A 144179-nucleotide genomic window follows, 5' to 3' on the forward strand; every position below is an offset into this window, starting at 1 on the left:
CCAAATGTGTTTGAAGTTCAAATTCTGTGTAGGCCACTCATGTTCCACCAGACCAAACTGGTCAGACTTATCTGACGTTGTTTCAGCTCAAAAGACAAACATTTTGATCACTAAATCAGAGAACAGTTTTATATTTTGGTTTACTATTACTTCATGAGGTTTCCGAAAAGGTGATAATATAATGAAGGTCCTCATTGAATTTGGGACATAACACAATGCTGAGGCATGTTTCTGGTTTCAAACTCCCCCCTCATACATGCACCTGTATTATATCCTTCCTTAGGGCTCATGCATACAGATGTATTATGGCTTTGTTTGGTACATAGCCATAATAGAGCTTGCATTTTATTGCACGGGATCTTAGCAAGTGAGTCTATAGTCTCTCTTGAATTTGTATGGGCAACCTGCATTTTTATAATTATTGGATAACTTATTCAAAAATTAAGGCAGCCACCATTTTTACAGACATTTTGAAAAAACAAAAAGGAATGATATAGATTATAAGTAAAACATCTTTAGAAGTTCAATATACTGGTAGGAACTCTCTGGAAGCATTTACCGTATGCTGTAAATAAATGATAATTCTAATCACAATAGCTTGTTCAAACAACAGCCTTCCATAATGGCAGTCAGAATCAACATTTGAAAGTTGCTACCTGACTCCAAGACCTGGACCAACAACCCAGCTGGTTATTTAATGTCTATATCCTGTAATATCATAGCGCTATAGAAAGACATCTAGTCCCCTCTTAAACTCCTCTATCGATTTTGCCATCACCACGTCCTCAGGCAGAGAGTTCCACAGTCTCACTGCTCTTAAAGTAAAGAACCTCCTATTGTGTTGGTGATGAAACCTGTTTTCTTCTAGACGTAGAGGATGCCCTCTTGTTATCGTCGCAGTCTTAGGAATAAACAGATCATGGGAGAGATCCTTGTATTGGCCCTAATGTATTTATACATAACTATTTGGTCGCCCCTTAACCATCTTTTTTCTAGGGTGAATAATCCAAATTTTGATAGCCTCTCTGGGTATTCCAGTCCTCCCATTCCGATTATTAATTTTGTTCCTCTTCTTTGCACCCCCTCAAGCACTGCAACATCTTTCCTGAGCACCGGTGACCAGAACTGTATTCCATGTGAGGCCTGACAAGTGCCTTGTATAGTGGAAGAATAATGTTCTCGCCCCTCGCCCCTATATCTCTTTTAATAAACTCCAAGACTTTATTTGCTTTTGCAGCAGCCAACTGGCATTGATTGCTCCAGTTAAGTCTACAATCCACTAGTACCTAGCAGTACCCCATTTAGTGTAAATTGGTGACATCTGTTTCTCCTGCCCATGTGCATAACCTTACATTTTTCAATATTGAACTTCATTTGCCATATTTCTGCCCAAGCCCCCAACTTCTCTAGTCCATTTGCAGCTGTATTTTGTCCTCTGTTGTATTATCTTGTGTAATTTTGTATCGTCTGCAAATATTGATATTTTACTGTGCAGTCCCTCTGATATATCAGGTCATTGATAAATATATTGAACATAATAGGGCGTAGTACCAAGCCCTGTGGTACCCCACTAGCAACGGTGGCGCAATTAGAGTACAAACCATTTACTATCACCCTCTGCTTTCTATCTCTGAGACAGTTCTTTACCCAGTGTGACAAGGGGGTTCACTCACCTCTGGATCGCCGTCCACACGATTAGGAAGTGGCGCACCTCACACAAAAACAGGCTCTAGAAGACTGAAGTTTCTTTAAATCTCTGGCTGCTGCCAGCCTTTATTCACAGCACATCAAATACCATACACAGTCCATAACATTTTAGGGTTCACAACCTAGGGTCCTGTCACTAACCCCTCCTGGGGCGTATTCAGACCCAACTGGTCCAATGCAAAGGCCATAAACACCCCACCTGGGTGTGAGGTTAGGGTTGTCATCCCTGTTAACCTCAGGGCCTTTGCTGGTCCTCACTGGACCTCAGCTTGCAGCCTGTCCTGCACTGCCAACCTGTAACTTTCCCCCAGCTTCTGGCAGGAACTGGCTTATATGGAACCAATTCCTGCTATACCCATCAGGTTTTAACCCTATCTTTCCCTTTCCAGGTATCAGACTGCCTGACTAGCACCCTCTGCAGGTCATTCTGATACTGTACCACTACACCAGCTACACACGTTTTCTCCCAGTTTGAGCTGTCTCATTTTATATATCAGCCTATTATGCGGCACCGTCTCAAATGCTTTAGAGAAATCCAGATATACGAGATCAATAGACTCTCTCAAGTCCAGCCAAGAACTTACTTCATCGTAGAAGCTGATCAAATTGGTCTGATGTGATCGACCCCTCATAAACTGATGCTGATGAGGAGTTATACCGTTGTTTTCCAGGATGGCATCTCTCATAAACCCCTTGAATATTTAAGTGTGACTTACCGACCTGTAGTTACCAGGCTCTCGTTTGGTCCCCTTTTTGTATATTGGAACCACATTGGCAATACGCCAATCCATTGGTACAACCTCAGTCTCAATAGAGTCCCTAAATATAATAAATAGAACCCTTGGGTGTATTCCATCTGGGCCTGGCAATTTGTTGATTTTAATCTTTTTTTAACGGCTCTGCACTTCCTCCTGTGATGGAGGTTGTTTTATCTTCCTGCACCTTGTGTGACATTCCATTTTTCCTATAGAGATGAGGAAACTTAAAAGGCCATTCATGCTCCTCTGGGTAATATGCAAATAAGGGAGATGGAACAATACCTCCACAGTGCCACCTATTGTAAGCCAGCATTCTTTCAATTCACTGTTAGACTCTTTATACAAGCCTTGTAACAATGACTGGGAATTGAAAGCAAAGCCAGAAACCATGCACAGACAGCTGCTTCAAGGTGTTTGTCCCTAATCATGAATACACTTGAGAATAAATTAATTAATAGATTTGCCTTCCCTCCATCATCTTCTATGATTTCTCCTGCATTATTTGTTAGAGCGCCAGTACTTTCAGTGCTGATCCTTTTACGATTTATGTAATTGAAAAATAGTTTAGTTATTTTTTCAGTCTTTCTGCCTCCTCCTTGGCAGTTTTGAACTTTTTCTTACATATTTAGGTTTTTTCCCCCTGTATGTTTTTAGCGCTTCTTCACTGCCTAATTGTTTTAATAATTTAAACGCTTTCTTTTTTTCACTTATTGCCCCACTTACAGTCTTGTTGAGCCACATTGGTTTCCTTCTACTTGTAGTTCTTTTATTTCTAAAGCGTATGAACTGCTCACATGAGGTAATTAGGATGTTTTCAAACTTTTCCCATTTGAAGCCTGTACTGTTATTTTTGAGGACATTGTCTGTCCAGAGTGGCTCTCCCTCTAGTTGGTTCCCACGCACATTCGGTAAGGTAGTTATTTTTATTTGTTCTCAAAAACTTATATCACACTTGTGAGATTCGCAGGTTTTGTCTTTCCATATTATATCTGGATAAATGAAGTCTCCCATAAGAATTCCTTCATAGCGTTTTTACACCTTTGCTTAGTAATAAGTTTTCAGTTTCTTCTGTTACTTTTGGTGGCTTGTAGAATCAGGATTTTGTTATTTTTCCCTCCTTGTATTTCTATTCACAGAGATTCCATCTACTACACCTATATCTTCTCGTAGCCTTGGCATTAAGTAGGATTTAACATACAGACATACCCCTCCTCCTTTCTGGTTCCCATGGTCTCTTTTGAAGAGATTGTAACCCTGTTAATTCACTGCCCAATCACACATATCATCAAGCCATGTTTCCGTTATTCCTACTATATCGTAATTTTCTTCAGACATTCTCACTTCAAGCTCACAGACTTTACTGATCAGACTTCTTGCATTCGTTGCCATACAATTTATGCGTTTTTTGTTATTCTTTATATTCATTATGCTACTAATGTCCTATTAGCTGTTCTGTCAGTTCTAACTGTACTAACCACGTCCCCAGCTCGACCCCCATTCCCCATTCCCATTACTTGGCCTCAGGTCACTGTTTACACTGTCTTCCCCCTATTGCTGTTGTTGCTCTCCCTGTCGGTCACTAGTTGAAATACTCCTCCAACCTTCTAGCCATCTTCTACCCCAGCCCAGATGCAGCCCATCCCCACTGTAAAGCCTGTAGCCAACAGCAAAGTCAGCCCAGTTCTCCAGGAACCCAAACCCCTCCTTCCTACACCAACTCTGAAGCCACTTGTTTACCTTCCTAATCTCCAACTGCCTTTCCAAGAAAACTACCTTGGAGGTCCTCGCCATAAACTTAGATCCTAGGTACCTGAAATAGTTTTTGAGGAACCACCATTGACCTCAAACTTAATCATTGGTGCACCAATGTGCACCATGACTGCTGGATCCTTACCAGCCCCTCCCAGTAATGTCAACCAAATCCGCGATGCATCAAACTGGAATGCCAGGAAGACATTACACTGTTTGAAAATCCCGGTCTTTATGGCAGATTGCCCTGTCTGTCCCCCTTAAAATTGAGTTCCCCACCACTAGGACCTATGTAGCCTGCCCTGCGCTCCCGTTCCCCTTCTTACTGGAGCAGTCATCTCCCTGGAGGTCAGAGGGCATGTCGTACTGCAGCAGTTCTAACCATGTAATGGCTTTCCCCTTATCTGCCAACTTTGAAAACTTGTTGGTGTGTGCCTGGTTCTCTTCCCTCTATACCCTCTGTCACCCAGATAACTGGCTGCTCATCCTGTTCTCCTGAACTACCATCCACCCCTGCATCTACCCCAGTGAGTGTCTGCTCGGTGAGCAGCATACTCCATTCCATATTGTCAATGTATCTCAGTGTTGCCGGTGGCTCATTTAGATTCAGGATCCAGCCTTCCAAATGTGCGACATGCATGCATCTTGCACAACAGTATCCATCCTTGATCAGCTGATCAAGGACTGCATACATTACACAAGTAGTACACTGGACAGCATTGTCAATCATGGAGCACATTCTAGTGGAAATCTACAAATTTACTTATAGAAGTAATGAAAATCAACTAGATCCCGCTCCTTACGTGCCTCTGTCCATTTCTGACCACTTATGTGCCTCCACCCTACATGAGAAGCGGAGAAAAGTGGTGAGAGAGAAAAGCGGTGAGAGACAGATAGAGAAGCGGCAAGAGAGATAGAGAAGCAACGAGAGAGAGAGAGAGAGAGAGAGAGAGTGTGAAGTGGTGAGAGACAGGGAGAGAGAAGTTGCGGGAGAGAAAGAGAGATATTGGCTCCAAATACAAAGTGGCAATCTGAATAATAACATAGCCAAGCAGATTTAGAAGTTCACAACAACCATTTTTCCAAACATTTTGTTTGCGTGGCGGACATTGGGTCAATCTAGTTTTTATATATGAAACTCGAGATCCCTGTCATAAATGCTTATACTACAGTCTTTCCTAGTATATAGAACTATTTGGCAATGTCAAAGAAAAACATGAGCTTATTCAGCTTAGAAAAAAGATGCCGTTAGAGGAAATTATATTATTTTAGTGAGTTCGCCATCACCACATCCTCAGGCAGAGAGTTCCATGGTCTCACTGCTCTTACCGTAAAGAACCCCCCTTCTATGTTGGTGTAGAAATCTTCTTTCCTCTAGATGTAGAGGATGCCCCCTTGTTACAGTCTTGGGTATAAATAGATGATGGGAAAGAACTCTGTATTGCCCCAAGATATTTATACATAATAATTGGGTCGCCCCTCATCTGTCTTTTTTTCTAAAGCAATGAATCCCAATTTTGATAACCTCTCTGGGTATTGTAGTTTGCCCACTACATTTATAAATTTAGTTGCCTGCTTTTGAACCTGCTCACGCTTTAATGTTCCTCTTGAGTACTGGTGCCTACAACTGTGCAGAATATTCCATGTATGGTCTGACCAGTGACTTGTAAAGAGCAAGAACAATGGGGCTTATTTACTAATACTGTCTAAAAGTTACATAGTGCAAACTTAGGGCCCATTTACACGTAACGATTATCACTCAAAATTCGTTCAAACGACCAAAAATAAGCGATAATCGTTACATATATAGGCTGTCATCGTGCACTTTTCGTCTGAACAATGATTTTAAGGTGAACTTAAGGTCCATTTACAAACACAGATGATCGCTCAAAATTTGTCAGAAACTGACAGCTTTGAGCAATCATTTTGCATTAGGTACTAATGGACCATCAGCCCTTTAGTAGTTAACTTACTTCATTTGCGTGTATTTAGTGAACAGCAGGTGGTCTGTTCTCTAAATACAAATTCACTGAAAACAAAAAAAAATATTACTTTTAATTATTAAATGTTAAAATCAAGTATTGGCGTGTACATGTACATAAACGAATTAAGCACACAAAAAAAAATCACATGTATAGAATGTATCTCAAATAATTGAGTGTGACTACAAATTTATGATTCTAAGGTGTAGGGAAAGAAAAATAAATAAACAGTATGTATATCTCTTTTTCTTCTATTAACCCTTTCCAAGCCACTGTCTGACTTCTGAAGACATTCTGATTGAAGGCTGTACAGCTCTGACGTCCGAAGACGTCCAGCAGGGTATTCTTACGGTTTATTACTGGCCGCTCTGTTGTCGGGGCCTCTCCAGCATGTCCCACACCGCAGTACTGGCTCTAGCCAGCAGATGGCGCCATTGTATAATGGCAGAAAGAGAAAGACCCCCTAGGAAACCCTGAATCCAAAATTGGATTGCAAAGAGTTAAAGCATCATGCTCCTCATCAGTTTTACCATATATATATTCTACTTGCTAGTGTGGTGGTTTAGGCCCTCTGCCCACAGCCGTGTTGGACTCCGCCAGCAGAATCTCGTAGCATAGTCTGACACGGCGCCCCCCAAACTCACCTCTCCAGATCCACCACGCGATTCCCGTCCAGGGAGCGGGTGTGCATGCGCAGTGCAACGCATGACACGCCGGCGGTGGGCGGTGACACGTAATCACGCCATACGTTCACTGTGCTCACAGCGGAAGTATATGACAGACAGCTTCCATTGACTACAATGGAAGCCAGTTGCGTGTTTCCCCACGGCAATTAGAACATGCCGCAATTTCTTTCACGCTGTGGAATTCCACTGTAGAATTCCGCAGCGTGAACATTAAGCTATTAGGTTTAATAGAACCTAATAGTATCCCCACTAGTAACAGTGACCAAATCAGAGCATTTTCATTTTATATACCAACCTGTTATGTGTCACAGTATCAAACGCTTTGGAAAAATTGAAATAAATTAGTTCCGATGACTCTCCCCACCTGGTCCAGTCTGGAACTTACCTCTTCGAAGAAGCGATAACGCGGGAAAAGTAGGAGCATTAAAAAAAATCTGTACTGTGCATATCCGACAGCTCGCCGTGTGGACCATCCGCAGTACTGAAGAAAAAGCAAGCAAGCAGGTATGCGCAGACATCGCTGGTGGCAGAGGCGGATTCCGCTGCGAGATTCCACATGCGGAATCCGGTTGTGCAGTGTGTAGGGGGCCTTAAACTGGTGACATTTAATGGAGAGTTTACTTTGTCACGCTGCATTTCACATCATCACCCTTTGCTATTTTTCCTACATTTTTTTAAAGGACCAACACTTTCAGTTTTTAATCTTTTTACTATTTATATATTTGAGGAACAGTTTAAGGTGAGTTTTACTGTCATTTGAAATTAGTTTCCTTGTCTCCGCCTGCCTTTATCTGCTTTTTCATATTTTTTTCCTTATAAAACTTTTTAATGCTTATTTACTGCCTTCTTGCTTTAGTAGATTAAATGCTTTCATCTTTTTGTTTACTGTTCCCTTTACCTCTTTATTGTGCCCCATTGGTTTTCTCCTATCCCTAACACTTTTATTCCTGTAAGGTATGAACATCTTACAGTCAGTATTTACGATGCTTTTAAACCCTTCTCATTTCTGGTCTGTTCTCTTATTTTTATGAGACATTGTGTAAGTTGATAAGGTTAAGGTAGCAAGGTTAAGGTAAGCCTATCAAATGTTGCTTTCCTAAAGCTTAGTACTTAGCATTCCAATGAAACACTGCAGTGAAAGGCAAGTGGTCTATGCCCGTGGAATCCCAGGATGCTGCTAACAAGATCTACTATGTGTGAGTGGTGAAATAATGTTATTTCACTATACCAATATGGTATTGCCATTCCCTCTCCGGGCAGGCCTATTGCAGCCTGCATGGTCCTGCTAATGTGGACTAGCACAATTACATTTTTTTGCTATATCCATTCATACTGAACATTTTAAAAGTGAAAATTTTTTTACTGGAATTTTCTGCTTGTCCACCCTTTACAGTAGCAACCAGCAGTATCACCAGACGATAGATGTCAGGCCAGGCAGGCTAGCCTTCACTCCCCATATATATCATTCACCCTTGGCCATCTACATGTATAACCCTGTTGCCATGTCACCAAATGTCCTTCTTTGGACCACTTCTGGTGGGTACTATCCACTGCATGCTGAGAACAATTGAAAAGACCAGCTATTTTGATGATGTTCTGATCCAGTCATTTAGCAATCATAGCTTAGCGTTTGTTAAAGTTGCTTATTTTTCCAACACATCGAGAACTGACTGTTAGCTCATTGCCTAATACATGCTATTCCTTGACAGGTGCTATAGTAATAGGATAATCAATGCTATTGACTTCACCAGTCAGTGGTTTTAATGTTTAATGGACAATAAGTGTAGAATTGCAAAAAGTTCATCTACTGCTGCAAATAAGATTACTTTAAACTCTTAACTCTCTGGCACATTGATGGTTAAATTTAGAAGAAGGAAAATATTGGGCACATTTCTTCATGACAGTCGTGTTTAGCTGATGCTGCACGCACCAGCCATTGTGATACACAATCAATGAACCAAATAAATGCAGAGACAGAGCAGACGCATAAAGGCAAGTTATAAAACAATGAGCAAGACAGACTGCAATGCACCAAAAACATTTGTCTGAGGTTGTGTAAACTCACCTGCAGTGTCGGACTGGGGTACCTAGGGCCCACCAGTGGAATTGACTGAGGGCCAACCCTACAGTTTCATACACCTTACACCAAACAGCATTCTCATCGCCGTTTTCCTCAGAGTTTAGTTTGCCACATCCCCTTCTTTGTTTAGGCATTAGTGGCTCATCCGTAGTCAAGAGCATGCTGATCATGGCTGTTGAAAAAGCATCCTATAGCCAGAATACCGCTTTAACGGTTTCACCCATCCACACACGCAGCAGTGGATCCATTTTGCTCATCGGGGCTGACAGAAATAGTAGAGCACGGTGCTAGACCATTTCTGTCTGTCCCATGAAAATGAATGGAGCGGTGCAGATCCATTAATTTCTATGGGGCAGACAGAGATAGCCCAGTGCAACACTCTGTTGTGTCTGCGTCATTGGGAAGAATGTAGCCATTGCTAAGCATGTGCGACCAGCGGTTCCATTGCCCCACTACACTACAGAAATGAGATAATGCACCTTCAACTAGGAAATAGGGGGACACGATATAAAGAGAAGGATCCCGCAGCACCGCTCTCAATACCCAAACATGGGGAAGAATTCTCTGCACAGCCGATCAATAAAGGTGGACCAACCTTTGTATATTGCAAACTTGAAAATTGAAGAAGATTCGCAGCAGACAAAGAGATGATGTAAAAACTGTTCTTTTTATTCCAATTCCATAAAAATAGATGGTACAGGCAGCGACATTTCGACCATTACTGGTCTTTATCAAGCATGCATCTGACCCCTATCCCCCCACCTTATATACTAAAAGTACACACATGTCAACCAATGCAATCAACCCTTAATCACCACTCCCATCTTACAATCAGTATATGTCAAACAGCTGCTGGTTCCGGTCACCTTACCACAGAGCCTTCCACATAATGAGCTTCAGCTTCATCCGGCCAATAGTTGAAGTCTGGTATCAAGGGCAGGTAATGCGACGTCATCAAGGTGCACAGTGCCGCATCATCTTCCAGCGCCCTCCTAGCACCAACAGCAAAAACACACGCCGCAATGTCAACACGTGCGGTGATGTGTCATTCAAGCGCGCACCGCCTACACATGACGTCAGCACACTCTATCCTGGCACAACATAGCAGAAGCCACGGCTTCACCATTACGCGCGCCGCCGCATGATCTATGCGTGCCCCACCCATCCGTGACATCATCACGCTCCATCCCGGCATGCCATATGCTCAAACAGCGATCTACTAAAAGTACACCTTTGGTATCCATGGCAACACCTGATCGGGCTCACGAGGCAAGTCCTTCTGCAACCAATAGATGTCTTACATCTTCTCACCACAGTGTTTAGCCAGTCAGTGCATACTTACATCTTGTTGATGTGTATAAAACACTAGCATCAACATGCATAATGTGCCATAAACTTATGAGGCTTAATAGACTTATCCCTATCCCAGTTTTTATCTTACAAATATCTCTTATTCATATATACATTCGATACTTGACCATAGCATTAAAGCTCCCAAAGCATTTATCTTAATATTCCAAACCGAAATGTTTTCTCATTATCCGTAAAAGTTGCTACTTGATCTACAGTCATTAATCACCACTCACAAAACATACGTAACAAGAACAAATCAATTATATAAATCTTTATTATGCCAATACTTGTATCTAAAAGTAGATCACTGCCAATGATGCCAAACAACCAACATTATATGACCTATAAGATCTTTACTATATATCAAAAAACAGCGTAGAGTAAATTTCATCGTGCATAAGAGGACGTAACTCTGTGTTCGGGGATCGGACAACACAGCAAGCTGAAAAAACTGAGGAAAAAAACAGAAAAATAGGGATTAGTGTTGACATCAGTACAATAAAAAAACGTGTTAAAAAATAACGGCTCAAATGTGCGGTAAATAACAGTATTCCAAATTCAACCCTCTAGGGTGCATAGTGTCAAGCGTATGGATCCACATTAACTCCTTGCGTTTCAGCCTCATGGCTCTGTCACCTCCCCTCTTCAATTCAGGGACACTATCAATAACCCTGAATCGGAGTTGATTAACTGAGTGTCGGCACTCCATAAAGTGTCTAGAAACTGGCAAATCCTTCTGTTCAGTACGTATGGTACTTTTATGTTGTATAATGCGTTTCTTGACCTCCTGTGTGGTCTCTCCCACATATTCGACACCACAGGGACAAGTCAACAAATAGATCACATAGCTGCTATTACACGTGTATCTTTGTTTTATCGGGAAAGCACGACCTGTTAAGGGGTGCCTGAAGGAATCTCCTTTCACCATGTTGTTGCAACAAACACATGATAGGCAGGGGAAATTGCCACCACGTATTGGTGCCAACAAACCCTGTCTACCAACTCTACTCTCATCAATCATTGTATTGACCAGACTGTCTTTCAAATTCTTTCCACGTCTGTATGCCAACATAGGCTTTGTCTCAAATTCTTGTATGCCCCTACAGCCTCTCTGTACTATGGGCCAATGCTTCTTCACAATAGACGCACTTTTATGACTCATGTCACTATATGTCATCACGAAAGGAACCCTCTTGTTCTCTACTTTTGCTTTGGGCACAAAAAGTTGTTCTCTATCCACATCTCTGATTGTTCTTTTAACATTATCCAATAAAGGTGTCGGGTAACCTCTTAATCTAAACTTGCAACACATCTGCTCCAAGCGGTCCTCAAAATATCCATAATTTGTTATACGTTTCACCCTTAAGACCTGGCTCCAAGAAAGGGATGCTAACATAGGTCTCGGGTGAAAACTCTCATAGCGGAGGATGTTGTTCCGGTCTGTGGGCTTGGTGTACAAATCTGTTATCAACATGCCTTGAGTCTTCAACACACGTACATCCAAAAATTGGATGTCTCTTAAGGAGTGCGTTAAAGTGAATTTTAATTCCGTATACACCGCATTTATAGAACTCTGGAATAGCAATAAATCCTCTACGGCAGGGGTCCCCAACTCCAGTCCTCAGGGACCACCAACAGGTCATGTTTTCAGGATATCCTATGGTAAGAACACCTGTGGCAATGTCTGAGGCACAGATGATAATTACATCACCTGTGCAACACTGAGGAAATCCTGAAAACATGACCTGTTGGCGGTCCCTGAGGACTGGAGTTGGGGAACACTGCTCTACGGGGCCCTCCCAAATTACAAAAATATCATCTATAAAGCGCCACCACGCTTTTATAGATGTCCAAAATGGCGAGGTACGTATGTAGTCTTCCTCAAAAGCCCTCATGTAAATATTAGCGTAACTGGGGGCTGCATGTGACCCCATTGCAGTACCCTGTCGCTGCCGGTAGTACACCCCACCAAAAACAAAGTAGTTATTGGTGAGAATGTACTCCAGCAGCGACAGGGTAAAGTTCACACACCCATCAGTGATATCGGACCGCTCAAGATAACGCCCCACAGCATTAATTCCTTTTTGATGTTCAATGGACGTATACAATGCGACCACATCGAACGTTGCAAGCACTGTTGTATCAGACACCTCAATTGTCTTCAATTTTTCAAGAAAGTGACTAGTATCCCTAATGTAGGACTCTGCGTTGGAGGCAAACTGACATAATATCTTGTCTAGAAATTTGGAGATATTTGAAAAAATTGAGTCGCACCCCGATACTATGGGGCGACCCGGGGGATGCTGGAGGTCCTTATGAATTTTAGGGAGGGTAATACATATTATTGGGATATTTCACCTCCAAAAAATCTGCTAATGGCTGATCAATAATACCATTTACAAGGGCCTCATTCAGCATAATCCTTAGATCTTTCTGAAAAATTAAAGTGGGGTTCTTATCGAGCTTCTCATACACTTGTGTGTCTGCAAGTTGATTAATTCCTGTGTATAGAACTCTGTGTCAAGAATCACTATTGCGCCCCCTTTATCAGCTGACCGTATAGTAATTGTTTTATCCCCAGATAAAGATTTAACAGCTTCCCTCTCCATTCTAGAGTTAGGCCTCCTTCCCACGAGCGTGACGGGCTCCGCCGCGTAATATTACGCAGTGAAGCCCGTCACGGCGCCCCCCAGAGCCCCTATACTTACCTGCGGGAGATAGCGTGAAAACGCTTCCCCGCCCACCGCCGTCGCGTCGTGTGACACGCCCACCGCGTCACGTGACGCGGCCGGCAGCGACACGTGACGCGCCGGCCGCGTCAAATGACGCTGCGGCGGTAGGTGGGGAAGCGTTTTTTCATGCTATCTCCCGCTGGTTACAGCGGGAGATAGCGTGAACGGACGGCTTCCATTGACTGCAATGGAAGCCGTCAGCGCGTACAGCCCGTCCTCACCCGCAGCAAATAGAGCATGCTGCGGGTGAGGACGGGAGAAATCGCAGTGCGTAATTCCGCGGTGGAATTACGCATCGTGAGCATTGTGCTATTAGGTTCAATAGAACCTAATAGCAGGGTGCAACGCAGCGGATTTTTGCCGCGAATTTATGCGGCGTAAATCCGTTCGTGGGAAGGAGGCCTTACTATCATATTTCCTTTTTCTTACAAAACTCCTAGACCTCAATTTCTGCACATCCTCCTCTACCAGGTTGACATATGTCTCAATAGCATGATTATTGGCAGGCAGCTGGAATCGGCTCTTGCTGCGCAGTCCAACACCACCGAGAGAAAAACTCTCACGGGTGTTGGACTGCGCAGCAACCGCCGCACCATCTCGATCAACAGAGAAATGTACTTTCAAACGCAAATTCCTAAAGAACCTTTTCAAGTCCAAATCAGTCTGAAACCAGTCCACCCGATTAGTCGGGCAAAACATTAAGCCTTTACTCAATACCTTATTCTCAACGTCCGAAAGTTCTCTCGATAAGATGTTTACAACTAAGTTCTCCTTGGGGTCCTCACGCCTCTCTCCTCCATCTGCGGTGGCGGTTCATTCGACCTGGTCCACATACCAGCTGCCATTCTTCCGTGACCTCTGGTGCTTACGTCCACCCCGTCTCCTCCTGAGTTTGGATTTTCTTTCCTCTTCCTCCGAGGTGGCCCACCAGTCGCCAAAAAAGACCGGAACCAGCAGCTGTTTGACATATACTGATTGTAAGATGGGAGTGGTGATTAAGGGTTGATTGTAGTGGTTGACATGTGTGTACTTTTAGTATATAAGGTGGGGGGATAGGGGTCAGATGCATGCTTGATAAAGACCAGTAATGGTCAAAACGTCGCTGCCTGTACCATCTATTTTTATGGAATTGGAATAAAAAGAACAGTTTTTACATCATCTCTTTGTCTGCTGCGGATCTTCTTCAATTTTCAAGTTGGAAATAGGGGGACACGGGTCTCCCATACTTGATATAAGTGGGGGTCACAACAGTCAGACTCCCACGATCTATCAGTTTTTACTGATCGGTAAAAACTTGCAAAAATGATCTATAACTGAAATATCCCTTTAAATGCCCCTGTCAGTGTTTGGGGGTAGCCGCCCTGCAATGAGATTGCGAGGTGCTGTTCGGTTGCCATGGCAGCATGGGAACTTTTGAAGGTCTCCCTCGACTGATATGAATGATTGCCTATCACGATGTGCATGTGGCAGGTCTCAATAGACTGTCAGAACGCTGTATAACACCAATACTATGGTGTTATGAATCTATGTAAATTTGGTATCAGCGAAATAGTACTGACCCACAGAGCAGAGCTATGTCCCTTTTATCGCATTGTGTTTGACGTAAAAACCAGAACCCTCCCAGTGGCGGAATTGCATTTTTTTCCCATTTCACTTCATTGAAAATTTTTTGAAGGTTTTTCAGTATATTATACGGTATATTTAATAGATCCATTAAAAAATACAACTCATTCGGCAAAAAATCAAACCCTCATACTGTTAATGGACAAATAAAAATTATGAATTTACAGAGTGGAGAAGAAACTGAAGACAATGAAAAAAATATGGGGCCGCATCATTAAGGGGTTAAATGCACACATACTATTAGGGTCGTATCACACATGCGCTGCAGATTCTGCTTTCCTGCTCTGTTCGGGTAGCAGGACAAGGGAATCCCGCAGCTAATTGGTTCCATCTGTGGACGGAACCGAACAGCGTCAAGCGGCCCCTATTAACTGTATGCATTTTCTCTTCCGGTATTAACAGCCATATTTGCGACAGAACCTCCGGCCCGAGGTTCTGACGTAGATGTAAAACCGCTCGTACACATTTAGCTCCGGTGCTGGCTTCTGTCTTAGGGTTCCATCTCAAATGCCAAAAATAGCCTGTAGACGGAAACATAGATTTTAGTATATGATAGAGAACCTACTTTGGTCTCTATTTCACAAGATTTATCCCTTTTCAGCTTTTATGTCCTCCTAAAACAGTGGAAAAAGAGTTGAAACCTTATAAAATGTACCGGCTTGCGGCCGAGACTTCATGCAGCTGCAAGTTTAAAATGCCATCTTGCAGACAGGTGTGCAATCCTGCCAAACTAGCGGCGGCCTAGCGGAGTCTCAGCTGCAGGTCGGTACCCTACATGGGAACGCAGCCTCAAGTTGTCTTTGCTTCACACAACATAGCTTATGGTTCCGTCTGACGGCGAATATGCTTCGTGGATCCGCATGAAAATACCCTACTTGTATGTATGTTCACAGGTGGAGTATTTTCATGTGGATCCATGCCAAAAACGGAGCATGTGTTGCGCTGCAGATTTGCATCAAAATCCTCACCATTTGGCGGTTTTTGCTGTGGATCCACAGCAGATGTCACTCTTAAAATTAAAGGTATGAAGTTTGCTGCAGATCCATGGCAAATTCAACGCCAAAATATACACCAATTCTACTACATGCAAACGTACCCCAAGATGGAAGCCAGCGGCACAGCTGAAAGCAAAATGTGAACGGAGCCTCCCATACACATACACACGCACATTTCAGTTTGCACACGAACATACTACTATACACACATACAGACACAAATTCATCTGCCTACTATATATGGTGCCTCTGGCAGCTGTATGCATGTGGCATGTGGCAGCAGCATTAAGATGAAGCGAATCATCAGGACCATGGGCCCTTCAGTAGTGCTGGATTGCCTGAGTCCTTGGGAAAATGTCACAGTTGACACCTGTCTCCTGTGCAGCATATGGTGTTCATGCAGGAGTAGGTGCACTGTGGAGGGGGTGTGGCATATAGCTGTTCAGGAGGCGGGCCATTGAGGGAAAAGAGGAGTCTCTTGACAGCAGCAACTATGTGCTAGGAGTCCTGCTGCTTGGGCTGCAGAGTGGGAAAGGGTGGAGCAATGCCCGGCCAGCATGCAATGCTGCAGAATATCTGCTTCTCAGCTCAGGAGCCCACCGAGGGATCCAACGGTTCCACGATTGGCCAGTCCAAGTCTGCTTGCCTGTAACCAGTTATTATAACCACATATGTGCAAATACTCAACTATATTTAGCCAGATACCAGCTCTACACAGTGAGAAGTGATTACATGCAGCTACCTACAGTAACTATGGCGCTAACTTCTCTGATTAAAGTCATCCACTTTCCCATTTCTTCTCTATCTGGCCCAGACTGCCATGAAGACTTCTGCAAACTATGAATTATCTCCGCCCACTGGCAATGGCAGTCCAGACTACTACTGTGGTAAGGGAATGATGTCAGCTGCTCACATGTGGGGGTGAGGGTGGGGCGGAGGGAAGTGTGTGTGTATCTCTCTTTCTCTCTCTGAAACGCACTGTCTTTTAAAAAACAAAAACAAAGTAAGGGCTTATTTAGAACTGAGCTCCTGCCCCTTGCCACTATTTGCAATGGGAGGGGCAGGACAGGGGTGGAGCTAAGTTCCAGGACGTAGCCCCGCCCCCATCTCGACCCCTCCTATTGCAAATAGTGGCAAGGGGCGGAGAGGGGGTGGGAGCACAGTTCCTGCTCCGGGCTCTTCCATCCTCCCCCTGCCCCCCCTGCAGACAAGGACACCGTATATCGGCTTGGCGTGAAAACAGAGCCGATATACGGTCATCTAAATAAGCCCTAAATCTGATTTTGTTCATTTTGTCTACCCTGAAAATGGAATTAAAAAAAAGTGATCAAAAAACTTTATGCATTGCAAAACGTTCCTGCAAAACATGCCTTTCATAGCTCTGTGGACCAAAAATTCAAACCGTTAATGGGGTTATGGGTCTTGGAAAGCGGCAACATGAAAAAACATTTTGTGTTATAATGCAAAAGAGGAAAATAAAAAAAACAGACACACCTACATAGACTGAGGGGTTAGTCAAACTACAGATAAATTTGAATGGCCTAGTGCTTAGAATGTGTGTCAAATTTCCAGTCACAGAAACCTGAGCAGAGCCAAAATGGGTTTACCCCTTTACTCGGCAGCCACCCCCCTGCTTCCTCAGCTTCACCTTTCAGGACCTATAACTTTTCTATTTTTTAGTTGACATGGCTGTATCAGGGACACGTTGTATTTTTTAAATCTTACAATTTAATATCACAAATGATTAAAAATGTTTTACAAATACTGAAGTAGTATGAATTGAAAAAAATGCAATTGTGCCACAGTTTTTTTGGCTTTAGTTTTTATGGCATTCATGATTTGGTACAAATGACAACCTTACTTTACAGTTAAGTGCAATTATGCTGAACCAAAAATTAATTCCTATGATGCGCGGAGTTTTGGTCAGGATATCCATACTCAAGCCGGAATATGTTCATGTATCACCGGCCTAAGAGTGTGTCACTAAGGCGTCTTAAACCATTATTGAAATATATTCTAATAGGGGTGTTTGTTTGCTGAGGAGGAAAATTCTCATACATTAATTTGAGACCATGATGTAAGAAGATCAAGTATGAACAGCGCAAAAGATGTTTAGTTATGGGCTAGAATTATGGTTTGTTCGTGACACCATTTACAGACCACCAGAAGGCCGACCATAATCGGTTTTACAAATCACTTCTCAACATAATATTGCATAATAATAAGAGCAGAACTAGTGGTTTGTTCTCAAAATAAACCTGCAGGAGAGCGCCAAGCACACCATCTTCTGGGCAGTTAGGCGTGATCACCAACGATGCCACATTTTTAATTTTAGACACTCAGGTTTCGTTCACGTGTCTGTTACACAATCTGTGTATGTGAGAGTTTTTGCACGTACATTTTATCGGGGTGGAAATAAGTAGTATGTTCCTCATTTCAGGAAGAAATGCAAAAAAACTAGCCCCGCTGAATGACAAAGCAGCTAATCCTTGTGTGGATCTGCTGCAAACCTGCATCAAAAATCTGAGGGTCAGTTTCTGATTTCTGCCACAGAAATACAATTTTAGGGCAGGCTCACACAGGGGCATATGATTACTGTGTATAACAAAGGCGCTGTACACCTGTGTGATATGCGGTAACTCGCAAGTAATCAATAACATTGCTTACGCAGTTCTGATTACATTAGCATGTCAGAATTGCGTAATAAGCAAGCACAAAAAAGAATAATGATAGAGCCCATTCTTCTATATGGACAAATATATATACGCGCGCCCAGACGCAATGCCGGAAAATTTAAATTTCTGTGTTCTGCACATGACGGTATACGTGAAATATGCTGCGATGCGCAGGACAATTGTGTCGCCATACGTAGCAGTACGTAGGGTCATTGCCGGCTCCAGAGCTGTAAATGCTGCATGATACCAGCAGCGGTTTACGCTATGGCTGCGAGCGCCCAGCCTTAATAAAAATTATTCAACCCCCATTGCATATAAGGTATATTAGTTGCATTTGCAAAATGTACAAATTTTCAGCTGTCTGCAAAAAAGAAAAAACTATTTAAATAGCTCAACAACTAATGCAACAAGTGGCTCCAAATGTAACATAAAATGCCAGTTTTAATGACTACCACAGTCTCCAAGCATCTTTAGGCTGGGTTCACACAGGGCGGATTCCCGTCGGAAATCTCGCAGTTTGGCCGCAGCAAAAACCGTGAGATTGCCACCGGGAGAACCTCCGCAGTTTAAGCCACGGCAGCTTTGAAGCGGCCCGGCCGCTTGCTTTTCCGTTGCAGCCGGTGCTCCCATAGAGGAGAGCGCGGCCGCGACGAAAATAAACAAAAAAGGAAAGGTAAATAGACATGCTGCATCGGTTTTAGCCGGACTTACCGCAGCAGATTGGCCGTCCCGTGTGGACGAGGTTTCTGAGAAATCTCGTCCACATGGCTGGCTAATCCCAAGATTAGCGACCGCGGGCGGATTTGCCGCGGCAAATTTGCCCTGTGTGAACCCAGCCTTACTACTTAGTAGAACACCTGTTATGACCTGCTGTTAATGTGATGCATAGCTGGACACCAGTTTCTAACAATGTTCCTGGGGAATCTTAGTCCGGTTCCCATGGTAGATGGCCTCCAGTTCACGAATATTATTTGGTTTGCATGCTGCAACCGTCTCACCAAAGATTTTCCACGGGCCTTGAATCAGTATCTTCCAGAATGTCTTCTGCAACCAAGACTTGGTGGACTCTGAGGTATGCTTAGGGTCATTGTTGGAATGTCCAATGGTGCCCAAGCTTCAAAAACAATGTTTTCTTCTAGTATTTCTTGATACTTGATTGAATCCATCTAGCCCTTCACAAGCTGCAGGTTTGTGTTGAACTTAGAGAAACCACTTGTTATATTAGTCGTGTTGAGCTATTTAAAGAGAATGTGCCAGCCAGCTACTTTTAGTCCTACAAGCTAAGCTTATGGGCTGAAAGTAGCTGACCTGCTGAGTCCAGGGATGTAAGTTTTATACTCCCCTTCTCCATCATTACCCCGATGTGAGCGCTGAAAGCCGCTGATGATTGCACTGAGCAGAGCTGCTAAGTACTCCGCCTGTTCTAACTTTATAACGGGCGGACTACTTAGCACAACGCTCAATGCACTGAGTGGCGGCTTCCAGCGTTGACACCGGAGAAGGCAAATATAATGCTTACATCCCTAGACTCAGCTGGTCACCTACTCTCAGCCCATAAGCTTAGCTTATAGGGCTAAAAGTAGCTTGTACAGTGTGTTTAAATTGTTCTAGTTTGGTTGTTTTTTGCAAAAGTTGGTCAATTTGGCAAATAAACCTACTTTGCCATGAGGGTTGAATAATTTTGATTGCAACTGCACACATTACATTATTTAAGATGTGTTAACACACTTTTAGTCCAACTGGAGAGTGCAGTAGCGGTTCTAAGCCTGGGGCAGCGCCACTTGTTAGTATGCTTAACCCAGTAGAATTCCTGTCATGGCACGAACAGGATTGCATCTTTTACCGATGTATCACAGCGCTTATTTTAGAATTAAGGAAAATGTATACCCCAATGGGTGAACGAAGTTCTACCTGCTGAAAGCAACATCCAGGACTAGCAGGTCCTATAACAGACATTAAATAACTGAATTACAGCTTGCTGTACGAAAGAGTGCCAAGGAAGCCAAGAAAAGGTTTTTGGTCCAGACTGTGAGCCCTTATTACAAACAGAAATGATTTAGGTACAGATCTATCAGTACTCAAAGGGAACCTGTCAACTAAGTTATGATGCGGTTAGTGGAAGTGAGAGCAAGTGAGGTGATTTATCTTATATATAAAACGCAAAATCTGTTTGCGTCGTATACAAATCCACAGTTCTGGTCCAATTTGAGAGAAATTTTTAAAGAGCATTCTTCAGCACCAGGCGATAATAACTCATCTGCTCTATGCCATGCCCCTGACCACAAGAATGTTTTGTCACAAGTAGTTCAGTCTTTCCCCCTTTAATTGAGTGGTGATGAGATCTCATCCTGGCTCTCAGTTTTTGTCCTGTTTCCCAAATACAGAGCCTCCCAACAGGACATTTACAACATCTTTGTGGTCATGGACACAGCATAGAGCAGATGAGAGTTATTATACTGAAGGGCAATTTCAAGTTGCAGCATCACAGAAGAATATGGGAGTGCACATTTATGGCCATGTTTGATACCATCAAGAAAGGAATTAGCCTCAGCCTGGGATTCTTGCAGAAGTGGAAAATATGAAAGGTCTGAAGGAGGTCAAAAGGGATGTCCTCTTCCCAATTATAATTTTTTTTTTCCTCATTAAAACTTCATAAAAATTTAGAACCGGACTTGTAATAATGTTGCCATCCACTAGGTGGTGCTGCATCTCCTTCCATGTGCACCTTGAAGGAGAGAGAAGACACATCATAAAACTGTCTTGAGCTCAGTGGACTGATTTACGATTTATGTCTTGGCTCAGTTTGTCTGTTTTACGTTTTGAGTACAAAACAGTTTCAAATTTCTGTTTGAACATTTATTTAGATCAAAAGGAATATGTTCTCCTCCCCTCTGCATCTGTACTTTATAATTATGTGCCATCCAAACTCGTTTGATTCATTAGCCTGACGAAGGGGGCGAGATATCCCCCAAAAGCTTGCTGTAACATCATGTCTTTTTGTTAGCCATTAAAAGGTATCCTATCTACAAGATTAATTGGTTAATCTCACTGAGAACAATCACACATGACATCATCATGAGAACATTCACAAATCGTATATTGGGTCGGGCAGAGCTGGCTGCTGTCTATGATATACCACCAAAACAAACTTTTTGCATGTCAGCAACTTCGCCAACAGAGTCTGCTGGTGGCACTTATGTAGCAACTAAAGACATTAATAAACATTTCAGCTAAAAGAAATATTACTGAAGATGATTGCATGCACGATTGCTGTGCCATTTGTGCAGCGCCTCAATCAAATTTTTGAAAAAGTAATTTGGGACCACTGCAAAATGGCGTAGAAACATCAGTTATGTAGAAGGAGGAAATAACTTTTAAAGCCTAATTTTCAAATACCAATCCCTGCGCTTAAAGCGCGGTGCAACGCATGGGCATATCACCTAGGTATTTATATTCACCAGCTCCTGTGATCCAGCAGTGTCCCCTGCTGAAAGCTGGCACGAAAATCTGTCTCCTTCAGAGTCCAGCGAGTGCGCTCTCCCATAGGACTTGTATAGGAAAGCTCATGCATGGCACTGAGAAGACTTGTATTTTTGGGCCACATGCCAACTTCAGAGGGCGATGGATCGCAGGAGCATATAAAAACTAAAATTACCCAGCTGCCTATCATGTCCCCTAATGGCACCATAATTTAGTCTATGGTGCTGTGGGGACATGACAGGTTCCCTTTAATTCCTTAAAGACATCACCATGGAACTACAACTGATGTGACTGAATGGCCATTATGGTAGACTGAAGGTTGGTCCATATAACATGTACAAACTGCAGAGATTGCCGGGGGGATGATTATGTTGGCACACTGTTACCGACAGCGAAATGGAGCACATAGAGTCCAGGGAAAATGCTGATATAATCACATAGGATTGTAATCCGAGCAAGGAGACCAGCCTGTAGTCTCATGAGATATCAAATCTGACACGCGCTTCATGATCTTGAATGAATAGACATTGACAATTCTGCAAAACTAATGCTAACAGAGACAGACTTAACACACCTACAACACACACAGGTTTTAAATGTTCCTCTTTGGCTCAAAGTAAGCTTTACTTGTGGTTTAAAAAAAAAAAACCCCAAAAAAACCACACACATTTCTAAAGAAAACTATTCCAGCCAGATTATTTTGCGACTTGAAATTGTGAATATCAACAGTACCCAATTAAGAAAGACTGGCATTCATGCTCCCTCATGTAGAACAAAACATTGCTTCAATGGATGGATGTTTATTCCTCAAATATGTAAACATTTATATATGTACATACAATTATTACTTTGTATCATTTACAAGATAAGCTCCATTCCAAGCACCGCCAACAAAGAATCCATAACCCACCCCACTGCCAGGCTCCCACACGCACCCACACATGCCCACGTCTGCACACCACGGATGCTTTGACACCAAAATAAATCTCAGCCTTTAGACGGGCTGTGAAAGCACTAATGCTTCATAAAGGATTTATTTCTGTAAATTTAATTAGATTTTCTATAGAAAAGAACCATTTTGTTTATTTTGTGTTTAATCTTCTCTTCTGATAAGTATCTCCTTGACACCTGAAGAAGTGTATAGTATTTATATAGAAGTTCCATGCAGCAGCAAAAATTCACAAACAAGGCCTGCCACAGATCGATCTCTTTCTAGACATTTCAAAGGGTTTAAAAAAATACAAACAAAAAAATGAGAACTAAAAGTAGTCAGATCCATCTGTGTCATTAAGATTTTACTACAGGTGAAGTTAGTCTTTTTTTTCCTGTATCACTGGTTTCCAGTAAGGACCTGGGGATATTAAATAAAACAGTACAAAGCTGTGCCCAGTTATATGATGCCCAGTGGATCGGCTTGCAGTGTGGGCTGTAGTAGCTGTGGCTGAAGAGGAGGAGGTAACTGCAGAGGGACTAAAGGTGGCGCTAGCTGACCCGGACTGGAGTGCTGTGCTGAAGGAGAGCTGGTAACGCTTGGAGAGTCGACAATTTCGCCCTCGTAAAAGAAAAACTGGCACTGCTGAATGAAGTTTTCTATGACGGATTGGTGGTTCTTAGTGGTAGAGAAAAATTCCTTGTTTTCGAAATCTGGGCGCATAAGCGTAGGCCAGAAGCAAATGGAAAGGTTATCTGCAGTCATCAGGTTTGTCTTGTTGTGTTGACTAACCCTAGAAATAAAAGAAAAAGATACTAACGAGTTTTTGAGAAGTCATTGTTAAAAAAACTTACACTAATATATAATATAAATTATAAAAAAAAGTATTCTGAAAGTGTTTAAAGGGGTATTCCCATCTTGGCTTTTTATGGTCGAGATAGGTATCTGCAGCCGGTAATTAAGAAAACAACCAAGCTCGGTTTGTGTAGCTCCCACGGAAGTAAACGGGAGCTATGGAAATGGCATCACACGCTGTTTCCATAGTTCTAATTCACATCAATGGACGCTATGCAAACAGTGCTGCGTTGAAACACTTGGAAAAACCCTTCCCTCTGTCGGAAACAGCCATCTCGGCCATGAAAAGCCAATATTAAGCCCTTTAAGCATTTTTTGCATTTATTTCCTGTTATTTGTACAGCACCAACATAGTAACATAGGCTGAACTGGATGGACATATTCCTTTTTTTTCTGCCTTACATATTATTTCCACCCCAATGGCGGTAATAAAAGGCGGCAGAAAAATAAAAAAACAACAATGAGGTAAAAGCCAATTTTCCCTATTTAGGGAGTAAAAAAATTCTTCCTGACTCCAATCTGGCAATCAGAATAATCCCCGGATCACCGACCTTTCTGAAGTAATCAGTGATATAACATGTAATATTGTTACACTCAAGAAAGGCATCCAGCTCCTCTTGTGCTCTTATGGTATTTGCCATCACCACGTCCTGCATATTCTACATTGCTAAACATTTCTAATTTCACAAGAGACCAATTACCCTATTGATATGTCTTTGGGATGTGTGCGGAAACTGGAGAAAACCCAAGCAAATATGGAACAACACACTAATGTTATGCAGATGTGCTTGGTTGGATTCCTTATAACATAAGTGCACTGTGATATATATAGCATTTTTACACTGACTTCACCAAGAATGATGCTACTCTTGACTGTGAATTCATGGAGTGGAAGAGGCGCTAAGTAGACACCATAAAAGCAGAACCTATGCATACTTTGACAATTTCCAGGAGTACTTGGCTAATAGCATCTGCATACAGTCACTCTGTACTGCATGATCATATGGCGGAACTATGTGTGGCAAGCTGTACTAGTCATGAACACAAGTAGCCATTTAGATAGAAGAATTATGTGTCACACAGGTTTTATCTGGGTGTGTCATACTAACTCAGTCAGTCACTATTTACAAATGTGTCTGAACTCCATGATGAATTCTGCACTGAATGCATAGTCATTCCCTCGGCAGGTATCTATAAAACATTGACATTGGCAGAGCTTGCCTTATAGTGACAACCTTGAAGTGGTCAATACGGTAGCAAGTAGGAATATTAACTTTCACACCATCAGCTCTCCATTGGGTTTAACAGTGACGTCTGGGAGGCAAACACTAAGTTGGAAAGTGCTGTGCAAAACCAATCAGACTCACCTCCATGTTCCCTGCTGCACTCCTCTTCCGGCTCCAGCAATTTAGGGTCAAGTAATAGGCTGCAGCAGTCAAATGTCCTTGTGATGGACACAATCGCTGGAGCCGAAGAGTGCGGCGGGGGACCAGACATCAGAATAGGGGCTATGAGAGTACGACTTATGGCGGACTTCAACTTCACTATTTGCCCCCACACTACCGCTTTTAGCACCAAGGGATCTCAGCTCACAAACAGATCAGTCCTGATACAAAACAGACACTCACCTGTTGAGATGAGATATTATGTATTTCAACACTTCATAGTTAACCGAAGGAAAAGTTCGTAAAATGGTTTTCAAAATATGAAGCCTCTCCATCCGGTCCTGAATTTCTGCAGGTGAAGAAAACCGTGCTTAGACCAAATGTCCTTATTTAGCAGCCAAGTCTTAGAAGAGAATACATACATTACTTACACCTACTTGTCTTCGTTTGTCAGGTTACTGAACAATTATATTGGCTATACCTTCATTATAGTCGTTTTTATTTATTGTTACTTACAGCGCAGACCTATCCTGACAGCACTGCGCAAAACCGGTTATCACTCATACCAGTCACTATTAATTAAACATGAAAACGTTCTTCGAGAATATGGGACATGAGAATAGACTAGGAGAAGGAAAGCTTGGCAGTGGTCAGTGAATGGAATGGATGGAACCAAGAAAGGCTAACCAAAAACCTTAAGGCTTGTTCACACAGGCATAAGTGCATTTCGTCTATGCAAATATACCCCACTTGCGCGGCTAAAAAGCGGTTACGCCTGCCTATTTTGCCCGCTGTGTGTGTATTTGGGTGCACAAAGGTACCGCGTGTTGGCGCACACAAAAAAAAAAATCACATGATTTTGTGCGTATATGCGCAGTGAATATGCAGGTTTTCTGCTTATGTCATGTGCATTTACACACGCTCATTGATTTCAAATGGCCTCTGGTGATGCACTAGGACAGGTCCAGCTAGGTATTATTTCGTGCAATCGCACATCGCGTGAAAAAATATGCTCAAGTGAACAAAAATCACTGAAGCGGTTTCTAGTTACTGCGTATTATGTGCCCAAAATTTGTGCACATAATACTTTGCATAAATACACTCGTGTGAATGAGCTCTATAGCGACCCTCCGGGCCTGGAGAAACAAAAATGGCCACACCAGCTTCTCTCACTCCCCCCAATACACACTGCATCAGTACGCATTATTATTAGAGATGAGCGAGCATACTCGTCCGAGCTTGATGCTCGTTCGAGTATTAGGGTGCTCGAGATGCTCGTTACTCGAGACGAGCACCACGCGGTACTCGTCTCGATTAAACGAGCACTGACCATTGAATTCCATGGAGCCGGCAATACAGCCGGCTCCATTGAAAGCAATGGGCTGCCGGCGATCTCAGGATGAATTTTCGGGAAGGGCTTAAAAATATAAGCCCTTACCTGAAAATCATCCTAAAATGTGTAAAAATAAAAAAAAAAATGTCATCATAAAGATCGTTCTCCTCTGCCATAGCTGTAACAGCTGTGGCAGAGAAGAACGATGTTAGCCCATTGAATTCAATGGAGCCGGCAATACAGCCGACTCCATTGAAAGCAATGCGCTGTGGGCGATCGCGGGATGAATTTTCGGGAAGGGCTTAAATATATAAGCCCTTCCCTGCAATTCATCCAGAAATGTGTAAAAAAAAAAAAAAAATGTATACTCCCCTTTCCGCTGCAGCCGGAGTTCAGCCGCGTCTGGCCGGCAGTTCTCCTGAACTGCTCTCTGTAGTATTCAGCAGCCGGGGATTTAAAATCCCCGCCTGCTGAATGAGCTGCCTCTGATTGGTCACAGCCTCACCAATCAGAGGCAGCTCTCACTCACACCCATTCATGAATTCATGAATGGGTGTGAGTGAGAGCTGCCCCTGATTGGTCCCTGCGCTGAGCCAATCAGAGGCAGCACTCACACCCATTCATGAATTCATGAATGGGTGTGAGTGAGAGCTGCTTCTGATTGGTCAGGCTGTGACCAATCAGAGGCAGCTCATTCAGCAGGCGGGGATTTTAAAATTCCCGGCTGCTGAATACTACAGAGAGCACTTCAGAGAACTGCCGCCGGCCGCCGCTGAACTCCGTCTGCCAGGACCGGGTGAGTATAAATTTTTTTTTTCATTTTTACACATTTCTGGATGAATTGCAGGGAAGGGCTTATATATTTAAGCCCTTCCCGAAAATTCATCCCGCGATCGCCCGCAGCGCATTGCTTTCAAATCAGGTCCTCCATATGCAATAATAAACCAACCTGTTATTACTCATTTTCCCCCGGCTGCCCCTAAATGTGCCCCATTTGTGGGAAGTCACAGGCTACTAGAGCCAATGACAGAGACCAGTGATCAATCCCTTTAACATGACATAAGAAGACTTCTGTTGGGTTTTTTTGGTTTATTTTTATGTGGTAATGCTCTTGAAAATATCCATGCAGAGGAAAACATGGAACACCCCTGAAAGCATTTTCATGTGAACTGCAGTAATACGGTAAATCAGTGGGAAAAACTATAAATGTGATGCAGGTAATAGAAAGTGCCAACAATCGAGAAGAATGCCACAAGAATGTAATGTACATAAAGTACGAACTGGAAGGCAAGAGAAAAATACTGGGATGTGGTGCAACCTTCTAGGTGTACAGAAAAGCACCAAGTCGGAATTATAACCCTGGCTTCAATTTTTATTGATAGCCTGCAAAAACATGAATTTCAAGAACCAAACCTCTTCCTCAGAAATACTGGAAGGTGGACAACTAAGTATCACTGGTCAGCAATGCGTTGGGCACCTTTCTGCTTTTCTGAGGAATGGGTTTGGACCTAGAAACATGTCTTTTTTGTGGGTATTATCAATAAGGAGAGAAGTCAGCTTTATCATTTCCAATGTAAAACAGACTACAGGGCACATTAGCCTGATATAACCCCCATAAAACAATTTATGTAACTTAAGACCACCTCATATGTGTGTATTAAACTTTTCAGACTGCATAGTCACTATACTAAAGACCCCTGGAGGTATCTGCATGCCAAAGTATACTGTATCCCTAACGAATAACCTGTGTATCTCAGTGTGCAGACTCTGGTTGTCACTAAAATACAAGATTACTATAGCCCCCTCTTGACCCACATCACAGGCCTCTCACCAGCCAAGCCAGAAACCTACTGCACACTGATGAGGGGTAAACACCCCGAAACAGCTGTCTTGTGTATGGTTTTCTATTCCCAATCATTGATTTACAGACTTGTTAAAGAGTCATACATTGATTTGAAGGAATCCTGCCATTTAATATGTGGCGCTGCAGAGGTATTGCTCCATCTTCCTTATTTGCATATATAGCCCCCCTGACATGTTTAGCTGCAACAGTGTCCTCGGAGGGCAAGGATATAATAAAAGGGAGAAAAATTCACACCCCTCTTAGATCTGCCTATCCAATCCAATCACATGGAAATGCTAATGGGTCAGGAACCAATAACTCCCCCCCCCCCCCACTCCTCCTGGTCATGTGAGTGTGGGCGGAGAACAACTTTATTGCCATTGAGTCTCTCTTACAGCAGCGCCTGCTATTATATAATGAAAGCTTACTTCTCTGCGTCTATGATTTATATTGTGTTGCCAATCAGCAGCTGAAATAATTGCTGCTCACAACCCGTTGGTGCTCCTTGCGCTATTAGATCTTATAAAGTTCAACTACTATTGATGCCAAAAACACTTATTCCCCATTAAAGCATGGTGCTTATACTGTATTAGTAATCATCAACTACATCAATTTAAAAAGGAGCAGCTAATTAGTATTACTCCTCATTACTGGGTAGAATATGATTGTTCTAAAGTTAGCAAACCATGGCATCCTATGTTCTACTATATAGATACATTATTAAAGGATCATGCAAATAAATGTATCTCTCACTCGTGCCCATCCATGCACCATGCATAATGGGCACCAGAAAGTACTGTAAAGTTGTTCTCATATTATTAAGTAAAACTGTACTCATTATAGAGGTAACATGGGAATATTGGCTCTTTAATGGGAAAAAAATATTGCTCAGGGGCTGAGAAACCTCCATGGCATGAAATTTTCACCATGCATAATGGACACTGGAAAAGTACTACGAAGTTGTTCTCATGACATTTGGTAAAAAGTATAGTCATTATAGATTTAACATGGGGATAATGGCTCTTTAATGGGAAAGAAGTACTGCTCAAGGGCTAAAAGACCTTGTGATGTGAAAAATGTACAAAAGAGATGGTAATTACAGTATCAAAAGCTGCAGAATGGTTATAGGAAAGCAGAGAAGGTGAAGCCCTTGTTGAGACCTTGAGTTGCTAAATGGTTTGACATCATTGAATGGCTGTGATTGGTTAACCCAGCGGCAGCTTTCATTGGTTAATCCAGTGCCATGTCAGCCAATCACGAGCATTAGCTTGCTAGAGGTGGGGCATTCAAACCCCGCATCCAGAAAGCAATGCTCTGTCGGCGCCGAGGAGGATGCGACAGCCTGCAGCAGCACCAAAGACTATCGCGAGGACCGAAACACCGGTGATAGACGAGTATTAGACCCCCCCTGAGCCTCAGCTTGTGAGTTGCTTGACTTGCAAGCAGGCTCGTTACTCGAGTTTTTGCTTCTCTCAGAGCAAAAATTCGGGAGAGAGCCTGCTCTCAAGTCAAAAAACTCGCATCCCGAGGTACCACTGTATTTGTTTCCTTCCTCAACTTTCACTTAAATATATTCAGCCATTTCAAAAGTTTTACTGGCTCAAAATGGTCTGAATGAGGTTTTTGAGCTACACAAGGTGCTATGATACTTTTTGCAGCTGAACCATTGGACCATGTCACCACAGAAATTGCTCTACCCTTACTAAATCATTGGAAATCTGTCACACAGCAGATCTCAAGATTTCAGTGCTACATCCCTGAGAGGTCATTACTTGAATGAAGCCTACATTGAACCATATTTAGTAAGGATGTATGCAATTGTATGCCATACAATTTAGGCAAAACACATTTGTTTGGTTGGATATATGAATGGGATAATTTTCTAGTATTTACCACATCCCAACTGTAGTGTGACTCAGTAGCGAATACGCAACTAATAAGCACCTAAATGGTACAAATTTACCTTTGCATTTGTAAAGGGGTAGTGCCCTTTACTATATCTGTGCGCGGAGACTACCAAGATAAAGTAACTTTCATTTTCTAAAATAATGTTATTGTTTGGCTGCAAAGGAAAACGTCCCACTCGGTTAAGTAACGGAGGCAGGCTAGATGACGGCAGACACCAGAGTGCGGGGATTTCTGATTCCCCAGCGTGCCTGCGGGCATGGATGACCACCCACTCTTCACCTACATCAGTTTCTCCAAGGGCCATGTCCTTAGGGAATTAGTGCAGAAGCATTAACTCCAGGAACATACACAACCAGTCCTTACACATTACAACAGTTGAAATCTGCTGTCAAAATCTGTAGCATAATTTGACATGCTTCAGAATTTTTCAGCTCCATGTGGACTACATATTTTTTAATATTTTATGCAATATTGTAGCCTGTGTGAAGACATCCATTGTGCGATTGTTCTCAGTAAGAGAAACCAATTAATCTTGTAGATATGATACCTTTTAATGGATAACAAAAATACATGATGTTATAGCGAGCTTTTGGACCTCTCAGGGTCCTTCCTCAGGCATAAAGATTATGCCTGAGGAAGGATCCCAAGATGTCCGAAAGCTCACATAAACATCATGTATTTTTGTTATCCATTAAAGAGGTATCATATCTACAAGATTAATTGGTTTCTCTTAGGCCGCCTGCACACGAGCGGGTCGGATCCGGCAGCGAGAATTCTCGCCGCGGGACCCGACCCAAGAGCCTGCAGGGACCAGCGCGTACTCACCCGCGCCTGGCGGCCCCGGCTCTTTCATGTGCCGGCTGCCGCGCAGCCGGCGCATGCGCAGACCGGAGCCGGCGGCCGGGTGAGTGCGTGCCCCGCACAAAAATAGGACATGCCGCGGTTTGTTTGCCGCGCGAGATTTCGCACGGCCAAACCGCGGCCGTCTGCATAGGAGTGCGTATTGTAATGCACTCCTATGCAAACTTTCAGTGGCGGAAATCCCGCGGGAAATACCGCGGCAGGATTTCCGCCCGTGTGCAGGCGGCCTTACTGAGAACAGTCCCATTTTGCTGTATTGGCTAACACCGTACCAAACTTTTTTTTCTAAGGCACCCATTTTATTTGGGGGGTACGGGGCTTCCTGAAAGTCCTCTATTCTTTACATACTTTATGGTTGATAATCATTCATTAATCTGTCACCAAATATTGCACAATGTTTAAGCATAACCTAATGACTGTGCAAGGGCACTAATAGCATCCGGGCACCTACTAGCAACCAGTATAAGGTAGGCATGAATGACAAAAATACTTACTAGAAGCCTCCAGAAGTTCTGGGTGATGGATATATGGTATAAGAGGGGCTGGAAGATCAGCAAAAAACGCTTTGAGAGCACCAGCCACTGCATTTACATTCACCTCCATTGAAGCCAAGCTCAAATTGTTATCTACAAGACAGATTAGACATCACATTAAACTTTAAAAGCAGAGCAAACTTTAGATATCAAAAGTACAGAAGTATTTGAAAAGGGGTTATTCAGTCAAATAAAAATGCAGGGTGGTCCAAAAAAATGAACACACACTTCAGCATGGAAACTTTATTATTAGCGTTAAATGGATATCAAAAGGATAGCTAGAAAATCATGTGGATATGGTAATGTTATAGTGTCATTATAGAATAAACTTTCCAATTTTACTTAATTTTGACCAAATGCATCAACCCCCATTATACCCCAGCATTGTGCGACTTCTAGTGTGCAGTGGCACGACATCCCGTCTGCCGGTCATGTGAGGATCTCCTCTCCTCACTCTGTACCCGAGATGACATGGTCAATACAGGTTCTGCTGCCTCTTCTGACATATACCTCTGACTGACTCAAAAGAGGACGTGAAGAGTGTTTGATCAGCCCTGAACTTGGACCAGTCTGACACATTTACAGAATACAAGACTATTACACCTAGTGACTCACAGGGACGTCATGTCTTCTCAGATTAAAGACTTTCATTTCCTTCTTCATCCAGCCTAAACAGATTGCAGAGTTTGCTGCCCAGGAATCTTTCGCCCCTCACTTCTTACCACTCTTTAATACTGCTCTCCCGCTGTTACTACTATTACTGTGCCTACAATGCAGCCCTATTCCCCAAATACTATACTTCAGATATAATAGCGCCTGAGGACGTGGATGAAAAAGAAAGCAGAGACATAACTATAAAAGGATGAGTCCCACGCCAACTCGTTAATTGTAGACCCCTGATCAGATCTCAAAGTTTAGACCCCAAAATTCATTCGGAGCTCAAACCTGATCCCTAAGTAGAGTTAGATAGCAAACCAGAAATCTAAGTACATTCAAACCCCAGATCAGACAAAAGCAAGTTGTAGACCCAGACCTATTTCCCACTTACACAAATCACACACTACATAAGCACCACATAAACACTAAATATTCATACTACCTACAACACAGCACTAACCAGTATCCCACAGCTCTGCATGTACCTACAGTGTATTCCCACACCAGCACAGAGCTTCCCACACCGCCCCTGCACCTATGTCACAGGAGCCCCATGGTCCCTTCCTCTCATGAACTGGCCCACCTGCTCTTGTGCACTGCCCCCACAGCCCTCTTGCTTCATCATATACCGCCCTTCATGACGCCCCTTCTCGCTTATATACTGCCCCCCATGGCCCCCTCCCATTGTTCCCCATTTCTCATATACAGCCCTCTTCCACGGACACTTTTCTCAAATACTGCCCCCACTGACCCCTTTTTCTCATGTACTGTTTCCCCTCCTCACATACTTCCCCTATAGACCCCTCTTTCCCACATACTGCTTTTTGTCTTCTTAGTCCCCTCATTACCTTCAGTTAGAAGCAGCAAGGATAAGCCCCTCCACTTCCTCTCAAGTCTTCTTTATAATCCTCCTGCTGAGTGCCACAGGACCTTTGACAGGTCACCATGCCACCAAAGGTGCTTTACCACTCTACTAGCTAAAGAGTTTTGGCCCCAATTTTGATGCAGATTACGCAGGTTTAATCAGCAGCCACGTAAATCGTGGTCAAATTGCACAGATTTTGCGCAAGTTATGAGAAAAGCACAAAATGCAAATATATAACATGGGGTCCCTGGAGACCGTTAGAGCGCGTAGTCTGGCACTAGTGCTCCAAAAGATCTGACCCTGCTCATAACACACGACCTGCATAACATGAAAGGCACCGCAGGGTTCGGCTATACTATACACCAGCCATACAAATGAATGGCCGTTTGTGAACTATATGGACAGGCCTGCTCCACCAAATGTAATCATTTTACTACAGCAGATGCTGGCGATCCAACTCTCAAAGTGTCAACGCATAATGTGCTATACGAGTCAGCTATTCATTACCCAACAATGGCAACTACTCACCCAGATCAAACTGCTTCTGAATATTATCTTGGTCTGTTTTGTATCCGCTCACACGATATAGACCTTCTGTGCCAAGTCCTGCGATTAAAGAGAAAGTGAACAATTATAAATATCCTGCTGTCTGATGGGTTACGGGTTCAAATAGAAATCATAAAAAACATTTAACCAGAAGTCTTTTTTTAATTCATAAGACAAAATTGCTTTATTGAACATTAGAAGTCTAGAAGTGCGCAGAGGTCAGCGCACAATGCATTTTGACCCAGCGGGGTCCATACTTATAAGCCACAACTAAAGCTCTTCTGAAAACTATTTTACGCAGGCAGATAATCTTATGAAGAAGTATTCATACAAACGCTTGTTCCTGATTATTGCCTCATGTAAACGGGCTGTAATTAGAATCTTCTATGCGGCTGGAAAAATACTGGTTGTCAGCAGCACATCTACCCTTATATGTAGAGGATGTGCTGCCGATAGTAACAAAAGGAGTATGAGACAAAGTATTACATTGACCATTTGACCCCCAAACAGCTTCCATCGGCCTCTGAGAAGACATTTTTTAAACCAGCATGACTTACTTATCAATTGTCAATCAGCGCTTGTCATTGGCTTGAAATTGATCCATGTACACCAATAAAAAAAAAAGTAAAATAAAAATGATCCACAAAACAAAATTATAAAATATAACTTTTCTTCATAGAAAAGAGATCTTTATCTGTTTAGCTGGGGCCGACTCTCAGACACTTAATGGACCGGCCCTCTCCACACGGCTCTGTTTTGTTCTGCCTCTTTCAGTTCGATCATTTGCATGTTGGTGTCGGCTTTGATAATATGAAGCAAGTGCCTTCTTTAGCGGCCGGGTCTTCCTTTGCATCCGACCACTCCGAGCGTTATTCAGGTTTCTAATGAATTAGCTCGTATTATGCGGCCGAAGTATTAGAGTCTCTGCTTGGTAATTTCACCCTCCAATGAAAACTTTGCTTTGATGCGGTCTGGGGCGGTTTTGTTTGTGATTCTGACAGTCCAAGGAATTTGTAGGAGTTTCCTCCAGCACCAAAGTTCTAAGGCATCAATCTTAGGGATCCTGCACACTGGCGAGAGCGATATTGGACCATGATTCACGGCCATATATCGCTCTCACAAACTTTCTAAAAACCCCTGGATGCAAGTGAAAACAGCCTATCACTGTGATGAAGTTTTGAACTGCTTCAAATTCTTTATTGTTGATTTTGATTTTTCTGCTACCGTTACCGGCTGTTGTCCTGATCTTCCTTTTCTTGATATTCAAGTACAGAGCTGCTTTTTCACTTCCTTCTTTAACTTTTAGTATCAGTTCTTCAACATCTTCCCGACTTTCTGTTGCAACCACAGCACTTTTGCATTTATACATTTCTGCATATTGAATTGAGTTGCCATTGTTTGCTGGTGGGAACTACATTTTGTTTGACAATCATTTAGAATTTTACCCCAAGGCCAATCTCTCACAAGAATTTGTAAAAACGCAGCGTTTTTACTGTTGGCGGAGATGCTTTGTACAGCAATTTTGTGAGCGTTTGCCTGCATTGTTACAGCGTTTTTATCGCAGTAACAACGCAGGCAAAGCAAGCTGATGATGTCACCACTTTCGTCTTCCCATCCCGGTGACATAGAACACTGTGTTGAAACCGTTTAAACCGCTGTACACAGCGTTATTGACGAACCCAATTCATTTCGATGGGCGATGCAGTGTGTTTAAAGTGCTGCAACGACGAAAAATAGAACATACAGCATTCGATTTAGTGGGAGTTAGAAAAGGCTTGGCTAAAACGCTCATCTGAGAAGCCTTATTAAAATCAATGAAGACTTGGTGCAGCGTTTTTAGCGGGCATTGCAAACGTGCGATAAACGCTGTAATTAAACACCTCTGTGAGAGTGGTCTTAAGGCCCTTTTACACTGGGCGAATGTTGGGCAAATGATGCCAGACACTCGTCCCCGCACATACTAGCTCTCATGCTGCGGCATAAGAGCGAGTCTAGTTGTCTCACAGCGGGGAGGATGCAGGAGATTTCTCGCTCCCCCGCCCCTCTCCATCCACTTAACACAGCGGCAGTTCAGTACTGAACGGCTGCTATTTACACTGAGTGATCAGCTCATTGTCCATCGTTTATGCTGCATAAAGTTTGGTTTGATAGTCGTCACGGCTGTGTCCTTGCAATTTTAACTTTTAAAGGCATCTAATTTTGTATTACAAAAAGTTATATTTCACAATATATTTATATTTTTGTGGATCATTTCTCTTTTTTTGTGTGCATCATTAATCTAGTCCACATTTTCAATTGTTTTTAGTCTTCTATTGATGCTGAAACTGACCCATGTAAAATAGCTTTTATATGCCTCAATGAAATATCAGGAAAAAAAAATTTAAGTCAGGATTTTCCTTTAAAAATGATACACTTCTGAGTCCAAGACAAATCCCAGAAGCTGAGCAGGCAATGAGCACAGAAATCTGCTCCTGGCGTCAAATATTCATTATTCTTCTTTCTATTAGGTTTATGAATAAGAGTGGCCAAAAAAAATTAAAGATGAACATTTCCTGAAGAGTACAATGTTTTGTCAAGTCTTGATTCTTCCCATCTACCGTTGTTATATACATCTTCTCTTAACTTCGATTTTTGGACAGCAAATGCCACGTGTGAATTTGGATCACATAAAAATATACACTACACATGGTTACATCAATGTGGGGGTAATATAGGTTAGCTATCAAAGCTGACAAACAATCCATAGAGGAAAAAACACATGTATCCAATCTGATACAGCAAGAATCTATGCATTGGTTGGTTACTATATATCATCCTGCAGTTATTTCCGGTCTAGGGCCAGATGTTACAAGCAGCAAGTTAACTTTCACTAGATGGGGTTGTGCTGATCCACTAGGGATCAATTCCAGAACTTCCTTTTCGCCGCAGATGGCCAGCTAAGTGAACACAGATTTGTGCTAGCTTGTAGCAATCTTTTACACAAAACATGCAACTACAGAAATACTAAAACGTTTTGATTTAAGATTTGTGTAGTAACCAGTCAATATTAAGGCTGGGTTCACACGGGGCGTATTCCCGTCAGAAATCTCGCGGTTTGGCCGCAGCAAAAACCGCGAGATTTCTGCCGGGAGAACCGCCGCGGCGGCTTTGAAGCGGCTCGGCTGCTCGCTTTTCCGTTCGTGCTCCATAGAGGAGATCGCGGCCGCGACGAAAATAAACAAACAAAAAAAAGTAAATAGACATGCTGCATCTTCTGAAATCGCGGCTGCAGCCACGGTTTCAGCCGGACTTACCGCAGCGGATTGGCCGTCCTGTGTGGACGAGGTTTCTGAGAAATCTCGTCCACATGGCTGGCTAATCCCGGGATTAGCGGTCGCGGGCGGGTTTGCCGCGGCCAAATTCCGCAGCAAATCCGCCCTGTGTGAACCCAGCCTTAAAGTAGCAGCTACTTATCTAAAGCTGCACTCATATCAGTTAAGGCTGTCCGTTAGAAAAGTTTATTTCACGGGTGTATAAAAAAAAAAAAAAAAAAAAAACACTACGGAAAGCTTTCAAGTTTGCTTCCGTTCTCGTTGTTTTAACTTAATAGAGCTGCAGACTGCATTATTAGTTCCATAAAAAAACAAAAATGATTTTCTCGCTTCCTGCAACGAATCACTAAAAAACAGTCAAGTCAATTTAGATTTTAAATTACTATAAGAGCAGTATACAGACTATATACACTAATGCAAAATTTGGATACAAACTGCCTAAATAGGGCTTTATATTAAAAAGGAACTGGAAGCACTAAATAAGGAAAAAGAAAAGTTCATAATACAGTCATCGTTTCTCCTTCTGCAGAAGTTCGCTTTTTCTAAAGTGACTGAGCTATATTAAAGGACTTGTTCTCTATGCATCTGTGCATATACCCTATAAGTATGATCAGCTCCCGCTCAGATGGGCATGTAGGGTAGTTATCGCTGGGGTTCAAGAGGCTAGATCCGCAGCAATCAGCAGATCACTAGTCTGTCCATAGATAAAAGGTACTTTCATGAAACAACCTCTAACTAGGCAGCAGTAAAGAGAATGCCAGAGAAGACAGACCAGCATAGTTTTACCAGAGATTAACAAAGAGATCCAAGACTAGTTATGTAATGAGACAAGATACACAGTTCAGAGAAAGTAAAAGAAGTTATAGTTGGCATTTGGCCATATACTGCTTTCGCTGAAGGCCAGAGGGCAGCTCACAATCACATGCCGGTTGTCAGGTTCCCTTAGATACTGTCCTCAGGGCATGAGTTCTATCGGTGGCATAAGATAAGTGGTTCTGGTTAGTGCCCCGCATCCACCCCTTCTTCCACCTTTGTAGGAATTAACTTACATGATCAGCTGAGCTGAAAATGCTTGATGATGGGTGAGATCAGGGATGTTAATTGCCCGATGAGAGATTCCTCTGGTAATTATTGCATGCTTATAGTTCCCTAAAGATGTACCTCTGCTTTGAAGGCACACAAGCTAACTCAACAAAAAACAAATTATAAGCAGGTTTTACTACATTGTAGCTCCTACAGCAAGCGCAAAATATGCAATTTGTTCAAGAACTGATACATTACTATAGATTTTGCAGACTTGTATTTTTCGTAGCTCCCATAGACATTAGATGCTATGGCACCTCTGAAACAGATATTTTATTGCTCCAATGAATGTTAAATGAAAAATGAAACAACTTTTGCATTTTGTTCTGGTTAAAAATATCCTATGGTCCTACAGCTCCAACGCAGGCCTATGCATCTCCATAGTAACAGACAACAATGGCCAAGTATGTCTGCAGAATCAAACTATGCAGAGTCACAATCATTTTTCAAGACCTAATGCAAAGTTAATTATTTTTCTAAATTTAAATACAGGGAGACAATAAAAAAAAAAATTGGTTGTAAAAAGGTGCAGGTAGCATTTTTACTTTTTGGGTTGATTTGTACTAATATTTATGGAAGCCAAAATACTATGTGGGACTCGGGCCCCCTGTCCACGGGCGAGGCGGAATATGGCTAGCGATATTCTGCCACCGGGGAGCAGGGGGGAGAACTGTTAGTTCTCTGCAGTGAGCCTATCGGAGAATCGCTGTAAATCGCAGCATGCCGTGATTGGAGTCCTGCGAGCTGAGAATCGCTATGATTCTCCGCTCATGGACAGGGGGCTGTGCTTTCCATAGCAACACTATGGAAAGAGTGCACTGCGTTACTCATGGACGGATTATCGCCGCGAGTAACGGAATGCAAGATCGCCCATGGACAGGAGCCCTCCAGGAGTGACCTATCCTGCTCCTAAAGACTACAACATTTTTAACAAAGGAGAAAAGCCTGCTCCTTAAAATCACTTCTTTTATTTAAAAAAATAAAATAAAAAAATCCATAAAATTACAAATGCTACCCTGTTTCCCTGAAAATAACACATACCCTGAAAATAAGACATAGCATGATTTTCCAGAATTTTTAAGGATGCAAAATGATTTTTCAGGTTTTTTAAGGATGCTTGAAATATAAGCCCTACTCCAAAATTAAGCCCTGCTAACAGTTAATTTAAAAAGTCAATTTAAATAGTGTCCAGGCAGCTATACATGTAAAAAAGTTAAACCTTTTTGAACAAAAATTAATATAAGACACTGTCTTATTTTCAGGGAAACACGGTAGGTACCATGTGACACCATGTCTATGCTCAGACGCGTTTGCGAAAGTTTGTATTCTTTGGAATAAAAGAAGTGCTTTGAAAGGAGCTGGCTTTTCTCCTTTGTTGTTGCTATTTAAGCCGTTTGACTCATCAGCTTGAGCACCTGAAAACTTTCAAGCTACATCGGGGCAAGTCTACCTAACCAATCAGATGAAGATAACTTTTTGTTATGCATTTTGGAATTTACAAAAAGGTTTCCATTCCTGCACCAATTGCAACTGAAGACACGAATTTTAAAGACTGAACCTGGTTGATCTTTGCGGAACCCACTGCCGAAAATCCCAGCGATTAGCTGTTTTCACTAGGTGAACAAAGTAGGATTAAAGGAGATGGCCATCTACAAAATAAGACATCAATTGCAAATTGCCACCTGAGAACCCCTCTGATAAGCCATTTTCTGAGCCAGTGCGCTTGTGCACAAAGCTGATGTTAGCAGGAAACAGGCAGCCCCATTCGTACTGCAGTGGCTAGGGTTGGTATTACAGGGAAAGTTCCCATTGAAGTGAATGGTCTGCAATACTAAGCCTGGCCACTAGAGTGGGAATGGAGCTGTCTACTTCCTGCAGGAATCAGCTGAGCACATGAGCGGACTGACCTGGTGAACAGCTGGTCAGAGGGGGGGGGGGGTCACAATAGTCAGCCCCTTGCAAATCTAATATCGATGGCCTATCCTCTGAATAACCAATCAATAGTTTACAACTGGAGAACCCCTTTAAATGTTCACGTAATATATGGATGACTGGGATCTACCGGTGGGAGAGCCAAGCTCTTCCTCTGACGTTCATATATCTTAAAAGGACTGATAATCTTGAGAAAACTACCAGCAGGAAATTTCTCAGCACACTGGCTCTCTGGGGACTAGTCTAGTCCTACATCAGGGAATGACATATAATTTACTGTTTGATACCAGGGAAAACCAAGTCATCATTAGGTTTGCAAAAGAAGCAAACATAAAAAAATGATATGGCCTGTTCACGGAGTGTAAAGGGGCTCCACAAAGTTTGTTCCCTTAAAATATGTAGTGGGAAATGCATGTAATGCAAAATGTAATGTAATTGCTGGTGTCTAATGAATGTGTGTGTGTGCACAGACAATGAATACATAAATTCAAGTTAAAATATCCAATCAACAAAAAAAAATATATATATTTTTTTGTATTTTACACAACCACTTCCCTATTCAGCTATCATAAAATACCAACAGTTTATATATCTATTTTTGCGTAAAAGCGGCCTCATGACACGGGGTATAACAAAAGATAGAATGTTCAAAACGTAACACAGACCCTTAAAGGGGTTGTCCCGCGCCGAAACGGGTTTTTTTTTTTTTCAACCCCCCCCCCCGTTCGGCGCGAGACAACCCCGATGCAGGGAGGTAAAGAAAGCTCACCGGAGCGCTTACCTTAATCCCCGCGCTCCGGTGACTTCTCTACTCACCGCTGAAGATGGCCTCTTCCTCCGTGGACCGCAGCTCTTCTGTGCGGTCCACTGCCGATTCCAGCCTCCTGATTGGCTGGAATCGGCACGTGACGGGGCGGAGCTACACGGAGCTACACGGAGCCCCATAGAAGACTGCAGAAGACCCGGACTGCGCAAGCGCGGCTAATTTGGCCATCGGAGGCCAAAAATTAGTCGGCTCCATGGAGACGAGGACGCCAGCAACGGAGCAGGTAAGTATAAAACTTTTTATAACTTCTGTATGGCTCATAATTAATGCACAATGTACATTACAAAGTGCATTATTATGGCCATACAGAAGTGTATAGACCCACTTGCTGCCTCGGGACAACCCCTTTAAAGCAGGTGAGAATTTAATGATGCACATTGCTGGCAGGCAGAGGCCGCCATGGCACACGTACTTAGAAAGGGAAACATTTTCTGTTTTTCTGTTGGACAAGTGTGCTGAACTAATTGGACCCTGGGGATCCATATGAAAAAAAATGGACAACTCAGCCAAGTATCCTTGCTTTAGAATTTTTGTTCAGTTTGCTGCATCCTATGGGGAAAAAGAAAAAAAAACAAACAAAAAACAACTATTGCATCTATTGTTTCAGCTCATCTTAAAGGCTATGGACTACTTCTGATGGAGGTGGTGGGGGGTACTTAAATACATGCATTTTGGGCCATAAATCATTTTGGAAATAGTGTAGGATTTAAACAGTTGGTCATCTGCAGCTTCTACATATCACTATATATATATATATATACACACACACACTGATTTTTGCTAGGTTGTGCAAATGTGAGCGATCGTTTTTCTGTTTAAATAATAATTTGCTTGCCGATAGTTTGTGCAGCCATAAAAATCAAGATGATCAGCCTGTCTAAACAAGCAGTTGCTCATTTATGATTGATTGCCCGTTTTCTGTTAACGGAGGCTAATAACTGAGGGCCATCTTCGGCTCGCTCCACCTCGATTCACTGAGTTATCATCACTTAAGCACCCAACAATCATTCCGTGTGAAAGGACCCTTAGGGCTCATTCAGACGACCGTAATTTCGACCACGATGCACGGCCGCGCAACACCTGGTAAATGTAGTCAATGAAAGTAAATGTACTTGCAGTGTCTACTTGCTCATGTGAACGATCAATGAGTGTAGATATGCGCAAGAAAAAGATCCCAGCATGCTCCATTTCTCCACGGACCACGAGCCCTATACTTTTGTATGGGCAACATATGTGGTCATGCACAGTACAGTCGCTGCCATATGCGGTCTCTGCCAGGCATCACACAAACTGATAAAATATTGATACAGTGGTGTAAATGAGCCCTGAGGCCAGGCTCACACGGGTGGATTTCAGTTGTGGAATCCGAATGCGATCGGCGTCCGTGTGGCAAAACGCAGGCACTGAGAGTCATGTACTTTCACTTTTTCATTCACACTTGTGGCTACGAATTATGTATTCCGCGAGCAGAATAAAAAAAAAAATCATTGCATGCTCTATTTTGCCGTGGACGGCCTCCATCGAAGTCAAAGGAGGCCTGCCTACCCGCAGCCCATACGTAATTAAAATTGCGTATGGGCTGCAGGTAGCAGTGTCATCGCTAAACGACACTGCGGAAGATACAAATATTTAAATTTAAAAAATAAATAAATAAATAAATAAACTAATCTGCACTGCGCATGACCGATGGGAAGCTGCCATGATCATCCACATTACAGAAATAGCAGGTACGCAGGGTCTCAGCAGGAGATTTTCAGTGAGGTTGGACTGACTTTTTGGTTTTCTCTCTGCTCTCTCTTCTCAGAACAGATAAGGCCTAAAAACCAATTCAGTCCAGCGTAACTGACCCATCTTCTATTGAGACACAGACTGCAGTGCTTATATACAGTGATATGCAGAAGCTGCAGAAGCCAAACTGTGCAAAAGTTTAAAACAAACAATATTTCAAAAACAATTGTCAGACTAAAATATACCGTATATACCGGCGTATAAGACGACTTTTGAACCCCGAAAAATCTGCTCTCAAGTCGGGGGTCGTCTTATACGCCGGTAATAGAAAAAAAAAGTGTAAAAAAAAAAAAAATCATTACTCACCTCCCCCGGCGTTCTGTCGCGCTCCGGCAGGATGCCGCTCGCTCCTCGTCCCCGGCGCAGCATTGCTTTCTGAATGCGGGGCTTGAAATCCCCGCCTCCAGAAAGCTAATACACACGCTGTCAGCCAGTTACAGCTGTGATTGGCTGAAGGCGCACGTGTGTTAGCAATCACACCCATTCAATGATGTCATTGAATAGTGTGATTGGCTGAAGCCACGTGTGTTTTAGCCAATCACAGCCATTCAATGATGTCATTGAATGGCTGTAACTGGCTGACGGCGTGTGTATTAGCTTTCTGGAGGCGGGGATTTCAAGCCCCGCATTCAGAAAGCAATGCTGCGCCGGGGACGAGGAGCGAGCGACATCCTGCCGGAGCGCGACAGAACGCCGGGGGAGGTGAGTAATGATTTTTTTTTTCTCCACTGTATTACCGGCGTATAAGGTGAAAGTTGGGGGGTCGTCTTATACGCCCCGTCGCCTTATACGCCGGTATATACGGTAGGCATTTAAATGAAAAAAAAAAAACTGCCCCTTGGATGTGTCCATAGCCATAATAATATCTGGGTTCTCAAAGTCAGAGGTATTAATCATTTATCTAGTGAGCAGCCATAATGTGAAGACCTAAAATACATATACAAAAAAAAGTTAAAAAAAAACTACACAGCATTGCCAATTAACCCATAACCCCTTGTCAACGACCCTGTCTCAAGCATAAACACTATAGATGAGGATACAAAGATAACGAGACATGCTAATAGAAAGCAATTAGGATTCCACTCTTACACTTTACTTTGTCACCTACAGCAGTTATAAACTGCTGACACTTGGGGTATTAAGCAATGACTTTCTGGCTGCTTAAACTTTAAATCTTGATAACCCTTGATCAGCCATTCACAGCCAAGTATATTACGTAGTCTGTATTTTATGAAGGGCTCCTTTGCATCCTTAAACACTGTTAAGTAAAATGTGTATTTATCTATAGATACTGTACAGATCCCCTTTTTAATTGTTGAGCATTTTCACTGCAATGAACCTTTGCAAACAATTAGGTTTTCAAAACCCTATATTCATGTAGTGAGACAAAAACTTGCACAGATTTCAGGACATGCAGTAGATCCTTTTAATCCTCTGAATATCTATTGCAAAATTGCATTTTTGCTGAAATCAGGTAAAATACTCAAGTAATAAAAAAATATATAAATATATCAGAGTTGTCCGCCATGCTGAACATACCTTTAGTCTGGGTCCACACGGGGGCCGATTTGCAGCTGATCACCAGCAGCGGGCATTCTGCAGCAGATCAGCAGCAGGCAGCCTGCCTTGAAACAGGCACTAATTAGTGCGGATCTGGAAGGGGGTTTTATCTCATATTCTTGAGAGGAATTCAATCCCTCATCGAGAAGAGGTGAATTCTGCAGCAGAAACTGCAATAAAATTGACTTGCTGCAGGATTCATTTCCACACCATGTCAATTTCCGCACTGGTTTTGTACAGATTATCTATGCAGCTTGGGAGACAAGATTTTCAAAATCTCATCCACTTTGCTGCTACTGAAAACACTGTGAAATGTCCGTGCCAAGGGTCCCTACGTAGGTTCTGCAGCAAATCTGCCCCAAAGGGTAAAGAGTTTCAGAAAAATTCTGACACATCGGTGCTGAAACGACAACTACCCGCTAAAACGAAGGGGTATACGTATGTGATCCACTATGGCCTATTGGCTCTTTTAGGCTCTCCTCATATTGATGTATGGGATGATTAAAAAGTCTAGAGTACGTAGGCCACTCGCCAATCACTGCTGAAGGAGGTTCAGTGTTTGGCGTGTCCATCCAGTTCAGCCTATTACTTCCCAATGTTGATCTAGAGGAAGGCAAAAAAAAACAAACAAAAAAAACAATGAGGTAAAAGCCAATTTTCCCTCATGTCAGAAGTTTTCTTAAAGTTTAGTTACCCTTCAAGGTTTGCTGCGTGACACGTAATCAAAACGAGTTTCATCCATAAAAGGAAGTATTGTATATATATATGGAAATTAGAAGTAAAACATTACTCTCTCATAATACACGTCTTTTGCTGTTGCTGTAGTTACTGATATAACCATAGATTTATCTTTAAAATGTGTATTTACCTACTTTTACAGCAGCCTAACTTCCGGTGACTGTGCTGGGAATGCGGCTGTAAGATTCCCCTTTGCAGTTTTGTGCTAGTCATTGAGTGATTAAAATCACTGCATTCTAGACATTAATCTGTATTTCTGCATACTTCAATTTTCAAGTCAACTACAAAGCTCAGAATCTGCAATATTCCGGCATCTCTGGGATCTGCAAATTTCACATTAAGGTCATTTACTGTATGAAACGGATCAACGTAAATACAACTTGTTAAGTTGCAGGCAAAATGTCTGATGAAATGACTTACAAGGTTATAGGTTTTAGGAAAACAAGATGCGGCTTGCATTTAATTCCTGGAGGCAGTGAAACAATGGGAGTATGTTAGATTAAATGTGTGCATTACCAGCTATCTTTAAATATGCTCTGCTGAAAACCTTAACCCCGAGCTATAGTGCCGAGATGTCCATAAACGTTAATGGAACATTTAAGATTTCCTTGCTTCCACCTTCCCCTCCCCCCAAAAAAATTGAAAACAGAGAATTATAACTTTCAATTGCAGATATAAAACAGCGCTGGAAGGGGAGAAGAATCCTGCTGTAAGTGATAAATGGAGGGCAGGAGGAAGCTCTGACTATACATGAAGCAAGGCTGGAGGTGCAGTGAGAGCAGCTGTGTCCATAAAGCAGTAAAAGAGCACTCAATTCCAGACCTTGGGACAGTAAGAGCCATTATGGTTGTTCTTACATAAGAGGAGCTCTGAACTTGAAAACATGCAACAATGTAGCGATGCAGCCATTACTAATATGATATACATAGTCAACAAACCTCTGGCAGAGACAAGCCATAGTGCACGCTCTTCTTGAGGTGCACTTACTTTTACGCACAAAACTTTGAGAGGGATTTATAACAGACTTTACTTTTTTTTGAATCGAAAGATTATAGCGCACATTTGCACAAAAGTTTGTAACTTTTTGCAGTGACTAGGTGTCTCTTTAAGAAACTGGTGTTAGGCCTCATGTAGATGGCTGGGTCGAATATTCCAGCAGTGGGATGTGACCCATGCCCCTGCAGTGACCTCTCGCTTACCCGGTCGGCGTCTTTTTTCCAGCCGGCTAGCGCAAAGCCACACATGCGCAGAGCAGAGCCGTTGCATCATCGGTGACGTTTCTGTGCGAGTCTCTGCGAGGCTCGCGCAGAAATAGGACATGCCGTGATTTTGATACCACAGATTTTCCGCGATCAAAATCGCTTCTGTCAGCGTAGGATTGTGTGCATGCATGCAATCCTATGGCAGCGTGCAACGGCGGAAATTCCGTCCATGGGCATTGGGCCTAAGTTATAGCATTAAATCTACAACATCTCATAGCAGGCACATGGATAGCCCAAGATACTCCAAGTTTTTTTTTTTTAAAAGGCATGTACCAACAAAATACAGATTAATAGTGCTGCAGGAAACCCGAATCCTCATCAATTGTTTCAGTTATTAGTTAAAATCAACAGAGCTTCATTAAGGGTGGGGTTTCATAAACCAGTCTTAAATTAAAGTCTGTCGGGAGTAAAATGCACCAAAGCATGGCATGTGCCATGATGTACAAATGTCCTCAATCTGGTCATGGGCAAGCCATTTTTAGTGACAGGTCTTTTCTTCTTTCAGGCCACCTAAATGCCACTGTCAGAATTGACAGTTGCATCTAAACTGTTAATGGCTGCGATCATCGGAATTCATTCTCAGCTACGTGTCAACTGTCAGGCAACCAACACATGTTGTGTATGGAGTGGGCTTAGCTGCCAGGCTCTCTCCATACAAACCCTGTGCACTTCTGATGTACATAGAATATTACCAAGCAGTTAGAATTTGTCCCACTAACATTTATCACCCAAATACTAGATAGGTGAAAAATGTATGTTCAGAGGGAAAATGACCACTAGGGCCACCACTGATCACAAGAAAGAGGATCCCCAATCCCACAGCTAAACTACGCAATGTTCAAGTATACTACGGCTCCATTCACAGTCTATGGGACTTAAACGTACGTCACTCTGCTCTGTCAGTCCCATATTTGAAGATAGTCATGCATGCCCACTTGCACTACCTCTACAGTCAAAAAAGGAACTTGGGACTCCAATTCTTGTGAAATGGGGCGCTCCCAGTAATCAGACATTAGAAACATAGTATGTTAGGGCCGAAAAAAAGACATATGTCTATCCAGTTCAGCTCATTAGGCACAATGTTGATCCAGAGAAAAGCAAAAAAAAACAAAACAAATGAGGTAGAAATAGATTTTCCCCATTTAAAAAGGGGGGAAAAAATGTCCTTCCCGAGTTAAATCTGGCAATCAGAATAATCCCTGGATCACTGACCCTTCTGAAGTAATCAGTGACTATAATATGTAATATTGTTACACTGGAGAAGGACATCCAGGAACCTGTTGCACTCTTAGTGGAGTTCACCATCACCACGTCCTCAGGCAGAGAGTTCCATAGTCTCACTGCTCTTACGGTAAAGAACCCCTTCTATTGTTGGTGTAGAACAGCGTTTCCTAACCTTTTCAGCCTTGGGACACCCCTGGGAAAAATTTTTTTACAGCGCAGCACCCCTACCAAAAGGGGGTGTGGCTATGGTGTGGCCAGGGGCGTGGCTTATTACATTTTATTTGACCTCAGGGCATCACTCTATAAAGGGGATGTCTAGCTTATACCAGCTGTACATATATAATTATATACAGGAGATACCCAGGTTACCCCAGCATGCTCCATATCACTATATACAGGAGATATACATCCCTTGTATACAGTGATGCTGATGTAACCTGGATATATCCTGTACATAATTATATGTACAGCTGGTATAACGTTGTACCACATTTACTACTCCTTTGTTCTCAACCTCAGGTCCCGACACTGTCACTGCAGGGCCGGCCAGACATCCATCCTGAACCCCACACATTGCACACACAGCTCCGGTCCATCCATCCTGATCTCCAGACATCCTGAACACAACTCCGCTCCATCCATCTCCATCCATCCGAATCCCCAGACATCACACACTGAGCGCCGCACCATCCATCCATCCAGATCCCCAGACATCCCACACACAGCTCCGCTCCATCCATCCATCCTGATCCCCAGACATCCCACACATAGCTCCGCTCCATCCATCCTGATCCCCAGACATCCCACACACAGCTCCGCTCCATCCATCCTGATCCCCAGACATCCCACACACAGCTCCGCTCCATCCAGATCCCCAGACATCCCACACACAGCTCCGCTCCATCCATCCATCCAGATCCCCAGACATCCCACACACAGCTCCGCTCCATCCATCTCCCCAGACATCCCACACATAGCTCGGCTCCATCCATCCTAATCCCCAGACATCCCACACTGAGCTCCGCTCCATCCATCCATCCTGATCACCAGACATCCCACACATAGCTCCGCTCCATCCATCCTGATCCCAAGACATCCCACACATAGCTCCGCTCCATCCATCCTGATCCCCAGACATCCCACACTGAGCTCCGCTCCATCCATCCATCCTGATCCCCAGACATCCCACACTGAGCTCCGCTCCATCCATCCTGATCGCCAGACATCCCACACACAGCTCTGCTCCATCCATCCAGATCCTCAGAATCCCACACATAGCTCCGCTCCATCCATCCAGATTCCCAGACATCCCACACACAGCTCTGCTCCATCCATCCTAATCCCCAGAAATCCCACACTGAGCGCCGCTCCATCCATCCTGAACCCCAGACATCCCACACATAGCTCCTCTCCATCCATCCTGATTCCCAGACATCCCACACATAGCTCCGCTCCATCCATCTCCATCCATCCTAATCCCCAGACACCCCACACTGAGCTCCGCTCCATCCATCCATCCTGATCTCCAGACATCCCACACACAGCTCTGCTCCATTCATCCATCCTGATCCCCAGACATCCCACACACAGCTCTGCTCCATCCATCCATCCTAATCCCCAGACATCCCACACTGAGCTCCGCTCCATCCATCCATCCATCCTGATCCCCAGACATCCCACGCACAGCTCTGCTCCATCCATCCAGATCCCCAGACATCCCACACACAGCTCTGCTCCATCCATCCATCCTGATCCCCAGACATCCCACACACAGCTCTGCTCCATCCATCCTGATCCCCAGACATCCCACACATAGCTCCGCTGCATCCATCCTGATCCCCAGACATCCCACACATAGCTCCGCTGCATCCATCCTGATCCCCAGACATCCCACACATAGCTCCGCTCCATCCATCCTGTTCCCCAGATATCTCACATAGCTCCGCTCCATCCATCCTGATCCCCAGATATCCCACACATAGCTCCGCTACATCCATTCTGACCCCCAGACATCACACACGCAGCTCCGCTCCATCCAGCCCGATCCCCAGACATCACACACGCAGTTCTGCTCCATCCAGCCCGATTCCCAGATATCACACACACACAGCTCTGCTACATCCATCCTGATCCGCACTCAATCCATCCAACCTGACCCCCACAGATCTACTCACTCACTCCATCCATGCTGACCCCCATACCTCCAACACACACAGCAGAGTCCTACACTTACTGAGCTTCCCCATGGTCATGTCATCCCACTCAGGGTATCGCATGAGGGGACATTATCAGAGGTCCTGGAAGCTGCCGGCTCTGCAGGTCTGCATGTCCCCTCATGACAGGACTGCCGGGGGAGGGTTAACCGGCGCTATGGGGCAGTGCAGGCTCTGTGAGGGGCTTATACCAGACTCCAATAGTGGCTCCTCCACCCGCTGCTGCCAAGTTGCTGCGCAACAGGACCACAGCTGACTGGCTGAGTCGTCCCCCCCCCCTCACTGATAGCACCCGGGACCACCAGCCCCTACCACACCCACCTTGCTACACCACTGTGTCAAGGTACAACAGTACCAACGTGATTTCCAGCCAGAGAGACACGGCACCCCAGTTGGGAATCACTGATGTAGAAACTTGTATCCTGTAGATAAGTGATAAATATTGTTCATGGACAAGATAAAATATACACACAACACATTTTATAGTCCCAAAATAGCCTGTCCTGATGACACTGTGGTAGCCTCCATACCATAAAGGTTTCATATTGTTACACAGCAGTAATACGTATTTATGAATTATAATTCTTTAATAACCTGACTCTTTTAGACTCTGCAATTGATGTGGCCAGTTAAGTATGCCCAAGGATCTAGATTATATAAAATACCATGCTTCTGTAGACTGTATGCAGATAGATACTATTAAAGAAACAAATTCGGCGTCAAGACATCATGTGTTAAACAATAGCAGGATGGGTCATCAATAGTTGATCTGTATGAGTAAGTTCATGATCCCTGCTGATCAGCTGACTGAAGTGACAGTTGCGCTCTTGTGAGCACTGATGTCACTTTAGTCCATACCAGGCACAGCATCGTTCATTGTATAGTGGCTGTGCCCAGTATCGCATCTTCGTCCCATTCACTTGAATAGAGATATAACTGCTAGTTTTGAGAATTACAGGTCAGTGCTAAAAGTGTCAAAACTAACTGTACTCTGAAGATATTTCATCAAGAATAAAATAATCTATGTCTGCAGTATATTATCCACTATAGACCTGGGAGAAGCGCATATAATTCAGGACATTAAACGGCGTCACATTAAAACGCATTTAGCACAATATAGCGAGCCAATGCATAAACGGAGAATATTGTTACAACTGATGCTTCTGTTTATTTAAGTGGGTGATGGTGGCAGCATCTGCTCCTCTTCCTGCTTGTTTGGAGCTGCGTGTGGCTGGGCACAAATCACACAGCTTGTGTTGCCTACCAGACACTTCACACAGAATCAACAGCTCCTTAACACCTTCCTCACTAATGGAGAAGTTGTAAGCATTGACGAGCAGACTAAGTATGTTGTGAGCATACAGTAAACTCACAAGTAGATATCTCACTAAAATAGTAGCCAATGTACAGCCCAATCACCTCCCATGTGTTCGGGTGACACCACATATAAAAAAGCAGTGGTGTGGATTAAAGAGCAGGATATAGCCATATATTCCAAAGACTAAGATGGAAAGAACATTAAGTCATACAAGCAGAGGCTGTATAGAATACTGAAATGGGAGGCCAAGTCATGTCATCTCACCATAGCCTACAAGTGTCTGCAAAATTAACCCCATAAGGACCAAGTGCTGTAATTTGCGGTGCTTAGTCCTGGGCTTTAATCCTAGCTGATGGTTAAAATAAAGAGTAGGATTAAAGCTCCTGCAATCTAGCAGACGCAGGTTGGCTCCTTATTTGTAAGTCACAGCTAAAGACCCTAAGGAGAAGGCAGAACAGTAAGAAATGGGTTTTGAATTCCTTTACATATTTCAATTATTGCAAATAAAAAATAATTTACATGAAAAAAATTAAATAAAATAGCAAGTAAAAAAAATAAAAATACAATATATATATATTATATATATATATATATATATATATATATATATATATATATATATATATATATATATATATTTATTTATTTATTTATTTATTTATTTTCAGACACCCAATAACATCTGGATAGTATGCTTTTGGAAAAGATGAGCACTCCGTCTGCTAAAATTGTACAGCATCTTTTGCAACTATTTTATAAAGTCCAACTACTAATAGTGTCTTACCTGACTCCTCAATGAAGTCCACACATTTCTTCACAAACACTGGAATAGGCTTATCTGGGCTCACAAGTTCATGCAGGGGTTTCCCAAAGTAGTTGCTTTCCCAGTTCCGACGTGTTGGTGGGTTAAACGGCTTGTTTTTCTTCTTCTAAGAGTACAGATGAAGACAATTTTAGAATATTTAATGTTTTACATAAGCAGTACAATTACCATAAAATCCCCCAAAAATTACTTTTGAAATTGGTTCTGGTCAGATTGATAAAATATTTTCAAAAAAACAAACATGAAAAGATAACAGGACAGCTGAAGGTTTTATAGCAGTGATAGATCAGAGTTTTGCATTGCACCATAACAATTAGAAGAAAATTGTATACAAAGTGTTCTAACCAAAAACAGTCTATGGGTTGGGATTTACGGATTTGGTCATAGGGGGCTTTGACTAAGGAAGTAAGAGATAGGCAGAATTCCTAATGAATATTAGGGACCACTCAGTTACAGAAAATAAATCACCTATCACAAAACATATAGCTCTGAACAGCTCTGCACAATATTAACAAAACATTTTGACAGATGCTCTTGAGGCTTGAAGCCTGCAAGAGTTGACTTCTAACAAAATGTTCTTCAGGATGCTATCACTGGCAGTTTTCTCCCCAAAAAAGCTGAATAGAAAATTTAGGTCAAATCAAACTCTTCTCTGGAACAGGAGGAAAATACAGCAATGATGTCAAGAACAATTTCAATCAGAAGCCCATTGTTTTAAGCAAAAACATTCACTGAAAGGCTGTCGTCAGAGATGCAAGCGAGGACTATGTGACTTCAAATGAACACCAGGTTGTCAATACCATGAGAGTCGCATTCCAAATATTGAGCATTTTAAAAAAAGGGTTATATGACTGGTGAGAACATTCTCAAGCAGTTCATCAACTCAAAACTTTAGCAGATTTACAATAAGCTAAACACCCTGTCCACAGCCATCAAATGTTATAAACCAAATCAATTTAGCACTCGAGAACCAATCACAGCCATCGCTTCCAGGAAGTGGGATTTATGAATCTCGTAACCAGGAAGCGATCTTCCGTGGGCGGCCAAGGACTTCAGGAAGCCTGCTGGAGCTCCAGAGAGCAGCAAGGGGACGTGTACAGAGTCTGCTAGGTAATGTATTGTTTTGTTTTTTTATGTAATGCAGCTAGGGCGTATTTCAGGGTAGGGCTTATATTTCAAGCCGACACACACACACACACAAAAATCAGGGTAGAGCTTATTTTCGGGGAAATGGGCTAGTCACTTGTAAGATCATACACCTGGAATACAGAGTACAGTTTTGGCTGGCAAATTGTGTAAGGGATATAGGGATACAGGAGAGGGTTCAAATTAATACAAAGAAACAGCTGTAAAAATGATGTAATATGTAGTACACCTAAGCGTCAATATAATGATTGACATGTGAACCATACATACAAAAATCGGTATAGTGGGGTGTACAGTTAAAGATGTATCCCTTAGGAGAGCAATTAGTGAATTCAAATGTCTTCAGCCAATCATAAGCAGGATCACTTCTCATAGAGACCTGGGCATTATCTCTAAAATGTACAATCTAGGCCTCATAGCAGTTCCTGGATATCATAGCTGCAGATACAGAGCCCAGCAGATGTAAGCAGAAGGTTTCCTGAAGCACCACATATTGAGTGTAATGAGTAGAGATGAGCGAGCACCAAAATGCTCGGGTGCTCGTTACTCGGGACGAAATTATCGCGATGCTTGAGGGTTCGTTTCGATTAACGAACCCCATTGAAGTCAATGGGCGACTCGAGCATTTTTGTATATCGCCAATGCTCGCTAAGGTTTCCATTTGTGAAAATCTGGGCAATTCAAGAAAGTGATGGGAACGACACAGCAACGGATAGGGCAGGCGAGGGGCTACATGTTGGGCTGCATCTCAAGTTCCCAGGTCCCACTATTAAGCCACAATACCGGCAAGAGTGCCCCCCCCCCCCCCAACAACGTTTACTTCTGAAAAGCCCTCATTAGCAATGCATACCTTAGCTAAGCACCACACTACCTCCAACAAAGCACAATCACTGCCTGCATGACACTCCGCTGCCACTTCTCCTGGGTTACATGCTGCCCAACGCCCCCGCACGACCCAGTGTCCACAACGCACACCAAAGTGTCCCTGCGCAGCCTTCAGCTGCACTCATGCCACACCACCCTCATGTCTATTTATAAGTGCGTCTGCCATGAGGAGGAACCGCAGGCACACACTGCAGAGGGTTGGCACGGCTAGGCAGCGACCCTCTTTAAAAGGGGCGGGGCGATAGCCCACAATGCTGTACAGAAGCAATGAAAAATATAATCCTGTGCCACCACCATCAGGAGCTGCACACGTGGGCATAGCAATGGGGAACCTATGTGCCACACACTATTCATTCTGTCAAGGTGTCTGCATGCCCCAGTCAGACCGCGGTTTTTTATAAATAGTCACAGGCAGGTACAACTCCGCAATGGGAATTCCGTATGCACCCACAGCATGGGTGGCTCCCTGGAACCCACCGGCTGTACATAAATGTATCCCATTGCAGTGCCCATCACAGCTGAAGTAACGTCCGGTTAAATGCAGGTGGGCTTCGGCCCACACTGCATGCCCCAGTCAGACTGGGGTTCTTTAGAAGTGGACACATGCAGTTACAACTCCCTGTGGACCCACGGCATGGGTGGGTGCCAGGAAGCCACGGGCGGTACATAAATATATGCCATTGCATTGCCCATCACAGCTGATGTAACTTCAGCTTTAATGCAGGTGGGCAAAAAATTAATTGGATTACACTGTAGGCGAGGGCCCCAAAAAATTGGTGTACCAACAGTACTAATGTACCTCAGAAAAATTGCCCATGCCCAACCAAGAGGGCAGGTGAAACCCATTAATCGCTTTGGTTAATGTGGCTTAATTGGTAACTAGGCCTGGAGGCAGCCCAGTTAAAATAAAAATTGGTTCAGGTGAAAGTTTCAACGCTTTAATGAGCATTGAAGCGTATAAACATTGTTTACAAAAATTATATGACTGAGCCTTGTGGGCCTAAGAAAAATTGCCCGTTTGGCGTGATTACGTGAGGTTTCAGGAGGAGGAGCAGGAGGAGGAGGATGAATAGAATACACAGATTGATGAAGCAAAAAGGTCCCCGTTTTTGATGGTGATAGAGAACGATGCTTCCATCCGCGGGTGCAGCCTACGTATTGCTTAGGTATCGCTGCTGTCCGCTGGTGGAGAAGAGAAGTCTGGGGAAATCCAGGCTTTGTTCATCTTGATGAGTGTAAGCCTGTCGGCACTGTCAGTTGACAGGCGGGTACGCTTATCCGTGACGATTCCCCTAGCCGCACTAAACACCCTCTCTGACAAGACGCTAGCCGCAGGACAAGCAAGCACCTCCAGGGCATACAGCGCGAGTTCAGGCCACGTGTCCAGCTTCGACACCCAGTAGTTGTAGGGGGCAGAGGCGTCACCGAGGACGGTCGTGCAATCGGCTACGTACTCCCTCACCATCCTTTTACAGTGCTCCCGCCAACTCAGCCTTGACTGGGGAGCAGTGACACAGTCTTGCTGGGGAGCCATAAAGCTGGCAAAGGCCTTGGAGAATGTTCCCCTGCCTGCGCTGTACATGCTGCTCGATCTCTGCGCCTCCCCTGCTACCTGGCCCTCGGAACTGCACCTTCTGCCACTAGCGCTGTCGGATGGGAATGTTACCATCAGTTTGTTCGCCAGGGTCCTGTGGTATAGCATCACTCTCGAACCCCTTTCCTCTTCGGGTATGAGAGTGGAAAGGTTCTCCTTATACCGTGGGTCGAGCAGTGTGTACACCCAGTAATCCGTAGTGGCCAGAATGCGTGTAACGCGAGGGTCTCGAGAAAGGCATCCTAACATGAAGTCAGCCATGTGTGCCAGGGTACCTGTACGCAACACATGGCTGTCCTCACTAGGAAGATCACTTTCAGGATCCTCCTCCTCCTCCTCCGGCCATACACGCTGAAAGGATGACAGGCAAGCAGCATGGGTACCCTCAGCAGTGGGCCAAGCTGTCTCTTCCCCCTCCTCCTCATGCTCCTCCCTCTCCTCCTCAATGCGCTGAGATATAGACATGAGGGTGCTCTGACTATCCAGCGACATACTGTCTTCCCCCGCCTCCGTTTCCAAGCGCAAAGCGTCTGCCTTTATGGTTTGCAGGGAACTTCTCAAGAGACATAGCAGAGGAATGGTGACGCTAATGATTGCAGCATCCCCGCTCACCATCTGGGTAGACTCCTCAAAGTTTCCAAGGACCTGGCAGATGGCTGCCAACCAGGCCCACTCTTCTGTAAAGAATTGAGGAGGCTGACTCCCACTACGCCGCCCATGTTGGAGTTGGTATTCCACTATAGCTCTACGCGGTTCATAGAGTCTGGCCAACATGTGGAGCGTAGAGTTCCACCGCGTGGGCACGTCGCACAGCAGTCGGTGCACTGGCAGATTAAACCGATGTTGCAGGGTCCGCAGGGTGGCAGCGTCCGTGTTGGACTTGCGGAAATGTGCGCTGCGTCGGCGCACCTTTCCGAGCAGGTATGACAAGCGTGTGGGTAGCTTTTCAGAAAGCGCTGAACCACCAAATTAAAGACATGGGCCAGGCATGGCACGTGCGTTAGGCTGCCGAGCTGCAGAGCCGCCACCAGGTTACAGCCGTTGTCACACACGACCATGCCCGGTTGGAGGCTCAGCGACGAAAGCCAGCGGTCGGTCTGCTCTGTCAGACCCTGCAGCAGTTCGTGGGCCGTGTGCCTCTTCTCTCCTAAGCTGAGTACTTTCAGCACGGCCTGCTGACGCTTGCCCACCGCTGTGCTGCTACGCCGCGCGACACCGACTGCTGGCGACGTGCTACTGCTGACACATCTTGATTGCGAGACAGAGGTTGCGTTGGAGGAGGAGGAGGAGGGTGGTTTAGTGGAGGAAGCATACACCGCCGCAGATACCACCACTGAGCTGGGGCCCGCAATTCTGGGGGTGGGTAGGACGTGAGCGGTCCCAGGCTCTGACTCTGTCCCAGCCTCCACTAAATTCACCCAATGTGCCGTCAGGGAGATATAGTGGCCGTGCCCGCCTGTGCTTGTCCACGTGTCCGTTGTTAAGTGGACCTTGGCAGTAACCGCGTTGGTGAGGGCGCGTACAATGTTGCGGGAGACGTGGTCGTGCAGGGCTGGGACGGCACATCGGGAAAAGTAGTGGCGACTGGGAACCGAGTAGCGTGGGGCCGCCGCCGCCATCATGCTTTTGAAAGCCTCCGTTTCCACAAGCCTATACGGCAGCATCTCCAGGCTGATCAATTTGGCTATGTGCACGTTTAACTCTTGAGCGTGCGGGTGCGTGGCGGCGTACTTGCGCTTGCGGGCAAACAGTTGCGCTAGCGACGTCTGGACGCTGCGCTGAGAGACATTGCTGGATGGAGCCGAGGACAGCGGAGGTGAGGGTGTGGGTGCAGGCCGGTAGGCACTCGTGCCTGTGTCCTCAGAGGGTGGTTGGATCTCAGTGGCAGGTTCGGGCACAGGGGGCGAGGCAGTGGTCCAACCCGGAGGCGGTGAACGGCCTTCGTCCCACCTTGTGGGGTGCTTGGCCATCATATGCCTGCGCATGCTGGTGGTGGTGGCTCCCCAGCTGATCTTGGCGCGACAAAGGTTGCACACCACTGTTCGTCGGTCGTCAGGCGTCTCTGTGAAAAACTGCCACACCTTAGAGCACCTTGGCCTCTGCAGGGTGGCATGGCGCGAGGGGGCGCTTTGGGAAACAGTTGGTGGATTATTCGGTCTGGCCCTGCCTCTACCCCTGGCCACCGCACTGGCTCGGCCTGTGCCCACACCCTGACTTTGGCCTCCGCGTTCTCGCCCGTGTCCTCTAGGCCTACCCCTACCCCTCAGCATGCTGTATTACCAGTAGTGCAGAAACAGAACGCTGTAATTAAATGTGCCACTTATTGGCCTGTGGCTGGAGGCTGACTTCACTTACGGAACACACAGCAGAGGCAGGAAAGAATTTTGCGCAAGCCCGCTGTAACACTTAGCTGGCTGCGTATGAATTAGGACAACTACCCCCAGCAGAGACCCAGTACACTTGTGGACAGGAATACAGCTGTGATGTAAGAGGCAACACAGAGGCAGGAAAGAATTTTGCGCAAGCCTGCTGTAACACCTAGCTGGCTGCGTATGAATTAGGACAACTACCCCCAGCAGAGACCCAGTACACTTGTGGACAGGAATACAGCGGTGATGTAAGAGGCAACAGAGGCAGGAAAGAACTTTGCGCAAGCCTGCTGTAACACCTTGCTGGCTGCGCATGAATTAGGACAACTACCCCCAGCAGAGACCCAGTACACTTGTGGACAGGAATACAGCTGTGATGTAAGAGGCAACACAGAGGCAGGAAAGAATTTTGCGCAAGCCTGCTGTAATACTTAGCTGGCTGCGTATGAATTAGGACAACTACCCCCAGCAGAGACCCAGTACACTGAGGACGGTCACAGGCAGCCCGAATAGATTTTTTTTCCCAAATGTTTTTGGAAAGGCCCACTGCCTATATACACTAAATATGTCTTCTGTCCCTGCCTCACCACTACTGGCCCTGGACAATGTAAAATTACTGCAGGATGCAATGCTCTGCACGGCCGATATACAAAAAAAAAAAAAAATGTGCAACACTGCAAAAAGCAGCCTCCACACTACTGCACACGGTTAGATGTGGCCCTAAGAAGGACCGTTGAGGTTGTTGAAGCCTAAAATAACTCCTAACGCTCTCCCTATAGCAGCTCCGGCACCAGCAGCACTGTCCCTGATCTCTGTCAGAATGCATCTGTGGCGAGCCGCGGGAGGGGCCGATTTATATACTAGGGTGACACCTGATCTCGCCAGCCACTCACTGCAGGGGGGTGGTATAGGGCTTGAACGTCGCAGGGGAAAGTTGTAATGCCTTCCCTGTCTTTCTATTGGCCAGAAAAGCGCGCTAACGTCTCAGAGATGAAAGTGAAAGTAACTCGAACATCGCGTGGTACTCGTCTCGAGTAACGAGCATCTCGAACGAGTACGTTCGCTCATCTCTAGTAATGAGTAATGACCAATTTTATTTTTTTTTGCATTTTCTGGAAACACTTGTGTTGGGTCCACATTCCTGAGTACAGATGTGGGCATTTGTTCATCAAACTTGCATAAAGATTAGTCTTATGAACAATTCCAGGATTTGATCTCCCAAAATAAAAATTGTAGGGATTAAAATTTGTGACATCCAGGTCATCATGGACTTGCCTTCACTAGGATAGTCAGGGGCAATGAAGCTGTAAGATCCCATATTGCAAAATGAACTGAAACACTGCTTTGCCCTATACATCTATTACTAGGGGGGGGGGGGGAAAGAGCCCCCGATGTACCATTAATTCTGTCTAGATCATATGTGCAGGGAGGTAATTTTCTCAGTAGTGGCACACACACAACAGAAACTGGCATAGCATAGGACAGAAGACTATTCTTTCTGGAACAAGTGCAAAGAGAGAAAACACCCTTGTCCTGGCCGTGTTTCCAAAATAGTAGTCAGTGATCTCAGTATATAGCAAGAACAATGTGGTAACATCTATGTTAAATACCCTTGTGTAGAAAATACAAAATTATAAGGCTGCCTGTCCACGGGCGGGTTTTCATTGCGTTCCCTGCGGTGGTAATATGGCCGCAGGGAACGCAGTGAAAGCTCTCCATAGCGTTGCTATGGAGAGTGCTTCCCCCATGTCCACGAGCGGAGAATCATTGCGATTCTCCGCTCGCGGCAGGCAAATCGCAGCATGCTGCGATTTGCCGCGTTTCTCCACGGTCAGCCTATCCGACAGTTAGGCTGGCCGGCGGAGATCCGTCTGTCAGCTCTTGCTCCCGCTGCGGAGATCCGCCAGAGGATACCGTAACGCCCGTGGACAGGCAGCCTAAGGCCGCCTACAGACAGGCGGGTCGGATCTGGCGGCGAAGATTCTCGCCGCGGGACCCTACCCGTGTGCCTGCAGGGACCAGCGCATACTCACCCGCGCCTGCAGCTCCGGCTGTTTGATGTGCCGGCTTGCCGGGCAGCCGGCGCATGTGCAGACTGGAGCCGGCGGCGGGTGAGTGACGTTTCTGTGCGGGGCTCTGGGAGCCCCGCACAGAATTAAAACATGCCGCGGTTTGTTTGCCGCGCAAGATTTCACGCAGCCAAACCGCGGCCGTCTGCATAGGATTGCGTTTGTTAACGCAATCCTATACAGGCTTGCAGCGGCGGAAATCCCGCCGCAGAATTTCCGCTCGTGTGCAGGCGCCCTTAAGGTAATACTGTTATTGGCTCACCAGAACAACTGTATTTATAAATTTTGCACATGAGCTTCTTGATCAGGTAGATTAACAAATGGAGAACTGAGAGAAATGCCTAACATTTAAGTTCATACCCTGCCAATTCAATATTGTGCATTTCTCTCAGTTCTCCATTTGTTAATCTACCTTATCAAGAGGCAACTTTTCTAGCCAATAGAGTTATCACCTCTGTAAAACTTTTGTATTTTCCATATAAGAGTCTTTAAAAGGGAACCTGTCAATTTTGAAATGCGCCATATACACTCAATTGCAAAAACCAATGGTCTAGAAGGAGTTGTCAGAATCGAATTAAACTTTCTGTGTGAGATTATAACATTGAGATAAGTATTACAATATCAGAGCAAAATGATAATTTATTGCGAAAAACCGACCCTTTGAATGGAGGCTCTAGTACCTGGTTGGGCCGCCTCTAGCTTGGATACAAGATGTGATACGGGCATGGAGGTTCTAGTTCCCTTTTGGGCTACCTCTATCTTGGATACAAGAGATCATACAGGCAGGCATGGAGGCTTTAGTACCCAGTAGTGCTGCTTCTAGCTTGAATACAAGATGTGATATGGTGGTGGTGGGGGTATGGAGGCTCTAGTACCCCGTTGGGCTGCCTCTAGCTTGGAAGCAAGGATCGATACGGGCGGGCATGGAGGCTCTAGTACCCTGTTGGGCCGCCTCTAGCTTGGATACAAGATAGGATACGGGCAGGTATGGAGGCATACTGGTTCTGTATGGTTCCCTGAGGCATATCTGTCCAATTTTGCTGTAACTGAGCCTCTAAATCATGCAAACCCCAAATGGTCTCATACATGTTCTATTGGTGATAAATCTGGCAACCAGACCAAATTTCCTTCAGCCAAGCGCCTGGAAATGATTCTGACAGACACAGAAGCCTGTAAACGATGGCGCCACCTCTCTCTGGCTGGTGACTAACACCAAAGATGCAGTTGCTCATTCTTGTTGGATGATCAGACAATCCTCTCTACTGGTGGTCTGTCGAGGGTGTCCTGAGCCCGGTCACCTTGTGTGCGGGCCGTCACGCGTCCACTGCCAATAGTCTGGACAGAACGGCCCAAGCTCCTTGCATTTCAATAATACGCCCCTCTCCAACTGGGCAAAATCTCTTCTCCGTGTCGTAGAGGCGTCTACAGGGTCAACAAGCTGTACACAAGTGGAAGAAGAGGTCACTACACACAAGGAGCCTCTGAGAGCCTTTTTACAGGCCAAGGGTGGAACCAGTTTGAGTGCCTCAGGTGACAAGACCGTTCATCTAATTACATCACAACTCAAATTATTTGCATATGTGCCTGAGATGTATCTGCATGCAGAGTTTTGAGGCAAAACTACAACATTTTCTTGGGGCTTGATTTATTCATTTTTACAAGCTGTGTATTCTTAGGCCGGGCTCACACGAGCGTATGATTCCCGTGTATTACGCATGCACTAATTTGCAGGCAATTACATTGCCTTATGCAGATTCACTCATATTTGCGTGTCGGAGTTCCGTAATATGCAAGCGCAAAAAAAAAAAAATAAAAAAAAAAAAATAGAACACAGCATGTATACTCGCATGACAGCCAATTGTTCTCTATGGGCGCGTATATACGTGCACCCATAAGTAATATACTAGCGTATGGGCAGAGTGTATACGAGTCATTGTGAAGCGACGGCGCGGAAAATTTAAAAGGGAAAAAAAAAAAAACACAGGTGGACTGCACATGACAGTGTTCATGTGATACGCTGTCATGTGCAGTACAGTTTTGCTGCCATACACAGTGAAAGGTCGGACAGCTCCACGGTGGTAAAACACTGTATGACTGACACAACGTGTTACGCTTAAAGGGGTTGTCCCGAGGCAGCAAGTGGGTCTATACACTTCTGCATGGCCATAATAATGCACTTTGTAATGTACATTGTGCATTAATTATGAGCCATGCAGAAGTTATAAAAAGTTTTATACTTACCTGCTCCGTTGCTGGCGTCCTCGTCTCCATGGTGCCGACTAATTTTCGCCCTCCGATGGCCAAATTAGCCGCGCTTGCGCAGTCCGGGTCTTCTCCTCTTCTCTATGGGGCTCCGTGTAGCTCCGTGTAGCTCCGCCCCGTCACGTGCCGATTCCAGCCAATCAGGAGGCTGGAATCGGCAATGGACCGCACAGAAGCCCTGCGGTCCATGAAGACAGAGGATCCCGGCGGCCATCTTCAGCAGGTGAGTATGCAGACGCCGGACCGCCGGGATTCAGGTAAGCGCTGTGCGGGTGGTTTTTTTAACCCCTGCATCGGGGTTGTCTCGCGCCGAACGGGGGGGGGGGGGGGGTTTTAAAAAAAAAAAAACCCGTTTCGGCGCGGGACATCTCCTTTAAGGCCGTGTGAGCCCGACCTTATACTCACTCACAATCCTGCGCTGTCATCTGAAGTCCAAAGCACGGAATCATAAGAGAGGGTGAATATAAAAAAATACATTTCCGGCTGCCAGTCACCTTCCTGAACAGCACCATAACTTAGTGTATGGTGTTTTTTGCAGGTGACAAGTTCCCTTTAACATCACACTGGTCTTTGCGATAGCTTTATCTCAGAGATCATATGATCAGGGACCAATCACAATTTTTTGCATAGCTATCCCACTGCGCCTGCCACTTTGTTTAATGGAACAAAGTGGTGGTCGAGCATGTTTGAAGACTTCCATTATAGGAGAACTCGCCACCTTCTGTGGCAACCTGTTACACTTATTCATCACCCTCACTGTCTAATATCTAATCTGTGTTTCCTCCCTTTCAGTTTCACCCCATTGCTTTTAGTCTTTCCTTGTACAAATGAGAATAGGGCTGATCCCTCTGTACTGTGACAGCCCTTCAGATATTTGTAGACCGCTATTGAGTCTCCTCTCAGCCTTCTTTTTTGCAGTGTAAACATTCACCACTGAAGCGATTACCAGCTGGGGTGCCGCAGCTCCCTGCTGGTAATCACGCTGTTAGAGCTGATCCTGGCACACACTCTGTGTGTGTGCAGCTGGGATCCTCCTCTCCTGAGTCCCCTGCTCCTCAGTTCCGCAAGAGAGGACTCAGGGAGGAAACATGCCGAGCGCACACACTGACATCAGAGTGCATCTGGGCTCAGCGCGAGCAGAGGGGGAGCAGCGCTGACAGCAAGGAGGAGGTAAGTATATGGGTGGGAGGGGAAGGAAGGACTATCATTACTGAGGGGGTGTTCATATTTCTGAGGGGGAGGGGGGGTACTGGGGGCACTGTGGGGCACCCTGTTAGTACTGGGGCCACTGTGGGGGTTGTTATTTTTACTGGGTCCACTAGCAGGGTCACTAATTTTACTGTGGCCCTTATCAGAGTCACTGACTACTGCGAACACTATAGGGGTCACTATTAGGGCTTGTTCACACTGGCGTAATCGTATTTTGGTCGCACAAATACGCTGCGTATTTGCGCAATCGAAAATCACTTATGCTTGCATACTTGGGCACGCAAAAAAGAATGCTGATGGGCCCACTGAAATGGTGCTCAAATATGCAGTGAATACTCAAGTTTCCTGCGCATTCACCACGTATTTGCGCGGTCCATTCACTTCAAATGGCCTATTGTGGTGTGTAGTATATAACAAAATAAGTCATGCTGTGTGACAATATACATCAAGTGAAAGAACTCATTGACATCAATGGCTTCGATGCACTGCATATTATGTACGCAAATATGCTTGTGTGAACAGGCCCTTACTATATTGTCTTACAAATCGACCGGTTGAAGGTAGCCAGATCAGGTTTATGGTGCTCTGTGAAAAAGAGTTTGACATCCCTGATCTAGACCTTATGCTTCTTTTACTACATCCCAGAATTGTACTTGCTTTTTTTTTGCTGCAGCATCACACTGTTGGCTCATTGTCTATGTTGGTCTACAATCTATTATCTTTTTCTTATATGCTGCTTAACCCAATTTCTCCCATTCTGTATGTGCATTTTTGTAAGATTTTCTTGCCCAGAATTAGGACTTCACATTTCTCCCTGTTAAATACCATTTTGTTAGTCGCCACCCACGGTTCAAGGTTGTCTAGATCTTTTTGAATCCGCTCTGTCTCTACTCTAGTGTTAGCTATCCCTCCTAGTTGTCACTGGCAAATTTGATCAGTTTCCCCTCTATTCCCTCTTCCAGATCATCAAGTGGATTATTAGTTTCTAAGAAATTAATGGTCAGAAACGCTATCTTTTCTCCTTAGGGAGTACACCTAGACGGTGAGTGAGGAGACTCAAAAGGCCATTCATGCTCCTATGGTAATATGCAAATAAGGGAGATGAAATAATACCTCCCCAGTGCCACCTATTGGAAGGCAGCATTCCTTCAAGCCAAAAGGTAGAATCTTTATACAAGCCTTGTTACAATGACCGGGAATTAAAAGCAAAGCCAGACTCCATGTACATACAGCTGTTTCAGGGTATTTGCTCTTCATCAGTGTACAGTAGGAGTCTGGCTTTGCTAGTGAGAGGCCTGGGACGGGGGTCAGAACGCTATTTTTTTCTCCTTAGGGCGAGCACCCACTGGCGTTTTTTTACCTGCGTTTTGCATTTTTCCTGCACAGGCATAGAGATAACATGTGTTCCTGTCCACTGGCGTTTTTAACATAGGAACTGTCAGTTGCATATGTGTCCTTATTTTTCTCCTAATGCACCCATGAAAGTCAATGGAAATTAATGGAAACGCCGCGAAAACGCCGCGAAAAACGCGCGGAAAAATCGCGGGAAACGCGGCGTAAACCGTTCCTAGCTTGCGGCGAGTGAACGGAAGTCCATGGATAAGTTTGCCATATGCATCAGGAGTGTAGTCAACATAAAAAAAGAGAAGTGGACACTGCTAAACACCGTGTGAAAGTAGCCTTAGCAGAGAAAAGGGAAACAACTATATAAAACAAGAATAGTACAACAGATGCATCTCCGACTGTCTGCAAACAAGGACCAGCTAAGAATCCCTCAAGAAAGAAATGTCAAAACAGTCTGGAACTTTTGAAGCAGCAATGGCTGAGATCTCAAATGACGTATGATGAATATCACAATATTTATTAAAAACAGATGCTTTAAACAGAAAATCAAAGTTGACTCCCAAATCAAATAAAACAAGCATTAAATTAGGGGGTGACCCACAAAAGTATGTTCGGATGCAGCAGATTGGTTGTGGCTCACCATCATTATCACCCAGTGCTGATATAAAGTACTTTTAGTTAGGGTACATACACAGGCTTTTTACTGCCTGATTTTAGGACCAAAAATATGACAGAAATGGCACCCAATCAGGTTTCTTTTTTTTTTTTTTTTTTTTTAAAAACAAAAGGCTCCCACACATTAGAATGTTGGCCAATTCCGCAGAAGTGAGCAGGTTTGTCCAGTAAAAAAAAAAAATATAAAAAAAAATAGAAGGAATGGACCCAATTACAGTCAACGGGTACCATTTAGCCAGGGGGTGCAGTCTTTCTGCTCCCCAAGTAGAGTGTGAAAACTGAACCCCAAATGTTGATGTCAACCAGCCCTGGCAGTTTTTTGTTTTTTTATGCGGCTGTTTGGTATGAATTAAATTCAACAACAGGATGAAATCCTGTATTCTTCAGCTCCCATTTACAACTTTGCTGTGTAGATTGGGACAGGGTCAACAAAGGGTAGAAAATTTAGGGCAGCCATCTACATTAGATGAAAGTCAGGCGAACCAGCTGACAATCATGCAGTCTACAGGGGTGCCCTTACTCTCCCATGAAAGAAGAATCAGGCATGTTTAATGTTTTTCATTCTAAAATGTTTATTGTTTTAGATTACTTAGTTTTTGTTTTGTGCCATTTTTGTGTTAAATTTTCCCTCCATTTTATATGTTGGCTTATCTACATATAACTCTGCCTTGTTAATGTAATCATAATGTCAGAATCTAATATTTGTGAACATACATTATCTATCTCTGCTTTGTATATTTTCCATTATAAAACATGCCTAATCTTTTGTTCCCACAAGAAATAAGCTCTTGCCAGAAGTATGTGGCAGCGGTTTATTCCCCTCTTCCTATAAGGAAAAAAAAAAAGCCGCCAAGCCATGCATATATGGTTAAGTAAGGAGGAATAGCTGTCAGCCAAATTAACATTCAGCCAAAGGCTAATCTTAACCCCTTAACGCTCCATGACATAAAATAGCGTCATAGAGGTTCAGAGATTTTACAGAGGGGGATTGGTAGGACGATCCTCCATCATACGATGCGGGTACCGGCTGTTTCTTACAGCTGACTCCTGTCCACAACAGCTCCGATCAGGTTGCCATGGCAGTCAGGGGGTCTTCTAAAAGCCCCCATGGCTGCCATTGCAGATTGCCATCAAGCCCTGTCTGCGGCGTGGTTTGATAAAATTGCTTGTCACATCATGGTATAATGTAATACTATGGTATTACATCATACTGCATGTGCTTTGAAAACATCGCAAGTTCATGTCCCCAATGGAAACTTAAAAAGAAAAAAAAAAAAAAAAAAAACAGTATAAAACATTTAAAATATAAAAAAGGTAAAACGTAAAAAAATAAAAGCTTTTTGCCCTACAGTAAAAAAAATATATTTTTTTTACAGATATGTATGCACAAAAAATTTGAACACCATATACAGAAAATAGAACACATTGAACGAACCATCAAATGGGTTCGTTCACATGCCTGTATTTTGCGTAAGCACAGGCAAAAAACATTTTGAAATCATGAAACTAATTGGCAATTTCAATGGGTGAGGGCATCGGTGTGCAATTGCACATGCAATTAGTTCATTAAATATGCCGATGTGCATGCAAATACACTCTAAAGAGGCCTCAGGAAAAATAAATAAATAAAAATTCATCCTACAGTCTAAAGTCAGGAGAATCAAATGGTGCCTGACCCACCTGACACTTCCTTCCTGATTCGGAAGAGTGGATCACCAAGAACTCGGAGGTTGCACAGTTCTCTCCCTCTCACTGATCTGTGAGATCAGCGATGGGCAAAAGAGGATTGCATTCTGCCTCCACAGGTGGGAGAAAAACAGCTCCCAGCCTCTGCATCCACAGGACTGGTGGCAGACATAGAAATGAAGGTTCTTGCTATGAAGGACCTTTCTGAGCTCATTGTCATGTGACCTGATGCAAGGAGGATTTAGACTGAGCAGAAGGAGGCAGAAAAGTAAGACTTTTTAAATTATGTGCACAATTTAAGACCCGCAAGGTCTTTGTGGGTCGAGGTGTATTTTTCAAAGTTACTGTGCAATGTATCAAAGAACTTTTAAAAAGTTCTAAGTGGCATGAAATAGAGGGAAAAAAAAGTGCAATTCCACCATCTTGGGGGGGGGGGGGGGGGCTTGTTTCTACATTGTACACACTGCAGCAAAAAATTACATTACTTTACTTTATGGGTCAGTGCAATTACTACGAAACACCCCAAGTCAGGTCAGTGCATTTAAATGCAGCTGCCAGGATTGATGACTGCATTTAAAGGTCAACAGACACGATCACCGGGAGTGCTGATCCCAGTTGTTGTGGCCAGGTGTCGGCTGTAAGAAACAGCTGGCACCTGCATTGTATAGATCCCCCTCCATACAAACCGCCTACCTCGACGACATAACTGTATGTCATGACGTGTTACGGGGTTGAAATTTTTAAGACCCTTTTTCTCTTTGAATAGCATGTAAACTATGACCCTATGTAGCAACTTATAGACTCCCTATAGAAAACAGCTCTGAAACACAATCCTTACATAATGAAATGTACTTCTAAAGCAGTTACTGCCCGAGATGTCGACATTTCTGCGTTCACAGATGTAAACCATTTTCATGTACAGCTTGTTACCAAGAAAATATTTCCATGGAGATGGAGATACTCATAGTAGAGTTTTCGAGCTAGAAATAAACGGGCCATATATAGAACATCTAATGCACCAGAGACAATTTCGCTAAAGAAACCGAAAATAGTTTTTTGTGTCACAACTCCTACAGGGAGAAAATATTGATGCATGCTCTATGCCCGGGAGATAGTAGCGATATACGATTTACTGGTGCATTAAGCCAACCACCACCTACACAGAATAGTAGGAGGTATTATCTACTGTACATGGAACAAAGCAGACTGGATACTTAATATAACGGCTATTACTAGGAGATTTTGCATGACTGTTAATGTGTTAGCTTCAGGCTCTTGGGGCTGAATTAATGTGGTGTTAAATACTCTTGTATAGAAAAGATGTATTATAGAGGCGATGCCTTTATTATTTAACCAAATGTATCTATTTGCAAGCTTCTGGAGCTCAGAGGCTCCTTCATCAGGCAACCAATAAGTGAATAGCTGGATTGTAAAAAGCCAAAATGTTCTGCTCAACAGCAAGAAAACCGTTTTGATGAGGATAACCTACATATATTTCCTAGGAGGCAGCGTTTTATAGCAATTGCATTTGGAAAACAAAAAATATGGAAAAAAAGGACATCAAAACAAGAAAGGATCCTTAAATTGTTTGACTTCTCAAATAACGTGTGCTCATATGATGGCCAACAAGATAACTAACCAAAGTGCAAATCAGTTTAGGTTTTCCTAAAATGTTTACCTGCTGAAAAATCAGTCTAAAAAGTTAGGTACTAACGGTCTCAATTCCTTCTAAATGGATGTCCACTGCCTGTTGTCAAGTGATGTCCGTCTCTAGTAGCAAAGGGAACAAGGTGGAGGACAGAAAATGAAGAACGGTAATGAATTATGCAGCCCATAGAAGTCTATAAAAAGGGAAAGGGTGGAAAAAGACAGAAGCAGAGAGACAGACATGCTCACAGTGAGTGATTTACAGCGTTACAAGCTCCTGAAAATCATATCTACACTGCTCAGTACTGTTGTACACAGTCCTACATGCTTATGTTAAGTCTCTGTACTACAGAGAATTTTTGAAGTAAAATCTGCAGTTTACTGCTCAAAAATACACGACAAAACCCAGTATCAGACTTGGAGTATGTTTACATGTAGTGGAAATACTATAGGATTTTCTGCAGTGGAAAATTATGCTACAAAATCCACAGCATTTCTGCGAAAGTCAAAATACGGCCCATTGGTGTGGATTTTCACTCAAAATATAGAAGCTATAACAGCAGGCTCCTGCCAACAGCTCATAGAAGAGAAAGCTAGGGATGTAATCTGTATTTTTCTTAATTCTCCCCTTGTGAGGGTTTGAATGGTCAAAAACAGTGTGCTATTCCTCATTTATACACATATAGCAGCCTATTCCGAAAAGTCATCGGATATATAAAGTACACTGCACCCCTTTACTCTATTCGGTCTCATAGAGCCTGGTGTGAGACGGCTTTAACAGCCACATTTTCGTTTCCATTTTATAGGCAAAAATCCTAGTGTGACAGTAAAGTTTCCATTATCTTTCTGAAATTCAAATAGTAATATTAAAAAGGCGTTTTCCAGGTTTTTTTTTTTTTGGTTTTTTTTAATGAACTATCCTCAGGATAAGCTGACCGGCTGGAGCCCACGCTTAGGACCTTGGAGATCAGCTGTCCTGGCACCTGTATCACAGGCAAACGGCAGAGTACAGAGCAGAAGCAGACCGCTTGACCTCCGTGTAGTGGCTGGTGCTGGTAATTTCAGGCGCCGCTCTCAATAATTTGAACAGGAGATGCTCCTGCAATTACCAGCAGCGGCCACTACACCGTGATGCATAGCCACATCCTAGATAAAAGCACAAAGGCTTAATGCCCTTCTCGGGGCCAATAAGGGTAAAAGTAACTATACTTTAGGCTTTTTAAACTTTCACCATGACCCTGTGGTTCTGTCCCTATCCAACTCTGTAGGATATAAACCCTTTCTTCAACATGCTGAAAACTTACTGGTCCATCAGATTGACCTTACAGAAGACTCCTGACCAACAATGACAAAGTACTCAAATCCTTCTCTGAACCAATCTCCACTCTGAGCTGAGCAAACACTAAGCTTGTCTGCAATTAATTTCATTGAAACGAGTCATTAGTAAGATATTTCAATGAATATTGTTAAGAAAATACTGATTCTAACCCAGTGTAAGACGCTGGTAGAGGCACTTGCTACTTTTATCAGATCTAGTCTTGAGAATAAAAAAAAACAAGTACTTTGGTTACAAGTTTAAAAAAAAACAAAAAAAAAACAAAACACAACAATCAGACCAGATAGACATGAATCCATGCAAAGCCAGCTAACAAAATAACCTACCTTCTTCTCCTCTTTCACTTTTGGTGGCTTCTTCTTGGTCTTTCTTTCTTCCTGTTCCTGGTCCGATGTGATGGCAGGGTTATCTATGCCACCCTTCCAAGTGTCAACTGGAGAAAGTAGTGGGTCTTCTTCACTTGGCCTGTGTTTTGGTTTCCGCTTCCTATCTTTTCCAGTGATAGTAAAAGCCTCTTCATCACTGGCATCAGAATGAGTTCGTCTATAGGTGTACAATTTTGTCTTGCTGAATAGAGTTTTCGATCTGTACTTGTATTTTGATGGCCGCCTCTCTCCCTGTCCTTTTGAATTTCTATCAGTGATACCATTTTCTTCATCTCCTTGTGCATTAGGGAACAGATGATGCATTTTATGAATGTGGTTCTGACCATCATCTGGATCTGCATATAAGTCATTAATGAAATCTTTGGACCTCGATAATGTATCAACCGGCTCTGCGTAGTTATCTGATGAATCTGCGTCTTCAGGGTGCACTAATGGGTAACGAGGACTTTGCTTCCTTGGATTTTTACTAATGCCGGCTTCAATAGCTCTGACAAGATTTGGGTCTAGTCTATTCACTCTAGACTTTGGTCCACCTGGTTTCGGTCTTATTGGTGGAGGCACTTTATGGTTGCGCTCATGGTCATGGCAATTCAATGGGGTACTGTGTGTAGGATATTCATTCCCTTCATTATCCAAATTACACTTTGGCAACAGTTGCACATCATCCCCTATAGGACTATAAGGAGGTGGTGCTTCTGTGTCATCTTCTGAATCGGGGTAGCAGCTGTAGGCTGGAGAGTTTCCACGCGGTGAATAAGGAAAAGCATCTTCACATAGTTGGCTTGCCTCTCTACGGCTTTCTGCTAAATATGAATTCTCAATGGAGGTTTTCTTTTCCAAGACATCACTGAAAAATGGTGTGAAGACCTCTGTCTGGCGGTGGTACTGAGATAAAGAGTATAAAGCTGTGAATTTTGCTGAAATTTCTGTAGCTATGTGCTCGCCTTCAGTCATTAGTTCTTTGATAGCTTCATTCTCAAAGAAGTCTGCTTGGCTGTCTGTAACTGCCACTAGTTGGACAGGAATTGTGTCTTGAATTTCTGATAGAAAAGCACGGAGCATTCCCATAGAGGCTTTTCGCTTGGCTGAATAAATAAGAATGTACCCATGAACCAGTTCATCTTTTCGAACTCCAATTGAAGAGTGGTATGACAAAATAGTTATCTGTATCCTTCTCCGTTTTTCACCAATTATTTTATCCAGCATTAGAGAGTTATTTTGGCCTGGCTGAGCAGCACTGCAAGTGCGAGACTCTAAAAAGGGGGAAAGAATAAGATCCACACTGAAAGGATCTCCGCACATGGCACACATTACAATTCTTAGATCGGCTTCTGAAAGGTCTTTAATTGCAGGAACAGGACTGGCAATATCAGTGTTGTGCTTGACAGATTCTAGCACTCCCCTCAGAGCTTGCTTGATTTGGGACTCATTAAATTTACGTGGATATGTGCCAGCTGGCACATCAACAAAAGGACACTGGAGCTTATTTGCCAATTGCTGCCCTTGGTGCCTTAATATGGGCATGTTTTTGCTGACACTCTCTCTCTGGTTAGCCAAAATTAATGTAAATGGAAGGTTTGCAATGTCCTTATCTCTTCTTGCCTGAGCTTCGCATCTAATTTTCCCAATGCAGTCACCTATAAAATTAAGTGACTCTATTGAGCTAAAAACACAAAAACAACCATGTGGTTTAAACCCAGGAGTCCATAGTTGGCTTAAAAGATATGGGGAATTGGCATCCACTGCTCTTAAGTCTAACTCGTATATCCTTCCATCCAATGCAAATTCATCATCCGTGGACTGGGTCCTTATTTCATTGGCCATCTCTTGAGCAAGGTTGTCTTTTCCAAGGATGAGAAGGTTTACCTTGTCAAGGTTAGTTCCGTCTTGGTACAAATTCAAACGGCTAAGATTCGATTGTAATAAACTGTTGGCAAGTACTTGTTCTACTTTTATGTCCATACAACTTTGGACGCTAAGACAAGTTTCCTTGGTAGGATGATAAACAAATCCTATGTGCTTGAGAAGAAGAGATTCTCTGTCAGTTGCAAGCTTCTGTAAAGCTTTGTATCTTGGTTCTTCTCCAAGAACGGCATTTATCTCAGTCATTTTATCAGTGCTTGGGGTAGCATTAAGATCTAGGTCATAAAATAGCTCAGAGTGCTCAAAAAGCATCTCCTGAAACTCTTCTTTGGCTTTTTCAATGATCTCTTGCTGGTGTTTACGATATACCTCAAATCGGTCAGTCTCGTTGATATATTTATAGGCCTCATCCTCCAAAACAAAACACATGACTTCCTCCCAAGATTGACCAGGGGAAATGAATGGTATCTTTTCAAGGGTTTTTTTGAACTTGGCTTTCATTTCCAATCTCCTCTTCTCAGAAACCAAATGCTGAACATGGCTTTGATAGACTTTCTCGGCATCTAACGTGCAGAGAAGATCAAAAGGAACCCTTCGGTCATTCACTTTATCAATATGCTCTGACTGGTCCCATGGTGTTTTTTCCAACAGTATGAACCATAGACTGAATTCGGGCTTTTTCTCTAGCACCTGAAGAGCATCTGTCCAACTTAGGTTTTCTACCTCTTCAAGCTTTGGCAGTAATGTATTGAGAGCTCGTGGTAATGTTTTAAGGTATTCTTCCTTTCTTTTTCTTATGTGCTCCTGTTTGAGCTGTTCTATGTGTTTAGAGAATGTATTTTTAGCCTTCTGTGTTCCCTCTAAATTTATGTAATTCTCATAATCAGAGTGGTTTTTTAATTTATTACTGACAGTTTTCCAAGTTGCATGGTAATCTCGCACAGTTTGTACAATAAGCTTTTCAAACTTATCAGTAGCAGATGCAACAATTTGCCTGTGTGTTTTGAAAGCCTCAAGGTATGGGATAATCTTGGGTTTACCTCTCGTTCTGTCCAACATTTGAACTAGTGCTGTGAAACAAGTATCAACATTTACATTGTTTCTGGCTGAGGTTTCTACAACAAGTATGTTTTTCTTATTAGAGGCAAAGGCTTGGACTTCTCTTAAATAGTGGTCAACGCACTCGTCACACTTCGTTGCGGCAATGATAATGGGCTTCTTTGCTTTTACTACTTGCACATAGAGGTTATTAATAAACTTTAACTGATCGTCAAACTTTCGATTGCATCCTTGGCTAACGTCAATGCATAGAACAAAACCATCTATAGTAAGCTTTCCTTCAGGCATTTGCTTTTGCTCAAAGTCCTGCTCCAGGCCAAGCTGGTCTGTGCAAATGTACATTAATTTCTCAGCAGATTGAATCTTTGAAGCTGCTGCTCTCTTTATGTAGGGCTGAAGGTTTGTACTCCGATGTGGAAGGAAAGTCTGATCATCTATGAACTCTGTCTGTTCAATAATGTGATGCTTGCAATCAATCCCATCCTCCCCTACCTGCGTTACGTCACCCCAATACAGAAAGTGGTCATTGTTGACAACACGGCCACCAAAGTCAATTGTGCTAAGGACAGAGGTGTGTTCATGATAATATTCATCAGCTTTTGGGCGGACATATCGGTTACATAAACACGATTTTCCAACACCACAGTTGCCTTTATCCTTTTCCGTTCCGGACAATCCTACCACGCTAATGGTATATGAAGGGGGGCGCGGCTCCTTATTCTTTGCCATCATCACTCCCCTCTCATCCTTTTCAGCACATCTAGATAGCAGGGCATACTTTTCATTCTTAATCTCCACTTGAGGTCTTTAGATTTGGTCAAAAAGAGGGGGCAAGATGCTTAACTCTTCTCATGTTGTCCAACACGATAGATTCTCAAACATGATGGCACATGGTGTTTCTGTAGGAACAAAACAAATATATTACAATTGTGATCCAATTTCAATACAAGACGGCATAAAATATAAAAAACTTGTTTACTTCAGCACAAGGGTCGGTGACCCAGGGATTATTCCGATTGCCAGATTGGAGTCGAAAGGGATTTTTTTTCCCCTTAAATGAAGAAAAATGGCTGCTAACTCATCTTTTTTTTTTTCCTTCTCTGGATCAACATTGGGAGATAACAGGCTGAATTGGATGGGTGTGTATTTTTTCGGCCTAACATGCTATGTTACCATTTCCATTATTACAACCAGATAATCAGCTAAAAACATGACTAAACTGTGCTATAACTGGTTTAAGAGAAAAAGGGGAGAACATTTACATAGATATCTACGAAAAACATTAAAGATATACATTTTCAAATTCTATTCGTAAAAATAAATAAGCATTTCAGCGGCGTGTCACAATTAGAGACATTTGAAAAATATGATGGGTAGAGGGAAGATATTTTCTACACTGGCCAGATGTTTTTTTTTTTTTTTACCCGATATTCATATACAGTATAATATAAAGCGATCCCTCGACTTACAATGGCCTCAGGATACAATATTTTCAGCACATAATTGTCTTTTCTGGTCACGTTAACGTGAGACCAGACTGAATTTGTTGCGTCACAGATAGTTCCGATCTGAGACATGCTGATCAGCTGGAAAATTCAGCCAATTGGCATTGGTATTACACTAGTAAAGCTCCTGTTATTACTGAAGTGCATGCACCGATTGGCTGCCTAGTAGCACTTCTTTACCGTACAGTATGGTACTACATGTACCCTACAGACCTCTTCTGGACACCAAGTGATGGCAGCTCCATTTTATTTTTGCTAGTACTGTAGAGGAGCCCGAAGAAGCTCCAATTCTCTACATAGAAAGATTCACAGTTTCCAGCAGTTTCTGGTGACTTTTATACTTAGGAACTTACTTTATCCACTTAATTTTCTTTAGTTTGCATTATATATTTTTGCTTGACATTCTGGAGCTTCTGAACTTAATTACAAGTTTTTTATAAAGCTATGATTTCAACATTCAATATTTACAACATACAACTGTCATCCCCAAACCAATTAATAGGTGTTAAGGGACTCTGAACCAACTATACTAACTTAATAAGAGAAAATAAGGGAGCTCCATTGGCATACTTCCAGAGATTCAGGCGAGGCAAGTTTAAAAAGGCTTTATTAAGAATACAACATTAAACATCCAAGGCAACGTGTTTCGCTGCCTGAACTGGCAGCTTCTTCAGGCCTGAGAAAGCTGCCAGTTCAGGCAGCGAAACACGTTGCCTTGGATATTTACTGTTGTATTCTAAATGAAGCCTGTTATATTTGCCTCACCTCAAACTCTGGAAATGTGCCAACAACGCTCCATTATTCTATTCACAACGCAGGTTCACAGACCGGAGTCAGCAGCTACAAGGGCATACGCGCCAACAGGTGAGCAGCGGTAATACTAAGCACTATTTTACTCCTCTGCAATGGGTACACACAGAAGTTCTCTTTATTTCATTCTGTATGACTGAGGCCTTTTTACACACAACAAATTTCATGCAAAGTTCGCTACACCCTCCAAAAAGTGAGCAACTGTTTTCTTTGAAAGAGGAGCGTTTAAACCCAACGATTTTCATTTGAAACGGTCGCCTTTTCAATCGCTCAGTAGCGTTTACATGTAGGCTATATGTTGGCCTTTGAGAGCAGATGGGTGGGCATAATTCCGTGCTAAATAACCAGGAAGATTTGGTATTTGCTCTCTAGAAAGAATCTTGGTTTTCTGGTTCGTAGTAATTGAATTAAAGAAATACAATGGCTAGTGCTGGATGTGACACGAAATGAGACTGTGAAACAATTGCATGTTTTTCTATCAGTGAGCCCCCAAAAAAAACAAAGGGCAGGAAGTTGAAACGTTCACCATCACACATATAGGTTGGAAGATGTACCGAAACCTACTGGCATGTGAAAGAGAGCGTGAATGTATTTAAGGCTCTTATATGTGTGGCTTGGATGATTTTCCTGGCCGAGGGCTGAGCAGAAGGTGGGCATGTAAAAATAAGGTTCGGTGTGTTGTCCTGTCAGACAATCACTGTTCCTGTGCAAGAACGTCCTGCCAAACGAGAACCCATTCACACGAATCACGAGAAAGGCCTCATGGCCAAAACGTTGCTTTCTCTGTGTGATGGGAGAATAAAGAGTATATTTTACCGTATATAGCACCTCTACATGCTGCCAGGATTTTCTTCTACATTAGCGCTGAGCGAAAAGTCAGGGAGAAATGTTTAGCTGCCCGCTTTTACAAGTAAAGATGAACGCTAACTTTTGGACGAAATTCGTGTGTAAATGGGCCTTTAATGAGTTTACAGCCCATAGTTATTTAATTTGTATGGGTCCTTAATAAGGGCACAACTGGAGTCAAGTTACATGCAACAATTTGTTGCAGAAAATTTTGAGACTGAAAAGCCATTCATTTTGTGTGAATGGAATGGTTTCTGAAAGATATATATATATATATATATATATATATATATATATATATATATATATATATATATATATATATATATATATATATATATATATATATATATATATATATCTTTCAGAAACCATTCCATTCACACAAAATGAATACACACACACACACACACACACACACCATTTGCTTAGAGCTGTGGATGATGTGAAACAGAATTTTTCCCCTTTATGAAGGCGGCAGAAGTGAACAAAAGATAACAGTGGAGGAATGAGTAAAAGGTAGAACAAAGAAAATTCTTCTAAATGTAAGCGCAAAGTTCTCTGTGTACTCAAGGGACTACCAATAGAGAATAGCCTGACTAGCAATGAACAATGGGGCTTATTTACCGATATACTTATTCTAGAAAGTCTTAAAATATGGCAGATTTATCACAGTAACTCAGCTGAATGATAAATCTGTCAAATTTCAAGACTGTCTGGACTAAAAGTTTTATACCACCTATTAGCTGGCCAAAAAATTGCTCCAAAATTATATTCCAATGTTCACAAATTTGCCAAAATTGTTGGTGCGATTTTGGCCACATTCCTTTTTCGTGGGAATAAAAAAAAAAAAAGTTAAGTGTGGCAAACAGCATGACAGTTTATGGGTGCAAATTGCGCCATCAAACTGTCAATATTTTGAATTGGAAATTTGCTGCAATATGTTTTAGCCCATTTGCTTGTTAGTGGGAGATTGAGGCTCCTAGGAACATGGACTACTCTTTATTAAGACATTTATGCAAAGCTTCTCTCCAGTCATCAGTATGCGGACCCCATAGATGTCAATGGGGAAGCAGAAATGCACACGCAATGCACTAGGAGACGAGTGAAACACTGTAATAGTGAAGGAAAAATAACCCATTTTGAACTTAGACTAATTATGCCTGGGAGCATCGATGCACATTTTTTGTGCAGGATTTGCTCGCGTAAAAAGTACAGTAAAATATACCGCTGTGCGCGCAAAAGATGCTGCACTCATGCACACGAAAATACACATACGCTCGTGTGAATCCGGACTAAGTAAATGAGGATGACTGAACGATCGGTATTTAAACCGAACAAGTCGATGATTTTCATGCGTGCATGAATTCAGCGATAACCAAGCAAATTGTTTCATTGTTCAATCATTGGCTGTATTTACACTGAATAATTATCGCTCATTTTCGCTGTTTAAAAACTTTTTTTTTTTTTTTCTTTTTAAACGCTAATTGCTCCTTAAATGAAGTGCCTTAAATGAAATAATCCTGAAGTAGTCTAGACAACGCAATGCGTGACTAATCATCTAAGATTCTAATGAGGTAACCTCTTAATCTCTACAGACAAATAAGATTAGGAGTCCAGAAATATCACCCGTCGCTTCATTTCTGTGCATGGTCATAGACAACTTCATTAATGGGGTCGTGCCAAGATTGCAACCCCTGTCCATATTCCACATTAGGGCATAGAGAGGTCCTCTGCTTGGGACCCCACTCTATGTCTCATAACAGGGTCTCCCATTTCGGTGGACCTCCTGGAGGCCTGTTACTACAGGACAACCAATTATGTGGCTCTCCACCCTGTAATTACTACAGGTCAGGCTGTTTTCAGGGGCCCCAAGAGCAGTACTCGGGGCAATCAGCTGATTGCCTGATCCCACATTCTCAAAAGGAGGGGGGAGCATCTTGGCACAACCCTCTGAGGTCAGAATAACAAATTCAGACAGGAAGCTGACAAAAGGATAGACAAATATATTGCACTAGGCAGCATACCCTGCGTTGTGAGGCGCTATAAGCGCAGGGATTGGTTATTGAAAATTGGGTTTTCAACGTTATTTCCCTTTTCTACATAATAACTGATGTTACTGCGCCATTTTGCAGCGATCCCAAATCATTTCTTCACCAAAAATCTGATTATGAGGCGCTGCGCAATTGGCACATCAACCGTACACACAATCATCTTTAGTAATATGTCTTGTAGCTGAAATGTACATTAATGTCATTAGTTGCTACATAAGTGCCACCAGTTGGCGAAGTCGCTGACCTGCAAAAGGTCAGTTTTGGTGGTAAATCGTAGACAGCAGGCGGCTCTGCTGACCCAATGTACGTTCTGATGATGAGGTATAAGATCTTACAACTAGAAGTCCTGGAAATACAAAGTAGCCACAAGAATGAGCCGAACACCGCACGATTATGGGAGCTGTCCAAAAGAAAATCTCTGTGTTGCCCATAGCAACCAATCACAGCGCAGCTTTCATTTTACTCCAGCAATATAAGAAATAGCAACCAATCACAGCGTAGCTTTTATTTTACCTCAGCAGTATAAGATATGTAAGCTGGGCTATGATTGGTTGCTATTGGCAACAAAAATTACAGGGAAAGTCTGAGTTTTTGATTTTTTTTTTACTTGCGCCAGTATTAGTCACCCAATGCTGAAGAACACTCAAGCAAAGTTTCTATGGATTTGTATACGATACAAACAGATTTTGTGTTGTATATACACAAGACAGGAGTGACGTTTTAGGCCGTATGGGAGCTGTGTATTAAGTGCATAATAAGCAGTACACATATGGATGTAACATGCAGATTTACTGCAACATTTTAAACCCCAATACCCTATAATGGGCGTATTACACGCGAATACCAACCAAAATAGGATATGTTGCGTTTTTTCATGTGCATAATATGCATAGAATAGAATGCATGTGTGAATGACCCAAAATAAAGAAATTGAATTTTAGTACTAATACGCAGTTGCTATACACCAGTGAGCCCTGAGCGCACGTTCACACAGCATGGATTTGAAGCGGTTTTTCTATGCAGACCCCGCCCCCCCCCCCCCCCCACCCCCGCAGGGAAAATCTGCAGCATTCACAAAAAGGCCTCCCACACACAAGCTATTTTGTACAGAGTTTAGCACTACTTTTAGAGCACAGCGCTAAACGCTGTACAACGCTCCCATTCATTTCAATGGGGCTGCTCACACATGGCTGAAAACGCTGCGCTTTGACAGCGTTGCATGTCCTATTTTTGGCCGTTTTCAGTCCTGTGCTGCCCATTGAAATGAATGGGCAGCGGTTTCAGTGCTGCCGGAAACATGGCACAACTTGATACTGCGCTAAACACCCTAGCTATACTGCCAGAGTAAAAAAAATTAAATAAATAAAAATTAAAAAAGGAATACTCACCTTGCAGGTGATGTCGCTGTCCCCGGCAGCGCTTTTGGGACTTCTCAGCCGGCAGGGGAACTTTCTCTGGTGATGGGGATTTGAAATCCCCGTCTCCAATGAGAAATTGCTCTGATTGGCTGAGCGCTGCCATTGAATGGCTGTGATTGGACGCATCCAGTGCTGGCTCCAACTGGCTCAGCCAGCTGTCACTCGGCGGCGCTTGGACAATCAGAGCAATTGTCCAGCTTCACAAGGTCCCGACAGCGGCGCCAGGGACAGCAACTTCACCAGCTAGGCGAATACAGATTTCTTTCTTTTATCAGCAGCCTTGGCTGCGCTTCCAGCTCCGCTGAAAACGCAGGCAAAACGCTGGCATAATGCAATACAGCGCTGCTGAAACTGGGCAGATTCTGCAGTAAACTCAGCATTGAAAAACACTGCGTTTCTGCAAACACCTGTGTGAGGGAGGCCTAAGGGCTCATGTCCACGAGTGGGTCAGATCCCTCATGCGGAAGTCCACACAGAACCCGCCTCTGCTCGCGGCCGGAAACCCTGTGTACCTGTGTCTGCAGGCGCCCACGTTCCCCCAGACCTCTCTTCTTTGGGGACATCTGTACTGCGAATAGTCCGCACGGCTTGCTGTCAGACATGTGCAGTACAGTTTATTAAATCTCCTGCTCTTCCCACGGAATCCACAGTGTCAACTGCGAACGGGCTGCGGATCGGATATCTTCCACTGACTTCAAATCAAATCCGCTTGTGGATATTGGGCCCAAAGTGGATACGATTTTTAAAATCTTATCGATATGCTGTCGAAAGAAATCAACACAAATCTCATGCGGAAATTGACATGCGTTGCCGAATTTAAATCCGTAGCATGTCAATTATAGCATCGGATACGCTGCGGAATCCACCTCTTCTAATGGTAAATTTTGCACTAAAATCCACGTCAAATTAGGCACCAAATAGTGCTGGTTCGCTCACGTTTAAGCTAAAACAAATATCGTTTGTTTAAACGATTGTGAATGATACTAGTTCTAAACATATGGATTTTGATGCCTATCCACACCAAGATCCGTTGTGAAAAATCCTGTGTGTGTGACTACAGCCCTATGCGGAGTTGTGCAAGTACACGGCTACATCTCGGCTTCTTTATGGGCCTGGCTACGTGTTTGTAAGGCTTGGCTATTCCAAGAGCGACTTTCGAAGACAAATCTACTGATTTGCACACCAGCTGCTATGATCACACGTGCAACTCTTTCTCTACCACTGCCATACTTATGATTAATCCTAATATATTCCTGGTGGACTTCAAGTGAGCCTGCAAGGTGCCTGGTGGGCTTCTATTTGGCTTTTTGGGACTGAACAATGCACTTGCTGCTGCTGGTCTTAGGAAGCCAGAAGAAATCTACAGAGCAGCTTACAAAAGGGGCTATTCTTTCTACTTGGCAGTTCACACACACTACTCAAATGACCTTACAGACTGCAATTCACAAGCTTTGTGCTGGTATAATCAGTGCAATGTGATGCAATTTCTCGTCTATAAGTTGGCAAAAATAATAACCTGCCATGCACAGCACACCGATGCAAACTGTACTCAACATGAAAACTCTTCAGGTCGTCCTATCACTGTCCAAAGTGCAGAAGAAGAAAGTGCAAAGTTGTCCAGAATCCTGAAACTGATCCTATAGTCATCACATGAAATCCCCAATATTACTTCTGTAACCCAGCATGCCATGGAGACTGCCACAAGTTCTGTTCTACTCTATTTATAAAGACCCTCTATATCAGCGGTGTCAAACTCATTTTCATCAAGGGCTACACCAGCTTAAGGCCGCCTGCAGACGAGCGTGTCGGATCCGGCGGTGAGAATTCTCGCAGCGGGACCTGACCAGAGCGCCTGCAGAGACGAGCGCGTACTCACCCGCGCCCGGCGGCCCCGGCTCTTATATGTGCTGGCTGCCGGCGCAGGCCGGAGCCGACGGCCGGGTGAGTGACGTTTCTGTGCGAGGCTCTGCGAGCCCCGCACAAAAATAGGACATGCCGCGGTTTGTTTGCCGCGCGAGATATCGCGTGGCCAAACCGCGGCCGTCTGCATAGGAGTGCGTATTGTAATGCACTCCTATGCAGGCTTTCAATGGCGGAAATCCCACGGGAAATCCCGCCACGGGATTTCCGCCCGTGTGCAGGCGGCCTTATGGTTGCCTTCAAAGGGCCGAATGAAATTGTATATTAAAAAGGACTTAACATGAGCATATTTTTGCAGGCATAATACGCAGTGAATAGAAACCATTGATTTAATTGGGTTCATTCACATAAGCGTATTTTTCTGCGTGATGTGCAGCCGCATGAAAAAATAAACAGCATGACATTTTGGTGAGTATTACACATCATGATAGGCCATTGGACTGAATGGACAGGCGCAAATACGCAGTGAATACGCAGGAAGCCTGCATATTCATTGCGTATCTGCGCACTCGGAAAAAGCGGGCATAAGCAATTTTTGGTCGCACATCTACTAAGCATATCTGCAACACCAAAATGCATTTACACCTGTGTGAACGAGTCCCACCAATAGCGATCCCCACAGGGGCCCCAGTAGTAACAGCGGCCCTCACAGGGGCCCCAGTAGTAACACCGACCCCCACAGGGGCCCCAGTAGTTGTTGAGTTCCGCCTGAAGTTACCGGTAGCAGATTCAGATGGCGTTTCACTAATGCGTATGGGAGGCATATTCCTAGGGCTACACCGACTGCATCATATGTACGTGAATGTTGTTGTGTTGCAACCTACAAGTTGCTGGTTTGGATATCCTGAGACTGTCAAGTTGCAGTAACTTGGAAGCTGCAATACAACCACATTCACTTTTATTACAGGTGATGAAGGACGGGCGACACTGCGATCTTTGAACATGCATCACAAGCAAAGTCACCATGTAGCCCTATAGTGCTGACAATAAAGCGGACCGTACAATAAAACCAACCAACCTATTGTATATGACAAAAGCTGACCATACAAATAAGAAAGCTTGTGGCCTCCAAGCACAAGAAACGATAAAGCATGGAGAAATCCAAGTCATCGAAACCTCATTTCAACCCAACATTAATCGTCAGTGGACAGTGGGGAATCCTTCCACAAATATTGCTGGCGGTAGACACCAACATTAATCTAATGTGTAAATCGCCAGCTTAAATTCAAATTAAGTGTATCCCAAGTCATTGATGAGATGAACCACCAACTAGCGCATTCACTTCCGCACAGGCATAGATCATCCCAGGCGCTCAGTTTTAAAGACCGCATTTTAGAAAGTTACAGTTCCCGTAAAAAGCGTCCTGGTACTATGATCACAGATAGCGTAATATGAAATTATGCACATTGATGGACAGGAAGCAGTATTATTAATTCAGAGATATAAATCTCAGACTAAATAGGTTTATTTAGGGGGAAAGATTTTAGGACCCCTTTGGAAGATGGAAAATTAAAGTCAGAGAATCATAGAATAGTAGTTGGACGGGACCTCCAGGGTCATCTGGTCCAACCCCCTGCTCAGTGCAGGATTCACTAGATCATCCCAGAAAGATGTCTGTCCAGCCTCTATTTGAAGACTCCCATTGAAGGAGAACTCACCACCTCCCGTGGTAACCTGTTCCACTCATTGATCACCCTCACTTGTCAGAAATTTTTTCTAATATCTAATCTGTGTCTCCTCCCTTTCACTTTCATCCCATTGCTTCTAGTCTTTCCTTGTACAAATGAGAATAGGGCTGATCCCTCTGCACTGCGACAGCCCTTCAGATATTTGTAGACAGCTATTAAGTCTCCTCTCAGCCTTCTTCATTGCAGTATAAGCCCTGTGCAAGCCGTAAAGAAGAATATAAAGTTATATAGTTGGTGATGTCAGCATGCAGTCACACTCAAAATGAATGTCACATTATCATGCCAGGTAAGGAGAAATGGGTGTAAAAACTACGCCAACCTAAGGCTGAACGTCACACGTGTACACCTTCTACATTTCTACCAACTCCACAGTCCTGTGTTTGTGCTTTAATTTGCATATCTGATGCAAATGTCACTTTTATTTAAATTTAGTCAAATAACAAGACACATAGGACTTCATATTGCTTGCAACTTTGGTCTATTGCAGAATTCATTGGAACTATAAATTTGACTGTCCAATGCTTATTTAAAAAAACACCCCACACACAATACTCACCTTCCCACTGCTCTACCACCACCGACTCCGGACCTCTGGTCTTCTATTTAGTCCTGCTGCAGCAGTCATGTGGTGGTTTACTCGCAGTACTTCTGCTGGCAATATAAGGTCCAACAGTGACGTCCGTAAACCTGCCGAGGGCTTCTTCATTAGAAGCCAACGTGACAGGTTTATGGGATACCACCAGGCCAGAAGCCCCGATGATGCCACCTGTCAGGTGCCATTGCTCCAACGCCACGGTGAGTGTATTGCTTTTATATAGTTTTGGGTATGGTGGCCCAAAACTATTTGAAAGAATTGGAATGAGAATGTAATCATTATTTAAAGCAAAATGAAAAAAAATTTTAACAACTGGCCATCTTGCCTGGTGTGCCGATAACCGCATTTAGAGATATACTTTACAGCAGCCTCCGGGGGAAGATGTGAACAGAAATCAGCTATTCCAAGTTCTTCGTGCTGTCAGTAATTCCTTTACCCGGTAGTTCTAATGAGCACTTCCGCATCACCTGTCCCGCAAAGCTTCTGTAACAGATTTCTAGTCAAATGATGCACCAGTTTTGTATAAATTGTGACCGTCTTGCCGCGGAATCTTCCCATTGTGGAAAATCCGTAGGATTTCCGCTACGTGTAAACGTACCTTTAACAAGGATAATAAATTATCTCGAACGGCCATATAAAATTCTAACAGTGATAATAGAGTAGCACTTCTTTACAAATCTAAAAGGTTATTTGAAACATGTCAACATTGAATAACTTTATTGGCCTATAAAAATGAAAGCTTCTCAACATGGAATTCATTACACCAACCTCCAAGAACAAGGCAAAAAAAATCAATAGGATTTAAAAGGCAGGCGTCAAATACTCAAAGAATAACATACAATGAGGGTCAAGTGTAAAGTGGTCTGTTGCTATGGAAGACATTGACTACCATTATACAATATATTCTCGCTGAATACAAGTGCTGTACAGACAATAAAGTACTGTGATAGACTTGACTAGGTCTCATTTAGACTAAAGGTGGCAATACAAATGAGAAAATCACCTCAAATGGCCGACTTCAACCATTTTCTTGACATGAAAAATTAGTGCAAATAACTGTTCCTGATGAAAGACTTGTACACTGCAAGTGTAAGAGGCCAAGTTTGAAAATTTTGTGCAAGCCCCAGGGTGTCAATCTCCCCTCCCGTCAAAGTGGCGTCCCAATTGTCCACTTTAATTGTTGCTCCACATGAATGGACGATAATTATCTGAGGTGTATGGCCGGCTTAACGAATGATCCTCCATTTATTGCCTTTCTTTTTTTTTTGCTGGCAAACTGTGAGAGCTAAGACCGCACTGCAAAGGAAAAATTGTCCTATATTTCACTACTGGGATGTAGGATATTGTTATAGGGAGAAGGGAGGGTGTCCTAAGAGATCAGACTATTTTGTGGTGCAAGGGGGCCTCACACATGCAGATAGTAACCCAAATAATCTCTCAAAAGAACAATTATGGGCGATTGTCGTCCCGCGTAAAGACAGGACCCGTCAAGGCAAAAGATTTGCTCACTTGTCTAAGTCCCTTGATTTTCAGCTCACTTAAAAACCAAGAAACTATCAGCACATGCAAACAAAGCAGTCGTTCATCTACGAAAGACTGCCTGTTTACTCTAAATTGAGGCGTGCGGCCGGAAGAGATCTCTGGCGTGTTCCGCCTCCATTCAATGAATGACTATCATTCCTGTGTGAAAGCACAGCAGCGAATCGTTGGGACGGCTGTTGGGTGCTTAAGATCCCAACAGTCACCCATGTAAAGTTACCCTTTAGAAATTATGATCTTGCAATCTGTCCCCCCACTGATCATCAAGTTATCCCCTATCCATAAGATAGGGGATAACTTTATAACTTGGCACAACCCCTTTAACAGGGTGACATTGTCATACTATCCTTAGGATGCTACTTTGTATAAAGTTTGATGTACGTAGGTTACCTAGTCTTGTTATTTACCTATCTATCTAATCAGTTAGGGAAGAGCAGGGTAATAAGACACAACAATTCCACAGCCAACACACAGCTGTGGTTAAGGACTAGCACAGCATGAATTACTCGCTCTTGGAACAGAATTTGTAAAGGAGAAGAACTTGAAGACTTAGTAATTGCATTTGTTCAGACTGTTATTCAGAATGATGTTCCAGCTCTAACGTTCCCAAGAAAAAATGGTCTTCCCAAAGTTGATTCGGAACTTGCTGTATTTAATTTTCACGTTTTTGCTTCTAAGCAACATATAAAAACCAAACTCTGTGCAATTGCCCTATGTGTGGTGTCTTCTCTCTTTTCCTTCACATCTCAGTGTAGGATATTGTATAGAGAGGAGATGGCGTGTTTTATCACCCCATGTGGCAAATAGGAGATACCATTTGGGGTAAAAAGAGACAATATGAATTATGAAATGGAATAGGTCATCAACGTAGAACCTTTCTGCAGCACAATAACGGATTAGCCCATTAGTAGCTAATGCAAAAGGATCACTCAGAACTGTTAGTTTCTGACAAATTTTAAGTGATCATCTGTGTGCATAAATGGGGCTTAACTGCCGCATGGCCAGCACTAGACAGCCTGGGAGTGGCTCAGTAAGGTGATGGTAGGTTGTCTCAGGAGCCATGCTGACTGCAATGCATCCCACAGTTGCTGGAGGGTACGTTGGGGAGGATCCATAGGGAAAGTACGATGATTGAGGTGATCCCACAGATGCTCAATTGGGTTCAAGTGTGGGGAATTAGGGGGCCAGGGAAGTATTTGTTAGTCTTGGTCGTACAAGTCCAACCACTGTTGGACATTTCTAGCCATGTAGCATTTCACATTGTCTTGCTGAAAGATCCCATCTGCCCCGGAGAAGACAAACAGCATAACCAAATCTGTTCTAGGTGCCTTCCACGTGGATGAGCGGGCCAGAGAACGCCTCTAAAAATTTCCCAAATGATAACACCCATGTGTTCTTCCAGCAGTGGCTGCCGGGTGTTTGTTCTTGGACATCGAGAACCTATCACACACCTTATATACCCACCAAGCCAGCCCACCGCACGTCACTACATCCATGGGCTACACTGCCGACGCCGGAAGTAGGAGGTGGTCATAAGAATGTGATTCGACTGTGTATATGCTGCATAAGCTGGGAGGTCCGAATGATGTTGTGTTTTCTGCAGGTCCAGGATCAATGATGGAAGAGAGCAGGTGAACAAGGCATGCTGGGAAACCCTTACAACCTGAAATCAATACTCCACCCTACACAAGCCTGCCAGAGGGACTAAAGCAAGGAGAGGATAGGGAAATGCAATGTGCAAAAAATGGAGTTATAAAAGCTTAAGCATCTGACTGAACGCCTCTTTTACATAATTTTGGATTACTGGTGGCATTGTTGGGATGTAACAATTGATGGAAAAACACTTTAATCTTTTTGTAAATAGTAAAATTGAGACATTACTAGAGAAATTGGACATGTACATAGAGTCCCTGCGCTTCAGTATTCGCGCAATAGGCAGTTTATGTGCTGCCATAGCAGCAATACCTTGTGCATGGATCCTCTACAGCAGTGTTCCCCAACTCCAGTCCTCGGGGACCACCAACAGGTCATGTTTTCAGGATTTCCTCTGTGTTGCACAGGTGATGTAATTATGGTCAGTGCCTCAGACATTGCCACAGGTGTTCTTACCATAGGATATCCTGAAAACATGACCTGTTAGTGGTCCCTGAGGACTGGAGTTGGGGACCCCTGCTCTACAGGATAGTCTTAGAGTATGTCCACAAGGGACGGAACATGTCTGCAGGAGATTAAACCGTATCAAATCCACAGCAAAGTTACATGCATTCACTGATCTGAATGGGACAAAGCTTGCAGTACTCAGAATGGCCACTACAAAAAGTGCAGCACTCTCAGTACAAACTGGAATGTACTCAGATGTGGATATTGAAGAGGCCACAGCGCTCACATAATTACCGCAGCCAATGAGCAGGCCTCCTGCGATAAACTCCCACCAGTCAGATATTGATGGCCTCTTTTAGGTAAGGCTATGAATTTCTACACTCTTTTAACCCCGTGTGAACGTGCGCTTACAAGGCAACTTTCATCATACAAATAAAGCACAAGAAAATGCTAAAATGCATATTTCTTTCAAATTCAGCATGCTGTATTTCGATGTAGGCTACGCGCAGACAGCTTCCATTAAAGTCAATGGAAGCTGCCCGTCCTGAGGCCCTTCCTCAAAGGCCGTGGGATCTACAATATCGCCATAGCGATTAGTGTGGCACTCAGGACATTGCGCTAATCACAATATAAAGCGGACGGTTTGAGAGCGGCCTTAGTATTTTAAAAGGTCCAAAATGTAATTTAATTTAAAAAAAAAGGAAAGGAAACGGATTAAATACACGCGATTTGTAGGAAATTATTTATACAACATCTTTGGTATAGAGACCATTTCTAATAGTTTTATTAAAAACAGATTGTTTTGTCTGCTGAAAAGCTACTTTTATGACACGCCACACAAAAAAAAAAATGTGTTTGCAGAACTTCTCTTGTGGAGCTGAGCAAATTAGATTATGAGGAGTTCTAGAGCTTTTGAAAAGTTTAAGGCTGGCTGCACAGGGTGGAGCCAGAATCCATATGTGGGAACCCGCAGCAAAATTCGTCTATCACCCCGGCCGGCGACCCCATGCACCTGCAAACTCTGTATTCCGGATGACCACGAATGCTTGCTGTAGGTCATGCACAGTACAGACTTGCATTTCCGGCGCTGTTGCTCAGCGAAGACATGGGTCCCCGCAGTCACAATGTCAATTGCGGATGGCCTGTGGGTCGCACGGCCTCCGTTGACTTCAATGGAGGATGTCCATGCGGAGTCTGCAGCAAAGTAGAGCATGCTGCAATTTTCCCTGAGTGAGTGTGAAGGAAAAAGTGATTTTACATATCTTTCTATTCATGCCATTTGTCGAGGATCCTCCATGCGGACACCAACCGTGGATACCGCAGTAGAAATCCGGTCGTGTGAAGCCAGCCTATAAATGTTTCAATTGCTGAATATTTCCATCAGTGTAAGGCCGAACTCACACGACTATAGTAAAAAGCTGCATACAAATTTTACTTACGTAGGGAATCGCACTTCCCCATATTTTTACTCACGTATGCCTGCCCATGTACAGCATCTCTCACATACGCGGTACTGCACCGGCTTCCTTTTTTTGGTTCTTTTTTGCTTCCTTTTCATGTCTCCCTGCAACATGCGTAAAAGAAGCTGTGTATACACAATGGAATGGTGCATGCACTGTGTTTCGAACACACCCATAGAAAACAATAGGACTGTATGCACACAACATGTGGTAAACTACAACATGCTGCGTTCTTTTTTAATGCACGTGCAAGCTATTTAATATACGCAATTGTGAGTAGAACAAAACAAAAAAAACAAAACAAAAAAAACAATGCACTTACATTGGCACTATTTACCACGTATTATGCGCGCGTAATTAGCAGTACAAAGACATTTGCACGAGCCAGGCCTAATGGCCCATTCACACGGAGCGATGATCGCTAAAAAGCGATCGTTTGAGCGATAATCGTTGCGTCTAAACGTGCAGCCATCGTCCACTGCTGGCTGATTGTTAAATTCAGGCCTACCTAAAAATCATTGTGTGGTCTTATCAGGAGCGCATGCTGAGTTTTCCGCTGGTAATTCTGATAGCATTGTTACCCATCGGAGAACAAAAGGAGCTGTATGCAGATAAGAGCCCTCTGGCTGTTAACTGCATTAAGCTAAAGGCTTCATTTATAGGCTAATAAGCTATTAAGTATCTCCTTAATAGTTTATGCAAAATGATCGCTCAAAGCTGTCACTCAAACTGTCCTTTGAGCGATCATCGCTCCGTGTAAATGGGCCTAAGGGCTGTCTCACATGAGTGCAAGGCAATCGCGTATTACGCGCATGGATTTTGCATGCAAAATACGCTGTAGGAATATTGCATCAGCAGCCGTGCTGCCGCATATACAATTTGCATGTGTTACGCTTGCAAAAAATATATATCGCAGCATATTCTATGTTATCGCGCATTAAACGTGCATACACACCAAAATAGTACATGGTGATGCGTACAGGTTGCAGGCCACCCAATGTCATCATTTACTGGCTGCATGTTGCGAACATGCTCGAGCGAGTCCGGCCCAAGGCTGCCTTCACATTTGCCTTCATAAAATATTGAAAAAAAATACTTTTTCTTCCAGTATAAATGTCGGTCAGCTGAGTGGAACCAAACGGACCCCTCTATAGTCAATGACTTCTGTTTGGCGCTGTTCAGTCCAGTCAGAAGACAGATCCGTTCAGCCAGGGGATTCCCCATTCCTGCTCCCGGAATGGAGAAGGAAAAATTAACCCCATTGCAGATATGAAACCATCCTAAGATAATTGCTCAAAATGAAAGGGGGTTTCTCATTCGTGCCATTTTCTGATCCATGCCAGGACCCTTATTACACCAAATTGGGTCAGCTCTACGGTGGTCAAGATAATGTAGACTTTAGCGAGACTGTTCCAATTTAACAGCACTGGTATTAAAGAAAACACACACACACATATACAAACACATCCAAAAAAATGCTAATTTCTACCCTCTCATTCCTTACATCCGTCCAGCCCCATATAAAGAATGAGATCATCTAACGACGACATAACTCGCCTGCCAGCAGATATAAGGAAGAATTCTACTTCTCCGCAATTAAGACTTGAATGGCTGAGGTATAATTGGGCCGGCACGTATAGCTGTCCGTATAAAGCAACCCCGCTAAGATGAAACCTTCCAGCTCCACCGGCCTTCATTATGTCCTCCGCCTCACATCTTACACCATCTATTAAAATGCTGACAGCCTGCCCCACTAACACTACGGCGCATGTCTGGAATCTGAATCACACAAACAAGGCTGACATTATGTCCGTGCAGTCTGCTCCAGACTAAATTCTTGGAGTCTGCCCGGCATGTTAAACAGGAACACGGTCAGAATTAGTGAGATTACAGACGTAGCTGTCATACCGCCACACGTGACTAATGCACGGTATACCTAGCGTTAACCATCGAAGCATTTCTAATCTATGCAACAGCAGCTACATTTTTGACTTACGTATTAACACAAATTGCAAAAGTTTCTTTGCTGGATTTTTCCCCCCAATCAAAGTAATAATTGGAGCGTTTCTGGAAAAGCTGCACTTTCACACGTGTCGCTCCTGCAACAAAAACAGCATGTGTGAACGCAGCCTGACAGAACAGTCTGCTGGAGCTACGGAAATCTATTTACTGGATTTCACAAACTGGCTTGGTATTATCCACAGTCACTTAAAGGGGTTGTCCCGCGGCAGCAAGTGGGTCTATACACTTCTGTATGGCCATAATAATGCACTTTGTAATGTACATTGTGCATTAATTATGAGCCATACAGAAGTTATAAAAAGTTTTATACTTACCTGCTCCGTTGCTGGCATCCTCGTCTCCATGGAGCCGACTAATTTTCGCCCTCCGATGGCCAAATTAGCCGCGCTTGCGCAGTCCGGGTCTTCTGCAGTCTTCTATGGGGCCGCTCGTGTAGAATGCCGGCTCCGTGTAGCTCCGCCCCGTCACGTGCCGATTCCAGCCAATCAGGAGGCTGGAATCGGCAATGGACCGCACAGAAGCCCTGCGGTCCACGGAGACAGAGGATCCCGGCGGCCATCTTCAGCAGGTAAGTATGAAGACGCCGGACCGCCGGGATTCAGGTAAGCGCTGTGCGGGTTGTTTTTTTAACCCCTGCATCGGGGTTGTCTCGCGCCGAACGGGGGGGGGGGTTAAAAAAAAAAAAAAAAAACGTTTCGGCGTGGGACAACCCCTTTAAATGTAACAATTAACCCCATCATTTACAAGTTAAAGGGGTTCAGACATTCATGGAATATCCATAGGATTAATGGCAAATACGCCTGTGTGACACCGGCCTAAGGCCTCCTGCACACGACAGGGTCGGATGCGGCATGCGGTATCTGACCCTGTGCCTGGCCGGTGACCCACTTACCGGATCCTTCTTTATCTGTACTGCGGAAGCGCTGACCATCGCAGTACAGATCATGCCGTGCCGTCGCTAGGCAATGACGTGCATCCCGCGGCCTTTTCGCAAATGATGATTGCAGAAGGGCAGCTTCCATTGATTTCAATGGAAGCCATCGAGGTAGAAACCGCACAGAAATGGAGCATGCTGCGATTTTTGTTTTTCTGACGCAAGATGAAATCACAGTTGATTTCCGCTCGTGTGCAGGAAGCAGCGGTTCACCATAAGAGGCTATAGGTAGTATTTGCAGCAGAATCAAGGGGCAGCCGCCGGCCCCGGTTTCCGCAAATCAAATCCGCCCGTGTGCAAGAGTCCTAAAGAAAAGAGGTCCGACTTGCGCCCATCACACATTATTGCCATAATCCTCCCTAAGATTAGACAATGATTTTTGTACTGCAATTCACGCTGTCATTTTTATACAAGAATGCAGTTAAAATGTATTTTCTTAGTAAAAAACAGTTTTCACATCTGTGCCAGAGCCTCCAGTGGGACGTTCCGTCACAGATCTGGCAAAAATATCAAAAGAAATAGTGTTGTATGCATCACTTTTTCCTCAGGCTAAAAACCAGGCATATGAGCGAAAAGCAAACAGACTCCATTATAGTCAATGGGGTCCATCCGGTGCGGTCCATGTTTCGTCAAAAAACGAAGTCGTTTGACCGACGGATTTGCCCTTCTTGCACCCTGAATAGCGCAGGAAACAGAATCCACAACGCAGATGTGACGCAACGCAAAGCACAGCATCTCAAAATCAAGTTTAAGTTGTGAACTATCAATGGCCCATCCTCAGAATAAAGTCATCAATAGTAGATAGGTGGGGTCCCATTGCTATTGCCTGGACCCTCTTACAACAGCTGTTCACCAGGCCGGTGTGCTCACGTACTGAAATATAATCTACAGGAAACAGACAGCTCCGTTCCAACTGCAGTGGCCAAGCCTGGCATTGCAGGCAAAGTTTCCATAAATTTCAGTGTAAACTTTGCCTGCAATACCAAGCCCGGCCACTACAGTAAGAACAAAGCTGTCTGCTTCCTGGAAATCAGCTGATCAGCAGGGGGCCCAGGCAGCCATCACTCCTGGACGACCCCTTCAACCCTTCAATTTTTAAGGTCTATAAATAAACAAAATTGTTAGTATATTAACACATTTTCAGAAGTTAATCCCCACTACAGCCACTGTGCAGAATATGATTCTGGACCTCAAAAACTATAATGAAGTATACGGTAATCTTGCTTCATAATGCATATCCAAAAAGTCAAATCCAAAAACTCAACACTCCCTTTGGCCATAATGGGAGGTACACTTTAGGCCTTTTCAAACAATCCAGATCCCACATGGATTTCCCTGCCAGAATCCACCTACCATCAAACCCAATGGGAAATCTGTAAAAAAAATAAAAATAAAAAAGCCATCCCAGAAATAATGAGCAGGTTCATTATTTCCATGGATTGCGCGTGAAGCTAATTACCCCACTGAATGGGACTAATTGTCATGCACATCACTGTACACTGCAGATCCAGTAGTAAATACGCGTCGGATTTGCAATTTGCAAATTAGACACGTGTAAACATAGCCTAAGGGTACGTTCAGACACCGCAGATGTTTTTCCAGGATCTGACACACAATCCACAACAAGTTGCAATACAATGCCAGTGAATGGGGTTTTACAAGACCCTATTCATATGCAATAAAAAACAACATGTAGAGTTAAGAACACGCTGCAAATTAACACGCATTAATTTGCCATAAACTCCTAGCTAAACCTGCAGCGGAAAAATTCTGAACTTACGGTTACTTTCATGGATGAATGCCAGCCGCCGCTTCTCCAACAGCCAGCAATCAACCGTAAGCGAAAGATGCTTTTATCCGCACATTTCTATAGACGCTATTCGCTGGCACTGTGCCGTACGCTGCTGCAGATCTTTGGTTTGGAATCACTACTAAAAAGCCGTTATGTCTGAATGTAGTCTTAAGGCGGCGCCCCCTCCTTTTACACATTAGTGTGCATTAGGTGGAATGACCTGTCGGGCATCTACCTGTCAGAGGATGGCGGCAGAAAATTGTATTTTTTTCCAGCACACAAACATACATATCGTATTGTTTTAATCGTATTGAACCATAGTATGACATTAATCTGCCTTCACATCCACGCCGGGGATTCAATTTTCCAGATTTGATCTGGGAGCAGGAAAGGCCGAACAGGTCCGTCTTATGACGGAACCAAGCGGCACCAAACGGACCCCATTGACTCAGCTGCACAATATTTTACCAGAAGAAAAGGCTCTGCATGCAGCGTTATTTCTTCCAGTATTTTGTGCTGGATTTGCAACAGTACCTCCGTTCGCCTGCCTGTCCTTGGGCGATGATCCGCTTGCAATAAATTGCCCGCGGATCACGCTCTGTAAAGCGCGCTATAGGATTACTATGGAAAGCGTAATGCCAGTGTCCACGAGCGAAGAATCATAGCGATTCTCCGCTCACGGGACTTAAATTGCGTCGGGCTGCGACTGCCGCGATTCTCCATGGTGAGACCATCTATTAGATGGGCTCATCTCGGAGACTTGTCAGTGCACTCCCCTCCTTCCCCAAGGCGGAATATCGCTAGCGATATTCTACTTTCGCTATGGACAGGGTGCCTTAAAAGTTCTGATGCAGATATGAAGGCAGCCTTATGTTATTTTTGCTGTAGTGTGTATGCTGTCAAAACAGGAGACCCCCAAAAGTGTTCAAATTGTGGTTTTGCATCCATTGCGCTCCAATTAGAAGTTTTTAACCCTCTCCAATCCTCTGTCTGACGTCTAAAGACATTCTGATTGAAGGCTGTACAGCTCCGATGTCGGAAGATGTCCAGCAGGATATTTTTACTGTAGATTACTGGCCACTCTGATGTTGGGGGGCCTCCTCAGCATGTCCCATACTGCAGTACTGGCTCTAGACAGCGGATGGTGCTATTGTATAATGGCAGAAAGAGAAAGCCCCCTAGAAAACCCTGAATCCAAAATTGGATAATACTTTCTTAGTACATTATATAGTACCATTGCAGCTACATAGATGGATAAATTTTAAAAAAAGTTATGATTTTTTTTAAAGTAGGGATGAAACCTTTTTTTTTTTTTAAGGCCTGCATTGTTAAGGGGTTAAACAACTAAAAACATAGATTTTGGGACAAACTTCAGATTTTCAAATAAACTACATGCGCAAGACTGCATAAAATTTGTTGTGGGATTTTCGCTGTGGATGTCACCCTTTTTTTAATGCTACAACTGAGTATATTTATAGGAGTTACCAGCCTCCTGTAATAACCAGCGCAGGCAGAAAATGTAGTCAATTCTTCTCTTGTCCTGTGCACTTAGATTTATTGCATGCCCCCCAGCTACAGAGGAAGTACTTGGCCAAGCCATTTACCAGTGTATATACACAGACTGATCGACAGCTGAAGATTAGGGAAAACAAAAAATGCTGAACAGAAGGGAAAAGAACAACCCCAGAAGTAAGCATTCATTACAAGCGAGCCACAGGCTGCCGCACCAAAAGTAACATCCAGTCTGACGTGCGGGGAAATTCCAGGATTCATGATCAATCGGACGTATGACTGTCTTTTACATGTCACGACAGCACTTAGATAAAGGGATAATGAAAGCCTCATTGTATTAATGTAGATGGGTAAAGACAAACCATGAAGCATTAGCCAACAGTAACCAGATTCTAGCTTTCATACTTCCACTGCGGGTCAATAAAAGTAAAGTTTCGATGAGCATATCAATGTCCTAAAATTGACAAAAGAGTCTAATCTACGTCTTGGAAGTTTAAGGGAGTTCTTTAACTACTGATGAGCTATTCTCAGAATAGGTTATCAATAGTTGATTGGCGGGGGCTCAACATTTGGGATCTCTGCTGATCAGCTCATTACCAAGTCCACCATCAGCGCAGACAGAGCTGGAAGCAGATGGCACTGTCGACATTGTAGTGGTCTGGTTTGGTATTACAGGCAAAGCTCCTATTGAAATCAACAACAGTTGGGTCTGTAGTACCAAACCAGGCTACCATACATACAGCGCCATGCATTGCCAGCGCTGTCCGCACTGACAACTGGCTACGTGATCAGCCGATTGGTGATCCCCCCCCAATCAACTACTGATTCTGTGGGAAAGTAGGATTTAAAAAAAAAAAAAAACACTGCGCATGTGAAACTTTTTTCTACTCCATTATAACAAACCAGCAGGAGACAGAATGGAGACCCAACACTAAGATTTACAGGCCCATGGGTAAATTACCACCACTTCTCCACAGTATACTGAGACTTGAACCTATGTGGGGGCAAGTCTTCCTATTCCATTATAGGAGAACAGCATGAAGACCCAACATTGATATTTACTGACCCACCGGTAAATTGCCACCCCTTATCTACAGTATATTGTCCCTCAGTGACCAGACCGTTATGCATTGGAACTGAAAGACTAACGATTTCCAAAAACACTGAAACTCTCCCCATAAAGAGTTACATTGGCACCTTGTTTTGCCTTGCTGAATCATAAAATCTTTTGGGGATTTTACCAGTCCAGAGTTAGGTAGCCCGCACTAAAATGTACAGCAAAATCTGCACCAATGGATTTTGTGGTGGATTTTATAGGGTGGAAAAAAAAAAAAAAAAAAAACATTATTTCTACTACCCTGTTTCCCTGAAAATAAGATATCCCTTGAAAATAACACAGCATGATTTCCCAGAATTTTTGAGGATGCAAAATGATTTTTCACGCTTTTTGAAGATGCTTGAAATATAAGCCCCACTCCAAAATTAAGCCCTGCTAACAGTTAATTAAACAAGTCAATTTAAATAGTGTCCAGGCAGCTATACATGTAAAAAAGTTAAACCTTTATGAACAAAAATTAATATAAGACGTTGTCTTATTTTCGGGGAAACACGGTATATGTGAATTTACTCTAAAAAGGGCTTTTCAGGACCTAAAAAAAAAAAAACTAAAAAGGTAGGGAATGTAATAAAATGCTAAAATCTTAAAGTACTCAGCCATTGAATATGCTGCAGCAGTCACGTGCCATTTATCATTCATGAGACTGCTGCAGCCAATCAGAGGCCTCAGTAGTCATGTGAACAGCAAATGCCCACTGCAGGAACTCCAAGGACCAGAGCAACAGGACATTTAAAGAGAGTCTGTCACCTACTTTTAGCCCCATCCTTTAAGTTTATGGCTGAAAGTAGGTGACCCATTGAGTCTGTGGATGTAAGGCTGGATTCCCACGAATGTATATCGGCTCGGTTTTCTCGCCGAGCCGATATACGTCGTCCTCATCTGCGGGGGGGGGGGGTGCGTCTTATAGACCGGTGCGTCTTATAAGGCGAAAAATACGGTAATTAAAATTAGGTATATGAACAAAAGTTTTTTTATCATTGGCCCCAATAATCGTTATCTAATGAGCCAAGAAATGGGTCTCCTATCTTTTCTATGGGCACTGTGTTCGCGTTAGATGCTGAACGCACGAGATGCCGCATCTCCTTTTCTGGACGTGACCTTCGTGCTTTCAGCGCAGCCCTCCATCTGCATATGGAAATGCTTTTATTTAGAAAGCATTCCCCACAGCCATCGGGTTAGATGCAAGTGTTCAGAGCCTGTATCTAACGCGATGAACAAACGCATGTGGAAAAGGGGCCTAAGACCCCACCTTGCATGGAGCAAACCTTATTGGTGACAAAGAGTCACCTCACACTTTTCAAAAGTTTCTAGAACTTGTTTATAAGTTCATTAGTACCAAGAGCAAAACTACATTCTGTACCAACACAAAGGAAAGGGCAGGATTTACAGAAAGAAGATCTGGTCACTAGACCACAAGACACGTTTCATCTTAAAAATAAATAAATAAAAAATATAGATATTATATCGCCTTAAACTATCGAGGTCACCGATATATCGGACATAACAATATCGATGAAAAGTATCGCCAAAGCATTAGCGATATATCAATATACCGGTTTTTGATGTTCCAACCTTATGACAGAGTCTATTTAACGGCTCAGTACTCCATAGTTGACCATTTTATTACATTCCCCGCCCTTAAAGGGGTTGTCTTGCGGCAGCAAGTGGGGTTATGCACTTCTGTATGGCCATATTAATGCACTTTGTAATATACATCGTGCATTAATTATGAGCCATACAGAAGTTATTCACTTACCTGCTCCGTTGCTGGCGTCCCCGTCGCCATGGATCCGTCTAATTCTGATGTCTTCTTGCTTTTTTAGACGCGCTTGCGCTGTGCGGTCTTCTTCCTGGTGAATGGGGCCGCTCATGCCGGAGAGCTGGTCCTCGTAGCTCCGCCCCATCACGTGTGTCGATTCCAGCCAAATCAGGAGGCTGGAATCGGCAATGGACCGCACAGAGCCCACGGTGCACCATGGGAGAAGACCTGCGGTCCACCGTGGGTGAAGATCCCGGCAGCCATCTTGGTGAAGGAAGAAGAAGGAAGAAGGAAGACGTCGCAGAGCGGGGATTCGGGTAAGTAATAAAAACTTTTTTTTTTTTTTAACACATCCTTTGGGGTTGTCCTGCGCCGAACGGGGGGCCCATGGAAAAAAAAAACCCCGTTTCGGCGCAAGACAACCACTTTAAGCATTTTTGGAAAAATCCAGAAAAACTCCTTTAAGCCTACAAAAGTGACTATTCCCACGTGATGAAGAGATGTACAACTGATGCACTCAACTGCACTTCTGATTAAACTAGTGCAATGATACAGAAGTTGCAAACGAGACCAATCTATAATGAGGGCGCACTGTCCGCTGCCATACTAAGACGTATCACAGGGCTTCCTTTATCTATAGCGGTGAGGAATAAATCACACTTACACATGAGCTTGCATATACGGAGACATGCCTGCCCTCTACCTATGGCAACCACTGTCATTGCCTAGCAACAAGCCCATCTCTATAAATGCACCAAACGTGTGTGAATTAAGAGACACATTAAGATATATATATTTTTTTTTACAGACAAAAATCTACATCAACGATGTCACTTAAAGAGCACAATGCATTATTGATGCGTTGTATTAATGTCATGGAAAGTGACAAGTCTACTCCGAGTCTATTAATCCCTTGTAAAAGCACGTTATCCTGCAGAAAAAAATAAGGCAAGGTTTTCCAACACCTGATGATATTCAATCCATTGTTTGGTGATAAGTATGACCCTCACATGCAGGCGCTATTCACATCATTATTCACACAGGTGCCTTAAACGCTGCACTACAAAATGATTATCATAGCTTAAATACCAGGATTTTAGGACATATATAACACACACTCTGTCAAAAAAAAATGAATCCCTCCACTAGAAGTTGTCAGACGCGAATAAAAAACTGTGCGATTGTAACTTGGATATAATTAAAGGATTACAAAATCAGAGCAAAAGGATCATTTATTGAAGAAAAACTGACCCCTTGAAGGAAGGCTCCACTACCCTGTTGTCTACATTTGCTGTAACTGAGCCTCTAGACACATAAGCTGTTGAAGCTGGTGTCCCAGATGGTTCTGTACATGTTCTATTGGCACCTGGACACCACAGTAGTGTGACAATGTTATGTAGACATTCCTGTGACCCCCTTGTGTGTGCAGCCAAGCATTATCCTGCTGCCTCTTGGAAGCCACCATGAGAGGAACACATGTGGCTACAGGATGTCCTCAACATATCGCTGAACTGTTATCCCTCGTACCACTACTAGGGGTGACACCCTACTGTATGCGATGGCCCTCCAGACCATCACACCAGCAGGGGGCAGTGTGCTGCTTCACAGCAAAGGCAGGATTAGGGCCCTAACCCCTAGGTCTCCAAACACGAACACGGCCGTCATCAGTGCCTAAACTAAACCTGGACTATTCACTGAAGAAAACTCGGTTCCACTCCATAGGAGTCCAGTTTCATCGTTCACGACACCACTGCATATGGAGGCGATGGTGGGTGTCAAAGGTAGTACATGTATTGGCTGCTAAGACACCAAATGTTCTGAACTAAACCATACATAAACATCCCTCCTAATTATTGCCACATCAGTTATTGCTATTGTTGGTTGCCCACTTTAGGGCTTTTTGTGACCTTGAAATTTTTATAATTAAACCTTTTATCACATATCTCAATTGGGTCGCATGAGTTATCAGTTTGTTAGATTTAGACCACGCAGTTCAATATTAGATCTTTTCCGATAAGAAATTGCATTCTATAGTCAACTAGAAAGCTTTTATGTACAGTACCAAATTCTCTTGTCTTGGAATGTAAGGGGAATGCGGACTCCACAAAAAAGAGCTATGGTTGGTCTTTTCACAGATACGTACAAACAAAATTCCATATTTTATCTTCACAAGAAACTCATCTTACCCCAAACAACCCTAACCTTTTTAAATAAATCCTAGATCCAGTGGTCCAGACATGCGTGCCAAACTACATATTCTAGAGGAGTATCCCTTATATGTAATACTATCAGATGGGAGCCAGAACAGATTAGGATAGATCCAGAAGTTAGATATATTTTTGTAGTGGCCAAGATTAAAGGGGTTGTCCCGCGAAACAAAGTGGGTCTATACACTTCTGTATGGCCATATTAATGCACTTTGTAATGTACATTGTGCATTAATTATGAGCCATACAGAAGTTATCAGAAATTTTTCACTTACCTGTTCCGTTGCTAGCGTCCTCGTTTCCATGGAGCCGTCTAATTTTCAGCGTCTAATCGCCAGATTAGACGCGCTTGCGCAGTCCGGTCTTCTTCTTTTCTCAATGGGGCCGCTCGTGCCGGAGAGCGGCTCCGTGTAGCTCCGCCCTGTCACGTGCCAATTCCAGCCAATCAGGAGGCTGGAATCGGCAATGGACCGCACAGAAGAGCTGCGGTCCACCGAGGGAGAAGATCCCGGCGGCCATCTTCAACCGGTAAGTAAGAAGTCACCGGAGCGCGGGGATTCAGGTAAGGGCTGTGCGGATTTTTTTTTAGGTCCCTGCATCGGGTTTGTCTCGCGCCGAACGGGGGGGCTGTTGAAAAAAAAAAAAAAAAAACGTTTCGGCGCGGGACAACCCCTTTAATATTGCCCCTTATGTATACCTATGTATTGATAATCCACCACCTGCCTCTCTAATCTAGTGGAGGGGGATCTCATTTGCTACTCTATGTCAAGATGCAGCCACCATATGTATGGGAGACCTAAATTCACTAATGGACCCTTTATTAGATCGATTTGGAGCAGCTCTCTAACACGCTACCCCTACAACTACCAGATTGGCTGCTAAAGTAGCTGATGTAGGTTGGATAGATCTATGGCAAGTATGTTATTCCAATACTGTCACACACCTTAAGTCGTATTGCCCATATTTTAGGACCCTCATCTTTATTTACTTTAACCCTTTCCAATCTAATTTGTATCATGGTTTTCCTAGGGGGCTTACTCTTTTTCTGCCATTATACAACGGCGCTATATGCTGGCTAAAGCCAGTACTGCATGAGGTGACACATTGAATAGGCTCCAACAGCAGAGAGGCTGGCAATATACAGTAAGAGAACCCCGACTGATGTCTTCCAACATCCGAGCTGTACAGCCTTAAATCATAATGTCTTCAGACGTCAGACAGTGGATTGGTAAGGGTTAATAGAGGCCGTAGAATACTTGCCCCGTGGTATATCTGCCCATTCTTTCCTATGACTAACATTAACAACCTCAATCAGTCAATTTAATAGGGAAAAGAAAAAAAAAAAAAAAAAAGATACACCCATTTTGTACCCACAGACAGAATTCCAGATCAATTATGAATCTTTTTCTAATTAAATTCCCCTAGCTCTGATACTTTGGAATACTTTCAAATCTTATCTACGGAGAGGTTTAAAATCATCTCTCTAGTTCAATAAAGAAGGAAAGGGGAAAAAAAACGAAAAAAAAAAAAAACTACAGCTCAAAGAGAGTAAGAACTAAAAGTTACAAGCACGCAAACAGAAAAACTATATAAAAGAGACCCTTCTGATGGTAATAGAATTAGATTGCTAAAAACTGGAAGGGAATATTACAAACCTTAAAAAGAAAAGGCAAAAAGTAAATTATTTTTCACCAAGGTTTGAATTTGGCAATCAATCAAATAAGCTTCTAGTTCATATGGCCCATTAAAATTCTTCCTCTCGTCCAATACTGAAAATACTTTCCCAGGAGAGCTGAATCATCAATGACCCTTATCAGTATACTTAACAGATTTACGCAATTTTACAAAGCTTTATATCAATCCCGAGCCAAATATGAGACAAAAGGCCTTCAAACCTACCTGAATAAAAGATTTCCCTAAACAAGAGAAATCCTTTTTGGATTCACCTATTACACAGGTAGAAATGGCAGCAACTTTATCCTCTATGGCCAAGGGCAAATCACCTGGATCAGATGGCCTCCCGACTGAAGTTTATTTACAGTATAGTGAAATTTTACTCTCACAGTTGCTTTGTCTTTCCAACAAAATTATAAAGAGGGTCAATTTCTAGATTCATTTAATGAGGCAATTGTTATAGTCCTACTAAAACCAAATAGGAATCTTGAGGAATGTGGATCTTACGGACCAATCTCTCTCCTAAATATAGAGTTAAAATAAAATTATCAAACTACTAGCAAATAGATTAAACCAAGTTATACACGCATTATTCAGACTAGTCAGGATTTCTACTAAGAAAATCAGCCTCAAATATCATCAGACGTAACACAGATTGCTTAGAAACAAAACTGGGCTCTAGCATCCTTGAATGTCGCAAAAGCTGTTGAGTCAATAGAATAGTCCTATCTGCTGGAAGTATTAAATTGCTTTGGAAATCTTTAAATGGGGATGGAAATCTTTATATGGAGACATCTCCATATAGAAATATGCCATCTCAAAATTATCCCTCAATTTAAATACCTAGGAGTACATATTCCAAAAGATTACCAATACTCATATCCTTAATATTACTCCCTTAGGGCTCATGTCCACGATGACATTTAAAATCCGCAGCGGATCTCCCGCGCGCGGATCCGCATCCCATAGGGATGCATTGACCACCCGCGGGTACATAAATACCCGCGGATCGTCAATAAAAGTGATTTTAAAAAAAAATGGAGCATGAAAAAATCTGGACCATGCTCCATTTTCATGCGGGTCTCCCGCGGGGACGGCTCCCGCGGGCTTCTATTGAAGCCTATGGAAGCCGTCCGGATCCGCGGGAGACCTAAAATAGGAATTTAAAGCATTTACTCACCCGCAGCGGGCCGCGAAGCTCTGCTCTTCCTCACGGCTGCATCTCCCTTGCTTCGGCTCGGCGGATGTGCCCGGCGCATGCGCGCGGCACGTCGACGACGTGCCGGCGATGTGCCGCCGGCGTCAGGAATTCATCCGCCGGCCGAAAATGAAGATCCGGCCGTGAGGAACAGCTGATCTTCGCCGTCCGCTACGGAAAGGTAAATGCTTTTAAATTTCTATTTTCAGCGCTCATGTCCGCGGGGCAGGAGGGACCCGCTGCAGATTCTCCATGTAGAATCTGCAGCGGATCTGATTTTCCCCGTGGACATGAGGCCTTACTCTAAAATATGTAAATCACCTCATTTAACTATAGCCGCAGGATAAATCATCAAAATATTACTTCAGAAATTTCTTCATAGCATTGAACATACTAATGTCATATTACCACAAGTCTTTAATAGAGTAAATTTCTTATTGTCATCTTTTATATGGGGAAACTCCAGACTTGGAATTCGAATGGAAACACTCCAACGTCGTAAAGACTTAGCTGGTATGGCCTTACCAGATTTCAAATTATATTATATAGCAGGACAGTTCCATTCTTTAAAACATGGGTATCGAATGATCCTATGCCTAAATACCGAACACTCTTCCTCCACCCTTCCGTGGACCGTGTTGGAAAATCAAAGATTATATTCTAAACACCTATCTTTACATAAACTAGCTGTTCGAATACGGGCCAAATGAGTAACAGGATATGAAGAGCTTCCATCTGAAACCCCCTTGAGGAATAATAGAGGTCTTCCTCATCTTCTTTAATTTGAATATTGGGTTGAACATGGGTGTTATTATAAAATGTATTTCTTCATGGTACCTTTATATCCTTTGATCAGATACAACAGATGTACGATCTAATCCAAATCAGACTTTTCTTCAACTAGAGCATGCTATAAATATTCACTATCCAGAGCCTTGCCCATCCATTTCTCCTTACCCTTTAATGAGGATTTTGCGTACGCAGGGACCTAAAGGATTCATCTCCAACTTATTTAATCAGATCTAAAATGCTCAATTATGCAGCTGAAGATATAAGATAAATGGAGAACCTTTATTCCCTCTCTTACGAAAGAAGACTGGTCTAATTCATTGGAATCTCATTTACCAGTATCTCTGGTTGCATATAATAAACTTATTCAACTTTACATATTACACTAATGTTACCTTACCCCTACTAAACTATATCACATTGGAAGACGCTCTACTTCTCAATGCCATGAGTGTTTTTTACATCTGATGCTGATTTTTTTTCCCCACTTAATGAGAAACTAACACGATTCAGATTTTTTGTCTGAAGCAACAGACTTATTTAATCAATTAGGGTGTTTTCACATCTGCGCTGGGGATTCTGCTTTCCTGCTCTGCAAACAGAGCAAGAAAGGGGAATCCCCACGGCCAAATAGTTCAGTCTCTGGACGAAACCGAACAGTGTCGAGTGGACCCCAATGACTAGAATGGGATCTACCCATTTTCCACTCAGCTGGCCGGCTTTTGGATGGAAGAATAATCACTGTAGTCGACCTCCAAGTTCCAAAAACTCTGCAAGTCTGTCTTTTAGATCTTTTGGATGTTGAATAATGGCAACATCATATATGAATCTTACTACATGAAACACTTTATTTAGCTGGGAAATAATATGAATGAAATGGATGGATAGGTGATCCACAACTATAATTCAATGGCATAACACACAGTATATACTCGAGTATAAGCCGAGTTTTTCAGCACAAAAAAAAATGTGCTGAAAAAGTCCCTCCTCGGCTTATACTCGAGTGAGGTTAAAAACAAACAAACGAAAAAAAAAATCGCAATACTCACCTCTCAGCTGGTGTCTGTGTTCCCATGAATGACGTCCCTGAATGGCTGTGATTGGTTTATTGAGCGCCGGCTGTGATTGGCCGGCGCTCGATCCAATCACAGCGCATCCTCACACAGTACTGACGGCGGGGTTTTTCAAAACCAAGCCAGGGAGATGACAGCAGGGAGAAGACTGAAGCAGCTTGCTGCGCTGCCGGGGAGAGCATCGCGCTGGGAACACAGACGCTGGCTGGGAGGTGAGTATTGCATTTTGCTTTTTTTTACCTAGTATATACTTAAGTATAGGTCGGCTTATACTCGAGTCAATACGATTTACCAGTTTTTTGTGGTAAAACTTACTGACTCGGCTTATACTTGGGTCGGCCAATACTCAAGTATATACAGAAGTTAATATGATAATTTCTTATGAAAAAAAAAAGGCTCTATAAAAACAAGAAACGTCCTGAAAAATGTCATAAAATATGGAATATATGATATAACTCCTCAAACACTGTTTTTACACAAAATTCATTACTTATAAGATCAATTAGCAACTTTGCAGTATTGTCAGATACTACAACATGGCATAAGCACAAATGTAAATATTTCTGACAAATCGATATTTAGACTATCACCCTTCTATTGGGCGGGTTTCACATCTTTCGTCTCAAAACTTGGCAGCTGGGCGGAAAGCGGACGGCCCCTTTACATCTGTGGACAGAACTGTTCGTCCACGGCAATTGCTCAGTCCCCGAATTGAGCAAGAAAGCAAAATCCCAATCACAAGTGTGAAAGCAGCCTTACATGTGTTCCATTTACCTCTGATTTTCCCCTTTCCCAGAATATATCAATAATTACACCCAAATTATCTACATTTAAGGGAAATAATATCTGGAATACTGTAATTCACAATTTTGTTACAGTCAAGTACCCACGGTTGAAAAGAAAAATTTGACAGCCGTCATGACTCTATTCTCAACAGGAACCAAAGCACGAGTATGAAAAGAACCCAAGCCGAAAATTTGCACTACAATGCAAGAGAGAAACCCAATTCTTAGGCTTTTGGAAAGAGTCAGCATGTATTTTAGGGGCGACTATGGATTTTGAAGTGTTTTATATGTGGCAGATTTTTGCAAGGGATTAGCAGCATAATCTGCTGCAGAAAACCTCCACCATGTATGAACTAAACCTTGTACGGTAATGAGAATAAGCTGCGTTTAGACGTAATGATTATGGTTAAAATGAGGGAAAATGAACAATAACCGTTTGGCTCAAACACGAACTGACGACCGAATGAGAATCGTGCACTTTTTGTTCGCAGTTCAGTTTCAGCAGGACTAAAAATTACCGTTGGCTCATGCGTTTATCGCTCCGTTTAAACACTGCCCGCTCCGTGGAAACACTGAACAAGAAGGGAATGATTCCTAACGGTAATCTGCCCCTCTATACATTCTGCGCAAACGTGTTAGTGCCCTCAAAGGAGAAATGGCTAGTCTAAAGGGGCATAAGGCCTGAGACCAGCAATATGAACACATCCAGGCCGCTGCCTGACACACACGAGGTCAGAAAGATATTTATTCTTTAGGGAGGTTACAGGACCTCGGAATGACTAATTCCAATGGGAAATTCCAACTTTCACTGACCTAATATTCGAAGTCCCCTGCACTTTGATTCTACTTTCCTTTATTTACATGCGGTATATGCAGTCACAACTTCCTATCAGAGAATAGGAATTTAACCCCAGGAGTTCTGGGTTATAGTGTTTTATGATGAAAACTGATAGAACCATAGCTTCCATTTGATACATTACTAATAAGCACAGCTGTGGAGTCGGAGTCCCATTTCAGTGGAGTCAGAAAGCAGTAGAAACATACTGACCGACTCCAGATTATAAAAAATAAGATAGAATTAATTAAATGCAGAATTTGTTGCACATTTCCCTTCATAGGAGTTTAGAAAAGTGTTGAAGTGGCCTATAAATATATGTTCTGCTCATCCAAGACCCTATTTATTAAAAGCACAGATAACCAGGATGTGGAAACAGCAACTTGCTAATCACACAACGTGTTGCATATTTACAAGTTGGTAAAGTTTTGTGTTCTGAAATTGTATTTCAATAAATATATTTTATTTTCTATGGATATAGCTTGATTATTTTATCATAAGGCCTCGTTCACATGGGCGACAGGCAATCACACCGAGAAAAATGGCAGCGATGTTGCATCGCTGATCCATGCGATTCTGCTGCGGTTTCTCGCAGTGATACCAGCATTTTGTAGCACTACAAAGTTGCATGTGGTGCTACAATGTCGCATGACTTTGTAGCAACGCATGCAAGGAATTTCGGGTGGAGGGCTTGAAATATAAGCCTTACTCTAAAAATAAGCCCTAGACACAGAAAAAGAAAAAAAAAGGATACATCACCTTAGAAGCTCTGTCTGGTGCTCCGCTGAATCTTCTTCCTGATTCTTGGCACTGTTTCTTTAGCTCTTCTAGCCGGGGACTGAAAAATCCCCGCCTCCTGGAAGCGCTGGCCATGACTGGCCTGATGCTTAGTCAATCAGAGCCAGCGCTTGATGAATGCCTGTGATTGGTTCATAGAGTGCTGGCTGTGATTGGCTAAGCGTCAGCCAATTAGAGGCACCGCTTCCAAGAGGCAGGGATTTTCCAATCCCCAGCCAGAAGAGATGAAGGAAAATAGTGCCGGGGACCTGGGGAGAAGATGCAGCAGAGCTGACAGCGCTTCTAAGGTGATGCATACTTTTTTTTTTGCAGGTAGGGGTTAGGTTATGGCTTTGACAGTAGAATTATGTTTTCCTGCGATGCGAGAGAGAGGAAGACTCCATAGGGAAACATGGGCTACAAAACCTCACGAGTCACGGGCAGATCGCAAGACCAGCGAGGTTTTTGTGGCGGGATGTCGCATGCTACAAAATATCGCATGTGTGAATTAATCCATAGGAAAGCATGCGCTTCACATACATGCAATTTGTAGCAACGCGACTGTGGCCCGTGGAACGAGGCCTAATGATGATGAAAAGCCCAATGTTACCATTCCAATACAGTAAATGAATCACCTAAGACATGAGTCATGTATGAAGGAGTCAGAGTTAGAGGTTTGGCTTACCGACTCCACAGCCCTGTTAATAAGTCTTTCACTATGTAACCTTGTGACACCTTTTACTTTATCAGCAACGGAAGAAGAAACCGCAGCCAAAGCAATAATTTCCGGCATTGACAAACAAGATGTAACTTGCTAAAAAGTAAAATTAGACACATGACTTGTGGTGTGTAATGTGGTACCCAGACGGCCATCATGTCCTGGACGGATTGGAACAACAGTAATAAGAGCCCAGTGTCATTAGTGATTAGGCAACCAGCCACACATTTCCTCTACAGCAAACAAGTCATACGTGATCAATCGGTTTTCAGTCTAGATCTCTGCTCTGGGGCTGTACGCACACGGGCGGGGTTTTTTTCATGCGTGTTTTGCATCAGCTTTTCACGCACAAAAAAAACGTATCAATGTATGGGCTCTGCACTTTTTGGCTCTCTCAAATCAGTTTTTTTTAAATCATACCTATTGCCTTGATTTGGTGATTTTCAGCAAAGAATGCATAAAATATAGATCATTTTCTTATACTCTGACTGTTCGTCTGATTTAAAAAAAAAAAAAGCACGTGAATATTTTCCTGCAGGCCAATGCGTTCTATTGCCAAGCAACTTCCGATCGTACAATAATTCATTCGCTAATCGTTCATTTCATGTAAGCATGAGAATCATTGTTGGCTCATCCGCTAATCGTTCTGTGAACACAGATTGATCAGTGGTTCTCATTCACTGGTACAGCGGACATGAAGAACTGAGTGATTTATCTGCCTGTAACAACAGTCTGCGCGGGAAAATTCTGCCACCGTCCACTCGTGCAAACCATTAGTCATTCCATGTAAACGCACCCTATGCCTTGTAGACCTCTATAACATGCTACTATGGAGAAGACAAGTGTTGATCAGAAGGCTCTAGAAAAGCATGAGATATATGTAAATGGCGCAATGGAAGATACTTATCAGCTTCATATACTTATCCAGAGTCATGTGAGCCTTTCTGAAGAGATCTATTGGCTGAGGAGCAGCACTGCCTGGCGCTACCCTCAAGCAGCTGTGAAAAGGAAGTCCTCGTGCCTCCTCCTTTCAGTGGGAGGGACTGGTCTACAGTCGCGGGTGTTTCTCTCCAGTCACTTGGATGACACCCCTTTCTGCTGGCGTGTTCTGGATGCACCCCTTTTTCCCTTTTTTTGAGGGGGGGGGGGGGGATTTTTTTTCTTTTTTTAACCCATTTCTCCTAGGCCATTTGGAGTGAAGTACATTTAGACTCTGGTGGGAGCCTTATTGACTAGCTCCACCTATACTTGGGCAGCTCGCTCTGCGACCCCCAGCAGTTTATGCCGCTTTCACATCTGCGTTTGGGTCAGTTCAGGGTTTCCATCTCTCTGGAGGAGAGAAACTGAAACCCAACTTAAAAAAAAAAAAAAGGGGGGAAGCCTTCCATCCCATCCGATTTCTATAATTTTAGACAGAAAAATAATGTTGCAGACAGCGCTATTTTTCTGTCTTAAAATAACAGAAACCTGACGGAACAAGAACTTTTGGGCTCGCTTTCTGTTTTTTGGGGGGGGGGTTTAAACCCTATTGAAATCAATGGAGGGGGGAAAAAAAGTTGGATTCATTTTTTTCCAGTTTCCTATAAAAACGGAGCAGAGAGAAATGGAATCCCTGAGCTGACCCCAACACCGGTGTGACGGCAGACTTACCTGTACTTTATATACTTATCAAACTTTCTAAAACCCAATAAAACTTTTAAGTTAAAAAAAAAAAGGCCGACTGGTGCAAAGCTGAGCACAGAATTTTATTTATTTATTTTTTAAAATGGATTTCGGCGCTAGCGAGCAGAACGGGTATTTACAACCAATTACCGCAGCGCTGTATACAACAACATACCACAATCACAATTACATGTGATTCTTTTGACTGGAGCAATACAAACCAGATTTTTAGGGCGCAGAAACATCCTGCCCCTACAAATACGATCCTGGACTGCCGTGGAAAAAAAAAAAAGCTAAGCGGGCCCTAACATCTGACTTCCTGAATCAACGCATCCAACTCCGGCAGAAGTAAAGATAGCAAAAACTAATACACAGGAGGCTGAAAATAAAAAAAACTTTGCAAATAAAACCTAGCCACCTTCCTTTACTATAAAGCCTATGGATAAGCCGGTCCGGCCATGAAACGGTTACTGTCCCACTAATGTCCAATTCCGCTTAATTCCTTCGCTGTCAGACGTCCCCACTCGCTGCACAATGAGTTGCAAAGCCATCTGGCAGCAGAGGGGATTAGCGGGGGGCTTTCTGTAGCCTCATCCCTGCAGCCCATGCCCTCCAAGGTGCCAGCGGGTACGACCTATAGAGAATTCTATAGGTCAGAGGGGGGGGGGGGGGCAGAGATACAAACCATCAAGCGCAATAACCAAATAGATACAAAGTACCAGTCCGTGTCCCATCATACACTGCACTCCAGCCATAAGTATGTGAACCCTGCCACATCTGGAGGGGCGTGCTCCTCATGCATCCACTCCCCCCCCCCGGGTCACCTCTGTAAGTAGGATGGCAGGAAGGTGCCCCCCATGTACTCTCCGTAGCCTTATATCGCGACTATCGGAAGGCATATCGGTGATCAGGTCGCAGATCCCGCCCTCCATGCAGGATATGATCGGGATCTACTAACTTTCCCGGATCCATTCTAAGCAGACAGGCCGATCTCCTGCTCCGCGACATGACGATGTCCACCCCGTAGGGTCCTGACAGCCCCGGCCTCCCTCGCCTTATCCTCACCTGTCCAGCGGCCTCATCTCCTCCGCGCTCACACCGTCTTCTCCCGGCCCCGCTGCTTCCCTCTCCGGCCGCCGATCCCTCCGTGCAGCTCTAATTCAGTAATGGCGGCGCAGCGACACCCCCCCTTCCCCAGGCCCGATGGAAGAGTCGTGAACGCGCACACGAGCACTCGCATTCCCCGAGAATCCTCCAGCTCGCTGACGTCATCCGCAGCAGCGACGTCATCGCAAGGGAGAAAAGGGGCGTCTACCACGTCCGACCACGCCCTTTCACGATTTGCTCCAATCCCCTTTAGTACTCTGCCTCTACAAAGCGTCATCTATCTCTTGCTCCGCCTCCCTAATCCTAGCGAAAAGCACTCTGGGAGATGTAGTTTTGCAGGCATTAGCGCAAAATAGAGGGTAGTGTTCATAGTAGGTTATTGTCGCCGGTTCCGCCCAGCTGTTTTTAATGTGTGTATTAAATAACGAAATCTGGTGAGAGCAGGCAGTGGGCACGGCGGTATTGTTACCTCACAAACCCTGCGGCTTGTGTGATAGCACCTCAGACCATGGTGACATGGTGCCTCTAGCGTACTTAGATGGATGACCTCGCCCACTCCTTGCCAAACTGCGATGGAAAAAAGTGTCAGAATGCTGCCCCCTGCAGTTAGGGGCTGTTTGTGAGTGGTTCTCAGATAGCCCTCTGGTGTCACAGGCTCTGGACCCCTCTTAGGGCTCACACGGGCATACGTCCCTGACAATACACGGGGCTAAAAGCCAATTGGCCCACTCACACCTGCGTTCTTTTCAAGCACGTAAAAAATAATTAAAATACAGCAAGTCATATTTTGGCGCATATTACGTGAGTAATACACACCAGTATAGGCTATGGGAATTTAACATACGCAGCAAATACATCACATGAGTATTTGCTGTGTACTGAGAATTTTACACAAGTGAAAAATGTGCGTGATACACGGGCAACATACGCCCAGGCGTGTGAGCTTTTAATTATAGAACTTTCAACTCAGTGCCTACTTTAGGCCAGCTTCACACACGTCTCACGTGTATTTGCGCACATTTTTGCGTTCCGTTTTAGCAGAATGAAACTTGTGTATTTGCACGCGCAATCCATTTTTTTACTGTGCTTTTTGCAAGTGCAAAAAAATAGCACTGATGTTCCCAGCTATTGAAATGGCCGACATCTTTAGTGAGTGCCAGATGTGCTTCTTTCCTGCACAGAACGATAAAGCATGCTGCTTTTTTTTTCGGGACACAATTGCGCACGCAAAATACATGCTTGAGAACAAATCCATTTAAATCGATGGGTTCTATTTTCTGCGTATTGCATGCACAAAATTTTCATGCGCAAAAATACGCCCGGGTGAATCCGGCCATGGGTTGGATGGCACCCTGTACTGAATTTTTTTGGGTCCCCTTATCCATTATAAGGAAAAATAAATAAATATATATATATATATATATATATATATACATATATTGCACTGATAGACAGCTTGCCTATATTCTGCTCGTACAGAAAGCAGCAAGATACCAGTAAACCATGCCAGAACAGGTCAATTAATAAATATGGTACCAGAACCAAGCTCCTGACATAAACACTGCACAAATCAACCTCAGTACATAGTTAAAATACCAAAAGCAAGCTCATAACAAACACTGCACAAACCAACCTCAATACATAGATACAATACTAGAAACAAGCTTATAATACAAATACAGTACCGTAGCCAAGCTCATAGCATGAATACGGAACAAACCAATCTCAGCACATAGATACAATACCTTAAACAAACTCATAACATGAATACAGAACCGTAACCAAACTCATAACATGAATACAGTATGAACCAACCTCAGCACATAGATACAATACCAGAACCAAGCTCATAACATGAATACAGTACCATAACCAAGCTCATAACATGAACACAGCACAAACCAACCACAGTACATAGATACAATACCAGAAACAAGCTCACAACATTGATGCAATACCAGAACCAAGGTCATACCACAAATACAGCACAAACCAATTACAGTACATAGATACAATACCAAAACCAAGCTCATAAGATGAATACAGCAAGAACCAACCTAAGAACATACATACAATACCAGAAACAAGCTCATAACATGAATACAGTACCATAACCAAGCTCATAACATGAATACAGCACAGTCCAACCTTAGTACAAAGATACAATACCAGAACCAAGCTCATAACATGAATACAATACCAAAACCAAGTTCATAACATGAATACTGCAAAAACCAACCTCACTACATAGATACAATACCAGTACCAAACTCATATAATAAATATAGTACCAAAACCAGTCAGAGCATAAATACAGTAGTCGAACTATGCAATTGTGTTGTGGGGGCACCAATGGACTGACGGAAATATCAGAGACGAGAAGACGAGTCAGGAGAGGAGTTCATGTATCTTCACAAAACACTGCTGCACAAAGGAAGAAGATCATCTGCCCAGGTGGATCTAAAGGGAATTGGTCACCCCCCAGCCTAGATCTGCCTGGTGTTCCACCTACAAGCTAGTGGCCGATGCCGTTTGACCGCAAAGGTCACAGGTAGCTAAGGCCAGTCAGGGTTGTATACAGGATTGCACATGGTAACCAGTAAATTGCGTGGACGTGATTTTATGCTTTTTGTTTCTGCTAAACACTTAAAAAACAATTTTGGCATTCTGGTACAAGATTTTTTTTCAGTCTTCATTCCATTATCACATTCGCTATTTTGCAATTCAGATAAGCAACTCCAACAGTGAAATGCATTGAACCACCGACACAAACTATTCGGTAAACAAGAGCTAGCTGGTGATCAGTCAATCAAAGATCCGAGATCTATGCTCCAGGATCCCAGCCAATCCCTAAGAAAAAGAGAACTGCAATACAGCTCCAGGTGAATAGGAACTATGTTGTGGTAATTCCCTGCACTATTGGTGGCTGTGAGCTAAAGACATGCAGGGAAAATCCATGAATATCACACAACTGCTTAATGGTGTGGAAGCAACCCCTGACCACATGGCCTTTTAAGACATGTCAATGTCATACAATAGGTCTTGCACTTGCCCTTATGTCCTCCTCTTTAAGAGGCATAATGGTGAGTTAAAGGGGTTGTCTCGCGAAAGCAAGTGGGGTTATACACTTCTGTATGGCCATATTAATGCACTTTGTAATATACATCGTGCATTAATTATGAGCCATACAGAAGTTATTCACTTACCTGCTCCGTTGCTAGCGTCCTCGTCTCCATGGTTCCGTCTAAATTTCGCTGGCGGCTTGCTTTTTTAGACGCGCTTGCGCAGTCCGGTCTTCTGCTCTGAGCACGAGCCGCTTCAGTGTGCTCGCTGCTACAGCTCTTCTGCGCATGCGCAGACGAGCTGTAACTTCTCGGGAGCGCGCTGGAGCGGCCATTCTGCTACCATCCTCTCTTAGAGGAAGGTGCAGAAACTTGAGCCGCCCAGCAGAGCCGCCCAGCCTAGCCGTGCCGCCCAGCCGCCCAGGTAAGTGATGGGTGACGGACTGACGGGGGTGACGAGTGACGGACTGCCGCTGTGGCCCCGGAGCCTACCGCTGGGCCCCGGGGCCTACCGCTGTGGTCCCGGAGCCTACCGCTGTGGCCCCGGAGCCTACCGCTGGGCCCCGGGGCCTAGCGCTGGGGAGCCGGGGCCTAGCGTGGGGAAGCCGGGGCCTAGCGCGGGGAAGCCGGGGCCTAGCGCGGGGAAGCCGGGGCTTAGCGCGGGGAAGCCGGGGCTAGCGCGGGGGAGCCGGGGCTAGCGCGGGGGAGCCGGGGCTAGCGCGGGGGAGCCGGGGGCTAGCGCGGGGGAGCCGGGGCCTAGCGCGGGGGAGCCGGGGCTAGTGCGGGGGAGCCGGGGATAGCGCGGGGGAGCCGGGGCTTAGCGCCGGTTACCTGCTGCCTGGCGGTGGGTGACTGTGGCCCAAGAGCGTGTGCCGTGGTCGGCGGCCGCGGTGGGTCCGGTCGGCGGCTGCGGGGCGTCTGGTTGTCAGGGAGACACAGCTGGTAGCGTCTCAGGAGCGCGCACGTCGGGCTACAGCAAGCGACGGGAAAAGAGCTGGCGGCCATCTTGGGGAAACTTTTTATAAGTTGCTGAAACGCTGGAACTGTAAGTAGAAACCGGCTAGAAAAGTCATTTACATGGGTGATTAGTAATGTATGCCTAATAAGGGGGACTGGGCAAAAAAAAAATTTCACTGCTTCCTCGAGACAACCCCTTTAAGGCCCATTTAGACCTGACGATTCTCACTCAAAAATCTCTCAAAGCCGTCTTTTGAGCGAGAATCGTGTCTAGCTGCACTGACATTGTGCAGTTTTCTTCAACGAATCGCTGATCGTTCTCTTTCAGCATACTAAAAGAGAACGATCAGCCTTATCAGGAGTTCACAGCGGGATACAACTGATACTAATGTTTCAGTTGTATCCTGCTCCGTGAACACAGATGGGGTATGAAGAACACAGCGGTCCAGCTGTGTTCTTCATAGTCCGCACGGAGCGCACAGCTGTATACCAGCTGAGCGCTCCGTGAACAGCCAGGGTATGAAGAACACAGCTATGCAGCTGTGTTCTGCATACCCTGCTCGGAGCACTCAGCTGTATGCAAGCTATGCGCTCCGAGAGGAGAACAGCTGGATGCAGAAGACAAGTGGCCCCGCTCGCCCTGCATACCCTGCTTGGAGCGCAAAGTGATTGCTCAAAACTTGAGCGATCACCTTGCTAAATGCACACAACAATTATCACTCAAAAGTCACTCAAAAGACATCTTTTGAGCGATCGTTGTGCCTAACCCAGGCATTGCTCTGTAAGAGTGGCTTTAGTTCTGGTTGGCTCAAATCTTACATGTATTACATGGAAAGACATTCATTTTGATTAATAATGCTACAAATACGGCCAGGCTTTCCCTGACAAAATCTGCTGTTTGCAGGGGGTCCTACAGGCTGACACAGTAAATCGATTCCATCCTGAAAGGGATTAACTCAGATGAGACAAACTCTTTAAAGTGTCTCAGTATGAAAACTCTCCAACCTTAAATAGTCTTTAAGATGTGGTCATTTTTAAAGGATTTTTTTCATTAGGAATTATAGCATATCACTACGATATAACCACTTAGAAATAATGGAACAAGCAGCTAACGACTAATATGTTACCACAAACCAGACCCCTAAATTATATCATAAACAATATTCTCAAGGTGCAAATATTATCATCACCGTTCATATTATCTCCATAGTGTTAATGAAGAAAACCCACAATACTAAGACCAACATTACTAATAATAACAGTATATAAGGGCCAATATTATAGGGCCAAAACTAAGACCAACATTACTAATAATAACAGTATATAAGGGCCAAACCCCATGATCACATATTACCACCAGATAGTGATGGAATAATACCACCTTAATATTACTAAATAAAGACGCCTACAGAGATCAGTATATTACCAATAATAATGCTATAGGAAGGTCAAATAATACCCTGGGACAATAACCACATGATACCACCATACTGTTACTAAAAATAACAATATACAAAGACCAATATTATCCTCACACACAGTGACCATGAAGCGTTAGATATCAGTTGTACATTGGACTCTGTAAATCATATAAGTGATTATAGTACAGTTTCATTTAGACATAGTCTCACTGGAGTTGTTTACTTTCCCTTCTCTTCTCCATTCAGCCCAGACTGTCTTCATGATTTCTCTCGGTTACAATTTGTCTAGTAAACTTGGCATACAAAGAAGAAGCTGTCATTTTGCTTTAAAACTCGGCATGCAGTTACATCTCAGGCCTGCTGCACACGACCGGGTTGGATTCCGCATGCGGAAGTCTGCAGCATAGAAGGTATTTGCTGCGGAATCTGGAGGCAGACGCCCGCTCCGGATTCCGCAATGTAAATATGTCCATGTTCAAGCGGCTTCAGGCAGATATCCAAATGATTAGAGTTGTGGCGTGATTAGGTGAATGTTTTTGCCACCTGAGGCCCTAAAAGTGGTTCCACCCTTGGCCTATAAAAAGGCTCTCAGAGACTCCTTGTATGTAGTGACCTCTTCTTCCCTGTGGAGCTTGTTGACCGCTAGAAGCCTCTACAAAGCAGAGAAGAGATTGCACCTCATTACCAGAGTCTGAGAGGAGGTGCATTATTGGAATGTGAGAAGCTGGATGGTCGTATCAATAAATTGCCTGCCACCTGGGCCGTTCTGACCTGACTGTTTGGAGGTGTTGGGACCTGTACATACGTGAAGACACACAAGGCGACCAGCCTCAGGACACCCTCAACAGACCACCATAGAGAGGATCGTCTGATAAGCATGAGCAGCTCCAACCGTTTCGTGGTCCGCCATCCAGAGACAGGTGGTACCATGGTTACAGGCCTCTGTGTCTGTCGGAACCATCTTCAGGTACTTGGTTGAAGGACATTTGGTCTCATGACTCCCATTACATGTACGGCCTTTGACACCCACCGCTGCCTCAGTTTGCAGTGCTGTAGTGAAGAATGAAACTGGACTGCTGTGGAGTAGAACCGGGTTTGCTTCAGTGACAAATCCAGGTTTAGTTTGAACACTACCAACCGCCGTATGTATTCTTATAGTCCCATGTGAACTAGGGGTCAAATATCTGGGTTACAGTGCATTATTCGCCTCTCCGGGCACCAGCGCTGTCCCTGCAGCATGTAACAGTCTGATCACATTCAGCTTCCTGTTTTTGTACTGTACCTTGCAGACATATAAGGCTGGGTTCACACTGGGCGGAATTGACGTGGATTTTCCATGCAGACTTTCCGCATGGAAATTCCTCCTGCAATCTTAAACCCGAGATTAAGCAGCAAAGTGGACGAGATTTGCAAAAATCTCGTCAACACATTGCGGACAGTGTGCTGCGGCCAAGTCGCGCTGAAACTGACATGCCGCGTGGAATTCAAATCCGCGGCATGTCAATTGTATCGCCGTTTCTGCTACCGGCTCTTTTCTTTCTATGGGGAGAGATTCCCAGAATTTGCGTTCCTGCTGCAGACATTCCGCAAGATTTCTTTGGGATTTCCACTCCATGTGAACCCAGCCTAACAGCAGAAGAATTTTATTATTTGTCTGGCGCTAACATCAGAATGGAGTTTTTTGCTCTAGTATCAAACTTTCTTCTGGAGGTCCTTCAGCGTTCTTCTGCCCTAACGTATTACCCAGTTTACCTTTACTCCATTACGCCCAATAGGGCGTATGAATAATGAGAAAACAATCTTGTTAAGCCAGTAGAGAAACATTGAAATTCTATTTCTTTGAGAAATTTTGCATTTGCGGTATTTTTGGTGAAACCAACTGTCCATCTCAATTCATGTCGAAAATATAGAGAATCATAAATATATGTATAAATTTAGTAGATAAGCTCACTCCCACATATGTGGCTAGTTATGTGGTGAGAAGGACCCAGGTCATGTTCTGGGGAGGAGCCAGAATTCCACAAGTTCTGTATTTGGCAGTGTGCTCTGACTGTGTCAAAGATGAAAACAACTGAATAACTCTGATTTAATTTACACAGTGCACCCATGTTGGCACTGAAAAAAAACCTTGAATGCACTGTGTATGGAGCAGAAAAATTGCATATTTTTTATTTAAAGCGTTCTGTGCATGAAAAGAATGAAAGAAAAAAAAGGAAATCCCACAGAAAGACATTGATAAAATAGAACACGTTCAAAAAGAAGATACAAAAATGGTGGAAGAGCACAACAACAAAAGTTATCAGGAAAGACTTAAAGGCTATGAATACCTTTGGAGAGCACATTTTTTTCATTTAAAGGGGTTTTCCGGGGAAATACTGTTATCAGGATAGTTTAAAAGGTGGTAATTGCAGGCACAGCCCTCATTGAAATCAAAGGGAGCTGCATCTGAAGTTACAAGCACTGGTCACCACACAGGGGTCAGAGAAGCAGCTTCCGTTCCACTTCCCTGTGTATTGTGGCGCTGACACGGGCGCTCGGTCAGCTGATTGGTTATGGTCCCAAGCGGGGGGATAGGTCATCAATAATATTTCCCTGGACAGCCCCTTTAAAGGCATGTATTTTGGGCTAATTTTGCAATAGGGTTTAATTAAAAAATTGCACCGTTTGTATTCTGCAGTTTCTACATATCACTGTATATCGACACTGCAGGCTAAATATTCTTTTACATGGGCCAGTAATCGGGCTTGAACATTCCTCCAAACAATCATTTACCTGATAATCAGGCCATGTAAAGTGACCAACAATTAGCCAACGAATGCGTAAACCCTGGTTTGTCTGCTGATCGTTCAGATTCAGCAAGCATAAAAGTGCTTGCAGTTTTGCCGTACATCTCCTTATGTGAACAGTAAGATGTAAAACCAGCCTATGGAGACAAACGCTAATAATAGCGATTGTTTGTCCCCATAAACCAATTCTTGATCTGTGTAAAAGAAAACAAAATGGGCTACGATCAAAATTCGCCATTGAGTGTAAGGCTCATACAAGCAGGCCAGATTCCGCATGCGGAAGGCCCGCAACAGATTCCGGCTGTGAGCCAAGCCAGTGACCCTGCATACCTCACAAAATTGTACTGTGGATGACCATGGAGGCTCGCAGGTGGTCATGCACAGTACAGGGTTTTTTTTCACTTCGTTTGTATTTCCCATGCCATCGCTTAGCAATGACACAGATACCCAGAGCCGATATGAAATGTTAATTGTTTATGGGCTGCAGGTCGAATGTCTCCATTGACTTCAACAAGGCCATCTACCCAGATTCTGCGGCAAAATAGAGTATGCTGCGATTTTTCTTACGCGAGTGTGAAGGAAAAATAAAAACTACATGTCTTTCACTGCCTGCATTTTCAAGCGGAGAGTCCATACGGAATCTGCAATACAAATCTGTTCATATGAGGCTGGCCTTAGCCCTCATATCCAGGGGCAGAAGCAGGAGTCCGCAGTGGAATCCGACCCTGCCTGTGGCCGAGGACACTGCTTATCCATCCGAGTCACTGCTTATCCATCCAGCACGTGCGCAATTCCATTTGTGGACGGGCCGTGGATTGGATGGCTTCCATTGACTTCAATGGAAACCGTCCGTGTGTGAACTACACTGAAATGGAGCATGCTGCCATTTGTTTTCTGGACCAAAAGGTCCGCAAAACAAATCTGCATGCTTTAATTCATGTGAGGACACCGATGCTTCCCTATGGGCAGTTTCATTAGCGGATCTTCCGCGTGACTCCACAAATCAGATCCACCCATGGACATTGAGCCATAGTCAGATTGAGCCAAGAACTGAGCTCATTTAAAAAGACCCTAAATCTCAATAGGGGATCCGTTAGTATGCTGGACTAATGGCTTAGTTTTCGGCCCTATGTCTTACACGGACCGAGAATCTCACAAGTCTCTTTTGCCAGAGTGAATGAGCTGTTGACGTCATCACCAGCTCTTCAGCATGTTTAAACTGTATGATTCTTGTTGAGAATTGTTAGGTTCTCGTGTACTAATCCTGATTTTTATATTTTGAAACTGAACGATGAATGAGAAGCACACAATTCTCATTTGTTCTTCATTCGTTGACTGAGCAGCGTCCAAGGAGTGGCCCCACAGCCGAGGAGACAGCATGGCAGAGTTTGGGCCTTCTCACGGGGCTCTACCGTCTCCCACCCTTAGGGTAGCATGGGACCCATCCAGTTACCGCTGGGGAGACTTTCACGGGGGTAACCCAATACAGGTTTTACCTTGCACAGTCTTATCACGGGTGACGCCACCGTTCCTTCCTCCTGGGAACAGTCGGCAGTGCTCATTTACTTAAAAACTATTTACAGTCCAACAGTAGAAATACACACGCCAGCTTAAAAATGGTGCAAAATCACAAAGTCGTGCGACAGGGAGGAAATCACAGGATATCACAAGACTCCACAGTCCAAGTTATCTGCAGTGTTCTGTTCCTGGTACAAACTCCTTCACTCTCGCCAGCTCTCTACCAGTCAGCACTCACATCTGGCAGGCAGGCACTCCACGCTGCATGGCGGTTCCACTCTCAGTCTTCTCATTAGTGGTTCAGCATAGCACTAGCATCTCTTGGGTAAAGCAGGTCCAGGGAAGGCTGAGGATACCTCTGAAGGTCTCTGTGTGTCTCTCTTGCAGAACCTCAAAACGCTACTCACTCTTGCAAGACCTAAACAGACTCTTTACTTGCAGACACCTTGCAAACACATATACATAGCACAATCACGTGAAAAACAACAAGATACATTTTCCAGATATCTCACATACCAGACAGACAGTTAACCCATTCAGTGTTGCAGCTATGTCATACACATCATATGCATGCAACATAAATGACACTGACACCTGACAAATGCATGCATACATTTTGGAGGGGCCCTGTTAACTCCGGGCCACTACAACTGCATTTAAATAGTTTGAGCGATTTTCTAAACGATAATCATTCAGTCTAAATGCAGCATTAGTTTTTGGCCCTTATCTCTTCTCTCCTGCACTATTTGTCAGCTAATATGACCACAACAAAGATAAACTTTGCTGTGGTCATAAATTAGCTGATAAAAAATGTGTCAGAAAATATTATTTTACTGAAAGAATAGTAAATGCTTGGATCAAATTTCCAGCAGATGTGGTTGGAAAATTAACAATAAATGAATCCAAGCATGCCTGGGATCAGGGGTGTCACTTGCACTGGAAATTCGGGGAATATGTCCTGGATCTCTAGCCCAGTGCTCTGAATCTCTGAGCAAGTACCACTCTCAACTATATCAGCGTTCACAGTTGATGCCTATGGTAGAGCAGTGGAATAACACTATATATATATTTATATAAAACTATAAACAATACTCACCCAGCGCCCAATCAGTGCAGCATCTTCCTTCCTTACTTCATGCACAGTTACCAGTATGGCGCAGGTGGCGCACTATAGTGAAGTCACTGCGCCTCCTGCACCAGAACAGCAACAGCTCATGAAGGAAGGAAGACACTGCACTGATCGAGGATTGGGTGAGTATTATGTTTTAAGTTTGGGGCATTCAGTGGCATTGTTAGTATACAAGAGGGCATTATTATTACTAAAAGGGGCATTATTACTATACAAGGGAGCATTGTTATTATACAAGAGGCATTATTGCTATAGAAGGGGGCATTATTACTATGCAAAGGGGCATTATTACTATACAAGAAAGCATTATTACAATACAATTGTTCCCATATAAGGTGGCAATCTAAGAGGAGGGTGGGGGATGTGGCTCAGTGGTAAGCACTGCTACCTGACTTTGAAAAACTAAAAGCAGTTGTTATCTTTGGTCAGCTTTGAACCCAGGATTCCAGCACTGCAAAGGAACACTGCTAACCACTGAACCACCTGCTTCCTCAACAAGTTTTAGGGGGTTTTATGAACTTCAGGTTCGGTTCAAACTAATTCAGATTGAACTTATTTTTTGTCAAAAATCACCAAGCCAGTTGAACTGAACTTTTCAAAAGTTTGATTATCTCTCCTTCTCTGATCACCTATGTTGTTAGCTACCGCATCAGTACTTATCTGAGCACAGTTCCAAGGATCTACATATCAGCACCTGAGGGTTGGTGTCATTACAGAAGGTAAACAGAACTGGGACTGTGGCACAGCTGTATTCTGGAGTCAACATATTCTTTGGAGCTCTATACCTTACAAGTGATTTGAGAAGGGAATATTTATAGTATTATAATATTTATTGTAGAAGCTTTTAAGCAATTGCAAGTTCAACTCTAGAGATGAGCGAGCACCAAAATGCCCGGGTACTCGTTGCTCGAGTCGAACCTTTTGTAATGCTCGAGAGCTCGTTTCGAGTAACGAACCCCATTGAAGTCAATGGGCGACTCGAACATTTTTGTGTGGAACCGATGCTCCGCATAGGTGATGGCTTGTCAAACACCAGAAAACATCAGAAAGTCATGGAAACACCACAGAAACGGATAGGGAATGGCAGGGGCAGCATGCATGGCTGCATCTGAGGCTCCCAGGTCCCACTATTAAGCCAAAATGGGGGCAAGAGTCTGGCACCACCCCCCTAACAATTTACTTTGTACAAACCCTCTTAGCTAAGCACCACACTACCAGCAACCATTGACAATCACTGCCTGCGGGTGACACCGCTGCCTCTTCTCCTGGGTTACATGCTGGCACATTGCTGTCCAACCCCCCCCCCCCACCACCACCACCACGATCCTGCGTCCACAGTGCACCCAAAAGTTTCCCTGCACAGCGTTCAGCTGCCCTCATGCCACAGGCTCGCTTCATAGCCACACCACCCTCATGTCTATTTAGAAGTGCGTGCTGGATGAGGAGGAACTGGAGGCACACACTGCAGAGGGTTGGCAGGGCCAGGCAGCGACCCTCTTTGAAAGTGTGGGCGATAGCCCACAATGCTGTTGAGAATTGATAATAAATTGACGTACGATCATCATTCCAATCCAGTGCCACCTCCGTCACAAAATTGTCAGGAGGCGCAAACGTGGGCATAAAGGGGACTCAGGTGCCAGCACTTCTATACATCTCCACAATGCAGCAATACTCTGTGTGGGAAGCACGTGAGCGGGCCCAGGGTCAGGCTTGGTCCCAGCCTCCACCTTGTGTGACCCAAGGTGCCGCGAGTTACATATGGTAGCAATGGGAAATCCATGTGTCCCCACACAATTCATTCTGTGTAGGTGTCAGATAGCTCAACACCGCAATGGGAAGTCTTTGAGTTCCTTGGACTTGCCTATGTGCTGTCAGTGCACAAAGATGGTATTACACAGGAAGAAATCAGAGTGCCAAAACATGCCAGAGTTTCACCCTGCTAAGGGCCTTGGCCCACATTTCTGCCCTAGTCAGTCAGTGTATTTGTGCTAGATAGCTAAAACAACGCAATGGGAAGTCTTTGTGCACCCACAGCATAGGCAAGCCCAAGGAACTGAAACATGGTATTACACATGAGGAAATCAGAGTGTCAAAACATGACAGAGTTTCACCCTGCTATGGGCCTCGGCCTCGGCCCACATTTCTGCCCTAGTCAGTCAGTGTATTTGTGCCAGACAGGAAAAACAACGCAATGGGAAGTCTTTGTGCACCCACAGCATAGGCAAGCCCCTGGAACCCAAGTAAAGTATTACACATAAAGAAATCAGAGCGCCCAAACAAGGCATTTTCACCCTGCCAAGGACCTCAACGTCGGCTCACACCCTCAGTAATTGTGGGCATAAAGCGGACTTGGATGCTAGTGCAGCTGTGAACGTCTCAATCATGCAGTAACGCTCCTTTTGTTTGGCCCAAACCAGTGTCTCAGATAACTGTGGTAACACGAGAGAAAATATATATTGCCCAGCGCTGATTCCCAGACCCCAAGCAGGAGGAGGAGGTGGCATAATAAGGCTGAGAAACCATGACCGAGGTAGGACCTGCAATACTCTGTGTGGGAAGTACGTGAGCGGGCCCTGGGTCAGACTCGGTCCCAGCCTCCACCTTCTGTGACCCAAGGTGCCTGCGAGTTACATAGCAATGGGAAATCCGTGTGTCCCCACACAATTCATTCTGCGTAGGTGTCAGATAGCTCAACACTGCAATGGAAAGTCTTTGAGTTCCTTGGGCTCGCCTATGCTGTCGGTGCACAAAGATGGTATTACAAAGGAAGAAATCAAAGTGCCCAAACATGGCAGAGTTTCACCCCGCCAAGGACCTCGGCCTCGGCCCACATTTCTGCCCAAGTCAGTCAGTGTATTTGTGCCAGATAGGTAAAACACCACGATGGGAAGTCTATGTGCACCCACAGCATAGGCAGACCCCTGTAACATTTCTGTAGCAAAAGTATTGGTGAGCCCCTGTAACATTTCTGTAGCAAGAGTATAGGCGAACCCCTCAAACCATTCAGTAGCAACTGTATAGGCGGACCCCAGTAACATTTCTATAGCAAGAGTATAGGCGGACCCCAGTAACATTTCTGTAGCAAAAGTATAAGCGAACCCCTGTAACATTTCTGTAGCAAGAGTATAGGCAAACCCCCTAAACCATTCAGTGGAAACTGTATAGGCAGACCCCTGTAACATTTTTGTAGCAAAAGTATAGGCGAACCCCTGTAACATTTCTGTAGCAAGAGTATAGGTGAACCCCTTAAACCATTCAGTAGAAAAGGTATAGGCAGACCCCAGTAACATTTCTGTAGCAAAAGTATAGGCAGACCTCAGTAACATTTCTGTTGCAAAAGTATAGGCGAACCCCTGTAACATTTCTGTAGCAAGAGTATAGGCGGACCCCAGTAACATTTCTGTAGCAAAAGTATAGGCGAACCCCAGTAACATTTCTGTAGCAAAAGTATAGGCGAACCCCTGTAACATTTCTGTAGCAATAGTATAGGTAAACCCCTCTAACATTGGTGTACCAATAGTATAGGCTAACACCTGTAAAAATTTGTTTACCAAGAGTATAGACGAAGCCTGGAAAAATTAGTTTGCTAACAGTATTGACAATGGCTTGAAAAATGGGTGTACCAAGAGTACAAGTGTACCCCTGAAAAATTGCTCAACCGTGAGGGCAGGTGAAACCCACAAACATTTTTTGAAGATACAGCTGAGAGACATTGCTGGATGGAGTGGAGGACGGTGGAGGTGAGGGTGTGGGTGCAGGCTGGGAGGCGCTCTTGCCTGTGTCCTGGGAGGGGGATTGGATTTGTGTGCCAGGTTGTGGCACAGGGGAAGGGGCAGTGGTGTGACCCAGAGGCGGTGAATGGCCTTCATACCACCTTGTGGGGTGCTTGGCCATCATGTGCCTGCGCATGCTGGTGGTGGTGAGGCTAGTAGGAGTGGCTCCCCGGCTGATCTTGGTGCGACACAGGTTGCACACCACTGTTCGTCGGTCGTCCGCGCTCTCACTTAAAAACATTCACACCTTTGAACACCTAGCTAGAGATGAGCGAACGTACTCGGATAGGCACTACTCGTCCGAGTAATGTGCCTTATCCGAGTACCTCCCCGCTCGTGCTGAAAGGTTCGGGTGCCGGCACGGAGCGGGGAGCTGCAGGGGAGAGCGGGGAGGAACGGAGGGGAGATCTTTCTCTCCTTCTCTCCCGCCCGCTCTGCCCCGCTCCCCGCTGCGACTCACCTGTCAGCAGCGGCAGCTCCCGAACCTTGCTGCACGAGCGGGGAGGTACTCGGATAAGGCACATTACTCGGACGAGTAGTGCCTATCCGAGTACGTTCGCTCATCTCTACACCTAGCCCTCTGCATGGAGGCTTGCCCTGAGGGGGTGCTTTGAGAAACAGTTGGGGGATTCTTCGCTCTGGCTCTGCCTCTACCCCTGGCCACTCCACTGCCTCTTCCAACCTGTCCTGCTGCTGCATTTACCTCCCCCTGAAGCTCTGTTCTCAGTAGGCTTAGCAAACCAGTTGGGGTCAGTCACCTCATCGTCCAGCTGCTCTTCCTCCGAATCCTCTGTGCGCTCCTCCCTCGGACTTACTGCCCTTACCACTACCTCACTGACAAACAACTGTTTCTTATCCTCCTCATCCACAAAAAGCTCTTGAGACAGTTGTCGGAAGTCCCCAGCCTCATCACCCGGACTCCGGGAACTTTCCAAAGGTTGGGCATCGGTCACGGCAAACTCCTCAGGGGAGAGAGGAACTGTTTTTTCCCACTCATGACAGGGACCCGAGAACAGTTCCTGGGAGTCTGCCTGCTCATCAGAATATGTCATTTTCATGGAGTGAGGAGGCTGGGAGGAAGGAGGAGCAGCCAGAGGATTCAGAGTTGCAGTCCCTAGGCTGCGTTTTCTGCCATCCACGACAGGACCTGCTCGCACTGCTATGTTTGTAATAAAGGTCTACCACGCGGACCCGTAAATTGTGATATGAAGCTGGGGAGCCCAGAAACTTGCCTCTCTCCTAATCCCGCAGCAGCCGGCTGTGATAAATCTTGGTATTTGTATAGCGCCAACTTATTCCGCAGCGCTTTCAGGTAATAATTACTTAATAGACTTCAAGAGAATCACAATCAACATCGTATCTTAAACAAGTTTTGTCACCACCAAGTGTTTGAACTCTCTGATTGGCCACAGCAATTACTTGAATTCCGCTGGATGTACACACCTAGGCCGCAGGAGCCTCTCAGCGGTGCACAAAGAGAGGTGAGTATAGTCTACTTTTTTTATTTACTCTAGGCACAGCTGTAACAAAATTTTTAATTGTAGGGACAAAAATCCTTAATGACGGGTCCATTTTAGTTTTTTTCATCATCACTTTCCTGGAGCCATAGCTTTGTAATGTTTCCATTGACATAGCCATATGAGAGCTTATTTTTTGCAAGAAAAGTTGTATTTTTTAACTGAATCATTTTGGGGCACATGTAATGTATAACTTTTTGATTAAAGTTTTTTGGGGGGATTGGGGAAATGTGAGACAAGCAGATGAAGATTTCAAGCACGGACTTCTTTCGAGATAATGATGACCTGTCATTGGTTGGCTAATATGATCATGTCACAGCACGCTGCCGCTCCTGCTGTGCTTCTTCATAGTCTTGTCCCCCATGGCCAATGCTATGTCTGGTTCTGCATAAGGTCCCCAGTCTCTGGCCAAAGAGTGCGCGCTCCCCAGTCTGCTTAATGGGGCAGTGTGTGCTCTACAAATATCTCTCCACCTATCACGTATTACTCTTGGCTATATTAAGCATCCTCCCCCTATGCAGTATGCCTGAGAGATTGGATCATTTAGCTGCGTAAGCATGTTCAGCCTGTGTTTGTGTCCTCCATTGGTTTCCTGACTTTGACTTCTTTCTGACAACTCTGATCCCTCCATGTCTGACTTAGCTATGTTTACTGGACTAAGCTCTCTGCTCGCTGCCTACCCTGACCCGGGCTGTATTTAAATCTGTTATCGTATTTAAAGCTGTTTTGCCAACCCTGACTTATTGCCTGTCTATTGGGTTGAAGTACCTCGGCTTGTCTACTGGTCACTTCTGTGTCCATGCTCTCATGGAATCCAAAACTTGTCAAAAATCAGTTCTGTTATGATCACGTACAGGAAAGTAAATTTTCTAAACTGTAATCTGTTGGGCGCAGGCTAGATTGTGGTGCTGAATCTAAGTAATCATCTGGTCTTTACCTTTAATCACCGCACGAGGACTTTGATGCAGATTCCCAGGTCACAGTGCCCAAAATAGTATTAATGAAGCAGTGGCATGGTGAGGAATGAAGCCAAAGGTCATCATCAGGAGATCTGTCAGAATGCAACAATTTAGAGGATTGACTAGAGCAAAGTCAGGAACATAGCCAAGGATCACAGACATAATTGGAACTTCAAGTATGACTATCCAAAGTTCAAGGTCAGGAACAAAGCTGAGGTCAGGATTGACCCCAAAGACAATAGTAACCCAGGAACAAGAGCCAGGAAAGCAGGAATCTCATACACCAGGCAAGGCACAGTAGGACAACTCTCGTTTAGGTTGCATTCACATAGCTGTATGCATGATGCGCATGGTCACCTGCCCATGTGCTGTCCAAGCTGTTTGGACTCCACACATTGAATGTGCCATTCTTATCAATGAAAATGGACGAGAATAGGACACACTACAATTTCTTTCACACAGACCTATGGTCTCACTCATATGAGTCGCCTCTGCAATTGTGCCTTTGGGATCTTCATAAAATGGGTTTTCATGGTCAGGCAGCTGCATACAAACCTAAAATCACCATATACAATGCCAAGCTGGAGTGGTGTAAAGCACGCCACCTGGAGGTTTCTGGAGCAGTGGAAACATGCTCTCTGGAGTGATGAGCTCCACGTGGACGAATTTGAGTGGCCTGCACAGATCCCTAACCTCAACCCCATCAAACACCCTTGGGATGAATTGGAATGCTGTTCTTGTCCAACATCAGTGCTTGACCTCACAAATGCTCTTTTGTCTGAATGAGCACAAATTCCTACAGACACATTCCAAAATCTTGTGGCAAGCCTTCCCAGAAGAGTGAAAGCTGTTTTAGCTCCAAAAGGGGGCCCAACACCATAGCAAAGCCCATGGTTTAGGAATGGAATAACCAAAAAGCTCATGGAGGTGTGATGGTCAAGTGTCTACATACTTTTGGACATATAGAAAATATGTACATTTGTAATCAAAATTATTTAACCCCCGATTTGCATATTATGTTTACTTGCCAAATTTACAAACTTCCATCTGTTTGCAAAGACAAAAATCAAATAAGAACAATATAAATAGCTCAACACAACTAATGTAACAAGGGATTTCTCCAAATTCAACACAAAATGTGACTAAGTGACTACTGCAGTCTCAGAATAATTCAATTTGTTGAATAGAATCCCTCATAAGAACACACATTTGTAAATCGGGGGTTGCCATAAGCACATTTAATGCAACTTATCAAGGGCTTCATTATTGTATCAAGTGTGCTTGAGATAAAGCACATTGAACACCTGGTATGGCTAGGGCTTTGACTGTGATGTCTGATTCCATGTTATAAATATTTTCACAAATTCAAAGTTAAAGGAACACTAGCTACACTACCTGAACATTGCAGAAAAAGGAAGTTATCACTGGCTGCCACCAGATTTTGGAGGGGGCAGGTGGTCAAAAACCCTCAAGTGACAGCAAAAGGCTGCTGAAAGACTTGGTGGCAGCAGGCACTGAGGTTTCAGTTTCCACAGTAAATACATACTAAAGTTCTTCATGCTCAAACTCCAAGACATACACCTCTACTGAACCAAACACACAAGAAAAGTAAGCGTTGATGTATTCAAAACCATATAAATAAACCACAGATGTTTTGGGATTGTGTTCTGTTGCATAACAAAACAAAACTAGAACTTATCAGACCTATGGATCAGCGGTATGCCTGAAGGAAGAAAAGTGAAGCACATACTGGAAAGAACACCCTTCTCACAGTAAAGCATGGCAGTAGCTCCATGATGCTTTGCCTTCTGTGACATTAGATAACTGCAGAGTATGGAAGTTAAGGCCCAATTCACATAGGCGTATTTGCACTGCGGGATCTGGAACGAGCGTTCGCCTCCGGATCCCGCAGCAAATACTGCTCATAGGAACTGCTAAGGAAAACGCTTTTCAATGCCCACAAGCGGAAATCAACTGCAATTTTCCACTTGCGGGTAAAAAATTGCAGCATATCCTATGCAAGGCTCACACGGGTGGCTTCCATTGCAGTCAATGGAAGCCGTCCAACCCGCGGCGAGTTGCAGTGGATCAGTGTCAACTAGGAACTCATTTAGTTCTGTGGAAGTGGGTATATAGTATTTGCAATATTGTTGTCTCTTGACTAAACTATTAATTGATTTTTAGCTTCCTGTACGCATTGAGATGTTCATCAGCTGCTCTATATCGTTTCTTCTATGAAGATCATTTCCTGTGTTATCTGGGAGATTTTGGAGATGTGATCTTTATTTCACTATGCTATCTGCATATCTGTACAATCTTCAGATCAGCTGAGTCCAACTGTGCATGAATGTCTGTACATCTATATAGCAGCACTTTGTGGGATCTAAGGCATATGCAAATGCTGAACATTCAAATCCTTTTAAACTACATTTCTATATATAGTGTAGTGAGAATATGAATCTCTTAACGCACTTTTGGATACATTTTAAACAGATGCAAAAATGAAATTTTAGTTTGCCAACCAAAACTATTGCAATTCTTTAGTCATTCATTGCTTAAAATTCAGGCAAGGTGACAGGTCACTGGCCATGCCTCCATACTTATAATGTCCAGAAAGAAATGGGCAATCTGGAAGTGATTCTCAAATAGATAAAAATGTATTTATCCACAGATGTCAAATTAGTCTGATTCTAGATCTTCCTCAAACTATCTGCCAACAATAATAATACAAATAAGATACAGTCAATGTCTTATGGGACATAATGGACGTAACAGTACAATATACAATGGGGGGTCTTTGCATCAGGGGAATTTTTAATGCCAGTTTTCTGGCACACTTTTTTTTCTTCTCCAGTATAAAATGCGACAAATGTATCAAACGTTGCACAATGTTAATACATTTGTAACATCTTTAAATATGTCTAGAGAGGTAGAGTCACTGTGCATGCCACCCAGCAACCAGAGTGAATTATAGCCCTCTGTAATAGTAGTTTTCTCTGTGCTTCGTCTCCCTGATCTCCTCCACCATCCCATGGCACTGTCATACAGCCCTCTGTCATAGCTCAGTAGAAAGGTAGTAAATGAATTCACAACAGGGAACCAGGCTAGGGGAGGAGTCAGTCAATTTACTCTGACTATCAGAATTTGCAGTGCCTTGGAAAACAATATAAACATAGAAATAAAACAATCAGATTTTTTTTTATAAAAAAAAATAATTACAATAGTCTTCATTTCCAAAAGCACGTTGATTGCTAAAAAGCATGCAAAGGTGTACATAGCATTATTATACAAGCTCTAATGATTATCGCTAGCGCTTGTGTTTTCCCAACAATTGCCAGGCTGAACCTTCAAGTGCAGGTGCAACCCAGCATTTAGCACTATTACACGAGTGTTAACAGTGCTCGTGTACCACCATAACTGTACCTATACCCCACCCCCTTTTTCTGGATTCTTTAGAAAAGTGGAGTAAGTGGCACAACATCTGTTTATTCTGTGCAAATCAATAGAAAATATGTCTAAACAGATTTTCCAGATAAAGGTGCAACTTGTACCATAATTCTGGCACAAAACCACTAATAAATGTGCCCCATTATACATTCACTGCTTTTATTTTATTTTTTTAGATAAAAGAAATCTTTTTGCATGGGCAAGCAAATATTGTGTTCAGTCAGACTTCCAGGAGAATGCCTGCCTCTGCTGTTGTGATGTCCTTGTCCATCTGTTGTAAACACCATTCTCTGGTTATACAGAGGAGCAGTCTTCTGAAAAACTGCAATTGAGGAAGGAAATCGGCAATTAGAAGACTCCTTTGAATAAGAATGACGCACAGATATTTTAGACTTTTCCCCTATTTTACACTGTCATGTGTTATGTTGATTGACCAAGAACGTCATTGTTAACAGTAAGGCATTCCTTGCACTGTAGCTTAAGGAACGTTTTGTTGCAGGTTATGAGCCAACGCTAACAGGCAGAGGACATATTTTTATTACACTTAGTAGATTTCATTTCTGAAAGATAACTGACCCTATGATTCCTCATCATTAGAAAATACCACTGATATTCAGGATGCTATTCCACGAACACTTATGGCCAATGCTAGTGCTCAGATTATCAAGATAATTGTCAGGCTGAATTTATAAGTGCAATTAACTGCTAATCGTGAGCAAACTACGGTATTAGCAGCGCGTTCAATAGTACCCTAGTAAATATGTAAATAACCATTCATTGATAATTCCCATGCAGTGCGGAAATCCTTAGGAGCTGTGACCTGTGCCAGGTTAGACACATTGCACAGCGTTGATGGGTTTCCTAAATGGCAGTACTTACACCATATTTACATACTGTGCATCGTTGTGTGAACTTTGACACATAGCAATTGCTACATTTGTGAATAATAAAAACTTGACATAATGGCAAGGTATATTAGATTTACTAAGCTAAATGTGCAAGACGTTTGGCAAAATTTGTGCCAAAAACTGACATACATGTGCAGCATTCCGTAGGGTGTCCCCGGACACAGGGCGTACGTTGAGGAGCTGGGAGGGTCAGATGGTTGCTTGTAACGGTGGCACTTACCACACTCCCTCCCAGAGGGACACACGTAGCCTCGGCCAGGGCAGCACTGGGCTTCTTCCGGGCACCGTAGATGAGGAATGCCTAATAAACTTGCGAACAGGCATAGGGATTGTCATGGATGACACCCACAATCCGTTACCCACCAGAAAGACCCTCAGCGGTAAATAAATGAATTGCAGACTTGTATCACATACCTCAGGTCCCTGGGAATGGTCAGGGCCTGGCAAAACTTTACTTAGAATAAACACTGGGTGGAAGGCACAAATTACTCAAAGTTGAGGTGCAGGAAGCCAAACAATAAGATAGTGTATTATGCAGAAAGATAAATATTCTTCTAAATTATAAAAGGAATGTATTTAATAGGATTAGATGGCATCATGGATTTTTCAATCGGAACAGAGAAGCTGATGAGCCGACAATCCAAAGTCTACAAGAGGCTAAAAATCAGATGGTTTTAATGAATGTTGGTTTTTAAGGAAACAGGATATGACTTTGAGACAAGGGGAACAAGGTTCTAAGCAATCGAAATGTGTTCTCCATATATTCTGATGTTTGAGCACTAATTGTTAAATAAAGCAGGAAGACTTTTCACATAGCCCGTGTTCCCAAGTTTTTCGTGCTTATGTGCAAACTGGCCACTAGGACTGAGTGGTGAAGGGCGTCAATATACTCCTGCTAACAGGAGAGGGATAAGAGCGTGCACGATCTGCAGCAAGGTGAGACGATTTTTTTTTTTTTGCAAAGGATAGTACCTCTACACGGTGATCCCCGACACAGGACGGCCATGTAGGAAACAGTAGAATTTAAGTAGCTCTATGCAGTGATCCCAGGCACAGGACGGCTGCATAGGAACAGTAGTAGAGAGTACCTCTGCACAGGGATTTTGGCCTTGACTCACCACCAACATGCTCACGCTCTCCCTCTTTTGCAACTCAGTCTCTCATGGTCACTGGCAAACAGATGACCAGGAACCGCTCTTCCTCCTCCATTCTTCACCACATGGGAGTTGAAGGTACCCCCATGTGTCTGGCACTCTTTCTCAGGAACCCAGAAGAATCGAACCTCTCCCCGCACGCACACACTCCTATTTATATTCTCACTTATACCACATGACAGGACATAAATGATACATTGCAAGCATCTCCCAGGCTCATGCAACACTTCCCCTCTCACTTGCTGCAGCTGTGCAATACACATAACAAAATGACCAGACAATTTGCATAGCGCACCTACAAAAGATATGACATGTATGACATTATAGAGGGGGCAGGAAATAGATGTACTGGGCCACTACACATGCCGTGCACCATATTATGTGTGTTATATGTGATAGGGCAGCAGGAACAGGAATACAGTCCTAAGCTCTGAAGGATTAAATCCCTGCTTGGTTCAGGTAGCCGGCTCAAGGTTGACTGAGACTTCAATCCTTCGGAGGTCGGCAAAATGAGTACCCAGCTTGCTGGGGGGTAAAAGATAACTGGGAGAGGCAATGGCAAACCACCCCGCAAAAACAGTCTGTCAAGAAAACCTCAAGATGAGACGTCACCCTAGGAGTCAGTCATGACTCGGTGCTTGTACCAGGGGACTTAACCTTTACCTTATGAACCATTGTAATAAATTTGGTGAGTCTTTAAACTGACTGCCTGGTCTAAGTTTACAGATTTACTAATTCTGTTTAATAGTTTCACGCAGTTATCAAAAAAGGGAAGGACAATGCTCCAAATCTGGTACGTAATGATAATTTTGTATAAACTGCTTTACACTCACCTAACTAGGCTGAGAGCAGCTAGCTGCAGGCATCTATCTCCCAGCTTAACTGATGAAGAGTCCCTCTGCCTAAAATGTGTTTTACTACTAGTATTGTAATTATAAAGACTACTAAACTTCACTACCTTACTAATGCTGTGTTTAAACGTAACGATTATCATTAAAAAAATCATTAAAACGAACAAAAGTGTATGATAAACGGTTTAAATGTGAGCTAAGGACTGAATGATAAACGAGAATCGTTGACTTTTTGTTTGTCTTTCAGTTTCAGCAGGACGAAAAATCATCATTGACTTGTTCACTTTTCGTTGCATTTAAACACGCCTTGCTCTTTGTTTCACATAGGAACGTGAAACACTGAATGAGAAGTGAACGATTCTTAACGATGATCTGTCTGTATAAACAGGCAGCACAAGTGCAAACGATTGTAAACCAGTTACTGGTGATGTCATTCGCGTATTCAAACAAGAATTGTCTCGTTTAAAAAGGCTGTAAAGGAAATTTTCATTGTAAGGTTGCAACATGCACCAGAGTTTTTATCTAGTGTTCTACATCATATTGTATACCCTCCCATCAGGCTGAGGCATCCACCTGGTTGACAACACCCTAATTTCATCCCTATTTATGCTTCCCATTCGAATTTGCTCCACCCATCTCTTTATCTTGGTACCAATGACATGGGAAATGATACCTAAAAGAAACCAGCACTCCGGGGTATTGTTCAAAATTGCAACAGCACAATTTTGCTAAATAATTTCAAGTAGGGATAGTGGGAAGGAACCATCTACTACCTCATTCCCGGTGAGCTCCAAATCATTCCAATTCCACAGGTCTCTCCATCAGCTGCTTGGTGATTAATGGTGACACCTGTGGTATTGGATTGATTTGGAGCTTACCAGAAAGGGACTAGTAGGGGGTTCCTTCCCACCATCTCCTACTAGAAGTTATTTCCATTGTTGGAAAAATTGTGCTATTATAATTTATTTATCTTATTTTACACATTTATATAGCGCATACTTATTCCGCAGAACTGCATATCACTTAAAGTCCCCATTCTTACAGTCTACTGTAAGTTCACTTATTAGTATGTTTTTGGAGTGTGGGGAGGAACCGGACTACCCAAAGGACATGAGCACTTCTCTGCTGGTCTGCAGATTAATTGGTTGGCTGGGAAATGTGTGTCCCAGCTGGCCAATCAGCACGTGTCTGTACACATTTATTTCAGCTGTTCCTCATGGAGAACGCCACCTACACTTCTAGTCTGATGATGTTTCTAATTAAGTCAGCAGCTCCTGTCCTGTTCCAATTATAGACAAGTAAGGTTTGGTGTTAAGGATATTAGAAGTTTTGTAACATTTTTCGCCTGACTTATTGCTATTTCTGCATTAGTATTTCATTTGGTTAATTGTGTATTATTTAACATGTATACTGTATGTATTGTTAGTTAATGTAGCAAATATTAGCGCTGTTTCCAACTAGGTAGAGACAGAGTTGCCCCTGGTCCCTGATGTGGGGTCACCCTCATAAGGGCAAGTGCTGTGCTTTTAGGTAAGGTCTCATTGCATTAGTAGTTTGGGATTAGATTTCCTGTTCCCCCGCTTTTTGGTTTTGTTATAAATATTTTGTGTTCTCCACATTAGTATGTTGTGTGTATATCCATGTTAACTAAGTTACCTCCAATCCGGACAAGTTGTTTTTTACGTAACAGAAAAAACAGCCAAAAAGAAATTACTACAGAGATTTTCCAGAAATTTTGGGTTGCTATGAATCCAGTGGAGATGCTTGCAAAACAACCTCAAGCTGTTACGTTAGAAGTTGCAGAGGTTAAATAACAACCTTTTGAGTCTGTTTCTAAAAGTACCCCTGTGGTACCTGTAGTTGAACTCAAAAGTCATCTGCTTGATCAGTTTTCTGGAAAACAACTGGACTTTGACTCCTTTCATAAATCCTGAAAGCTATATTTTAAGCTTAGGCCTTCATTTTCTGGAAATAAGTCCAAAAGAATTGGGATAATTATTTCCTGTCTTCAGGGGGATCCGCATGCATGGGCATTTTCTCTTCCATCTACCTCCAGTGCTCTGTCAGCTAACGTTAATTTCTTTAAATGTTTTTTCTTAGAAAGGAGCAGGTAATAGTCCATATAATTGTTTCATTGAGTCGATTCCTAACTGCATGTTGCCTAAAAGTCGTATGTACAATCTCACAGGACCAGAGAGACAGAGTTTGAAAAGAATATATCACCAACAGCTTGAGGACAATTTATGTCCCTACACCCTTCTACTTTGCCACTGGCTGCAGTGTTTTTGTAAAAAAAAGAGTAGATTGCATCCCTGTCTTAGTATTAGATATCTTAATAACAATATGCAATGCATATCTACTTCCACTCATCCCCAATCTCTTCAACCAATTGGTTGGTGCCAACTGTTTTTCTAAATTAGATCTTAGTGGAGCATATAACCTCATATGTATTAGAAAAGGAAATGAGTAGAGCACTGTGTTTATCACCCCAGAGAGGCATTTTGAGAAACTCTTAATGGTGTTTGGTTTGACTAATATTTCAGATATATTTCAGGCCTTTATAAATTATGTTTTGCATAGTTTTATTTGGATGGCATTCTTATATATTTTCCAGACTTTTCCTCTCATGTAGAATCATAGAATGGCAGAGTTGGAAGGGACCTCCAGGGATCATCGGGTCCAACCCCCTGCTCAGTGCAGAATTCACTAAATCATCCGGGACAGATATTTATTCAGCCTTTATTTGAACACTTCCATTGAAGGAGAGCTCACCACCTCCTGTGGTAACCTGTTCTACTCATTGATCACCCTCACTGTCCAAGTTTTTTCTAATATCTAATTTGTGTCGCCTCCATTTCAGTTTCATCCCATTGCTTCTAGTCTTTCCTTGTGCAAATGAGAATAGGGTTGATCTCTCTGGACTGTGACAGCCCTTCAGATATTTCCAGACAGCTATTAAGTCTCCTCTCAGCCTTCTTTTTTGCAAGCTAAATATTCCCAGATCCTTTAATCGTTCCTCATAGGACATGATTTGCAGACTGCTTACCATCTTGGTAACTCTTCTCTAAACTTGCTCCAGTTTGTCTATGTCCTTTTTAGAGTGGGGTGCCCAGAACTGGACACAGTATTCCATATGAGGCTTTACTAAGGAAGAGTAGAGGGGGATAATTACCTCACGTGATCTAGACTCTATGCTTCCCTTAATACATCCCAGAATTGTGTTTGCCTTTTTGGCTGCTGCATCACATTGTTCACTCATGTTCAGTCTATGATCTGTTAGTATACCCAAGTCTTTTACACATGTGCTGCTGCTAGCCCAATTCCTCCCATTCTGTATGTGCTATTTTCATTTTTCTTGCCAAGATGTAGAAGTTTGCATTTCTCCTTGTTAAATACCATTCTGTTAGTCGCTTCCCACTGTTTACGTTTTTCTAGATCTTTTTAAATACTCTTTCTCTCTTCCCTAGTGTTAGCTATCCCCTAGCTTTGTGTCATCGGCAAATTTGATCAGTTTCCCATCAACTACCTCCTCCTGTCCATTTATAAAAATGTTAAACAACACTGGGGCTAGAAACAGAGCCTTGTGGTGCTCCACATGATACATTCTTCCACTTGTATGTGCAGCCATTTATGACCACTCTTTGAGTATGATCACTCAGCCAGTTGTGAATCCACCTAACAGTTGCCTTGTCAATCCCATATTTGGTCATTTTTTCAATAAGTATGGTATGAAATACTTTGTCAAATGCTTTACTAAAGTCAAGATATACTATATCCACCGCATTTCCCTGATCAACCCAGTCGGTGATTCTGTCATAGAAAGAAATTAGATTCGCCTGGCATGACTTGTTTGTTACAAACCCATGCTGGCTCTGGTTCATTACTCCAATTTTATCCAAGTATTTGCATACATGCGTTTAAATTTGTTCAAAGATCTTTCCCGATATAGAGCCAGGCTCACAGGCTTGTGGTTTCCTGGATCCACCTTCTTCCCTTTTTTTAAGATAGGGACAACATTTGCCCTTCTCCAATTTTCTGGGACTTCTCCTGTTCTGCAGGAATTTTCAAAGATTATGGCAAGTGATTCAGCAATTACCTCCACTGATTCCTTTAGTATCCTAGGATGTAATTAATCTGGACCTGGAGACTTGAATTCAGTTGAGTTAGCTAAGTTTTCCACACCATCTCTCTGCTTATAGATAGCCTGCAATTTTTTATTCCCCCAATAGCACAGTGAAGATCAGTTGATGTTCCATCCACTTTCTGAGAGAAAACAGATACAAAATAGAAATTTAAAAGTTCGGCTTTCTCAACATCATTCTTTACCAATTCACAATTTTCATCTTGTAAGCATCCAATAGCATCTTTGACTTTTCTTTTGCTTTTGACATACCCCCTTTTTATTGCTTCTAGCCTCTGTTGCAAGCTTCAATTCATTATTAGCTTTAGCTTTTCTGACACTTGCCCTAAAGTTTCTGCAGACTGCATTATATTCTTCTTTAGATATCCCTCCCTCTTTCAATTTTATAAGCATATTTTCTTCCTTTTTAACATGTGTGTAAGTTCTGTGTTCATCCATCCTGCTCTCTTTAAATGCTTCCCATTCTTCCTTCTTTTAGGGATTGTTAACAATTGGGCTTTGAGAATCTAATTTCAGAATATTTCCCAACCTTCTTGGACATTTCTGTCCTTAAGAACATCCAGCCATTGGATTCTTCCTACCCTCTTTCTGAGTTCATTAAAATCTGTCTTTCTGAAACCCAACCTTGAGGTCTGAGTTTTCTCCTCCCCCTTTTATCCAAAATTCAAGGATAGCATGATCACTGCCTCCTAATGTCCCAGCCACCCTTACTACCTCAACCATTCCCTCCCTGTTGGTAAGAATTAGGTCCAAGAGAGCAGACCCCCTTGTTTTCTCTTCTATCTTTTGAAAGATAAAGTTGTCAGCCAGAGCAGATAAGAATTTGTTGGATCCATTATTTTTACCTGACAGAGATTCCCAACAAATGTCTGGATATTTAAAATCTCCTATAATCACTATGTCATGCTTTTATGAGAGCTTGGCCATCTGAAGTAGAAAGAGTTCATCAATATCCTCTGCTTGTCCAGGTGGCCTATAGTAAATGCCAACAATGGTGTCCTTTCTGTTGTTCTCTCCTTGTATTCTTACCCAGTTTCTACAGAACTACCATGCTCTGAAGCTTCAATCTCAGTAGAGATGAATGTTTTCCTAACATAAACGCAATAAGTCCTCCAATTTTTTTAGGTCTATTTCTTATAAATACGTTGTATCCTTCAAGCCTTGTATTCCAATCATGTGTATCATTCCACCAAGTTTCCGTGATGTCTATGACATCATATTTCTCTTCCTATGTTAGGAGCTCCAATTCTCCTTGTTTTTTTCTCATGCTCTGTGCATTTGTGTAGAAACATTTTAGTTTGTGACGAGTGTCTCTTGCTCCTCTACTTTCCTTCAGGATTTTTTGTCTTTGTTCTTTGTTTCCACTTCTAACAGCAAGGTTTTCGAATGTATTAATTAGCTGTATAGTTTTACCTGGCCTTTAACTTCCTTTCCCATATTGTTTTAGTTTAAAGCTCTCCTAATGAGTGAAGCAAGGCGCTCGCCAAATATATGCTTACCTGTTTTTGTAAGGTGCAGCCTATCTCTAGCAAGCAGTCCATCGTACAGGTAACTCACTCCATGGTCTTGGAATCCAAATTTTTGCTGACAACACCATCAATGTAGCCAGTTGTTCACCTCTAGAATCCTGTTCCATCTTTTTATTTCACGGCCATCCACTGGGAGGATGGATGAGAAGACCACCTGTGCTCTTAGTTCCTTCACCTTCTTTCCAAGGTCTTCAAAGTCTCTGCAGATAGTTGCAAGGTCCTTTTTTGCAGCGTCATTTGTCCCTACATGTATTAGTAGGAATGGATGGTGTTCTGTAGGACTGAAGAGTCTTGACAGCCGCTCAGACACATCTTTGATTTGTGCATCTGGAAGACAGCACACCTCTCATGAGGTGTCAGGTCTGCAGACAGCGGCCTCTGTTTCTCTCAATAGGGAATCCCCCACAACCACCGCTCTCCTTTTCTTCACAACAACAACAACACTTCTTTTTCTCCATTCAAGAGGACTCCGTGTGCTTACTACACAGTTCTTTGTGGGTAGAGTCATTTCTGGCTATACCTCTTTTTACTTTGCTCTGTTCTTTGTGGGTAGAGTATGCATCTTTTCCTCCAGTAGAGACACAAGCTTACATTTTCAACAGGTGAAGTTTGGCTTTTCCCCTGGTAGATCTGTAAACATATAGCATACGTTGCAGGTCACCATATGACTCCTCTCCTTTTCCATGTTTTTAAATGATGTCCACTTTCAAACTTCTAAAAGTCAAGAATTGTAGTGAAGTTACTACTGATAGTGAAGATACTACTAAGTGTACAACTTCTGGTGATGTCCTCCAAGCAGCTAGACCCGGCTAATCCCGACATTCTTCCCACTTACAGTGATCCTTTGCTCCTCCCAGAATGCACAGGGAATATGCAAATGAACTTCCTGCAGCTCTAATCTCTGTATTTTATATTCATTAGGTATTACAGGCACTTTGAGAAGACAGAGAAATGTCTGTTTGCTGTTCAGGAGATCTGTCTTGGTCATATCATAACACTACAGGATTTTAAAATGTACCTAGAAGTGGTTAAAGCCATTCTGGAATGTGTTCAACCTGAGAATCTTGAGGCTTTTCAGCTATTTTTAGGGTTTGCTAACTACTATAGAAAGTTTATTTGTGGGTTTTCTGAGATTGTTAAACCACTCACTGACATGACCAGGAAGGGAGCAGATCCGTCCAAGTGATCTCCAGAGGCCAAGAAAGCCTTTAATTTTCTCAAGAAATGTTTTGCTTCCGCTCCTATATTAATCCAACTAGATACTTCCAAGCTTTTGTGGTTGAGGTGGATGCGTCTGAGATTAGGATAGGGGCTGTCTCAAGGGTCAAATAATTTAAGAAATTTATGTCCATATCTTTACTTCTCCATTAAGTTTTCTTCTGCCAAGCAGAATTATGATATAGAAGACAGAGAATTGCTAGCTATTAAGTGGACTTTTGAAGAATGGAGGCATTTCGTGTAGGGGGCCCAGCACAAAGTGACAGCTCTTACTGACCACAAAAACCTGATTTATGTTGAAACTGCTAAAGGGTTAAATCCTTGTTTTGATTTTGTTGCCAGATATCGTCCAGGGAGTAAAAATGTCAAAGCTGATGCCTTATCTAGAAGTTTAGTCCCAGAGATATCAGAGGAGCTACTTGCTTCCATTTTACCTGAGGAAGCAGCGGTGTCCAGCTCTTTCTTTAGGTTTGGAAGAGCAAGTCAAACAAGCTCTGGATTTTGCCCCATTGATTCTTCTTCAAGGAAAGTAGTTTGTTCCTGTACATTTATGCCTTAAACTATTGAGAAAAATGCATGATTATGTGCTGATGGGTCAACCTACTATTAACGACACTAGAAGATTAGCGGTAATTTCTAAAACCTTTTGGTGGCCTAATATTAGGTGGGATGCAGTGAACTACGTTACCTTCCCTCAAAACCTTCATGCAGCGAAGCTCCTGCCTTTGCTAATTCCGGAGAAACCTTGGACTCATTTATCTATGGCCTTTGTCACTGAACTTCCAAGCTCTGAGGGTAATTCGGTTATCTGGATTGTGGTTGATAGGTTTAGCAAAATGACTCAACTTATTGCCTTATCTAGTCTTACTAAAGGCCTATTTACAAGGAGCGATAATTGCTCAAAAATCATTAAAAAGCGATCATTTGAGCGATAATCGTTGCATCTAAACGCGTAGCCATCATGCACTTTTCATGCACTGCTGGCTGATCGTTAAATTCAGTCCAACCTAAAACTCGTCATTCAACCTTATCAGTAGTTCTCCGCGGGTAGTGCTGATAACATTGTTTCCCGCTGTAAAACAAAAGAACTGAATGCAGATAAGAGCCTTTGGGCTATTAACTGCTTTCAGCTAAAGGCTTCATTTGCACACTTAATTGCAAACAAGATTGTAATTTGCCACTTGACTCCACTCATGACTCTGAGGCGATCAGATAAGCTGCAGAGAGTTGAAAATCACACTGTGTGATTATTCGCTCTGCTACTTGCTGCAGCTTATGACTCTCTGCAGCTGATCTGCCAGCCTTAAAATCAGGAATTAAGACAAGTGCAAAGTTGCAAACTCGCAACCCTAACAGGAGAACTGAGATGATCAAGGCATATCTGCCAGCTGTATAGGGCCGGACTCACACGACTGGGTCAGACTGTGAATGCGGGAGGCCTGCAACACATGCAGTGATGGGCAGCGATAGCAGCACCCAGGCTGGCGCGGTTGGCAGCCTGATGTGATTAGAGATTAGACCCCTAAAATAGCAGCCTTGAGTGTGAGCAGAGATGAGCCTAGCAGGTAGATCTAAGTAGATCGCGGCAGGGAAAGAGTTCACAGAGGGAGTGCACTCCCTCTGTGTCTCCGGCCGGCTCTCGCGATGTTATCACGAGAGCCCAACCTGTCGCCATGGCAACAGGACGCCAGACACTGGCGTCCTGTATTGTCAATGCCTATTATCGCTGTCTAAGCGATAAGGCATGGCAGGGCAGCAGCTCTGCCATGCCTTATCACAGCGATCATGGGTACACTGCTGCAAGTCCCTCAGAGGGACTCAAATTGTGTAAAAAAAAAAGATTTAAAAAATGTAAAAAAAAGAAAAATGAAAAAAAAGGTAAAAAAGCCTTTTTTGTGCTTTTTTTAATATTAGCATAAAAAAAGGTAAAAAAAAATAAAACCCCACATATTTGGTATTGACGCGTCTGTAACAACGTGTGCAAAAAGTTGAACATGCTTTTTATTTTGTACGGCAAAAAGCGTAAAACAAAACGCTAAAAAACAGAGGCAAAATGCTAATTTTTAGCATTTTGCCTCCCAAAAAATGCAATAAAAGTGATCAAAAAACCCGTACATTCCCCAAAATGGTACCAATAAAAACTACAGCTCGTCAAACAAAAAATAAGCCCTCACAGAGCTCCGTACATAAAAAAATAAAAAGGTTACAGGACTTTGAATGCAGCTATAGAGAAAAAAAAAAGATTTCCAAAAAAAAGGGGTTTTATTGCAAAAAAGTGAAAAAACCTAAGAAAAATATAAGAATTTTGGTATCATTGTAACCGTACCGACGCGCAGAAAAACTTTAGTGTGTCATTTATGCTGCATGATTAACGCTGTAAAAAAATATAAATCTATGGCAGAATTGATGCGTTTTCTCTCCCTGTTATCATAAAAAAAATAATAAAAGTTTTACAATATAGTGTATGTACCCAAAAGTGGCACCGATAAAAACTACAGTTCACCACGCAAAAAACCAGCCCTTATACGGCCGCGAAAAATAAAAAAGCTATGGCTTTTGAAAAATGGAGATGGAAAAATACCAAAAATCGCTTGGTCCTCAACGCCAAAATAGGCCATGTCCTTAAGGGGTTAAAGGGCCATTTTGGTGCTGGACCACTGTGATTGGTGCCTCAGCGGCATTTTAAACACAGGGGTAGGTTTACATCTTGTTGTGCTAAGTATTATGCATCCATGATGTAAGCTTACATATTATGAGTCCCAAAATAA

At 43.5% G+C, this 144179-nt stretch overlaps 1 protein-coding gene across 1 annotated transcript; it reads right to left on the bottom strand.

The window, feature by feature from the left end:
• Positions 1-22604: 22604 nt before the first annotated feature.
• Positions 22605-111193, bottom strand: ARHGAP5 (Rho GTPase activating protein 5). Its single transcript, XM_066608556.1, has 7 exons — positions 111000-111193; positions 70164-74044; positions 51577-51721; positions 33520-33597; positions 31431-31562; positions 25235-25340; positions 22605-23544 (listed from the first exon to the last, which is right to left on the bottom strand). The coding sequence occupies exons 2-7, from the start codon at positions 73875-73877 to the stop codon at positions 23211-23213; spliced, it is 4509 nt and encodes a 1502-aa protein (XP_066464653.1). The 5' UTR covers positions 73878-74044; positions 111000-111193; the 3' UTR covers positions 22605-23210.
• Between the last annotated feature and the right edge of the window lie 32986 nt (positions 111194-144179).

The sequence above is a fragment of the Eleutherodactylus coqui genome, chromosome 6 (assembly GCF_035609145.1).
Source record: "Eleutherodactylus coqui strain aEleCoq1 chromosome 6, aEleCoq1.hap1, whole genome shotgun sequence".
Taxonomy (NCBI): domain Eukaryota; kingdom Metazoa; phylum Chordata; class Amphibia; order Anura; family Eleutherodactylidae; genus Eleutherodactylus; species Eleutherodactylus coqui.

Bases quoted from the DNA above. Each gene is read 5' to 3' on its own strand.
- ARHGAP5 (XM_066608556.1), bottom strand. From the start codon at position 73,877: ATGATGGCAAAGAATAAGGAGCCGCGCCCCCCTTCATATACCATTAGC. The intron at 33,598-51,576 runs GTAAGACACTAT...CTTTAATCGCAG, and splicing joins GGACTTCATTGAGGAGTCAG to GACTTGGCACAGAAGGTCTA. The intron at 31,563-33,519 runs GTGAGTAGTTGC...TCTGTCTTGTAG, and splicing joins TCAGAAGCAGTTTGATCTGG to ATAACAATTTGAGCTTGGCT.